At 34.0% G+C, this 133,625-nt stretch overlaps 4 protein-coding genes and 5 long non-coding RNA genes across 23 annotated transcripts; 3 read left to right on the forward strand and 6 right to left on the reverse strand.

Annotated features, from left to right (window-relative positions):
• Window positions 1–5,877: 5,877 nt before the first annotated feature.
• LOC141397505 (uncharacterized) lies at window positions 5,878–13,260 on the reverse strand. Its single transcript, XR_012411418.1, has 4 exons — window positions 12,596–13,260; window positions 11,965–12,538; window positions 11,439–11,862; window positions 5,878–6,004 (listed from the first exon to the last, which is right to left on the reverse strand). It is a non-coding gene; the product is annotated as an uncharacterized lncRNA (long non-coding RNA).
• Window positions 13,261–16,484: 3,224 nt separating this feature from the next.
• Ucp4A (Uncoupling protein 4A) lies at window positions 16,485–66,009 on the forward strand. Of its 15 annotated transcripts, none has more exons than XM_073973949.1 (6): window positions 16,485–16,657; window positions 17,570–18,049; window positions 23,346–23,455; window positions 23,543–23,859; window positions 23,928–24,108; window positions 65,116–66,009. In XM_073973949.1, exons 2-6 carry the CDS (start codon window positions 17,768–17,770, stop codon window positions 65,288–65,290), a joined length of 1,065 nt encoding a protein of 354 aa, XP_073830050.1. In that variant the 5' UTR covers window positions 16,485–16,657; window positions 17,570–17,767; the 3' UTR covers window positions 65,291–66,009. The 15 variants fall into 15 exon arrangements, with proteins under 15 accessions (XP_073830050.1, XP_073830058.1, XP_073830049.1 ...); XM_073973957.1 differs by lacking the exon at window positions 16,485–16,657 and adding an exon at window positions 16,896–16,969 and having other exon boundaries at window positions 17,721–18,049; XM_073973948.1 differs by lacking the exon at window positions 16,485–16,657 and adding an exon at window positions 16,906–16,969.
• Window positions 66,010–67,093: 1,084 nt separating this feature from the next.
• Window positions 67,094–77,709, reverse strand: LOC141397531 (E3 ubiquitin ligase Rnf121). The gene is made up of 7 exons (XM_073973958.1): window positions 77,505–77,709; window positions 77,392–77,426; window positions 77,182–77,323; window positions 68,212–68,366; window positions 67,909–68,137; window positions 67,584–67,819; window positions 67,094–67,521 (listed from the first exon to the last, which is right to left on the reverse strand). The coding sequence occupies exons 1-7, from the start codon at window positions 77,544–77,546 to the stop codon at window positions 67,401–67,403; spliced, it is 960 nt and encodes a 319-aa protein (XP_073830059.1). The 5' UTR covers window positions 77,547–77,709; the 3' UTR covers window positions 67,094–67,400.
• LOC141399922 (uncharacterized) lies at window positions 70,043–72,150 on the forward strand. The gene is made up of 2 exons (XR_012412021.1): window positions 70,043–71,828; window positions 71,888–72,150. It is a non-coding gene; the product is annotated as an uncharacterized lncRNA (long non-coding RNA).
• A 1,939-nt stretch (window positions 77,710–79,648) lies between the features above and the next one.
• On the forward strand, window positions 79,649–80,983 carry LOC141397535 (uncharacterized). The gene is made up of 2 exons (XR_012411421.1): window positions 79,649–79,958; window positions 80,016–80,983. It is a non-coding gene; the product is annotated as an uncharacterized lncRNA (long non-coding RNA).
• A 3,923-nt stretch (window positions 80,984–84,906) lies between these two features.
• LOC141398279 (uncharacterized) lies at window positions 84,907–87,427 on the reverse strand. Its single transcript, XM_073975560.1, has 2 exons — window positions 87,169–87,427; window positions 84,907–85,463 (listed from the first exon to the last, which is right to left on the reverse strand). Exons 1-2 carry the CDS (start codon window positions 87,314–87,316, stop codon window positions 84,907–84,909), a joined length of 705 nt encoding a protein of 234 aa, XP_073831661.1. The 5' UTR covers window positions 87,317–87,427.
• Window positions 87,428–104,916: 17,489 nt separating this feature from the next.
• LOC141399923 (uncharacterized) lies at window positions 104,917–106,482 on the reverse strand. Its single transcript, XR_012412022.1, has 3 exons — window positions 106,081–106,482; window positions 105,585–105,744; window positions 104,917–105,415 (listed from the first exon to the last, which is right to left on the reverse strand). It is a non-coding gene; the product is annotated as an uncharacterized lncRNA (long non-coding RNA).
• A 5,542-nt stretch (window positions 106,483–112,024) lies between these two features.
• LOC141399924 (uncharacterized) lies at window positions 112,025–114,121 on the reverse strand. Its single transcript, XR_012412023.1, has 3 exons — window positions 113,609–114,121; window positions 113,113–113,272; window positions 112,025–112,943 (listed from the first exon to the last, which is right to left on the reverse strand). It is a non-coding gene; the product is annotated as an uncharacterized lncRNA (long non-coding RNA).
• Window positions 114,122–116,434: 2,313 nt separating this feature from the next.
• On the reverse strand, window positions 116,435–118,041 carry LOC141399925 (gametocyte-specific factor 1 homolog). The gene is made up of 3 exons (XM_073979300.1): window positions 117,853–118,041; window positions 117,654–117,749; window positions 116,435–116,941 (listed from the first exon to the last, which is right to left on the reverse strand). The coding sequence occupies exons 1-3, from the start codon at window positions 117,928–117,930 to the stop codon at window positions 116,675–116,677; spliced, it is 441 nt and encodes a 146-aa protein (XP_073835401.1). The 5' UTR covers window positions 117,931–118,041; the 3' UTR covers window positions 116,435–116,674.
• Between the last annotated feature and the right edge of the window lie 15,584 nt (window positions 118,042–133,625).

Genomic DNA, 133,625 nt, shown 5'->3' on the forward strand with positions numbered 1-133,625 from the left:
CAAATTTCTCGGGAAAGTAAATTCAATTTTTAAGCAATAGGGGGTAGGAAAGAGTATTGAGGAGCTCTTTCCTCTCCGCTCTCTCCCAAAAAACTCAATTTACTTTCCCGAGAAATTTGCGTGTCTAAACACAGACTTAAGCCACAAATCTTATTATGTGACGAGGCCTTAAGTGCATAATACCCCGGTTATAGTACGTTTATATATAACCGGATTTAACAAACCCACTGGGTCTCAAATCTCAATTCCATTGCTTATATTTATTTATTTTTTTTATTTATTTAACATTATAGTAACAAAGCACATTTTGCCATTTAGTTACACAAAACAACAGATGTTATACTACTCTGAGATCAAAAAACTTAATAATATAATAAAAAATAAAATTTAGAAATATGCTAATAATAAATTGAATTAAAAATAATGAAACTTAATAGTAAAATAAATAATAAAATTTAAAAATATAATAAAGTAAATTGCATTGAAAATTATGAAATATTAGCAAAAATAAAAAGGGGATATAATCCCAGTATTTCACTTAAACTACTCACAATATTTATTAATGAAAATGGAAACAATTAAGACTTATACGAATTCCCTAAGTCCCAATTTACATTAGGCGAGTTTACTTGCGGCAATTGTCAGTTTGTAGGAGAGAGAGGTGAGGTATATGGTAACCCTTTGCCTCTCAACACCCTCTCTCACCCACAAACTGACAATTGCCGCAAGTAAACTCGCCTAATGTAAATTGGGACTAACATTACAACGCAATAAAAATGTTAACTTTAAAATCCCAGTTTTGCAACGTAAAGAAAAAAAAATAAAAACACAGTTAAATTTCAATTTCATTAGCTCGAACATAAGCAACAAACTTCCTCTTAAAAGTACAGGGAGAAAAACTAAACGTTTTAAGCTCAGGCGGTAGGACATTAAACACACGTGCAATTCTTACAAAAAAAGCCTTTTCCAAAATCGGTGTCATCCTTGGAATCACAAGTTGTAAGTTTCTGACCGATCTACCAACAGAGAATAAATTCAGAACAGACTTAGGCACTTGCAATTTAAACATTTTAAAAAAGAAACAAAGATTCCTAAGATTACAAATAAATCCTCATAAAGAATGTTAACCCTGCAAAAGGCCATAATATAAACATGGCCTTACACTTAACTGGATTAACACAGTGGGTTTGAGTTTCAAATCTCAAATCCATAGCGCAAACGTCAAATAAATCCTCATGAAGTGTGTTATCCCGGCAAAAACTCTAGTGTTATATGCCGTTTATATTATAGTGCGTTTATATATAACCAGATTTAACAAACCCACTGGGTTTCAAATGTCAATTCCATTGCTTATATTTCAAATAAATCCTCATAAAGAAGGTTAACCCTGCAGAAGGCTATAATAGTGCGGTTACACCAGAGTTTTTTGCCGGGTTAACCCACTTCGAGAGGATTTAATTGACGTTTGCTCTATGGGATTGACATTTGAAATCCAAACCCACTGGGTTAATCCGGTTAAGTGTAATATTATACCCCGGTTACACTATTGAAGGTTAACCCACTGGGTTTAATAGATCCAGTGGGTTAATCTTTGCTGGTTACACTTAGCTTTTAGAGGATATAAACTGTCAGCTGATGTTTGTTTACGTATACATACAAAATAACTAATAAAGTCGTGTGTTACACTTTTACGATTTCTCGTATGAGATATCGTCCCCTCTTTGCTCATATTGATATATTTTACATAGGGATACATTTTTGTATCATGGTATCAAGCGTACTTTTTGTTAAAAAAGTGTCTAATGAAAAAAAAAAAAAAAATAATTTTATGATTTCCAAATAACTTTAGTTTTACTAACTCCATAAAATCTCATACGACCAATCGTAAACATGTAAAACTCGACAAACTCTGTTGCAAAAACAGTTGCAACTTTTGGTACTTTTTGAGTAGAGTGTGTGACAGCCACATTGGCCGTGCTCGCCTTGGTCACTTGATTTTACTTTTCTTTTACCTTGAACTCAAGTGAAGATTCCATTGGATCATGTTCCATAATGTCAATGATACCGGCATAGATGAATTTTCACATTATGTTGATGTGATGTGGCATGAACTTGGAATTGCAGAGGATTTGTTCTGTTCACAGAATCCAAGGGAACATTAATTTTACCACTCATCCAAATTGTCTGGAATCGCATTTCGAAGAGATACCACCATCCGTGTGTGCTATAATTTCTGGAGATTCTGCCACATACATTGTTCTCCAAGCATAGCGATTTTCCATACACTGCATTTGTCCCTTTTGCATATTCGCTTTGTTTCCACCAACTTTTCTTGGATAACAATCTTTTATGTAGGCCACCAAATGGATTAAATAAAAGAGCGCTTATATTTATAATTTCTGCCTTGATAAACAATTTAATTTCTTCCACATTCATTTTCCTTTTATTTTTCTTTATGCCGTCCTTGTCGACAATGTAAATAAAGGGATTCCGCAGTGGATTTTTGACTTATCTGATTTATCTGGGCGTATCTACACCGCACTGTATAATTTGATTCTTCACATACAGACGGTGCTGATTACGGCAAAATCACCTTTAACATTGACGCAATAAAAACTGACTTTTTTGTACAGTACATCTAAATTATAAAAACCCAAGTGCAAATATGTCTCGATAGTTAACTTCGGTTATATCAACCAATGATATTAGTCGTTGCTAATCGATTTTAAACCATTAAAGCCGCATATACATGGTTTTACAACACATATGTAAATAGGCACATCTTATAAAGTACTTAAGCAACAATCACGTCGATAAATATGTTAGCCATAAAATGATTAATAGCACGTTTAAATACATGTAATCAGATTAAATAAATCTATTTAGTATCAAATGTCAGTTTCATTGAACATAAATTAAACCCCATAAAAAGGTTAACTCGTAATCTGCTAGAATGCAAATACAACTTTAGTACCAACATTATATCTTTTTTTTTTGTACATCAAAAGGCAAAATAAGCAAATTTTAAAATATGATTTACCCAGTAAAATTTGATTATGACTATTATTAGTTTAATTTTATGATGAATTTTGGCTTCAAAATAATGAACTATAATTCTGACCGATAAATCCAAAGAATAACAAAATAAATGTTATAATAATGTGGACAAGTATTTTTGAGAGTAAATAGCATTAACACCTTCTAAAAAAATTAAAAACACAACCTTAATACGTTTTGATCTTTTTTTTTCTGTGAATCAACGGAATATATTTTGGAAAGTGCTGCCAAGTTTCACTATTAAAAAGTCAACTATGTGCAACAGCTGACACCGATAACACCGATATCACAATATCACTATGGTGCTATCGAAAGGATCCCTCATCACTAGAACACCAACATGTGAGTTTTAACCTCAACCAAAGTCACCTTGACATTGTTAATTCATTTCAAAAGTTGGTATTAGTGAGGATTAAGCTACATTTAATAGCTATAAAATTACAAGTCATAATTTAAGAGGTGAATTAAAAGTCCAGTAATATAGTGAATACTATAAAACTACATTTTTTTCTTTTAGTATCACTAATTAATAAGTTCATAATATTGCGGATATTTTCCTTAATTCTCACCTTTATATTTTTGCTCGGGTAAGCAATTTGTCACAATATTGAGTTAAAATTGTGATTTTTTTTACTTATATAATTGGATCACATTATCATTCTATTCCATAGAATATTGTGGAAAACACATTATCTTCATAAAAAGAAGATATCATACTGGCCATTTGACGACTTTTAAACCGCGGTAATCGTCAAATACCGACAAACACATTTTGAAGAAGAAGCCACATATTCCGAGCCCCCAACTTATGGTATTACAAGACACCCAAAAATTCGACCATACAGACATAACCTGGTCATGGAAGAAATGCCCAAAGTTAAAAAATATAATGAGTGAGTACTGTCACCAATAATAAGTTAAGCAACAAGTGCCATCTAGAATCAACAAAAGTGCCATAACTACAAATGCAGTTAGTTCCATCTACATATCAAATAATTTTAACAAAACAATAAATAATTATTGAGCTCCATCTTGATAAGTTTCCCTTCATTACACGTGGTTTATTTCGCATCAACTTTCATGAAATATAAAGTGATTGGAAATTTAATTACGACACATTGCATAACTTAAGGCATAAAGTAATTCATTTTGTTATGAGACATTAGGGTGTTCCCTACAAAAATCCTAGAATTTATAAATAGCTAAAAAAGGATGAAAAATCATTAAAATATGTAAAAAAATTATATAATTAAAATGTTTCGTAAACATAACCTAAAAATAATTCATAAAACCTACACGTGTAAAATTACATCATCCTGTAAATCAAAAAAATGAGATCCTAACTATGGAGAAATGTAAAATCAACAAGAAATGATGCACTAAAAAAAAATAATTATAAAAAATTTAAACCAACTTTGTACTTACAACAACTTCTAAAAATACTGAAAACATAAAAAAATCGTAAAAAAAATAAATAAATAAATTTGCATGCGATTAAGACCTTAAAATTATACGTAAAAAAAAAGCCAACATATATAAAAATTATATATTTTCAGAAAATTTAGAAATTGTTGTAACTAAATAAATATATTTCCCATGATTATATATATAAAACAAAACGAACATAAGTTTAAGTATTCCACAATCATAAAAAAATTATAGTTATATTAAACAATAACAAAAATCAGAAAAAAACAAAACCTTTATAGAAATTATTAAAAAAAAATTAAAATGCAAAACAAAATTAGTTTAACATTTAAAATATTTTGATCTTTTTCTTTCTGTATATAACGATATGTTTTAAAATCTAAATTCAAAATGGGTTGAATGTTTGTTTGATATGTGGTAAGTTGATACTAGGGTATTTTCAAAAGATGATGGCATGAAAATACCACGGATGACTGCAAAATGTCATATGGGGTGGGCAAAAAGCCATCGAGGTAAAACACCATAACCTCAAAGAAATAGAATGGAAATCACGATGTTCATTTTAGATTGAATTAACAAAGTTTATTGTATCGAAATACATCCGTTTCATTATTTTTGTCATTTTTGCCTTTTTTTTTGATTTGCTAAAAATCTAAAATCCCGTTTATAACCAAAACCCATGGTACACAAATTTATATGTACAGTTCAGCGGAAGAAGAACCTCCCCATTCCGGCGAGCTAAGCCGCAGCCAAAACACCAGTACCATGTCCGCTCAACTAGACTGTTACATATATGGCGCCCAACTCTCGAGCTTCTTTAAATTTTTGTTTTTACAAAAGCCTAAACTCTTCATCAAGCTACTATCAGTTGTATAGGTATCCAGGAAGGCTAGTATAAAGCCATGCCATGTTGTAAAGATACTATGATGTAGTGAAATGTAGAGTTACCGATTTAGTAAAGTGTTATTACAATCGTGGAAGTATCATAATTTAAGGCTATAGAGCTAGATATTTATTTGTATTTCAACGAAAGTATTATTCATTGACCTAAAGAGGTATAATTCATTTAATTTTGATTTCCCAAATTGTATTTCGATATATAAACCTCAAAACCCAAATCTATTGAAAACAAAAACAACATTCAATTTAAAATGAATACTTTATTTAAAATGTTTATTAGAAAATAATCATAATTAAGTATTCCATTACAATCTATATTCTAGATAATTAATTTTCTAATTAATATTAGAAAATGTTAATAGTTTAGAAAAGCTATAAAAGTTGTAAAACTGATTTCCATTCTAATTTAAATACATAAAAAAATAAACCACTATCTAGCAAATAAAAATTCAACCCAGAAATTATCTTATAATTGAATCAAATTTATCGCTATTTTTATTGAATGATATTTATTTACACATCAAAAAACATATGGAAAGAAATTGAAAACTAATAATATTATTACATAAAAACAAAGAAAAATTCTTAAAAAATACAATTTCCAAAAATATTCAAAAATCTGAAAAGAAAAAGAAAAACATAGCTATTATTAAAATAGTATATTTTTATATACTTAAAACTTAAAAATATTTCAAAATATTATATACTAATTATTATATTATTTATTAAGTATTTGAATATAAATTACATATAATTAAATTTCCAAAATAGTCAATGAAAATTATTAACATTTATATTTCCAATTTAAAAATGCTAAAAATTTAACTTGATAAATTTTCAATACATTTCATATGCTAATCATAAGAAAATTTTGCGCATAAATTCATTTTTTTCAACTTCATAGTGGTCATACACACTCTTTTCATCCATTTTTTTTTCACATTGAATAATTTTCCATAATGGCTAGTAATAACCAAAATCAGTTACCTAGTAGATCATCTAGTAGGATAGCGAGCAAAAATAATCCAAATACAGCTCCTCAAAATCACCCTATTGCTAGTACTTCAAAAGCGGCATTTCAAAACAATAACCCTATAGGTAACCAAATTTTGTCCAATAATACTGCTGTAACGCAAAATAATGCAAACAGTTCATTGCTTTCTACACCAGGTGTAAATCAGACTGTTGTCCAAACAGGGATTCCACCATTAATGTCTGTCAATGTTCCACCACCTACAGGTCCTCAAAGGACATCTTCACCAGACACTGTTACTTCCATAGCTAGTCCAGAATATAATAGTACTGTTGCTCAAGAAATAAGAAGTCAATTTGAGAGAAATGCTAGACAACAACCCCCATTAGAAAACGTGAATCTTGAAGCCCCTATTCTTAGTAATGACGGTCCAAGTCTACGAGAATACATAACCGCGTCTGTTAGAGTAGCTCAAACCGAGGCCATACAGGCAATGGAAAACAGATTAGCGGCTATGATACCTCAAGTGGTCTCAAATTCCATAAACTCTTTGAGGAATTCGACTTTTAATACCCGAGATGCTAATAGAACTGAGCATGAACCAATACCGCACTCTTACTATCCCCAAACAAATAATTTCCAAAGGCAACAACAACCAGCCAATACGAATATTAATCGAGAACACTATTCTCAAAACTTTAGTCAAAATTTTGCAATAGGTTATAAACCGATGACTCCACTTCAATTGCAAAAATGGGGATTGAAGTTTGATGGTTCTTCGAAAAACATTAGCGTTGAGGAATTCATTTTTAGGGCAGAATCTCTAAGAGTTGACTATAATTGTCCTTGGGATGTTTTCGTAAAAGGATTCCATCATTTGCTGACTGGAAGAGCCTATGATTGGATCTGGCAATTTCGTCAGCAGAACCCTTGGTGCGAATGGGATTTTCTAAAATATAGCCTCATTAAAAAATTCCGAAATTTCGAATCCGATTTTGAAATACAAAGAAAGATTATAGATCGTCGACAGCTTCCTTCCGAAACTGCCGACATCTATATTTCTGAAATTGTTAAATTAAAAAATCAGATGAGAGTTCCCATCCCTGAATTTGAGATAGTACGAATAATCAAAGAAAATCTAAAGGAAGGACTAGTACAACTCATTTATGCAAGAAATATTGAATCGATAGACGTTCTCATAGAAGAGTGTAGAAGAGCTGAAGCAAATATCGCTAAACGAATGCTTTATAGGCAACAGCAAAACTACAGAAGAGTACATGAGATTGAGTTCGATGAATCCTGTGAACCGTTTTCTGAAGTTGAAACAATTCATGCAACTACTCCAGCAAGACAAATGGCGTGCTGGAACTGTAAGAAAACAGGCCACACGTATATCGAATGCGAAGTCGAACAGCGCAATATATTTTGCTATAAATGTGGGTTCGATGGCGTAACATCACCCAAATGTCCAAAATGCGTGGAAAACCGCTCCAAGAGCATGGGAAATGCTGGGAACCCATGTTCTCAGAAGGACACATCCCAGTAAAACTATTAACCCCAGACATACAAACAAATAATGACCAGACTTTCAATCAAAACTCTACTAATTTACACATAGCCAAGAAAATTTATTCAACAACAACAAAACTTAAAACTATTGTACCATATGAAGAAAGGTTGCTAAAGTACAATAAGAAAAGGGCTGAAATATTCAAGGACTTTGTACCTGAAGTTAGCAAAAGAGTTGTAAAAGCAAGAAAAGGGTACCTTAGAAGAAAGGCCGAAAGAAAATCTATAGCCTCAGCATATCTAGAAGTCGATAATGACATCAGACCTTATATGAAGGTAAAACTCAATGGCATCGAGTTCACTGGCCTTATGGACAGTGGAGCTTCAATAAGTTGCCTGGGTCATGATTGCATTGAAAATGCTGACAAAATGAATGCACAGATTTTCAATTTCAAATCGTGCTTAAGAACAGCTGACGGCAAGCAACAGCTAATTGTAGGTAAAATCAATGTCAATGTCCTTTGTGGAAATAAGTCTACTGAAATGACATTCTATTTAGTACCTAGCTTGAAGCAAAATCTTATTTTAGGATATGATTTTTGGCAAAAATTTCATATTAAAATCTCTGTCATACCTACTATAACAGACAAAGAAGTATCAGAACTCGAAGAAGACAGAAAAATGCATAGTTTATCTTATGAACAATCGGTAAAATTAGAAAACGCTAAACTCTCATTTCGTTGCTACACGAAATACGGTCTAGGAAAAACTCATCTGGAAGAGCACATGATTGACATTGGAAATGCAGCTCCTAAAAAGATGAGGTACTACCCAGTTAGTCCAGCAGTACAAAAACTGATGTACGACGAACTAGACCGTATGCTCGAACTCGATGTAATCGAGATAGCACGAAATGCAGAATGGAACAATAGAGTTACCCTTGTTATAAAACCCAATAAAAACCGATTATGCTTAGACGCTAGAGAACTCAATAAGGTGACGCGTAAAGACGCATATCCGTTGCCTAATATTGAAGGCTTATTAGCAAGACTCGGAGATACGCATTTCATATCAGCAATAGATCTAAAGGATGCATTTTGGCAAATTCCTTTGGAGGAATCGAGCCGTCCTTTGACAGCATTCACGGTCCAAGGTAGACCCCACTACCAGTTTAAGGTCATGCCTTTTGGACTATGCAATGCTGCTCAAAGGATGTGCCGCCTGATGGATAAAGTGATTCCTCCAGAGTTGAAGGACCGTGTTTTTGTGTATCTCGACGATCTATTGGTGGTATCTCAGAACTTCGATGTCCATATGGAAATGCTTAAGGTTGTAGGAGACAGACTTACAAACGCTGGCCTTACGATAAATATGGAGAAATCGAAATTCTGTTATCGAGAATTGCGATATCTCGGTTATATCGTAGGCGCAGGCAAGCTAAAGCCTGATCCGGGAAAGATAGAAGCCATTATGAACATCAAATTGCCCAAAAATCAAAAGGATGTAAGGAAATTTCTAGGTACTGTTGGGTGGTATCGTAGATTTATCCACGATTTTTCCACCTTAACATCCGCCTTAACAGATACCTTAAAGAAATCTCCGAAGTTCATAATGACACCTGAGGCTATCGAGTCTTTCGAAAAATTGAAAATATGCTTAGTTTCAAGCCCTGTTTTGTCGAGCCCTGACTTCTCAAAACCTTTCTTTGTGCAGTGCGACGCCTCAAACGTCGGAGTTGGCGCTGTTCTCTTTCAAAAGGATGATGACGATGGTGAACACCCCATCGAATACTTCTCCAAGAAATTGAACAGTGCCCAACGCAATTATTCCACCACAGAGAAAGAGTGTTTGGCAGTAATCTTGGCCATTGAGCGGTTCAGGCAATACATTGAGTTGATGGACTTTACAGTCATCACTGACCACTCAAGCCTACAATGGCTGATGCGGCAAAAAGACTTGAATGGACGTCTAGCGCGATGGAGTCTTAAACTTCAAGGCTACAGGTTCACTATTGAACATCGTAAGGGAACCAAAAATGTAGTACCTGACATGCTATCCCGCCTAGATATGGAAGAAATTGCTTTTGACACCACAGCTCTCATTGATTTCGATTCGAAAGAATTCAAAAATCCCGATTATTTAAGTCTAATTGACACAATCGCACAAAATACAGACCGGCTGCCCGATTTGAAAGTGCAGGAAGGAGTTGTGTATAAAAGGGTCAAGTTTAACACTATAGATATAGAAAATGAGGAGGCCTGTTGGAAGATTTGGCTTCCAAATAGTTTAACTAAAGAAATTGTAAAAAAGTCCCATGAAATAAATACATGTCACGGTGGTATAGCTAAAACCATACATAATATTCGACAATATTTCTACTGGCCGTCAATGGTTACAGAAGTACGCGAGTTTATAAGTAACTGTGATACATGTAAGGAGATAAAACACCCTAAGCAAATCCTTAGACCTCCAATGGGAAGTGAAGTGATCACATTACGACCATTTCAAAAAGTCTATATTGACTTTTTAGGACCTTACCCCCGGTCAAAGTCAGGCAAAAGTTTCATATTTATAGTCCTAGACCACAAAACCAAATTTGTTCTGCTCAAATCAATGATGAAAGCAACAGTTTCTCAGGTTAATAAGTTTCTAGTCGAAGAGGTATTTTATAAATTCGGAGTTCCCGAATATATTCACTCAGACAATGGTAAGCAATTTACCTCAGAAGCCTTTAAAGAGCTTTTAAAAATGTTTGGTGTACAACACATACGAACTGCAATACATTCACCTCAAGCGAATGCAAGTGAAAGGGTAAATCAAACCATTCTTAGCAGCATTCGTAGCTATCTACAGACCGATCAGGCTAAGTGGGATGAAAAGCTACCGAAGATTGAGTGTGCATTGCGTTCAACTATTCATGCCTCTACAGGTACTACACCATATTTTGCTCTAACGGGTTATCAAATGATTACTCACGCAGATGCATACAAAATATTGAAGAAATTAAATGCTCTAGAAGACGGTGAGACTGCTGTTCTGCCTAAATCAGATCATATGCAAATATTGCACCACAAGATTAATAAAAAGATCCATGAGGCATACGAAAGAAACACTAGGTCTTATAACAAAAGAAGTAGAGTCATTACCTACAAACCCGGCCAAGAAGTCTTTCGGAAAAATTTTGTGCAAAGTAATTTTGCAAAAGGCATAAACTCGAAACTATGTAAACCGTGGATTAAATGTAGAATACGGCAGGTCCTAGGAAACTGTCTATATCAAATAGAAAATCTTAAAGGAGAGTTAATTGGAACTGTCCACGCTCAACACCTTAAACAATAGTATTAGTGTCTATTCTTATAACTAATGGTAATCTTAATCACTAATTTTATCACTTAATACGATAAAACCGCTTCAAAATACATAATGAACTGCTATGTTTGTTTTGAAGTGATGTGTTGTGTTATGTTTTTATTGAAAAAAAAAATCCACCAATTGATACAATTATTAGTTATCTGCATATTATTCAATTACACTGCAAACTATCTGAAAAAGAAAGGGAGAAATTAGTTACCAAAAATACACATGTTGGGGTACCTGTAAATATAAATATGAATTAGTATCAGACATCAATTTATATTCATTCATAAATTTACTTATCTTTAGATTCTGTCCTCTTAAATTCCAAACTCAATATGACACAATCCACAGTCATCTGTTCAAACAACATATAAAGTGATGAAAGCTATAAAGTTGATAAATATACCACACAGATGTCGTCATATGCTTTCTGCATGCATGTGTGGTGAAAAATGTAAATCGATTAAACCAATTCTCCACGAAATAGTTTAAGATTGAATGAGCATATCAAGAATTTGGCTGAAACTTCTTCATAGTTATTTGTATTGTTAGCCACAAACATACAACTTCATATATTGATGGCATACACACATCATAATATTTAAAACATTCTCATTTACCACTTGAATTGAGTCTGCCTGTAGAATAAAAAAAAAAATCGGAAATCAGTAAAAAGATTGTCATTTGTTGTTGTTGTATACAAAAAGATTGTCACTCATGACACATGATCTTAAACGTACCTCATTTTCAAAACAATCTGCACAGGTATCGAAAAAAAAAGGCCACATATCCATTCATGAAATGATTTTCATGACACTTATTATCACAACCAATCATATTCATCTTGCAACATACTTACAAAGCACCAACATAAACAATATATTATATGATCAATCACCATCCTTCGACTATCATAAATACACACCAGTTCTAAGCATCACCCTTCGCAAACATTTTAATTTTCACACTTCAATAAAAAATCCACATCATAATCCTAGCAAAGTGCCTGAAAAGAAAACAAACGTTTCTTAGAATCTCAATATCACTCAATTATTATTTGGAACAATACTTTCCTGGTTAATAAAGCCCTTCACCATGATGCTACTGCATATGTTACATTTCATCTAACTAATCCTTTTGTTTTCAAAACACAGACTCATATGTGTTGGTTCGATTGTTTGGTTGGTTTTTCAAATGCAAAACAAACAGGATATGTTTTTCTTTATTGTCCATTTCTGAGAGAAGTTGTTCATATTTCGAGATATGAATGATTTGTAAACACTCATCTTACTAGGCGCAATGCTTTTATTGTATCTAAGAAAAGGAGAAATTATTAGCAAAATTCCTACAGACAACAACACCAATGTTTACCTTTATCCATATAAATATGTATTCCCAACTCTTTTAGCTCCACAGGTTGCACGAAAAGAGCTGGCTTTGTGACAACCACATTGGCCGTGCTCGCCTTGGTCACTTGATTTTACTTTTCTTTTACCTTGAACTCAAGTGAAGATTCCATTGGATCATGTTCCATAATGTCAATGATACCGGCATAGATGAATTTTCACATTATGTTGATGTGATGTGGCATGAACTTGGAATTGCAGAGGATTTGTTCTGTTCACAGAATCCAAGGGAACATTAATTTTACCACTCATCCAAATTGTCTGGAATCGCATTTCGAAGAGATACCACCATCCGTGTGTGCTATAATTTCTGGAGATTCTGCCACATACATTGTTCTCCAAGCATAGCGATTTTCCATACACTGCATTTGTCCCTTTTGCATATTCGCTTTGTTTCCACCAACTTTTCTTGGATAACAATCTTTTATGTAGGCCACCAAATGGATTAAATAAAAGAGCGCTTATATTTATAATTTCTGCCTTGATAAACAATTTAATTTCTTCCACATTCATTTTCCTTTTATTTTTCTTTATGCCGTCCTTGTCGACAATGTAAATAAAGGGATTCCGCAGTGGATTTTTGACTTATCTGATTTATCTGGGCGTATCTACACCGCACTGTATAATTTGATTCTTCACATACAGACGGTGCTGATTACGGCAAAATCACCTTTAACATTGACGCAATAAAAACTGACTTTTTTGTACAGTACATCTAAATTATAAAAACCCAAGTGCAAATATGTCTCGATAGTTAACTTCGGTTATATCAACCAATGATATTAGTCGTTGCTAATCGATTTTAAACCATTAAAGCCGCATATACATGGTTTTACAACACATATGTAAATAGGCACATCTTATAAAGTACTTAAGCAACAATCACGTCGATAAATATGTTAGCCATAAAATGATTAATAGCACGTTTAAATACATGTAATCAGATTAAATAAATCTATTTAGTATCAAATGTCAGTTTCATTGAACATAAATTAAACCCCATAAAAAGGTTAACTCGTAATCTGCTAGAATGCAAATACAACTTTAGTACCAACATTATATCTTTTTTTTTTGTACATCAAAAGGCAAAATAAGCAAATTTTAAAATATGATTTACCCAGTAAAATTTGATTATGACTATTATTAGTTTAATTTTATGATGAATTTTGGCTTCAAAATAATGAACTATAATTCTGACCGATAAATCCAAAGAATAACAAAATAAATGTTATAATAATGTGGACAAGTATTTTTGAGAGTAAATAGCATTAACACCTTCTAAAAAAATTAAAAACACAACCTTAATACGTTTTGATCTTTTTTTTTCTGTGAATCAACGGAATATATTTTGGAAAGTGCTGCCAAGTTTCACTATTAAAAAGTCAACTATGTGCAACAGCTGACACCGATAACACCGATATCACAATATCACTATGGTGCTATCGAAAGGATCCCTCATCACTAGAACACCAACATGTGAGTTTTAACCTCAACCAAAGTCACCTTGACATTGTTAATTCATTTCAAAAGTTGGTATTAGTGAGGATTAAGCTACATTTAATAGCTATAAAATTACAAGTCATAATTTAAGAGGTGAATTAAAAGTCCAGTAATATAGTGAATACTATAAAACTACATTTTTTTCTTTTAGTATCACTAATTAATAAGTTCATAATATTGCGGATATTTTCCTTAATTCTCACCTTTATATTTTTGCTCGGGTAAGCAATTTGTCACAATATTGAGTTAAAATTGTGATTTTTTTTACTTATATAATTGGATCACATTATCATTCTATTCCATAGAATATTGTGGAAAACACATTATCTTCATAAAAAGAAGATATCATACTGGCCATTTGACGACTTTTAAACCGCGGTAATCGTCAAATACCGACAAACACATTTTGAAGAAGAAGCCACATATTCCGAGCCCCCAACTTATGGTATTACAAGACACCCAAAAATTCGACCATACAGACATAACCTGGTCATGGAAGAAATGCCCAAAGTTAAAAAATATAATGAGTGAGTACTGTCACCAATAATAAGTTAAGCAACAAGTGCCATCTAGAATCAACAAAAGTGCCATAACTACAAATGCAGTTAGTTCCATCTACATATCAAATAATTTTAACAAAACAATAAATAATTATTGAGCTCCATCTTGATAAGTTTCCCTTCATTACACGTGGTTTATTTCGCATCAACTTTCATGAAATATAAAGTGATTGGAAATTTAATTACGACACATTGCATAACTTAAGGCATAAAGTAATTCATTTTGTTATGAGACATTAGGGTGTTCCCTACAAAAATCCTAGAATTTATAAATAGCTAAAAAAGGATGAAAAATCATTAAAATATGTAAAAAAATTATATAATTAAAATGTTTCGTAAACATAACCTAAAAATAATTCATAAAACCTACACGTGTAAAATTACATCATCCTGTAAATCAAAAAAATGAGATCCTAACTATGGAGAAATGTAAAATCAACAAGAAATGATGCACTAAAAAAAAATAATTATAAAAAATTTAAACCAACTTTGTACTTACAACAACTTCTAAAAATACTGAAAACATAAAAAAATCGTAAAAAAAATAAATAAATAAATTTGCATGCGATTAAGACCTTAAAATTATACGTAAAAAAAAAGCCAACATATATAAAAATTATATATTTTCAGAAAATTTAGAAATTGTTGTAACTAAATAAATATATTTCCCATGATTATATATATAAAACAAAACGAACATAAGTTTAAGTATTCCACAATCATAAAAAAATTATAGTTATATTAAACAATAACAAAAATCAGAAAAAAACAAAACCTTTATAGAAATTATTAAAAAAAAATTAAAATGCAAAACAAAATTAGTTTAACATTTAAAATATTTTGATCTTTTTCTTTCTGTATATAACGATATGTTTTAAAATCTAAATTCAAAATGGGTTGAATGTTTGTTTGATATGTGGTAAGTTGATACTGGGGTATTTTCAAAAGATGATGGCATGAAAATACCACGGATGACTGCAAAATGTCATATGGGGTGGGCAAAAAGCCATCGAGGTAAAACACCATAACCTCAAAGAAATAGAATGGAAATCACGATGTTCATTTTAGATTGAATTAACAAAGTTTATTGTATCGAAATACATCCGTTTCATTATTTTTGTCATTTTTGCCTTTTTTTTTGATTTGCTAAAAATCTAAAATCCCGTTTATAACCAAAACCCATGGTACACAAATTTATATGTACAGTTCAGCGGAAGAAGAACCTCCCCATTCCGGCGAGCTAAGCCGCAGCCAAAACACCAGTACCATGTCCGCTCAACTAGACTGTTACAAGTGAATTTTTTTGCACAAATACCGAATACAACACTGTATTTTTGGTGGATTTGTGCCGGATTTAAAATAAACCCAGTCGTGAGAGGATTTAATTTTTGTATGGCAAATCTGGTCAGATTTGACCAGATTAAGTAATAAATCCTCATAATGTGGGTTAACCCGGCAAAAAACTGTAGTGTAACCGCACTATTATAGCCTTTTGCAGGGTTAACCTGGATTTATTTGAAATATGAGCAATGGAATTGACATTTGAAACCCAGTGGGTTTGTTAAATTCGGCTATATATAAACGTACTATTATCTCGATTTATTTGACACCGAGAAATCCACCGCATTTCGGAGCACGAGCCTTTAAAATTTGTTTAGCTGCCTTTTTCTCTCTCAGTGTATCATACTAAAAACATTGAATACTATATTTTACAACCCTATGTCAGATGTTTGGGAAACAGCTGTTTTATCGGCCTTTTTTGCTCTTTTATCTCATTTGTTATTGTTGGGTTTTTTATTGAACTGATAAGACTTCGCGAGACCGATTGAAATTAACCATCAAATAGTAAAGGAAATTATAACGCGCATTATTTCCTATCCGACAAGATCATAATAACACATAAAACACACGATCGAATGAAGAAACCGAACAAATAGTTAAAAAAATAGTCCCCCGAAAGTAGTTATGTAAAACGATTGAGACGAAGTGTGGAAAAATTAAACAAGGATATATAAACGTACTATTATCTCGATTTATTTGACACCGAGAAATCCACCGCATTTCGGAGCACGAGCCTTTAAAATTTGTTTAGCTGCCTTTTTCTCTCTCAGTGTATCATACTAAAAACATTGAATACTATATTTTACAACCCTATGTCAGATGTTTGGGAAACAGCTGTTTTATCGGCCTTTTTTGCTCTTTTATCTCATTTGTTATTGTTGGGTTTTTTATTGAACTGATAAGACTTCGCGAGACCGATTGAAATTAACCATCAAATAGTAAAGGAAATTATAACGCGCATTATTTCCTATCCGACAAGATCATAATAACACATAAAACACACGATCGAATGAAGAAACCGAACAAATAGTTAAAAAAAATAGTCCCCCGAAAGTAGTTATGTAAAACGATTGAGACGAAGTGTGGAAAAATTAAACAAGGATCTTAAACGGAAAATTGAAATTGTTAAAAAAAAAACGTATTAAAAAATTGCATGCTCCCAGTGTTGTTTATATATCGTGAGTGTTTGTAAAGTGTTGTGTGATAAAACTAATGAAAACGAAAGTTTTGTTTTAATAACTATCAACGTCATAGTCGTGGTGTTTGTGTGCATGTTAAAACAAGTTATAAGTGTTTTGCAATGATTTCAAATTCGTGTATAGTTCGCCTCGCCCAATGCAAAGAGTTTCAATAAGGCTATTTTGAAGAAATATACATATTTGAAATATAATTTGCCATGATTACCCCAAGAACTAGTGTTAATCAACAAAGTTCCCTACAACAATCAAATCATCAAGAGTGATTTGTGAATTATTCAATACTTGGCGCGTTTTTTATTTTATTCTTGTGCTTATTTATTTTTGGTTAATTCTTCACAGACACTGCCTTTTTGTCATGACACGTTTCGAAGATTATTTAATGACAAGCCAAAGGCCAAACAAAAACACAAAGAACTAGTTTTTTAGTTTTATTTTTCTTCCTACCTACATACCTATCACTCTACTGTTTTGTTTACACCAAAAATAGCAGCAAAGTGAACTCAAAGGCCATTCACCAATATCACTACTACCGCAATAATGCAAAAGCAAGCGGTGCCAAATACCAAAGCGACAGCATCAACAGCAGCTGCTGCAGTTGATGATCCTAATGCAGTTCCTTCAACCGGCGGCGGCAGCCGCAACCAGCTGCGTCCTGTCATTTCCTTTGCTGATAGTTTCGCCTGTACATATATTGTATCGGTAATTGGTGCTGCTAATGCGGAATTGGTAACATATCCCTTGGACTTAACAAAAACCCGCCTACAAATACAAGGAGAAGCAACGGGGAAAAATGCGGTTGCTGGAAAAGCCCCTCAGCCGGTAAGTGAACTTTGTACCTTAGATATGTATGTATGTATGTATATGCCTACATTATGCACCAACGCATTTTTATTTGTTTATTATTATTCTCATTTCTACACTAGTCTACAATAAGTGTTCTTGGTGAAATTAGTAAGAAGTGTAATCAGTGACTTCGAAGATCGTCCATATCATTCCACTCCTTCGAGTACCTCCCCACAAAAGTTCAAAACTTTTTGCTAAAATGGTACACACTAAAACTCGAGAAAGGAAGTAACCGATTCCGTTCATACTTTGAACCTCGTAATATTTCTACCAAACATAGATCAGGTTTGAATATGGACTATATGGTCAACTCCTTCTGGTACCTTCCACTAGAAATTTCGAAATTTCAGAAAAGTGAAGTTTAAGAATTGCTCTTAAATCGCTTTGATTTTTTTTTTGCAACAACTTGTATTCGCTGCACCCCTTACAACCGTAAAAGTTTTTTTAAGTGTAAGTCAATACTTCCTGACAAAATCGCCCGAAAACCCCTACGGTCACCATATGTAGTAGCTGGGGCGCACGACATCTTTCAAAATGGATACTCCAAATCGAAATGGATGTTCCAAGGTTGCGTAATATTTCTTCCTAATCGTAATATTTCTGCAAAACTTAGAGAAAGTTCGGTACCTCCCCCACTAAAGTTAAAAAATATTCTCCAACATGGTAAGCGCGATATCTCCTAAACGGAGCAACTTTGAATCTCGTAAAATTTTTTCCAAACTTAGCTTAAGTAGCTCCCTTTCAAAAGTTGAAAATTTTTGTTTAAGTACAGTTTTATGCCTGTCCGACGATCCTTTGGAATTTTTTTCTGTTTACAGAATGGCTGTCTTCCGCATCTTCATTTGCATTGTGTGGTTTAAACTTCGTCAAAATATTTCAGTTGCACACTCATGCATTGTTCTTCAAAAATGCAACTAAATGCATCTGAAATAAAAATGATATATGTTTGCTTTTTACCTGTGTTAAAAAGGAGTTTCAGTTCATACAGGCTGAGGATATATGTATGTATGTCTATCTTGTTCAACTGTTTCCAAGTAAACGTTAAGAATATTGTCATCATTGCACAGTGGATCCACTTGTATGGAAAATGTGGCCAAAAATATTTAGAGTGTAAAAATCAAGCTAATGCTCCGGTTACAGCTTAGTGCTGCTGCAAAGAGTGTTTTAAGAAACCACGAGCGTAACATTCTCCCCCTTTCCTCTCTGGAGGGGGCATACGGTAAGAATTATTTTATGCTGTTAATACAAAATGACATGAACAAAGCTTCCGATTAATCTTATCATGCAAAAATAGGCTTGGGTAACAAAACAATCTCCAAAACCACATAAAATCCAACCAATTTAGCGCATTAAAAAATCAACATTTTTGTCTGAAAATTTGTAAAATTTTTAATATAGATCTTATAGGGTTCTTCCTGGAAGGCACGTACCGCCATCGAAAGACCAATTTGGAAGAAGATTTCTTCATCTTGCCACTGATGTCAATTATATTAATGTACGTGGTCAGATAACAGCCCAGCAAAATGTTCGATGACAGATCATGAGTTGAATCATAGGTGCAAGTGTCTTGTCATAGGTGCAAATTTAGGTGAATCACCGATGAAATTTACAAGGGAGTGACACCTGATTTCACCTGTTCATTGTCATGGCATTTTGCACCAGTTCATTGTCATGACATTTTGCACCAGTTCATTGTCATGGCATTTTGCACCAGTTCATTGTCACGGCATCTTGCACCAGTTCATTGTCATAGCATCTTGCAACGGTTCATTGTCATGGCTTCTTGCACCAGTTCATTGTCATGGCTTCTTGCACCAGTTCATCGTCATGGCTTCTTGCACCAATGCTTTGGATCCGGATTTTTGCCAATCAGAAATAAAATTCGCAATACAATTATGTAATTTGTTGAATTAATAAGAATACAATGCGCAGATAATTTGTATCGCCAGATGTTATTTTTCTTTATTTTGTATGTAATTTTCAAAATTATATATTATATTAATCTGCAATATCATATTTATCTCTTCCGATGGCTGCAAGATACTTCTTTCAACTTGGGGGTTCCGTTTTTCCAATACTCGATAAATTATGTGTCAATCTCTGAACCAAGCTCATCGTTTGGGAAATCTAGTATAAATTTGAGTTCTGTTATTTTATTTCAAAAGAAAAAGCTTATCCTGTAATAGTTACCACGTTATGGTCTCTTTTATACTTATTTTACCGATCTCCTACTTTGCTTCTCTCACTTTGCATGCCATGCTTGTGATATCGTGATCTTTCCATTGGAGTTTTGTTCCCTCGGGTCGCATAACGTCAAATGGCTCGTATTCATATGCCGGTGGCATCTTTATCCATCCTGTTAACATGGCCCAACCAACCCAATAATTGCAGCTCGATATGTTTTACTATATCGGTGTTGGTCGGCTGGGGAAGCTCGTGGTTTATAGACCGGGTCTTTTTCATACTTCTTTTTAATATCCACAAAACGAAACAGGTTTCCAAACACAAAATATATTTTTCTTTTGTTTTATATCAATTTACATTGTATTTTTAATTAAAATATATAAATTTTGCCACTATCGACCACTTTCTCTGACTTTTATTTTCATTTTAACAATTACTTTTGCAAGTACACAATTATTCGGGTATATGAGTATTTGATAATTTATTGTGCGGTTACTTATCAATTTATTTGAACTCATGATAATATTGTGACAAAGATCGGATCTTTCACGACTTCAATTGCACTCATGAAAATTCGATGAAAAAAATCGGATCTTTCATGACTTTGATTGCACTCATGAAAATTCAATGAAAAAGATCGGACCTTTCACGACTTCAATTGCACTCATGAAAATTCGATGAAAAAGATGGGATCTTTCACGACTCCTTTCGCACTCATGCAAAAGAACCAGTGAAATCATGATTTCACATGGAATCACTTCCATTTAATTTTTTTTTAGTGTTATACGCTAATATATCCATAGAAACCTTATTCCAGGACAGTTTTTGTCAACGACCCACCATATATAGTCTGGCACTAGATGGCAGCTGATTTTAATACTGAATAATCTTAAACCCATACTTTGGGAAATTATTCCCGAGGTGGGCACTGGTGGGCATCATGACTAAAACCTTACGTCAAATTTAAGTATATGATCGAATTGGCATTACAAAATACACTAAGAAATGTGCAGCTAACTAGAATTCCACAACACGCTAAAACACTATTTTTTAATAAAAATTATGCTATTACCTCCTTCTTCAATATCCACTATAATAATTTGCTATACGTATTAGTTTCGCGATATTTTGAATATATTTACTCGCACTTAAAATATAGGTTGTACTCACAACAAAAAATATTATTCAAATGTTCCGACTTTTGGTGCTATTCTTAAGAAGATCGCGTTCGAATGAAACAAAAACTAATAAATTTTTAAAAAGGTCCATGTCATAGCTGTCAGACTTGCCAGATGTTGTACCAAAATTTTGACATTCATTTTTTTATTTTTGGCCAATGGGTGAATCCACTGTGCATTGGGAACATTAAATGTTAGATCACTATATGCCGATTATATGACTTAAAGGTAGGGTAAAACCCATCCTTTGTACGTACTAATAACAAGAAATTATTTTTTATTTATTTTTTATTTATTTTATATTATTTTATTTATTAAACACTAGTATTACATAGCAAAACATTTCTAAATAGAAAAAAAAAAACTAATAATAATATGTTAGAAATCTCCACTTCATTTTACTTCGTCTTGTTGGCTCCCAACCATAATTATGCACAATTAAAAAAATATATATAAAGATGAATTGACTATTGACATGATTATGAGTAAATTAGACTCTATCTTCCAGAATACGTCTTCCACATAGAAGGTCGTGTGTCAGTAACTTCTGTCCAACTATGTTTGACACCGCGTTAATGTTGTTAGAATGTTCGTGACTAAAATTTTTAGTAGAATTTAAGGTACATAAGTGACAGATCACGGTGCTATTGAACCAACTTTAAATGAAAGGAGCTTATACCTGCGAAGTTTTCGCGGATTCTGAAACTTCAATGCTGATAGACGAGAAAAATCGCCGGAGCGCTTATTAAATAAATCGCGGTCAAAGTTCATATTTTTAGGTTTTCACGATTTTGCTGAAAATCACAAGTCCTATCAAAATACAAGATTGACCTTTATGGCTTTTTCCCAGATTTTACCATTTTTAAGATATAGAAGTTCAAATTGGGACAATGCACTGACTGTATCGCCTCCTTATAAAACAATGTTATGCGGTGCGCCTTAACTAACTTTAAATAAAATCCGCTTACACCTGAGAAGTTTTTGCGGATTTTGAAACAGCAATGTTCATAGATGAGAAAAAATCGCTATAGGGATTTTTAAATAAATCGTGGTAAAAGTTCACTTTTTAGGTTTATTTTATGTTTTCGCGATTTTGCTGTGAAAATTCTCTAGAGGATTGCCCGTCATGATTTGTTCCAAGGTTTTACAATTTTTGAGATATAGAAGTTCAGGTCACATTTTTAAGTTTATTTTCTTAGATTTTTACGATTTGCTTGAAAACGATGTCTTATTGAAATGGGACTAGAGGAAATCTTATAGCTGTTAAAATTCCAAATAATATTGGCTTTCGTAGAAAATCTTATAGCTGTGAAAATTCCAAACAAGATTGGCTTTCGTAATTTTTCCTAGGTTGTACCATTTTTGGGATATATATGTTTAAGTTGGGGAAATTGCAGTCATGGCATTGTTTTATAAGGAGACGAACTGAATTGTCCCAATTTAAACTTCTATATCTCAAAAATGGTAAGACCTACGAAAATGTCATAAAGGACAATCTTGTAGAGAATTTTCACTGCTCCAACCAAATTCGTAAAAACCTAAAAACCCTAAAAATGTGAACTTTGAACGCTATTTATTTAAAAATCGCTCCGCGGATTTTTTTGTTGCTTCATTTTTCTCATCTATGCACATTGTAGTTTCATAATTCGCAAAAACTTCCCAGGTGTATGCTCCTTTCATATAAAGTTGGTTCAAGAGCACCGTGAGATATGTTAATGCTTTAAAATGAGCATTTTTTGCGGTGTTTCAATAAATGTTTGACGTCTTCGAATGAATGTTAACTGTAGTTTATACGTTAACTATTAGATTCATTTAAAAATAAATTGCTGCAATAAATAGACATATGTATACTATGTCGAATATAGTTGTGTAACAGTAACAATAACAAGAAACAAATAAAATATTTATAGGTCCAATACCGTGGTATGATGGCAACAGCGGCTGGAATTGTTAAAGAAGAGGGTCCACTAAAATTGTGGCAAGGTGTGACACCGGCCTTATACAGACACATTGTTTATAGGTAAATAGATTATATTACGAGTTTGTTTAATCACACTTCAATTATTTAATTAAAGTATTTACAATTCGACTCTTCTACCTCGTTTAGTGGTGTGAGAATATGTACTTATGATTTTCTACGAAAAGAATTGGGTAAAAATGAAAGTGGCAAAAATGTAGGACTGCCCTTATGGAAATCAGCACTATGTGGTGTTACATCTGGTGGTCTAGCCCAGTGGTTGGCCTCACCTGCCGATTTAGTTAAAGTACAAATACAAATGGAAGGCAAACGTCGCCTTATGGGTGAACCACCAAGAGTTCATGGAGCCGCTCATGCTTTTCGTGAGATTATACGTCGTGGTGGTATCAAAGGTCTTTGGAAGGGTAGCATACCAAATGTACAAAGAGCAGCTTTAGTTAATTTAGGTAAGTTCCTAAAGTTTATGTTGTTATTTTTAATTACAATGCATATGCATTGACTTTTGTTCTTCCAGGTGACTTGACTACTTATGATACAATTAAGCACATGATTATGAGTAAATTACATATGCCCGATTGTCATACGGTACATGTGCTGGCGTCCATATGTGCTGGGTTTGTGGCAGCCTTTTTGGGTACTCCTGCGGATGTAGTTAAGACAAGGGTTATGAATCAGCCCACAGATGAAAAGGGAAGGTATGTAAATACATATGTATAGAATTTTTCGAGTGCTGATTTTTCAAGTATATTTGCCAACAAACGTTTTAAAGAATATTTTTCCAACGAACGAATAATGGTAGACTTTTAAGAATACATTTTCCAATAGATTTGGAGTTTATTGAATGTCAGCAAGTGTGATATAATTTTATGAAAATTTTTTCCAAGGAATATTTCATGATTTTTTTAATAACATCTTAAGGACTTAAAATTAAGGCACTTTAAGGCTTTGTTCGTAACAATAGGGGTATTCAGTCATTGGGGTAGATTTACAGCTCTTGTTAATGTACTAAATGTACTACCAGGGGTTTTTACAACGAAGTGTGAATGTCTTTTTTGTGAATATCGTAAACAAATCCAAACATCTTAACATCACCGTCAGTCTATATTTTAGTTTCAGTTTTATTACACTTTTTTCATAAAAACTTGTTTTTTTTCTTGGCCTCCATTCTTTTATTATTTTTATTTTCCCATTTTCTACCAAAAAAACAAAACTCCTACATAAAATAAAACTTACAACAAAATGACGGCACAACAATCAGCTGTTCTACACCCTTGTAAAAGTACAATGGAATGTTTACAATACTTTAAGCCTTTACCTAATTAACTGCGTGTTGCGTGTGCGTTCAAAAAAACAAAAACAAAATACATGTATTTGTTTTTGTTGTCAATTTGAAATACATGTATTTTGTTTTTGTATTTTTGAACGCACACGCAACACGCAGTTAATTAGGTAAAGGCTTTTAGGTCGAGTAAATTAACAACCCTGTGGTAAATTAAACTTCCATGTATTTTGTTGTTGTGGTGTTGTAACAGTTGTAGATCTACAATATTAACAAGATGTATAAGATCTACAATGCCACTTTACCAACATGAGTGAATACCGCTAATATTTTCTAATAAAATGTTTGGCCTATAAAAGTCCCAATTTACATTAGGCGAGTTTACTTGCGGCAATTGTCAGTTTGATGGAAAGAGAGGTGAGGTATATGGTAACCCTTTGCCTCTCAACACCCTCTCTCACCCACAAACTGACAATTGCCGCAAGTAAACTCGCCTAATGTATATTGGGACAAAGATAAATTTTACAAGGAACGCTGAACCGATAAGCTTAGATTTTAAAAACAATTTCTCAAGGAACTTTAGGCCAATACACTTGGATTTTTAAATCCATTTTATCTAGGAATTTTAGGCCAATAAACGTGGATTTTTAAATATTTTTTAAACGAACTTTAGGTCAATACACGTGGATTATTAATTAACATTTTTCTGTGAACGTTAACCCAAAAACGCGGAATTTTTAATAATATTTTCTAAGGGACTTTAGACAAATAAACGTTGATTTTTAAATATTTTTTCAAGGGATTTTAGGCCAATAAACGCGGATTTTTAAATAATATTTTTGAACGAACTTTAGGCCAATAAACGTGGATTTTTAAATAACATTTTTTCTATGAAGGTTAAGCCAAAAACTTGGATTTTTAATTAACATTTTTTAAGGGACTTTAGACCAATAAACTTGCATTTTTAAATAATATTTTTGGATTGGATTGGATTTTTAGATAATATTTTTTTTTATGAACTTAGACCAATAAACGTGGATTTTTAAATAATATTTTTTTAAGGAACTTTGGACCAATAAACCTGGATTTTTAGATAATATTTTTTTAATGAACTTAGACCAATAAACGTGGATTTTTAAATAATATTTTTGGAAGGAACTATAGGCCAATAAACCTGGCTTTTTAATTAACACTTTTTCTATGAAGGTTAAGCCAAAATATTTAATAATATTTGTTAAGGGACTTTAGACCAATAAACGTGGATTTTTAAATAATATTGTTTCGAAGAACTCTAGGCAAATAAACTTGGTTTTTTAAGTAATATTCTTTCAAGGAACCTTAGGAAAATAAACGGGATTTTTAAATAATATTATTTTTTTCAAGGAACTTTAGGCCAATAAACGTGGATTTTTAGATAACATTTTTTAATGAACTTAGACCAATAAAGGTTCTTAAATAATATTTTTTGAACGAACTTTAAGCCAATAACGGTGTATATTTAAGTAATATTTTTTTCAGTGAATGTTAGGGCAATAACCGTGGATTTTTGAATAATATTTTTGCAATTTTTCAGGGAATGTTAGGCCAATAAACTTGGATTTTTAATAATGTTTTTTAAGAAACTTTAGTGAATTTTTAAATAATATTTTTTTCCATGTATTTTAGGTCAATACACGTGTATTTTTTTAAAATAATGCTTAAGAAATAATAGGCCAAGGAACCATAGATGCCTCTAAGTTTACTTCTTCCTAAAATAGCAACTCTAGCAAATTTTTGTTATTGTTTTTGAAATATTGTCAATGACAAAACAATCCACGCAAAAAAACTGTTACAGATTATAATTTTGGCTATTTATTATCATGACTTTGGAAACAAATTATATATTTGTCAAGATTAGTATACCCTTCGCGTCAATTAGCACTACGTTGTATTAGTGCTTGCCTTATCACAGCAAAACAAAATATATTTTGTTTATTGGAGGCACGGTTTTAGAGTTTCCCTTTGCTTTGCTTCGCGTCTTTACCTCTATGTGATTGATTTGCTTATCAATGGAAATATCTCATATGAAAATTGGTAAAAACAACAAATATATTAATGATACATAATTTGATTAGGCTCTTAACATTCGGTTCCAGTTCCAATTGTAGTTTTATGACAAATAATGTGTTGCTTTTGCAAAAAAGATGTCATTTTTAAATCTTATCTAGCCCCGTCAGACATAGTATATGGGGGAAACATTGTAGTTCAAGAAACATTGTTTTCTGACACTACTCATAAATTATTTTTAGTTTTAGTGCAATTATTACAAGGTATCATTTGTTATTGATTAGATTTTAAAAATATAACCTTAACATCAAAATATACACTATATTTTTAACATTGACATAATCTGAAGACCAGAAATCTGTCCAAGAATCCAACAAATATCAAAATGTTACATATAAAAATGGTCTACAACCAATGATATGAAAATCAATTACGTTTAGTTAGGATCCGTGACCAGTGACACTCTAATTTATTTTTAGAATGTGAAAAATGGGAAAGGAAACTAAAAGGGCTTTTCACCAACATTAAAGCAGAGTTCTCTTATTTCGAGAATTGATTCCCAAGTCGGATCTTAGAGTCGAGCATACTGCGACATCACTTGAAGAGAAATTTTACTGAAGAAATGAAATGTGGTGTTTTTTAAATAAGTCTGTTTTAGACAATTTACAGTCGATATTGCCGCGCATATTAATATTTCTTCAGAACTTACATCAGATTCGAAGAGGAACCAAATAAGATTGCATCGGGTACCTTCCGGCAAAAGACCAGAATAATATCATCAGTACACAAACACAAAATCGTTGCGGTGACGGCGACGTCGTCTAACTCGGTAACGAATTTTTGTACTGAAACAAATTAGTGATTCGAGTCGACATTTGCTCCACGCACGATCGTACATCCGACACACTCGATTAATGTCTTAATGAGTAGCTGAGAATGTAGAGATGCCTCAATCTGATGGTGCTAACTACCAGGTTTTTTGCTACTGCGAAGTCTATGAGAAACATTCGGCTGTCAGATGTTTCATGTTTCAAATTATTCTCCCTTCCAATTTTGTTATTAAAATCGCCCAGAATAATGTCATGTGCAGGACACTGGTCATATGCATTGTCAAGGAGCTCGTAAAATATATAAAACAGTACGGAAAGGATCAAAGCCGGGAGGGGCCGACTCTATGATACCCTACACTACTATGAATATGTAAAATATATGTATATGAGAGCTATAGCCAAATCGGAACATGTTTCAATATAATTTGTCTCATTTATTTCTAGACCAAATTCCGTCACACATTCCAAATTTCCTCAAATATTTTCCAAATCTGAACTGATTTCGATATAATATGGCACATGTATTTCTAGACCGAATTAGTCACACATTCTAAATTTCATAGTAATCGGACATATAAAAGGGGTTTAGTGCTACAAATGCGTGAAATCGGCCGAAAATATATATGGGAGCTATATTCAAATCTGAACCGATTTCGATGAAACTCGGCACATTTATTTCTAGACCAAATTTATTCACACATTCCAAGATTCAATGAAATCGGAAGTATAAAGCGTATTTGGTGCAGCAAATATAATCGGCCAAATGTATGTTTTTTATTTTTTTTTTTATTTCAAATATTTATTATAATAAAAAATTACAATAAAATTATATAAAAAATAGCACTAGCATCTAAGGCTATCGGCTAAGAAATCGGCCAAATGTATGTATATATAAAACATAAAAAACCGGTACGGAAAGGGAGCTATTTCCAAATCTGAACCGATTTTCACCAAAAGCAAAAACGTTCTTCCTTCGGCTCCCAATTTTCAGCTGAATCGGACAATAAATGCGACCTGTACGTTACGAACGAACATGCATATATCGACTAAGAGAGTGATTCCATGTATATCCCCAAAAGGAACTATGGGTCTATCATCTCGTTTCCTTATGCGCGTACAAATGCACAAAGACGTAATACCCATTACTACAGTGTTGTGTGGGGTATAATAAATTGATGTTCTGCTTGTCCTTGTCTTCGGTGGGGGAATTGGCGCAAATAAGACTGACGATGAAAAATTTAGCTTTTAGCTGAATTTTACCAAGTCTTTCATTCACCGAGGAAAAACTGATGACTGTATTGACGTTCGTACGTTAATCAAAAACTCGACCAATTTACAACCGATTTGTTTCGCGTTTGTCCTAAAATGTTTATAATTTTATTTTTTTTTTTTTCAAAATAGTCTGGCTTAATCCCATTGTTGTTGTTTTAATATTTTAAAACAACTAGTTTATTAGTGGAAAAGATTTGGCATTGTTCGCCAAGGGGTAAGGCAGGGAATACTATAGTTTCGATTCTCGCCACAGAATCTCATCAGTTCCCTTGATTTTTGTTTGTAGATATTCTCCACCGAAGTTATTTTTCAATAACTTCTTCAACAAAAAACTTGTTATACCCAAACATCAATCGTCAGTTCGAAGTATAAAGGTAAGCAAAGAAAAAAGTTGTTCTTCTTCTTTATTTGCCAACCCGTATTCGGGTGTTAGCGATCATACAATTATGTTTTACATTGTTAACAATTTAATTATATTTTTTATTCCATTATAGATAGGTTTCGATTCTTGGCAGCATTCAGTAGGTTTCTTTCGTCTTGCAGTCCCGTCCATTCTTGAATATTTCTTATCCATGATGTTTCTTTTCTGCCTCTTGGTCTTCTTCCATCTATTGTGGTTTGGATAATGACTTGGAGGAGCTTATATTTTTCATTGCGCATTATATGACCCAGATAAGATGTTTTTCGGCTTTTTACATCGCGTGTTATTTGTCGTTCCACATTCATCCGTCGTAGTACTTCTTCATTTGAAACGTGGTCAGTCCAGCGAATTTTTAGAATACGACGATAAATCCACATTTCAAAAGAATTTAGTCGTTTTTCGTCGGCTAATTTTATCGTCCAAGTTTCTGCAGAGTATAATAATACTGACCATATGTAGCATCTGGGTGCCACCGTGGTGCAATGGTATGTACACCCGCCTTGCACGCTAAAGGTCGTGGGTTCGATTCCCCGGCCAAGCAACATCAAACATTTTTCAACGGTGGCAAAATACCCCTCAGTAATGTTGGCGACATTTCCTGAGTATTTCAGCCTTGTAAAACTTCTCTACAAGTGGTGTCGTAGACACGCCGTTCGGACTCGGCGATAAACAGTAGGGTCCATATCATTGAGCTAATATGAATCGGGTAGCACTCATTGATATGTGAGAAGTCTCCCTTGTCCCTTATGGGATGTTTGTGGAACAATTATATATATATATATACATGTCCAGTAGATATTTTGGGGACAGTGAAATATTTGAACTTTGAACCGAAATTGTATTTCGTTGTAGTCTAAATTATATGTATTTTCCTAACTTTGACCAAAATTTGTATTATCCTTGCCCCCTGACCATTTTATATATCTTCTGCTTCATTTGAGGACATCATGGATGTCGTGGTAACTTTGAGACATAGTCCTCAAAATAATCACAGCAAATACTTAAAAATGGGTTGCCACCACATTCTTAATAATTTCTCGCTGAACTGAACGGCGTCAATTTGAAGTAAGTTGGCCTTTGAAATTATTATTATTTTCTTCTGTAAATTAATAATAAATGTGTCCCCGTACTCCATAATTTGCAATAATTATTACAAATTTTTACTAAAATTTAGTTTTTACTTTTTTCTTGTTGCAAGAAATTTTGATGCTTCAGATTTTAACGAAATTGTTGCAAAATATCTAACATTACATATGTTTAATTGTTAAACGAAACAAAGATAATTTGTATTGATAGGGGTTGGTGTAAGTCAAATTAAAAAAAGTAAGAACGTCGTTAAGTTCGTCTGGGCCGAAATCGTGATACCCTCCTACGAATACCCTACCACGAGTTGTATTGAAGTTTCCTTAAGTTTATGAAGAAGCTAAATAACAAATTTCAGCAATTTCGGTAAAAATACCGAAAATCGGGAGTTACCTTTCTATGGGGCCTACATGAAGGCGTGGACATATACAGACAAAATTCTGGGGGAAAGTTAATTACCCCAAATGAAGACTAAATACCAAATGTCAGCCATTTCGGTAGATTTTTGCGGCCACAACCTTCAAAATACTGGAAATTGGGAGGTACCGTTCTATGGGGACTATATGAAGGCGTGGTCCTATACGGACAAAATGCTATTTTTTTTCCCCAACGTAGACTATGTACCGAATTTCAGCTATTTCGGTGAGATAATGAAGCTAAAACCTTCAAAATACAGAAAATGTGGTGTACCGTACTATGGGGGCTATATGAAGCAGTATCCATATACAGACAAATATATGGAAAAAAGTTTTGTTCCCCAAATGAAGACTAAACACCAATTTTCAGCCATTTAGGTGGAATATTGAGGCCACAACCTTTAAAATGCCGAAAATTGGGAAGTACCGTTCTGTGGAGGCTACACAAATGCGTGGGCCTATAACGACAAATTTAGGGGGGAAAGTTGAACATCACCAGCGAAGACCAAAAACCAAATTTTAGCCATTTCGGTGGATTATTGAGGTCAAAATCTTTAAAATACCGAAAATCGGAAGGTACCGTTCTATGGGACCTGTATGAAGGCATTGACCTACATATATCGGCAAAGTTAGAGGGGATAGTTGAATACCCTCAACAAAGACTAAATACTAAATTTCACTTAAATGAATTATTGTGGCCACAACCTTCAAAATACCGAAATTTTTGAGGTACCGACCTATGGGGGCTATATGAAGGCGTGGACCTATACCAACAAATTTCAGATTGAAAGTTGTATGCCCCAAGTGAAGGCTAAATACCAAATTCCAGCCATTTTGGTGAATTATGGCCGCAACCTTCCAAATACCGAAAATCGGGAGGTGTCGTTCTGTGGGGGATATATAAAGGCGTGAACCTATACCGACAAATTTCTGGAGGAAAGTTTTGTACGCCCAACGAAGTGTAAATACCAAATTTCAGCCATTTCGGTGAGGTAATAGCTAAAAATTGCGAGCTGTATCTTGATTTCAACAGACGGACGGACGGACATGGTTATATCGACTTAGAATTTTTACCCGATCAGGAATATATGTACTTTATGGGGTCTCCGATGATTATTTTGATGCGTTACAAGCGGAATGAAAAATTTAATTATACCCTCCTTTGTGGAGGGTATAAAAACTAGACGTACATAGTTGTATAACAAAAAAATTTGAAAAATGATTACTTTTCCTGTATTTTTTTAGTGGAATAAATTTTTGTTGAATGGAGCGTAACTAAAAATGTAATGTCTAGACCAATTTTTTACGAATTAATTTGGAACTTATAGATTAGATGCAACTAGCCGCAACTCTTGCTGACAAATGGTCTGAAAAATAACTTAAATCCTCAAAATCCCCAAAATCTGGCGGTACAGTTATATGGGGACTATATCAAAACGTATAATATGATCACACTTTTTGGCTGATAAGATGTATGTCCACATAGAACCTCCAATGTCAAAATTCAGCTTATTTGGTCTGAAAATGTGTATATGAGGGAAATGCTAAAACGTATACTTATGTCCACAATATTTGGTGGAGAAAGAACACCAAATTACACCTAATTTGGGCTACACCAATATATTATCCGATGTTGTTCACATTTGTTCCATTATTTCCCACAAACACATACTGAGTTTGTCAACATATCTCAGTTCGGTGCTGCTAGACCAGTGATTTCGACAACTGTATGTCGTAAGCATCTCCAAACATGGACCAATATTTACAATTTTCCGTATAGGACTCACAACACACAGTACCAAATTACATCAATATCGCAATCGTGTTCTTTCGTACCGGATTGACCCGAAACCATAGTCTTTTTGTTCGATAATGGCACTGAAATCACAAAAAATACCGAAAATCAGGAGGTACTATTCTATGTGGGCTATATGAAGATTTCTGGTGGAAAGTTTTTACCTCCAACGAAGAAACCCTTCAAAATACAGAAAATCGGAAGGTACAGATATTAGAACAGGGATCAGTATAGCCCATTTTCACCACAAAACATCCTAGAAGTTATAGAACTTCTATACCAAATTATAAAGCTCTATTCTAAATATTGCAGGCTTTATATTGATTTCAACAGACAGACGGAATGAATTTTATCGACTTAGAATTTTATCCGGATCAAGAATATAGCTAATGCCAAAATTATAGCTAATTCGGTCTGAAAATTGAGCTAAAAAAACTTTCGGGTGTTCCGCTATATGGGAGCTATTCTAAAAAGTGGGCCTATGTTAATTGTAATGGAGAAGTTTCTTGACCACTAGCAAATTCTGTCAGAATATGTAGCGAAAACTTCAAAATACTTGTACATAGGTATTACATAGATGCAATACAAATCGTAGGCCTATATAGCAAATTTTCGAACTTGACCTGCCTGCAAACAAAAGAGGCATCTGCGCAAACTTTTAAACTTCTATAGAATCGAAGACCCATTAAAAAGACTTCTATAGAATATAAGGCACCATAAGATGTCTTCTGTAGAATAGAGGACGCCTTAAGTGGTCTTCTATAGAATAGAAATCACCTTAAGAAGTCTTCTATAGAATAGAAGACGCCTTAAGAGGTCTTCCAAAGAATATAAGACGCCTTAAGAGGTCTTTTATAGAATAGTAGACGCCTTAAGAGGTCTTCTATATACGCCTAAAGGGGTCTTTTACAGAATAGAAGATGCCTTAAGAGGTCTTCTACAGAATAGAAGATGTCATAAGAGGTCTTTTATGGAATAGAAGACTTATTAAGAGGTCTTCAATACAATAGAAGACGTCTTAGGAGGTCTTCTATACAATAGAAGACGCCCTAAGAAGCCTTCTATATAATAGAAGACGCCTCAAGAGGTCTTCTATAGAATAGAAGACGCCTTAAGGGGTCTTTTACAGAATGGAAGATGCCTTGAAAGGTCTTCTATAGAATAAAAGACACCTAAAGAGGTCTTTCACAGAATAGAAGAGATCTTCAATATAATAGAAGACGTCTTAGGAGGTCTTCTATAGAATAGAAGACGCCTTAAGAGGTCTTCCATACAATAGAAGACGTCTTGGGAGGTCTTCTATACAATAGAAGACGCCTTAAGAAGCCTTCTATAGAATAGAAGACGCCTTAAGAGGTCTTTTATAGAATAGAAGACATCTTAGGAGGTCTTCTATACAACAGAAGACGCCTTAAGAACCCTTCTATAGAATAGAAGACGCCTTAAGAGATCTATAGAATATAAGACGCCTTAAAAGGTCTTCTATAGAATAGAAAACGTCTTAAGAGGTCTTCAATACAATAGAAGACGTCTTAGGAGGTCTTCTATACAATAGAAGCCTTCTATAGAATAGAAGACGCCTTAAGAGGTCTTCTATATAATAGAAGACTTCTTAGGAGGTCTTCTATACAATAGAAGACGCATTAAGAACCCTTCTATAGAATAGAAGACGCCTTAAGAGGTCTTCTACAGAATAGAAGACGCCTTAAGAGGTCTTCTATAGAATAGAAGACGCCATAAGAGGTCTTCTATAGAATAGAAGACGTCTTAAGAGGTCTTCAATACAATAGAAGACGTCTTAGGAGGTCTTCTATTCAATAGAAGACGCCTTAAGAAGCTTTCTATAGAATAGAAGACGCCTTCAAAGGTCTTCTATAGAATAGAAGAAGCCTAAAGGGGTCTTTTACAGAATAAAAGAGGTCTTCTATAGAATAGAAGGCGTCTTAAGAGGTCTTCAATACAATAGAAGACGCCTTAAGAAGCCATCTATAGAATAGAAGACGCCTTAAGAAGTCTTCTACAGAATAGAAGACGCGTCAAAAGGTCTTCTATAGAATAGAAGACGTCTTAAGAGGTCTTCAATACAGTAGAAGACATCTTAGGATGTCTTCTATATAATAGAAGACGCCTTAAGAGGTCTTCCATACAATAGAAGGCGCCTTAAAAGGTCTTCTGTACAATAGAAGACGCCTTAAAAGGTCTTCTGTGCAATAGAAGACGCCTTAAGAGGTCTTCTGTGCAATAGAAGACGCCTTAAGAGATCTTCTATAAAATAGAAGACGCATTAAGAAGTTTTCTATACAATAGAAGACGCATTAAGAGGTCTTCCATACAATAGAAGGCGCCTTAAGAGGTCTTCTGTACAATAGAAGACGCCTTAAAAGGTCTTCTGTGCAATAGAAGACGCCTTAAGAGGTCTTCTGTGCAATAGAAGACGCATTAAGAGGTTTTCTATACAATAGAAGACGCATTTAGAGGTTTTCTATACAATAGAAGACGCATTAAGAGGTCTTCTATATAATAGAAGACGCATTAAGAGGTCTTCTATAGAATAGAGGATCACTTAAGAGGTCTTCTATAGAAGACGACTTAAGAGGTCTTCTATAGAAGGCGCCTTAAGAGATCTTCTATAGAATAGAAGGCGCCATAAGAGTTCTTCTATACAGAATAGAAAACGCCTTAAGAGGTCTTCTATAGAATAGAAGACGCCTAAAGAGGTCTTCTATAGAATAGACAGAATAAAAGACGTTTAATTGGCATCTTCTACAGATGCCAATCGACATAAGATTCTAATAATAAAGATCACAACACCAAATAGTTATATAAATTTATTTGAAGGGTCTGAGATGCTTCATACTTCTGCCCATCGCCCGAATTCAAGTCCACCTCTTGGATCGGCTGAAATTATTGCCATAAAAAGTCCTTGGGCCCAGGTCACAACAATACTTCCGGAAATATGGGTTTTGATCGTCAACAGCTCTCCAAAATATCTTTAGAATGAATGGCTAAGTCTCGTTTCCGGCACCCCTCGGATAGGTCAGCAAGATTTACCATAGGCATCTCAACAACAAGTCCATACTTCACTAGATATTAGAGCGTATTTCCTTAAGAGTTTCCTTTGTGATGTAATCCGTTGTATTGGTTTTCTTCGCTTTAAGAAAAGAATGAAATAAGAATTATGTTAGATATATGCCAGTGCCAACCAATCATACACTTTACCTGTAGAAGATATGGATTCCTTTCAAAAATGCCTCAAAACAATTAATTGAAATCAAAAGAAATAAACTTATGCGCTTTTGTTTTGACACTTAGAGAAATTCAGAGCCATTTACATTTGTTTATTTACGTCGTCACAAAAATGACACAATAAACAAGGTAGTTGTATCGGCAAATTGCAACAAAAATGTGCAAAAATTTTAAACAATATGAAAAAATAATTTGGCCTATAAAATAAAACAAATTTAAATCAAAATGTAAATAAAAAGCATTCAGAGCTGTTTATAAAACGCATATATCCAGTTTACATTTACTCAATTTCAACTGTAAATTCCATTGCTCAAACGTCAAATTAAATCCAGTTGATTTCAGATGAGTTTTCACTTTACGTATACGCAAAGAAATTGACAGATGAAATCCGTAATTCGTAATTCAAACCAGCTATGAGGATGAAAAGAAGTATTTTATTTTTAAGTTTAACAGTCCATTCGTGAATATTCTGGAGAAATTCAATTCTCGCGGAATAGCTTTCTCTCGAGAAGACATTCTTCCAATCTAATGCTAAGTTTACGTTTACGAAATCCACTCGATTTCATCTGTCAATTCAATAGCTCAAACGTCAAATGAAGTCTTATCTGAAATCCATTGGATTTCATTTGACGTTTACCCTATGGATTTGACAGATGAAATCGAGTGGATTTCGTAAATGTTAATAGTGCGGTTACACTACAGTTTTTTGTCGGGTTAACCCACTTTATGAGGATTTATTGCTTAATCTGGTCAAATCTGACCAGATTTGCCATACAAAAATTAAATCCTCTCACGACTGGGTTTATTTTAAATCCGGCACAAATCCACCAAAAATACAGTGTTGTATTCGGTATTTGTGCAAAAAAAAATTCAACTCTACTCAAAAAGTACCATAAGTTGCAACTGTTTTTGCAACAGAATTTGTCGTGTTTTACACGTTTACCATTGGTCGCATGAGATTTTATGGAGTTAATAAATCTAAAGTTATTTGAAAATCATAAAATTATTTATTTTTTAAATTAGACACTTTTTTAACAATGAGTACGCTTGATACCATGATACAAACATGTATCCCTGTGTGTAAAATATACCAATATGAGCAAAGAGGGGACGATGTCTCATACGAAAAATTGTAAAAGTGTAAAACACGACTTTATTAGTTATTTTGTATGTATACGTAAACAAACATCAGCTGACAGTTTATATCCTCGAAAAGCTAAGTGTAACCAGCAAAGATTAACCCACTGGATCTATTAAACCCAGTGGGTTAACCTTCAATAGTGTAACCGGGGTATAATACGGCGTTTAGATTATAGTTTTTTGCAGGGTTAACCTTCTTTATGAGGATTTATTTGAAGTATACACAATGGAAATGACATTTGAAACCCAGACCCACTGGGTTAACCCGGTTATATGTAAACGGCCTATTACTTAGCATAAAATGACATGCCTAAAATAATTATTGTATTTTACAGCACTGGAGTGCCTATTGTTAAGAAAATGTGAAGTGTTCGCATTTTTTGGACAAAGTAAACAAATTAAATGAAATAAACTACATCGTTATGTATAAAACGGCGTTTGCACGAGAGTTTTTTGCGCGTTAATCTTTTTTATGAGGATTTATTTCACGTTTATAGCTCATTTAGACTAATACCCCGTTTAGACTATGCTTGGTTAGCAAATCCAGTGGATTGAAGTTGTCATTTTCATACAATATATGTCAAATAAATCGGGAAAATACACTTAATCATCGTGTAAGTGCATAGTCTAAACAAAGTTTTACCATAATCCTCAATCGGATTTAATAAATCCAATGCAAATCTCGTTGCATTTAGATATACCTTTGGAGGATTTAAATGGCAATCAGCTAATTTTAGTTAGTCATAGGACAATTACCAAGGTAGATGCATCAGACCATCTGATCGAAATGAAACGTCAAAAGATGTTGTTGTAATCAGGGATGCCAACTGTTCCGAGGTAAAAATCGCTACAGCCACATACGCAGCATAGGTCTGTAGCGATTTTTACCTTAAAACAGTTGACATTCCTGCTAAAATAGTGGTTTTTGTACGCCAAAATCACCACAAGTAGCGGGAAAACCACCAACTTGGCACCCCTGGTTGTAATACTACATTTACAATATCGAGTAGATTTCAACTGTCAATTCCTTTATGTATACGTCAAAAATCGATTGGATTTCATTTGACGTTTAATCAATGGAATTGACAGTTGAAATCGAGTGGATTTCGTAAATGTAAACCAAGCCTAAGTTAAATTCGCTTCAAAAAAGGTTAAATTTCAAATTTATTGTTTGGTATTGAAAATTTTAGCATATTATGCTGTCTATGCTAACTAATTTCCAAACAAATAATTGGCCTGTTCCCGTACTTTATAAAGTGGTAAAAGTTGTAAAAGTGGTAAACGATTTTCATATAAATTTTGTGTACGGGAACGCAAAATGTGTAAAAGTGGTAAAAATTGTAAAAACTTTTTAGTTCTGGAACAGAGCAAGACAAATTTATAGAAGGTATGTGCATGAATTACAACAACTAAAAAATTTACAAAAACAACATTGTTGTTATTGAAAATTAATTGTCAAAGAAAATATTGAATATTAGGGTCTCTCCAAAATTTTTTTCAGGAAACACATAAATACATTTTGAAAATCCTCTAAAATAGAACAAATTTGAATCAAAATGTAAATATAACGCATTCAGAACTCTCGTATGCAATTTTTATTACACGTTTACGATGAAAATAAGTATTTTATGTTAGCAAATTTCGAAGTTTCAAATTTCATGAATAGACCCTATTACATTTTGAAAACTAAATTTACAAAAAAGTAAGAATACAGCTGGTTGTCACTTCTACCTTTAATAAATATGCCTTGGAACAGAGCTAATTATTTTATCGTTTAGAGATCGTAAATATTATGCTATGTTTACATTTACGAAATCCACTCGATTTCATCTGTCAAATCCATAGGTTAAACGTCAAATGAAATCCAATGGATTTCAGATGAGATTTCATTTGACGTTTGAGCTATGGAATTGACAGATGAAATCGAGTGGATTTCGTAAATGTAAACTTAGCATTGTACTACGTTTAGACTTATAAATCCACTCGATTTCAAATGTCAATTTCATAGTGTACAGGTCAAATAAATCACAATTTTAAATCCACTCGATTTCTTTGACATATACGATATGGAATTGACATTTTATATCGAATGGATTTCGTAAGTCTAAACGTACTATTAGTCTTGGTTGATTAAAACTAGCTTTGTATATCAAAGTAAATTTAATTTTTCCTCCTTGTTTACAAATTTTGAAATGTTAAATTATTTTTATTATAGCAATTCACCTATGCATCTACCTAGTTTCTAGTACCAGCTTGCAACTTTTTGTATTTTCTAGCAACATGTTGTAAAAAACAGAGTTCTATACGAGGATTTATGCCGAGTTTAAAACAAATCCACTCAACACGAGGATTTATTATTGTTTGGTAAATCTGGTGGATTAGGGCCGGATTTAGCAAATAAAACTTGATAATGAGCTAAATCCGGCTAATGAAGTCTAAAACGCCTGTAAGACTATGTTTACATTTACGAAATCCACTCGATTTCATCTGTCAATTCCTTTGTGTATACGTCAAATGAAAACTCATCTGAAATCGATTGGATTTCATTTGACGTTTGAGCAATGGAATTGACAGTTGAAATCCAGTGGATTTATAAGTCTAAACGTACTATTATGCTTGATTTAGCAAATCCAGTGGATTTAAGTTGTCATTTTCATACAACATATGTAAAATAAAAGCAGATAATTGCTAAATCCAGCGTAGTCTAACTGGACTTTTATAGGCTGTTTATATTATAGCTTTTTGCACGGTTAACCTTCTTTATGAGGATTTATTTGAAATATAAGCGATGGAATTGACATTTATGGAATTGACATCTAAATGGTCTATTACGCTATGAAATTGACATTTGAAACCCAAACTCACTGGGTTAACCCGGTTAAATACAAACGGGGTATAATACTCCGGTTACACTATTGAAGGTTAGTCTTTGCTGGTTACACTTAGCTTTTCCAGAATATAAACTGTCAGCTGATGTTTGTTTATGAATACATACAAAATAACACATAAAAATCAAAAAAAAAAAAAAAAAAAAAAAAAAAAATACTTTCCAAAAATTAAAATGGTAATGGTACAACAAGTATTTAAACAGTATTGTGATTGATTGGAAAACAAAAATATGTGATTAAATGCATAAATAGCGAGCAAAGAAAACATTTACGGAAAATGTAATAAAGTCGCGTTTTACACTTTTACGATATCGTCCCCTCTTTCCTCATATTAGTATATTTTACACACGTACAAATTTTTCAATAAAGAAAATTGTATTTTTTGTATATTTTTATAATACAAGCAGCTATGTTTTGTTCTTTCATATTTCTGTGAAGTACTAGTGTAAAATGTGAACAAAGGCATAGAGATTTCTGTCATATTTATTCCCAAAATAGTGGTGACAAATTACCGATAATATCGATAGCAATCTATATTTTTAAACATGATATCGAAAATATCTAAATCTGGGTACACATTATCAGTTTTAAATGACAGCTTTGTTGTTGCTTGCTAGTGTGACCGTTCATTTTTGTCATTCATCATGTAACCACAAAATATTTTGTGGTTCCTGGACGGTTGGACAGTTTTCGATAATTGCAAAAAAGCATCATTCAAAACTGACAATGTGTACTGTACTTAATGTTGAGAATATCGATGATTTACCAGCTCTAATATGTGCAGCTGATCGAACATAAGCTGTGTTCCTTGACATGGTCTCGGGCCACACTATAGTAATTTCACTGAAATTTTGACACGAAATTATGAGTCTCTAGATCGAGTTCCATAGTGGAGTAAAATCATAAAAATACAGTAGTGAGGAATTCGAGCTAAGAACGCATAATTTCATAAATTTTTTTAATGAAATTCACACTAGTGTGGACTGGGACTTATAGGCCGGATTTAGCGCATTTGCAGGTTTTATTTGCTAAATCCGCCCAAAATCTACCAGTAGTGCGATTCTGTAACTCTCTACCGATGGAATTAACGACAAATGTCGATATTTGTCGGTAATCGCTATTCTGTACACACATTTTACCGATTTTTATGTCGGTAATTATCGAAAATCATCGGTCAGTTACCGACGAAAAAAAAAGGAATCGCACATACACACATATACAATAACACAAACACACGCACACAATAGCCCTGTTCCTTTACGTGCAAGAATCTTCAAGTTTTGCAACTTTTTACTCGAAAAGCGTTCCTTTACTTCAGACACCATACAATTCATATGGAAGTAGATTACAACTTTTGCTACTTTAGCCAGTTTTACCATTTTCAAAAGTAAAGGAACAGACCAAATATATTCATTCAGAAAAATAGGAACTTCAACACAAATGTGTATCAAATAACTTAAATTAATTCCAAAAACATAATTATTGCAAGTTGTTTAACTATTTATTTTCGCTTTTGTCATCGTTTGAGTAATTTTGTTTTTCTACAACACACACAAACAAACAAAGACATCATAAAACAGCAGTGTTGCGTATAATAGTATGGTGTTTTCGTGCGTTGTTTAGAATAAATGACGTAGCTATCGTCATTTATTTTTGTATGGTAAATGAGGCAAAATGTTGCCTGTTTTAGCAAATAAATGACGAAACAGCTCTAAATGACGAAAAAGTTGCTAATGTAAATTGGACATAAGTATTAGGAAGCTTATGACAAATCATGAAATGTAAACCATGCATAAGTTTTGAAATAATAAAAATAATTTAAACTGTACGCATATCGAGCGTTTTTCATCAGTAATGAACCGGAATGTTGTATCCGAAAATTGTTCTCATCCTATTGTTGATCGCTACCAAGAGTTGAAAGTGGCTGAGTTTACAATCTAACATTATTTTGTAAAATATGTTCAATTTTTAATACATTTTCAACTGCAAGTAGAGCCTTTTGTTCTAAAACCCCACTAATGCTTGGGTTACATTTACGAAATCCACTCGATTTCATCTGTCAATTCCTTTGTGTATACGTCAAATGAAAACTCATCTGAAATCGATTGGATTTCGTTTGACGTTTAAGCAATGGAATTGACAGTTGAAATCGAGTGGATTTCGTAAATGTAAACATAGTATAAAAGAGCTTGTTTTAAATGTTTTGTACTAAATTGTGTAAATAGGTCTGTACGATAACCCAAAAGTTTTTACAAATTTGCACAAACTTTTACAAAATGCTGTTCGATAACAAACTTGTAAAGTAAAAGAGAGCGAATTTGGAGACAATTGTGAGAGAATTTTGGAGAGTTTTGTAGAGTTCTATTTACAAGTTTTTGCAAGGAAAATGTTTCTTGTAAGAATTTGCAAGTTTGATCAGCTGATTTAAATTCGAATGTTTTGTGGCGGACTGACTTCTTGGCAAAAACATAAACCAACGTTTGTTTATAAAATAAATAGAAATAAAAAAGGGAAAAAATTAATAAATTATGGAAAACGATAGCGTAAATACACACTTATTTTGTAGTTTGTGGTGACTATTTTTTTATTTTAAAGGTATTAAATCCCAGCAAAAAGCGGTGCATCCATGGAGTAGGAGATACACAATCTAGACGGCCAGGTATTCCCAACGATATCAATAAATATATATGCCAAATATCGCACTGCGTTCCATTTTCCTCTTATTGCTCATATTTTTCTAATTTTAAATGAAAAATAAAAAATTGGTAAACACCTTCAATTGTTTAATTCAATCTTTTCCGCCAACTTCTTCTTGTTTATTAAATCATCTGACTTCTTCAAAGTATTTGCAAATTGCTGTTCGATAACAATCTGCAAATTTTTAGTTTCGAGAGAGTAAAATTAGTGGAGAGAGGTTACTGAGAACTTGCTGAGTACTTGCAAGTACTTTTCACTTGCGAAGTTATCGTACAGACCTAATTGTTCTCATCCTATTGTTGATCGCTACCAATAGTTGAAAGTGACTGAGTTTACAAACTAACACTAGGTCTGTTCGTTTACTCAATAATTTGTACAAATTTGTACAAGTCCCGTTACCTCTTGTAATCGACTAACCCTGCGTTTACAAAAGACAGGACAGTTGACTTCGTGTATTGATTGTCAAAAACCAAAAACTTGCCTCCGTGACGTAGGCGTACAGACAACTGCAAAAACTGTTGTAAAATTATGAATGAAAACTATAGATTTCTTTTTGCTTTCCGTTCACATATTTTGTTTTGTACATATTCTTTTACACTGTGCAACATTTTTGAGCCAATCGCGTGCAAACAACTTCGGTCCATAATTTTATGAAAGTAGAGGACCAATAGGCAAAAACCATATGTGGGTTTTGTTTTCTTAGATCGGGTTCGGTTTTTATGGCCTCATCTAAACATGGTTAAATATCGATTTTTTAAAACAAATTGGGGCTGTATCTCTGAAACCAGTACGAATCTTGTTTTGACATCTGCAGCAAACTTGTAGATAAGAGCAAGAGGAAAATATTTGGATGACTAGTGAACTCGAAAAACTGCACTTATTGTCTAAAATTTTATAATATATATAAAAATTCTATAATTTGTGTATATTTCTCAGCGTATCTCCCAAACTGTTACATTTTTTCTTAAAGTTACCTTTGAGAAAATTCTCTCTGGAATGTAATGCACAACCCTTTAGAACATTGCATCGTTGTAAAATGCCTCTATCGCCTTGTTTATATTCAACAACAATTTGGTAAATATTTCAATAACTGATTGAAATCCCCAACACGAGAATAAACAGCCTGTGTGAACATGGTTTGAAATAAGTTTTGAAAATGGTATATTATGAAATACCCCTTAAACAACGTGAAATAACCATTTTAGAGTTTCAGAATGTTCTGAAGAATTGATGGTCACATTATTTGGAATATTTTTGGAACGATTACTTAGTTTAACTCCCAACAGATTAGTTGCTACTGACCGGAATTTTAGAAATTATGAAAACTTTTCTATATTTGAACGAATTTGATGCGCTAGATGCCGATTTTCCTAGTTCATCTGTTTGACACATACGTTCTACTACCATATGGCTACAATACTGCCGAAGACTGCAAAGCAGAATTCTTATTAGTTTCGGAGATAAAGGTCCGATCATTGGAAAAAAGGCTCATTTTAGGTCGGTTTACATGAGGCCATAAAATCTAAACCCGATCTAAGAACACAAAACCCAATTAGGGTTTTTGTAGCCTCCATGTGTACTTTAGGAAAATGCCCATAAGAAGTTGTTTGCATTTCCAGTGTTGCACAGTGTTATTTTCAACACATTTAAATTATCACCTCACTTCTTTTTCACAAAAATGTCAAAACTTTGTTAACCTTATGCTTGGTTTACATTTACGAAATCCACTCGATTTCAACTGTCAATTCCTTTGCGTATACGTCAAATGAAAACTCACCTGAAATCCATTGGATTTCATTTGACGTTTGAGCTATGGAATTGACAGTTGAAATCGAGTGGATTTCGTAAATGTAACCAAGCATTACTTGATTATTGTGATATGTTTGAAATCTTCAAAAAATAAATGTAAACAGCGAGGTGTATTTCAAGATTTCGCGAAATCCAGAGGATTTTGAATCGTGAGTATAGGTAACTTGTTTCGAAAACTAAAGTTTGGACGTGTTTCATTCGCACACCTTTTCGTTTCGACATACAGAAACATTCAGTAATGGGTACTTTACACGATATGTTTTTTACATATGAGTTGTCACTTCTCCCATACAAAATGTATATGCAAAGTGACAACTCATATGTAAAAGACATATCGTGTAAAGTACCCATAAATAACATCTTCCTAATGTATTTTATAGCACGGGTTCACTACAGCTTTTTGTCGGGTTATAGTAAGTTTACATATAACCAAATTTAACAAACCCACTGGGTTTTAAATGTTAATTCTATTGCTTATATGTCAAGCAAATCCTCATACTAAAGGCTAACCCGGCAAAAAGCTCTAGTGTGTACGGCGTTTTAACCCACTTCATGAGGATTTATTGCTTAATCTAGTCAAATCTGACCAGATTTGCCCTACAAAAATTAAATCCTCTCACGGCTGTATTCGATGTATGTGCAAAAAAAATTCAACTATGCTCAAAAAGTACGAAAAGTTGCAACTGTTTTTACAACAAATTTTGTCGTGTTTTACTCTGTTCGTACCCCTTTAGTTCGATTTTCAAAAATATCAGCCTATATCACTCTTACACATTAACAGCGAGACCAACGTTGCACACCAATACTCATACCTTAATTCTAAAAAAATACAGATTCCAGCACTATACCTACACCCTACAACAAATTGAGTACCATTAGGCACTTTTCGTATACTTATGGTACGTATTTCGACGACATATCTCAACCCTACACTGACATGAATACAAAATAATAACAGTAATCGTAATTCCAAATCTCAAGATTCCAGCTATATCCATTCGTGCAATTCCAAACTCAGTACCATTTCCTATTCTTCGTACCCAAAAGTAAGATTTTCGAAAACTGCCTCAGTCCTTTAATTTTACAGTAATCTTAATTCCGAATTTTAGGACTCCAGCTCTATCCGTTAAACCAAATCCAAATTGTACCAAATTTAGAACATATTAGAACTTTAGTACACATAAGTACGAATTTTCCTTCTTCAAACCAACAGGCCTACAATAATCATAATTTCAAATTGCAGGATTCCTGCTCCATCCGTTCACCCCAAATCCATATTGTACCATATTTAGTACCATTTAGTACTTATCTTACCCATAAGTACGAATTTCCAAAACTTCCTCAATCCTACACTCCAACAGTAATCTTATAGCACGGTTACACTACAGCTTTTTGCCGGGTTAACCCACTTCATGAGGATTTATTGCATAATCTGGTCAAATCTGACCAGATTTGCCATACAAAAATTAAATCCTCTCACGACTGGGTTTATTTTAAATCCGGCACAAATCCACCAAAAATACAGTGTTGTATTCTGTATTTGTGCAAAAAAATCCAACTCTACTCAAAAAGTACTGTTTTTGCAAGAGAGTTAGTCGTGTTTTACACGTTTACGATTGGTCACATGAGATTTTATGGAGTTAATAAATCTAAAGTTATTTGAAAATCATAAAATTATTTATTTTTTTACATTAGACACTTTTTTAACAAAAAGTACGCTTGATACCATGATACAAAACTGTATCCCTGTGCGTAAAATATACCAATATGAGCAATGAGGGGACGATATCACATACGAGAAATTGTAAAAGTGTAAAACATGACTTTATTAGTTATATTGTATGTATACGTAAACAAACATCAGCTGACAGTTTATATCCTCGAAAAGCAAAGTGTAACCAGCAAAGATTAACCCACTGGATCTATTAAACCCAGTGGGTTAACCTTCAATAGTGTAACCGGGGTATTATTTCCAAATTACTAAAATCCAAATTGTTCCGAAGTATGCATTGCCACCACTCCCTCAGTCATACACTTCAACGGTAAACTTAATTCCGACTTTCAGGAGTCCAGCTCTATCTTTTAACTCAAATCCAAATTGCACCAAATTTAGTACTGTTCATACCATAAGTACGAATTTCCAAAACGCCTACAATCCCACACTCCAACAGTAGCCTTAATTCAAAACTTCAGGATTCCAGCTCTATTCGTTTACCCATATCCAATTTGTACTAAATTTATTACCATTTAGTGCTTTCCGTATCAATAAGTACGAATTTCCCACACCACCTCAATCCTACACTTCAAAAGTAATCCTAATTCCAAATTTCAGGATTCCAGCTATATCCGTTCACCCAAATCCAAATTGTACCAAATTTTAGTACCATTTAGTACTTCTCCTATCCATAAGTACAAATTTCTAAAACTTCCTCAATCCTGCAGTAGAACAGTAATCTTATTTCCAAATTTCAAGTTTCCAGCTCTATTCATACACTCAAATCCAAATTGTACCAAATTTAGAACCATTTAGTACTTCTCGTACACATAAGTACAAACATCCATATTTAGTACCCTGTAGTATTTTTCGTACCTTTCTAGGACGGCTTTCCAAAAACCCCTTTACACAAAAACAAATTGTAGCAAATTCTGAAACATTTAGTACTTTTCATAGTATGTATTTACAAAGTCATCTATCTGCATATGCTAACTCCACACACAAACAGTGACTCTACACCCGATACCACAATTTAGAACGATTTAGTACTTTTCGTATATGTATGGTATGCACGTACTTCTTAAACCACCTCCATATACGCTACACAGCAACACTCACCCTGACAACCACTTATATCAATCCTACACTAACATTCACTTTTGATTTTTCGGACACCCAGAAGTTTATATTTTAATTTTACCAGGATTTGGAAAACATTAATACCAAATAATAACAGTAATATTAAGTCAAAATTCGTCCAATAACAAATTGTACCAAACTAAGTACCGTTAAGTCCTCTTCGTACGATTTTCCAAAACTACCTCAATCCTTCACTCCAACAGTAACCTTAACTCCAAATAACAGGATTCCAGCGCTATTCGTGCACTCAAATCAAAATTGTACTATTTAGTACCAGTTGGTACAATTCGTGCCAATATGTACAAATTTCAAAAACTACCTACATGTCTCAATCCTACACTCCAACAGTAGTTTTACCAAATCCAAGGGTTCCAGCTCTATCCGTCCACCAAAATCCAAATTGTTCCAAATGTAGTACCACTTAATACTTTTCGTACCCATAATTATGAATTTCCAAAACTTCTTCAGTCCTAAAATCCAACAGTAATCCTAATTTCATATTTCAGACCTCAAGCGCTATCCGTTTACTATAAGTACGAATTTCCAAAACTACCTTTATCCTACACTCCAACTGATTTCCAATTCCAAATTTAAGGATTCCAGGTCTATTCGTTCACTCAAATCCAAATTGTACCAAATTTATTACCATTTAGTACTTTTCGTACGCTCATGGTTTTCAAAAACCCTTTGGAACATTTTTTTTACTCTTCATCAGTGACCTTCAGTCCAAATTTGAGAAATCAAGCTCTATTCCGTTTGAACTGTATCAAAACATTCCGTGACAGAACTAGTCCACATTGCACTACTTCCAATTTATTTTGCTGGGTATGTAAACGTAGGTTGTCATAAAAATTATTATGCAAAATACTTATTTTTTTTAATTGCTATAAATCTATAAAATTGTTTATATTAATAACCCAGTTTGTTGTGTTGGCATACACCATATACACAATTCGAACGCAGGCAAAAAATAAAACAAGTGACAAAGAGTTCTTCATGTGTCAAAACAATGGCGCTAAAGTTTTTTTGTGGAATAAACAATTTTTGTAAAATTTTCTTGTTTTACACGAATATAGATCGATTTTCTCGCCTTTGCGAAAGTGTAGAGCGCTAATTTTTAAATGAGGACTTCTTTACTATATATGCAACGCGTCTACGAAAAAATAGGTCTGTATCTCATGTGGGGACTATGAATGCCTAAATTATTACGAATATAGACGCCGAACAAAATTTAGTTACAATAACTAAAACCTAGGACAACAAAACAAATACTTGGATATTTGTTTACGAGGAGCCTTTCAACACAATTTTCTCCATTCTATAAGGTAAGAGGATAATTTTCGTTTAGGATGACTAGTCCAATGTTTCACGAAATGTATAATGTTTCCTTTACCTAGGAGGACAAACATATGAAGAAGACACCGAATATATCGGACCAGTCATGGGGAACCAGAGAGCCTGCTTTTAGAAATGGGAGCTAACTTTCATCCGTGGACAAGGACAATAAAAAAGGATTTCTGTTCCTCATCCATTTATATTTTAACATATCTACATTAGGGATATAACTTTTTGCACTTTTTTGCAAATATCAAAAATACCACCACATAGCCGTGTAGAGCATGAACAACTATTATGAAATACGGTGTCAATGTTTCTCTACCGCGAAAAAAGTTTCCGCACCAAATGCATTGAAGTTCTGTAATGCATTTTTTAATTTTATCGGTCATAACAACATATTTGCTTTTCATTAAAATTTTTATTTTTTTGTAATCTAATTTAAAATCGTTATCAAAGCGTTCTGGACCAATTTGTTCTAAAATCGCGCCATTTCGGACCATATTAGGATTTTTTGACACTATTGAAATTTTTTGGTTTTTCTTTTTAAACTCGTGAATTTTATGTTTATATTTTTTAACCTATCGGACAAGAGAATATGGAGTCATTTGCAACTAATTCGCGAAAGTTACAGGCTGTTTTTGTTGACTTTGCCTGTGAGAATTGTATTTCTTTCTATAAATATTTATTCAAACAAAGCAAATTTAAAATAATAAGTAGAAAAAACATCAAAAGGGTTATAGTAATCTAAGTTGGTGCGGAGACTTTTTTCACCGAATCGATCTTAGAAACGCGTTTTCATTATTAGGACAAAATTCCCCACATCATACTGGTGTTGTATTTTTGTAGAAAACAAATACGATTCTCACAAGCAACGTCAACAAAAACAGCCTGTAACTTTCGCGAATTCGTTGCTAATGACCCCATATTATCTTGTCCGATAGGTTAAAAAAATATGAACATAAAATTCACGAATTTATAAAGAAAAACCAAAAAACCAAAAATCCTAATATGGTCCGAAATGGCGCGATTTGAGAACAAATTGGTCCAGAACGCTTTGACAATGATTTTAAATTAGATTGCAAAAAAATACAAATTTTAATGAAAAGCAAATATGTTGTTATAACAGATAAAATTAAAAAATGCATTTCTGAACTTCCATGCATTTGGTGCGGAAACTTTTTTCGCGATAGAGAAAAATTGACACCGTGTTTCATAATAGTGTTCCATGCTCTACACGGCTATGTGGTGGTATTTTTTTGGTTATAGCCCTAATCTACATATGTATTTTCGTCAATAAATAAAAATCATGAAATCGTAGGGTATCTTCTATAGAATAGAAGATCCCGTAGTGTATCTACTATAGAATAGAAGATGCCGTAGGGTATCTTCTATAGAATAGAAGATGCCGAAGGGTATCTTCTATAGAATGTAAATGCCGTAGGGTATCTTCTATAAAATAGAAGATGCCGTAGGGTATCTTCTATAGAATAGAAGATGCCGTAGGGTATCTTCTATAGAATAGAAGATGCCGTAGGGTATCTTCTATAGAATAGAAGATGCCGTAGGGTATCTTCTATAGAATAGAAGATGCCGTAGGGTATCTTCTATAGAATAGAAGATGCCGTAGGGTATCTTCTATAGAATAGAAGATGCCGTAGGGTATCTTCTATAGAATAGAAGATGCCGTAGGGTATCTTCTATAGAATAGAAGATGCCGTAGGGTATCTTCTATAGAATAGAAGATGCCGTAGGGTATCTTCTATAGAATAGAAGATGCCGTAGGGTATCTTCTATAGAATAGAAGATGCCGTAGGGTATCTTCTATAGAATAGAAGATGCCGTAGGGTATCTTCTATAGAATAGAAGATGCCGTAGGGTATCTTCTATAGAATATAAATGCCGTAGGGTATCTTCTATCGAATAGAAGATGCCGTAGGGTATCTTCTATCGAATAGAAGATGCCGTAGGGTATCTTCTATCGAATAGAAGATGCCGTAGGGTATCTTCTATAGAATAGAAGATGCCGTAGGGTATCTTCTATAGAATAGAAGATGCCGTAGGGTATCTTCTATCGAATAGAAGATGCCGTAGGGTATCTTCTATAGAATAGAAGATGCCGTAGGGTGTCTTCTATCGAATAGAAGATGCCGTAGGGTATCTTCTATAGAATAGAAGATGCCGTATGGTATCTTCTATAGAATAGAAGATGCCGTAGGGTATCTTCTATAGAATAGAAGATGCCGTAGGGTATCTTCTATAGAATAGAAGATGCCGTAGGGTATCTTCTATAGAATAGAAGATGCCGTAGGGTATCTTCTATAGAATAGAAGATGCCGTAGGGTATCTTCTATAGAATAGAAGATGCCGTAGGGTATCTTCTATAGAATAGAAGATGCCGTAGGGTATCTTCTATAGAATAGAAGATGCCGTAGGGTATCTTCTATAGAATAGAAGATGCCGTAGGGAATCTTCTATAGAATAGAAGATGCCGTAGGGTATCTTCTATAGAATAGAAGATGCCGTAGGGAATCTTCTATAGAATAGAAGATGCCGTAGGGTATCTTCTATAGAATAGAAGATGCCGTAGGGTATCTTCTATAGAATAGAAGATGCCGTAGGGTATCTTCTATAGAATAGAAGATGCCGTAGGGTATCTTTTTAAGGCGTCTTCTATTCTATAGAAGACTTCCTAAGGCGTCTTCTATTCTATAGAATACCTCTTAAGTCGTCTTTTATTCTATAGAACACCTCTTAAGATGTCTTCTATTCTATAGAAGACCTCTTAAGGCGTCTTCTATTGTATGGAAGACCTCTTAAGCTGTCTTCTATTGTATGGAAGACCTCTTAAGGTGTCTTCTATTCTATAGAAGACCTCTTAAGGCGTTTTATATTGTACAGAAGACCTCTTAAGGTGTCCTCTATTGTATAGAAGACCTCTTAAGGCGTCTTCTATTCTATAGAAGACCTCGTAAGGCGTCTTCTATTGTAAAGACACCTTAAGGCGTCTTCTATTCTATAGAAGACCTTTAAGGCGTCTTCTATTCTATAGAAGACCTCTTAAGGCGTCTTCTATTCTATAGAATACCTCTTAAGGCGTCTTCTATTCTATAGAAGACCTCTTAAGGCGTCTTCTATTCTATAGAAGACCTCTTAACTCGTCTTCTATTCTATAGAAGACCTCTTAAGTCTTTTATTATGTAGACGACTTCATAAGGCGTGTACCGTTCTATAGAAGACCCCTTAAGGCGTCTTCTATTATATAGAAGACCTCTTAAGGCGTCTTCTATTATATAGAAGACCCCTTAAGGCGTCTTCTATTATATAGAAGACCCCTTAAGGCGTCTTCTATTATATAGAAGACCCCTTAAGGCGTCTTCTATTATATAGAAGACCCCTTAAGGCGTCTTCTATTATATAGAAGACCCCTTAAGGCGTCTTCTATTATATAGAAGACCCCTAAAGGCGTCTTCTATTCTGTAGAAGACCTCTTAAGTCGTCTTTTATTCTATAGAAGACCTCTTAAGGCGTCTTCGATTTTAACGAAGACTTTTTAAGGCTACTTCTATTCCTTGTAAGACCTGTTAAGGCGGCTTCGATTCTATATAGAAGACCACTCAAAGCGTCTTTGATTTTACAAAAGACATCGTAAGTCGTCTTCTATTATATAGAAGGCTTCTTACGACGATCACCGTTCTATAGAAGACCTATTAATATGTCATCTATTCTAATGAAGACCTCTTAAGGCGACTTCTATTCTATAGAAGACCACTTAAGGAGTCTTCGTGTCTATAGAAAACCTATTTTTAATTTAATAAATTATTATTAGGAAATTTAATTTCCTTTAAAATTAAGAACTCTTTAGAAATCACTCTTCCTGTGTTTTAAAATGATACCCATTGGTTAATTATTAATGGCGAGTAAAAAGTCAAGACCCATATCTCGGAAAGTGTGGACTTCCCCCGGTAATCTATATATCGTTGCGAATAGTGTAACAAGAAGTAACTATGATAGGATTTTTAGCCCGATTCGACAGGTGTCCATAAACAAGGTAGCGATGTTAAATTAAGCCATTTTCCAAATGTTAAGACCCATATCTCAGGAAGCATAAACTTCCCCCGGGAATTTCAGCCCGATCCGTGAGGTACCCCTAAATTAGACTTGTTCCGTTTTTTGCATCCACGTCTGAATCTTTTTTGCTGTTTCTATTTCGCCACGAAGTCTATCTGTTCATTAATTTACACACAAGTCTCAATTAATATGATGTAGGCCAATTATTGTTCAATTTTTTGCCTTCTATGACAATACTCTTTGTTATTGATACTCTTCTTCTTTGTAATAGTTGTTGACGTAAATAAGTTACTTCAAAGTTGGTCTAATAAACATGTTTCAACGGCGTTAAAAATTGTCAGAAATTCCATGAAAAGTGGTAACCCTGGAGGAAATAAATACTTAATTTTTAGGAAAAAATTGGATATAATTGCTATATATACATAAAACGAATATATACATCGAACAAATATAAAGTGAACTTGAAATTAAACATGCAACATAAATTTGTACATTAAATGTCCCTAAAATTAACATGTCCCCAAAATAACCTCAGAATAAATAAAATTTCGGGGACTGTCCCGAAAATTTCAAAATGTCCCCGAAAAAATCACTGTGTCGAAAAAATGTCCCTGAAATAATCACACGACATATATATATTTATATATATATATATATATATATATATATACATATATATATATATATATATATATATATATATATATGTGTGTAGCATCTGACAAAACGTATTTTCGTTGAAAGGCTTATGTCATGGCTGGTTAGCGTTTTCTTATATTTGGAAAATGAATTTCTTGCCATTTCGATTCGGCACTTAATTTCACTTGACATATCCCAACGGTTATTTATCTGGACTCCTATATATGTATATGTTCTTACACGTTCTATTTCTATGTTATTAATGGATTTTAGCATGTTTTTTATTTCTTATCCGATTGGACTCAAATTCTGGATCTAGGCGTTTTGAGGGTCAATTTTTCGATATTTGGGGTCATATCAAAAATATGCAAAAAATATGCAAAATATATGCAAAAAATATGCAAAATATATGCAAATAATATGCAAAATATGCAAAAAATATGCTAAATATGCAAGTGTTTTTTTGACAAAAATCGTCAATTAAATTTGGAAAATCATCAAAAAAGCATTCTAAATTAAATTTTTTGACGTTTAACATAGTTTTTTGCAGATTATTATGTTATTGAGACTCTCCAGATATTCCGCCAAAGCAATAAATCTAGACTAACAAGACTTAAATCCGTTTTCACAAGGTGACAAAATGTCAAATAACCCAGCATTCCTATTACAACATAATTTGCTTCCTATACAAATGTAGATAGATAATGGAAAAATTTCAAAAACTCAATCAGAAATGTCAAAATCAACATGTCCAAATATGATGATAGTTTCTAATCGGCTAAAATTGTCTAGCAGAAAAACAAAGGAGCTGGAGTTAGTCATCGCTATTTTTGTTTAGAAAAAACGCATTTTTTTCTAGTCTTTTAGCGCAAAATGGGAAAAAGTACTAAAGTACCATCTTTGTGTTTATTTCAGCTTTAGTCCATATTTTGTTGTATTCAAGTATTTGAATAACAACAAAATGTTTTACAGTGGATATGAAATTGATTAGTTGCGGGCGGAGGGTCGGGAATACTATAGTTTCAGTTGTCACCAAACAACTTCATCAGTTCCCTTTTCCGCCGACTCTGTATCGATAAACAGGTCAATAAGCCCATCCAGCAAATTAAACAAAATGAGAAATTTGCTATATGGCCCTAAAACTGATTACCCTACAATTTGAGTCGAACTAAAGAATTTTATATCCACCACTGTTTTTATGTCGTCTTTGCCTTGCAAAGAATACGAACATATGAGTGTTGCTTCAATAAGCGGGGGTAAAACAACGAGAAAGTTGTTGTTTTTGCATTACGCATTGATCAACAAGGCCGTGCTGATGCCTATTATTGTTGTTGGCGTTTTTTATTGTTGGACTGCAGAATTTTACATCTTTGTGTTTATTTCAGCTTTAGTCCATATTTTGTTGTATTCAAGTATTTGAATAACAACAAAATGTTTTACAGTGGATATGAAATTGATTAGTTGCGGGCGGAGGGTCGGGAATACTATAGTTTCAGTTGTCACCAAACAACTTCATCAGTTCCCTTTTCCGCCGACTCTGTATCGATAAACAGGTCAATAAGCCCATCCAGCAAATTAAACAAAATGAGAAATTTGCTATATGGCCCTAAAACTGATTACCCTAACTTTCTCGTTGTTTTACCCCCGCTTATTGAAGCAACACTCATATGTTCGTATTCTTTGCAAGGCAAAGACGACATAAAAACAGTGGTGGATATAAAATTCTTTAGTTCGACTCAAATTGTAGGGTAATCAGTTTTAGGGCCATATAGCAAATTTCTCATTTTGTTTAATTTGCTGGATGGGCTTATTGACCTGTTTATCGATACAGAGTCGGCGGAAAAGGGAACTGATGAAGTTGTTTGGTGACAACTGAAACTATAGTATTCCCGACCCTCCGCCCGCAACTAATCAATTTCATATCCACTGTAAAACATTTTGTTGTTATTCAAATACTTGAATACAACAAAATATGGACTAAAGCTGAAATAAACACAAAGATGTAAAATTCTGCAGTCCAACAATAAAAAACGCCAACAACAATACTAAAGTACCACTTACGATTCCAGGTTCTGGAATATAACTATAATTAAAAGTATACTATTTGAATATCCACATATTTGATTTGAATATATTTTATAGTGTTTAGTCCTATATTTGTGGTCAAAAAGCTTCTTTGGAAAAAGGCTCTAACTGCCGCTTTAATATTGATGACATGGTTTTAGTTTAATGCACTAAAAATACATAATTTTATATGTATATTGTAAGCATACAACCGCTTAATGCAGAATTGGGAAATGTTCACTCCTCGGCGAAAAGTAATGCATTATTTTTAGATTCACTTTTGGCAGTTGTGTTCAGATGTGTATTATTTTATTGTTGTAAAATAATTTCAGCTTAATCTCGGGTTTTGTTGTTTTCAAATTTTAAAAGCAACAAGTTTTATTTAAAGTGGGATGTAGTTAAAATTGATGTGAAGAACACCAAATGATTAGTGCAAAATGACATCACTCAGAAAAACCACACAATAGCGTGGTGGTGGTAAAATAAGTCAAACCCTTGGAATTATCTTTAACATGGCAAAACCACTCACATATTTCTGCTAGAAAAGCATTTGGAATGCTAAAAAATATAGTTCTGCCATTCCTGCTACAGGAAAACAATTTTGATAACACAGTCGAAAAGAAATTATACAATTAATTAACTATACCTGACCGTGTACTCAATAATTTGAACTAATTATTACAAATGTTTCGAATTCGGATAGTTGTTTAATAGAGGAGTTGCTGTAAATTTTTTTTCAGCAACATTTATGCTCTGTTCCAGAGCCTGCAAGAAGCTACTGCTTTTTACTACGATAACATATTTTCCTTTATGTTATCGGGAAAAATAGTAAAAATTAGTAGATTCTTGTAGTACTGGAACAAACCATTAGAAAGAATTATCGAGTACAAGGATATAACACCTTTTATAACACGTTAGTCTTGTTGTCTAGGATATAAATAAATATATTAAGAAAAATATTCGCCGCAATATTGTCATTAAAATTGCCTAAGGCACTATACACCTAAAAGGCAAAGATTTCAAGGAATCTTAATTTTCAAACAAAACAAAGATCGCCCTAGGGCTAAAAAAAAATTTTTATGCGAATTGGTCTATAATGTGACCTGTACTTTGTTTTCAAAAATACCTGGATAAGTGCGAATCTATGCAGATAATCAAAAGGAACTGTGGGTCTATTTTGTTTCCTTTTGCATGTTGCAAACTCATACACTAAGACATAATACCCTTAGGGTATTAAAATATAGTTATCAGTGCAATCATGAATAAAAATTCCGTGCAATTCCGGTGGGTGCCACCGTGGTGCAATGGTATGCACACCCGCCTTGCACGCTAAAGGTCGTGGGTTCGATTCCCCGGCCAGTCAACATCAAACACTTTTCAACGGTGGCAAAATACCCCTTAGTAATTTTGGCGACATTTTCTGAGTATTTCAGCCTTGTACAACTTCCCTACACGTGGTGTCTTAGACACGCCGTTCGGACTCGGCGATAAACAGTAGGTCCCATATCATTGAGCTAATATGAATCGGGGTGCACTCATTGATATGAGAGAAGTCTCCCCTGTCCCGCCTGGGATGTTTGTGGAACAATTATATTACATAATTTCTTTCCTTTCCCAAAATTCACAATTTTTTTCCATATTTATACCCAAAAAGGGAATATTTTTGTCGATTTGACTAGAATAGAATAGTTTCACTTTCTAAAATTATTTTCCGTGCGGAAAATTCGGAGGGAAAATTTTCATGATTGCCCTGTATATGTTTTTATATGTTATATGTTTTTAGTAAAATATGAAAGATTTTATGTAATATTCAATATTGTCTTAGTCTTAATTTCTAGCTCATTTGTTATTCTGTCAGACAATTTGGCCGAGCAGAAACTATCAACATATTTGGATACGTTCATTTTGACATTTCTGATTGAGTTTTTGAACAAATTTGTATTAGAAAGCAACTTATGTTGTAATAAGAAGGCTGGGTTATAGGAAATTTTCTAAGTGTTTTAGTCCAGATTTATTGCTGTGGCGGAATAATAATTAATAACATAATAATCTGCTAAGAAATCGACGTTTAACGACAGTAAACTTAATTTAGAACTATTTTTGATGACTTTCCAACTTTAATTTGACGATTTTCGTCAAAAAAATTAGTTGCATATTTTTTGCATATGCAAAATATGCAAATATGCAAAAAAATAAAAAATATGAGCCTGTCATTGCATTCAGTTTTCTTCAAAACGAATTTTGGTCCAATCAGAATTTTCGTATCTTTATTAATAAAAAATATACAAATATGCAAAATCCGATGTCTAGTTATTAATTATCATAGGTACATTATTTTCCACCTGTTTTCTGCTGACAATCATATATTTAGTTTTTCTTATGTTTATTGATAATCCATATTTTTCACTGGTCTCCATGAGTGCATCTATTAGTCTTTGTAGCCCTGCTAAGCTGCTTGCCAGTAATGTGGTGTCATCAGCGTAACGAATGTTATTGAAAAAAGTTCAATGAGAAGTTTTTCCTTGGCAACCTCACACAACTCCGACGAAAGTGTGTGCGAAAACAATTCGTTCGTCGAAATTCGACGACACATACTAGTGGAATGGGTTTGAATTGTTTTCGCAGACAAGTTTTTTGTTGAAGAAGTTATTGAAAAATAACTTCGGTGGAGAATATGCACAAACAAAAAACAAGGGAACTGATGGGATTCTGTGGCGAGAATCGAAACTATAGTATTCCCTGCCTTACCCCTTGGCGAACAATGCCAAATCTTTTCCACTAATAAACTAGTTGTTAAATGGTTTTATTTAGCTCACCCCGTTTGTTTTATTTATTATTTATTCTTGGGTCAAATTTAGTAATTCAAATTTCACCCTCTTCCTGTCAACCCATTAATCTGAAATTTTGTATACTCTTTGGATTTTGGTGACAATACAATTATGTTTATTCATTATCATTATAAATTCAAGATGGCCGCCGCTACAAAATGGCGGATAACGTAGGTTTTATCAATTCCATCAATATGGGTATCAAATGAAAGGACTCAATAAGCAGAATACAATATACTATAAAAAATTGAAATCCAAGATGGCGGCCGCTACAAAATGGCGGATAACGTAGGTTCTATCAATCCCATCAATATGGGTATCAAATGAAAGGGCTCAACAAGCAGAATACAATAGCTGTGTTCCTTTAGTTACCTGAGGTTACCATTTTTAACCTGCAAAGTGTTCCCTTACTTTTAATAGCATACAATTTATATGATAGCTGTTTACCACTTTTACCATTTTCCGCCACTGTTGCCATTTTTAAAAGTAAAGGAACAGACCAAATATACTATAAAAAATTGAAATCCAAGATGGCGGCCGCTACAAAATGGCGGATAGATAACGTAGGTTTTATCAATCCTATCAATATGGGTATCAAATGAAATGGCTCAACAAGCAGAATACAATATACTATAAAAAATTGAAATCCAAGATGGCGGCCGCTACAAAATGGCGGATAACGTAGGTTTTATCAATCCCATCAATATGGGTATCAAATGAAAGGACTCAACAAGCAGAATACAATATACTATACAAAATTGAAATCCAAGAGCGGCCGCTACAAAATGGCGGATAACGTAGGTTTTATCAATCCCATCAATATGGGTATCAAATGAAAGGGCTCAACAAGCAGAATACAATAGCTGTGTTCCTTTACTTACCTGAGGTTACCATTTCTTACCATTTTTAACCTGCAAAGTGTTCCCTTACTTTTAATAGCATACAATTTATATGATAGCTGTTTACCACTTTTACCATTTTCTGCCACTGTTACCATTTTTAAAAGTAAAGGAACAGACCAAATATACTATAAAAATTGAAATCCAAGATGGCGGCCGCTACAAAATGGCGGATAGATAACGTAGGTTTTATCAATCCCATCAATATGGGTATCAAATGAAAGGGCTCAACAAGCAGAATACAATATACTATAAAAAATTGAAATCCAAGATGGCGGCCGCTACAAAATGGCGGATAACGTAGGTTTTATCAATCCCATCAATATGGGTATCAAATGAAAGGGCTCAACAAGCAGAATACAATATACTATAAAAAATTTAAATCCAAGATGGCGGCCGCTACAAAATGGCGGATAACGTAGGTTTTATCAATCCCATCAATATGGGTATCAAATGAAAGGGCTCAACAAGCAGAATACAATATACTATAAAAAATTAAAATCTAAGATGGCGGCCGCTACAAAATGGCGGATAACGTAGGTTTTATTAATCCCCTCAAAATGGGTATCAAATGAATAGTCTCAACAAGTAGAATACAATTTACTATGCAAAATTGAAATCTAAGATGGCCGCCGCTACCAAATGGCTGATAACAATTTTTTATCAATCCCACCATTATGGGTATCAAATACAAGGACTTGACAAGAAGAATACAGTGCATTATACCGTACATCTTATACACCCGAAAGCCATACAGTTTCCAGCTAAGTACAATTACGGGACGGCTGAAAGAAGAATGTTGCCTTTAATACTATCATGGGCTTCTACTATACATAAAATGCAGGACAGCACTGTGGATCACGCAGTCGTATACTTAGGTGCGAAACTGTTTCAAGAAGGTCAAGCCTACGTGGCTCTTAGTAGAGTAAGATCTTTGCAGGGACTACGTATAGAGGAGCTGGACTGCAATGAACTAACGGGCAAGAAACCTTGCAATAATAAAGCACTAAACGAATTAAACAGAATGCGAAATAAAAACTAGAAACTAGAAAATAAAATAGGTAAAAAAAACTTTTTAAGTTAAACGGTTTTATGTTAAACATACATTGCAATGTTTAAGATAAATGTACTAAAAACCAAAAAATAATAAAATAGATACAGTCGTATGAATTATAAACATATGCATAGACTAGACTAAAATAAAACCGTGGAGCACGTCAATTGTCTACTGATCCATTCGAGAGTATCGTTCGCTCCAGCCAGCCAGACAGACGGACGGACAGTGCTAAATCGACCCCTAATTGTCTGAAACACGGATTCGTCCAAACATACTTGGCGTCTAAAACCACTATTTCGATGAGGCACATTTTGCCCTTATGAAAGTGTATACACCCTCGTTAGCACAAATGCTGAGAGTATAATTATTTTATTTACGACAAACAAATACCTACTTAAAAGAAATTAAAAAGATCCAAATTGTCAACGATTATTGGCGGTTTCTTGGTTTGGTAATCCAGTTTAATCTCTTTTTTGTTGTTTTTAAAATATAAAAACAACAAACCTGCCAAAGTGAAAGTAACGACAAAAATTACTTTTATGTGGTTGTGTTATATTTGTATTCTATCATATTCCAGTAACGCGAGTCAGAAAATTCGAAATTACAGCAATCAATGGTATATAGGTGATCAAGAATTACCCACAGCGCAGTGTTAAATTTGCCGTGTTTCGTGCTTCAAAACATGGATCTTTACCAATTTTTTCTGTAAGAAGTGATAGAGAGACCAAATATGAAAATTTTTGAGACTGAACTCCAAAAATACCTCCATCGGGCGGTGACGTTCTATGCGTACTATGCCGAAAGGTGGAGCTTCGCCGAACATTTTCGGCATGAGCAAGATCAAAGTAATATCGAAACAATTATATCGACAAAATATCGAAAATATGGATATATTGTTCTACGGGCACTATGGACCTATACCGACAATTTTCTACAACATAGTGGTATACATCTAATTTCCGAACCTTCAAAATACCGAAAATATGGTATTGTTCTATGGGGAATATAACATAACTAATTGTAAACAATAAACAATTAAATGGCATTTTTATTCAATTATCGAAAGGCTTCGGTTTCTGTCGACTATCAAAAGACTTCGTTCTTCTTGCAGATCAGTCCAAAGTCTTAGGAGTTATAAAAATTTCATTAAAAACTTCATCAAAATTTTTGAGAGCTTTGTCTACTTTGCTACAGACGGGCGGAATCGAATTGTAGTATGTATAATAGGGTAATACATTTTTATACCCTATACCACAATGTGGAAAAGGGTATTACAAGTTTGTTTTGATAAAAATTCATGTAACACCGCGAATTATTCGTCGGAGACCCCTAATGTGGTATACCAATCTTTATATCTCGACGAGATAAAGCGATTTTGAAATGTGTGTCTGTCCGTCCGTCCGTCCGTCTGTCCATTATAAATTGTAAACACGCTCCAGGCCGCAATTATGGACCGATCCTCACGAAATTTTGTACGGAGATCGGGTTCAGATCAGAATATATCCCTATTGTTATTGGTGATGATCGTGAAATATTTAGCGGGTGAAATGGACCAAAAACATAATATTTATTCAATTTTCTAACGGCTCTGTAGGTCTCAATAAAAGTCCGATCAAAGCGTAATTTTAAATAAGGTAAGAGTGTATCACAAAGGAGAAGCTTGCAATTTGAGATGGCGATCGGATATTATTTAGAGGGTTAAATGGGCCAAAACTTTTGTGTGAAAATTGTGAACATTTTTAATATACAGCTTATATATTAATTCCTGGAAGTGACATTCCGGACAAGTGAGATATACTTGAAAGTGGAACGCTTGACCTTTCAATTGATGCCAATTATGTTGGTGTGTATGATCAGATACAGAGTTACAGCCTAATATATTCCGTTATTTGTTTGTAGTGTAATAATAAACTCGCTAGAAGTCGCAATAATACATCAATAGTCACGAAATTTTGCACCGGGTAAGAGTATAGGTCGAAAAAGATGCCTACAATTTTGAATGATGATCTGATATTCTTTAGCGGGTGAAATGGACCATTACTTTTGTATTAAAAATATAAAAATTTTATTTTTGGTCGATATTTTAATTCCTTGAGGACATATATATATATATATATATATATATATATATATATATATATATATATATATATATATATATATATATATATATTTCGCAAAGTAGCCTACATATGGAAAAAGCTACTGACCTTTCCTCTGATGTAAATTGCAATAAAATGTTTGCTAGATAACGGGCCTACTGCATAATATTTAATGGGTTATGTGTAGAGAACCACATTTTTATCCCATGCTATATATTGTCTCTCCAAAAATTTATATAACACCACGAAATATTCGTCCTAGACCCCTTATTTGGTATGCCAAAATTCATATATCGACGAGATAAAGCGATTTAGCGATGTGTGTCCGTCCATTAAAAATTGTAAACAAGCTTAAGGCCGCAATTATGGACTGATTGTAACGAATTTTTTAAGGAGGTTGGGTTCGGGCCAGAATAGAAATGATTAGTTTTTGCTGATGATCGTGAAATGTTCAGGGAATGAAATGGACCAAAAACAAAATTTTAACCAATTTTGTAGCCGCTCTGTGCAAAATAATAACCCGCAAAATTTTAAACAAAGTTTGAGTTTATGATGAAGAAGAAGCGTACAAACCAGCGTGAAGACCAGATAATACTTAGCGGGTTAAATGGACTGAATCTTTTGTGTGAAATTGGTAAAAATTTCAATAACGTAGCGGTTAAAAACAACGGAAGTAGTAGTACTACATAAGTGGGTTTCATTACATTTTAGTTTGTGTGAACTAAATGTTCCTTTCCTGCTACAAAAATGTCTTTGTCATGCTAGATAACTTTTTGGTTTTGGTCATAAGTATTATACATTTCATCTCTGATATTTGATAATTAAATTTTCACAATCAGTGAAAAGAAGTTCCGTGGAGAGCGATTGTCCAGGGATAGTGGTATAGTGTATCCCATGGTCGGCTCCGTCCGACTATAGATTTTTCTTACTTGTTTTGTATATTTTACAAACATCGAAAATACCACATAGCAGTGCAAAAAAGCTCCCTCACCGAGTGCATGCAAGTTTTTCGTTTCAGTTATTTCTTTATTTTGTCATTACGGCCAAAAATTCGTTCTTAAAAAGCTATTTTTTATTGTTCAGATTTGGATATAGCTCCGATATACATATATTTTCGTTCTTTTTCATGCCTAATTTCAATGAAATTTGGAATGTGTGACGAAATTTGGCCTACAAATGAATTTGCCTAAATATATCAAAATCGGCTCAGATTTGTATATAGCTCCCATATATATTTTCGTTCGATTTCCTGTATTTTATGCACCAAACACGCTATGTATGTCCAATTTCAGTCAAACTTTTAAGTGTGATGGAATTTGGACTAGATGTAAGTTTGTCAAGTTATATTAAAATCGTTCGAGATTTGTAAAATGTGTGCAGACAGAATTTGGATTAGAAAAATGTTCGACAAAATATTTTGAAAACGATTCAGATTTCAGGTTATCTTTTTATTAAAAATATCACATGGGTAGACATAAGAAACAACAATAACATATTGAATCTCATTATTCATTATTTAAGGTGTGACTTTGAAGTCAGTAGAAGACATCATTATGTATGCGTGTACCATGTTTATAGATGGAGAAAATCAATGGTAAAATTTTAAATATCATATGTCTATGAGACTTCTTAAGTGGAATGGGCGAAGGGGAAAAGTTACTTATATTTACTTATGACATATCCTTATCACTATTGGTAAGAGTAATTTAAGGTGTCACAACAGGTTGATATATGCAGCTATGCTCAATTTGTGGAAATTATGAGTGTAAGAGCATATGACATGTCACGCACGTAGGTGTATTTTTAGTTGGAAAGGATTTAGGAGTTGTCTTACTTCCTGCAACATACAAAAATATCATAAGCAAAAGCACATATCTCCTATATTTATGCATTAAAATATTTTAAAGAATAAAATCAATATAAGTATAGCATTCTGTTGTACTCTTATGTTTGAGTAAAAGATTTAGTTGTGCTTTTATGTTATAAATAAAAGACTTATTGATAAATTAACAAACTTAAGCAAGATTTATTCTGTTTAATTCTGGAAACTGAAAATACGTTACAATGAGTTGATGTGCGTGTTACTACTTGTGGTGTAATACAATGACTGTGTTGTCTGAATGACTGAAAGAGACTGACTGAGTGAGAAAGAGTATACTATACTCAGTATACTATATTCAGTATAGCATGAGGATTGCACGTGTGTGTGTGTACCCAGCAAACCAATCGTACCGACATCTTAACGAAATCGGTACAAAATTCGGACGATACGTCCGATGTCTGATCCGAAATCGTAACGATATCTTAACGAAAGTTGTATGAAGTGGTTGACATAATTTCGGAACGAAATGACGGAGCGACATCGTATCGATTTCGATCCGATTTCGTAACGAAATATGAAGAAAATCCTTGGGAAATTCGGAAATGAAATTTCTTTCCGACATTCGTTCCGAAATCGGAACGAAATCGGTACAAAATCTGAACTATTTCCGCTCCGAAGAATCGTTTAGAAATCGTAACGAAATCTGAACGACGTTGCTTCCGAAATTGTTCAGACGTGTCGGACATCCGACATTTGGTTTGCTGGGTATGTATGTGTGCATGCATAATAACAATGATGCCTAGTTTCTGATTGTTTACAGTGGAACCCTAACACATTCCATTTTATCCTAGTCGGGGTAGCGAAGCGCAACGTGTTCAGCTAGTTTGGTATAAAATAACTTATTGCTTACATAAAAAACTATAAACATAGCTTATACTGCTATTATATAATAACTATATTTAAGCAGAAACGGAAAAATTATTCCCTTAAATCTTTGTATTCACATTTGTAAACACTGATTGTACTCGAAATGTCAAATAATAATAACTTATTAATCACGTTAAGATTTTTAATTAACGGAACTTGTATCCGTCATTTCTTTCTTACAGAGGGTTACTATATAAAGGTTCTATAGACTGTCTACGCCAAACTGTAAACAAAGAAGGTTTTACAGCATTGTACAAAGGTTTCTTGCCCTGTTGGATCCGTATGGCACCATGGTCTCTTACATTCTGGCTGTCCTTCGAACAAATACGCACAATGATTGGAGCGTCTAGCTATTAGCCTATTTGTTTCGTTTTGTTTTTTTGTTTTCGTTTTCTTTAGTTTAAGTTTTGTCCAAAACTCCCTTAAATGAACAACTGAGCATCACATAAATTTAAATTATAAAAAATTATATATCATTATAGTAAAAAAACAAACAAACAAAAATTGTAAAAATCGGACAGAATTGCTTATAACTTACATATATGTACATAGGTATGTAAATGCTTTGTATAATTTGAATATCTCCATAACTTTTCAGTGCCTATATAATTATGATAAAGACTATGTGCATGTACATATATTACTGAAAATTACATATACGCAATTAAGTTTAAAAACATTGTTGAACATTTGTTGCAACCAACCAAGTGTATGAAGAAAAAACCCTAAAAAAACTAAAACCAATTTCTAATTTTTTCCATTTTCTCTTTCCTTCTTTGGAACTTAGTTCACATCTATTTATCTTGGTTACTTTAAACGAAACAAAATAATGTAGCTCCTTGTTTTATAATTTTTCTGTACCATTTTAAAAATGACTGTTAATTATTGTTAAATTATGATTTAAAAAAAAAAATGTTAGACTTTATATACATTTCTACATTTCTGAATAAAAAAATAAATAAAATGAAATTTTAAAGAAGCAATTTGAAATGTGAGCAAATGACAATATCCAACATATACATACATACATATTTAATTTATAAAAGCCAATAAATAACGCATAATTGCACAAAATATATGAATTAATTCTTTTTTTTTTTTGTAATTTATATTTTACTTTGCCGATTTGAACTAAATTTAGTTATCGATTAAATGCAGCAGACTAGAAAATGTGTGGCACAGCAATGTTGTTGTAGCACTTATAACTTTAATGTGCCTATTGGTGAACTTTGACATTTTTACTTTGGTTTCCCGGAAAGGTAGAGCTTCAGCATCCTATCAAAAATTTCAATGTCTCAAAAAAAATATATTTTTTAATTTTTACAAAAATATACATATATGTATGTACATATCGTCACCTGAAATGCCCAAAGACTTAACCCTTTAAGGGCATTTTAGGTGACGATATATATGTATCTTCAAGGCATTTAAAATAAAAAATCATATTTCTCGTAAAGAATGTTGAAGAGGAGCATTGGACATTTTTAGGAGTCTGTCACTGACTTAGAGGCAGTATTCTATGGCAGACATCAATAAAACTGTGAAGAAGAAGTCGAAATGTTCAATGCGGTTTCACTGGCAGCTCGGATTCTCCTACTCCCAAGTCCATCAAGATATGGAAATTGAAATAAAAATTGGGATATGGGATAGACATTTTGTGTTCAAGTGAGAAGTGGTAAATTCATTTTTTTAATGAATATTGGTATATGGTTTTTATGTGTTTTTTTTTTTTTTTTTTTTTTTGAAAAGTGCCGAACTTATTTATTCCACCGATAAATTGCGCGGGTATTGGTCGCGCTGTGCAAAACATCTGTCCAGTATTTGCCCTGCCAAACCAACTCATCTAACTTATATAGAACTCTGGTTATATCGAAGCAGCCTCATTCCATTAACAGGAGATAGAGCCAGAGCCAGATCAAACATTACAAATACAAGTACAATAGCAACAACTTTGGCTTTATTTAAATTCATCGGTGAACTGATCTTTTGATTCCGACTCATACTTTTTTGTGAAAAATACTGACTTCTTCAAAGTTTTTTTAGGAGATGGTTTTTTGAGGCATCTACTTGGATTTGTATTCTGGACAAATCCAGATTTAGAGAGTAAAATGGAGGTTATATTTTATTTTGAATACAATATCCATAAATAAAACTACAGAATTGTGTGAAAAGGCATTACATTTTTGTTTATTTTTGGTTGTATAAAATTAAATTATACACACTATCATCTGTTGACTTAATTTTAAACTGCTTATCACTTACAAAAGAAAAACATTTTTTAATTTTATTTTGGTGGGAACAAAAAATAAAATAAATTAAATTATCCCAAAAGTGGGGGTTGGAGAAGAAAAAAATGGCATGTAAAAATAATTTCTATTTTGTTGTAATTCGTTATGAGAGTGTGTAAGTATGTATGTACGTATAAACGTACAACTATAGCTTGACTAGAAGATGAAGGAAATTTTTACTATTCTAAGCCTAAAGCATAGTTGATACCCTGAACAATAAAGAATATTAATGGTTGCCAAGCAACCAAAAATCGAATCCAATCCAATAGACGACCATATAACACATGGGGACGTTCCCAGCTAAAAAGAAATTTAATTATTAATTCTAAAACTATCAAAATAACTTAAAAATGATTACTTACGGATTACAGAACATTTTCTTAAGATCTACTTTCTCCTTGCAATAAGGACATGTTTGTTTTTTACCCACAATACACCAGCCACGTATACAGAATTCATGAAACACATGATTACATGATAGTTTGTAGGTATTTTCTATGATGCCTTCTTCTTTTTCACTAACCAGCAAAAAATTACCACAAACAGCACAGACGTTTTCTTCTAAATGTCTTGTGGGGATTCCTTGCGGTGTGTAGTACTATAAGCATTACAATATAATCAATATAAAACGGGTGATCTTTGCATTTTTTTTTTTTTTTTTTTTTTTTTTTTGTTATTCTTACTTACCCCCACCAATGAAGCCATTCTCTCGGAACAAATCTCGGATATATCTCTACCCAAAACCCCAATATAGAGGCCATAGAAGACAAACATAAGGCCAACATCCATCCAAACATTTGGCGCTTGATTAAATATGAAATTAAAGCCTAAAAATGTGGCCATCATTATCAGATAACCCACAATTCCAAGACCATAACTTAATTTATAGATGAAGTAAAACCATTTATAGACCAATCTAGAACAACAACAAAAAGCATTCAATTTAGTTAAAAAGCAAAATAGTTATACAATTTTTATTGTTATATGTACCTTGGCGTAGATCCCTCAATAGGTTTACTTATAGCTTTTCTTATAACTACAGCTGTGATGATGGAAAATATCGACCATATAATTATAAAGCGTATGAAACCATAGAAGAATGATATGCCCAGTGGTATAACCCACATTGCCAGCAATGTGACTGCCTAAAAATAAAAACGATAAATGGAATGAGATCAATTGGCCATGCAAATAATATATTTTGGGTTATGTTTTATTAACCACATTCTGACACCGAACTGTGATAGAAGGCCAAAAAAGAGAAGACACGTGTCTCGCCATTTTTCCATATCTCATCAAAAAACAACTTTCTAGAACTTGTGAAGATTCTAGGTATGATTCTTTAAGCTGAAATTCACAAACAATTAAATTTAGCATCCTCTGCACAGGTTTGGAAATAACAAACTGTTCAAAACTCAAGGAAATTTGAAAGGTTTTTTTATATGTATAAAGGCTCAAATGGAAACTATAAAGGAAAAAACTTTAAAATGAAAATAATTATAAGGAAATATTTTTCATTTCAAATTTTCATAGAACAAGAATCCAGCCCCAAGAAAGATTGTTCTAAAATAATCGAATTTTCAGCTTCAAGAATCGTTCCTAGAAAATTCATATGTTCTAGAAGGTTGTTTATTGAAATCTAAAGTACATTTTTGTAGTTGACTGTATCCTTAATTTTTGGCAGTTCGGTATCTTTGGGCCAAGTTTTTTCCCCCAGTTTATGCATTTCGAAACGAAAATGTGTGCGCATGAAACACACCCAAACCTTAGTTTTGGAAACATTATTTCCTTTGCTTTTCTTCAAAACAAAAAACAAATTTGAAAAGCACACTCAAATTTGGTAGTTTTTCTTGCGTACTCATTTTCTTATCGACATACATAAACAGGCCTTTTTTTTTTGCTATTTTCACCTTTAAGAACCGTTCATAGACATTTCGCATGTTTCAGAAAGTTGTTTGCTGATTACTAAGTTGTGCTACATTATTGTAGTTGGTTGTTTTCTTGATCTGTGGACCAGAGCCAGAAAAAACAGTATAAAACCCCCATTTGCGTTGTTACTTTGACGAGGACCGCCTATACAGAGTTCGTATGTCCCAAAAATATGTTTATAGAGATCAGCCCCCCCCCCCCCCCCCACCTATTCAGTATACTATATATACCCAACATACCAAATAAAAATAAAAAGTAACAGGACTTGAGAATAATATTATAAAAACAGAAAATTCACAATCAATTTTTAACAATGCACTATAGGTAATTTGCCCTGTTTTTGAGGCAAAAAGTCGATTTTGCAACTTTTAATAATAATAATTTTTTAGTTGGCATTGAAAAAAGAACATGTCAAAATTTATTAATATGAATGATATTTTTCAAAATAGCGTCATTATCGCGGTTTAAATTGCAGTCAAAGTGAGAATTTCGAAGAAGAACTAAAAAAAAAAAAAATATATTGTAAGGCATATTTCACTGTATTTAAAACCGCGGAAAAATAAACCAAATATAACTATATGTAAAATGGAATAGATTGGCAATTGCGAGAGGAATTTATTTAATACATAATATAGCTTAAACATTTTGGGTAGCGACCAAAAAACACAAAAAGTCAGAAATAAATATTTTATTTTTCTTAAACTCACTTCATATAGACTTATACTAAATTGGCCGTGTTTGGCCGTGATTTTGCCACCTAGAACACATTACTGAAAGTCTTCTGCATTGGTATTATTAGGTTTCAAAACCCGATTTTGCCCGTTTTTTGATATTTATGAGATTTTATTAGGTTACTTCTCAATAAAAAGTCTTAAAATTGAGGAAGTTTGGTTTGAGGAAATCTATATATATAAAAATGGTGTAAAAAATGTATAGTAATTCATAAAATGAGAACGGCTAGGCCGATTTCTGTAAAATTTTTTGTCAGTTATTCGTATTTTCGAGGAGAAGGTCTTTACGGAAGAAAATTTTGGAAAATCTCTCTGGAAAAGTCGGAAAATTGGAAAAATCGAAAATTGAGTTTTTGTATGAAATTTTATTCCTTAATAGCGAGACGAAGTTCGCCGGGTCCGCTAGTAAGTAATAAATGTAAAAAATATTGTTGTTTACAATTTCATTGCAAGTAAAATAAGTAATGGCGACAAATTGTTCGGTATATCCGTGGCTTCCTATAACCGATGCGGTATGAGTAAGCTTTATTTTATCTCTCTATTGCATATTAATCATTGATATGGTTTAAAGGAGTACTAAACTCGTCTTTATTAACGTATATTCAAAAAATATACAAAATTGTAGTAACAATTCGTTGGAAAATCTACTCGCGGGGACAAAATTTGTGTTACTTACTACCGTGATCGTTTTCGTCAGTTTGTAGTGTATAAGAAAACTAATGAAAATGCCATTATAGAAAATAGCTTTGTTCGTTATATACGTAGTTGCTTATAACGGTTGTTCCTTATATCCGAATTTATCTGTGAAAATCTTTGTTTTATCTCGCTTTTACACATAAATAATTTAAAAAGTTAAAAAATCCTTTAATTCCGCGGTTATTAATTTTTGTCTCAAAAAATGCTTGAAAAACTATTAAGCATGGCATAGACTATCAAATTTGATTGCCAAGCCGATGAACCCCTTACGTACGTGTGTGCTTGATAAGTGTGTAGCAAAGCATTCAATCAGCCTTCAATCTGCAATCGAAATCTTCATATTTTCCTCTAAAAATTAATGAACTTAAATTTTTTTTATTTCTTCACAAACACAATGCTCTTTTTTACCAGAATTGCTTTTTGACAATTTGAAAATAAACCATATTCATCGGATTGACTGGGTTTCATTTTGAAAATCAAAACTATTTTGATTTTCCTCAATCCATAAAATTCACACACTCATATTTTGAAAAATTTACACATACTACTACAAATGTGGACATCAAAATTTGATAGTGTATGGGGCGCTTAACATGCACAAAGTTTTCTTAAGTCTGTCTGAAAAGTATTTTGTTAATTGACATTTGTTGATAAATTAGTTTTTGTAGAATCTTTTTTTGTGATCTTTTAGTTTTTATGAAATTAAATGTATACCCGCGTTGTGTTAACAAATAAATATCCGTGTTGTGCTAAAATATAATTGCAATGCCAAGAAATATAAAAAGTGTTGAAAGACAAAAAAAGTCAATGAAGAAGTTCGGTTGAATTCTTAAAAACCAAAAAATTACGAATCCGAAGAAGTTTTCAGGATTGGTGACATAAATAGCGGTTGTGATGAAAGTAGAAGTGAATGCGAACAAAGTGAAAGTGATGAAAATTTGAATAATTATATAATTGACATTCATACATACATATGTTCCCATACACATCCCCTAACATCAATCAGTGCACGCCGCTTCATATTGACTTAATTATATGGGACCAACTTTTTATCGCTGAATCCGAACGGAGTGTTTTACGACACCACTTGTATAAAAGTTTATCATGGTTGATCAGGAAATGTCGTCTACATTACGCTGAGGGATATTTTGCCACCGTTGGAGAGTATGATGTTTTTGCCCGACCTGAGAATCGAAACCGTGCATACAGAGTGCAAGGCGCACAACTATTGCACAAGAACGGCTATATAAAGTAAGTTCAATTTACAAAATTAACTGAATGAATTATCACTAAATTTCTACTTTTTATAGATGCCGCAACTCCAACGTCACATTCATTCAAGACGGTTCGCGACAAAACGTATAAAGATGCGAAACAATTATAAAACCAAAAAACGTAACTGTAAATATAATTATTTTAATTATATCATAGAGTGAAAACTTAAATTACTAATCAACTTAATTTAAATTAAAAAATAACAATGATAAAATACACTACACACTTTGTTAATTTATAACTAAATCTCAAAATATGAACCGAATTTATAAAATTTTAATAAAAAATTAAAAAAATATATGTAAGCTTGTTTCCCTATTACAAGGGTAAGCTTAAGATAATATTAATTGCATAAGCTTGTTCTACAACTACAAGGGTAAGCTTATAAACAAGGGTTCCGTTTCGATTTTTCTACAATTATGACATAAGCTTTTAACAACTGATTTCTCAAGTCTTTTATAAGCTTAAGGCTTATGTTGGTAAGCTTATTATAATATAATTCTCAAGCCTTTTTGGTATGTTGGGTAACTTTTTAAAAATTTTACTCAATGTTTATTTTAAAATTCCATTTGTTTGATTGTAGTTGTTACAAAAACAAAAAAAATTTTAACAACTTTTCAATGGATAGAAGTTACAGAATAGGCCTACATGAGTACACTTTTCTAGTTGGTTGTTTGCTTCAAATTTGATCGGTTAGATACCTGTAGACCAAAACTCGAAAAAAATGTAAAACGAAATTACATCTTGACGATTATGACATAGAAGATGAAGTTTGATGGAGTTTATGTGTTCGCAATTTTTGTTCTTTTTGAGAAATGCTACAAATTTGCATATGAGATAAATTCAAATTTCCTAACGGTTTGGAAGGTATAGTCCTGACAAAATGACCCATATTGACATCAAAGCTTCAAACGTTTTGAGGCCTATTAACACGAAAGTTTGTGAGATAGGAAGAAACTGCGTGACATGTGTCTTCTCTTTTTTGTTATTCTATCACGCTGTAGATTAAATTAAAATTAATTGTTTACATGAATTTATTTGTTGTAAAATAATTTCAGCTTAATCTCGGGTTTTGTTGTTTTTAAAAACAAGTTTTATTTAAAGTGGGATGTAGTTAACGCTTCTGTTACACATGCCACTGAATTGGTGCCAATTGAGTACATGTATTATACCCAACCTTTACACATGCCAGTGACAGTTCGAAAAATTCAATACATACACAATTTTTTACTACCACAATTACATTTTTTGAATTGTCGACTCCACTGGCACTAGATTTTTCATGCCAGCAAAATTTTGAGCTGGCTGCCAGTGATATGTCGAAAATGAAAAAAGAGTTGCCGAGACTATTTTTTAATCCATGTACATTTTTTATTCTTTTAAGAATGCAAAGATTTAATGCATATTTTCAAAAAGATTAGGAAACACAAATAATACGTCTTGGTAGCTGCAATATATTAGTGGTTTGTAAAGACATAATTTTGATGTTTTTCATGCAAATATAGGTTGATATATAATTTCCCCTCTGGGATTATACAATATTGAAAAGAGGGCAATACCAGATTCATTATGTTTATGACAATCTTTTTAAAACGAAACAAAATAAAAAGTAATAAAATATGTTGTAAATTGTGCTTTAAATCTGAAATATAATGCACTTTTGTGTGTTAATGCGGCTTAAAATAATTTTGAAATTGAACTTGCACTGGCATGTGTAAACACACAAGAAAACTGCATGCCAGTCGAACACTTGAGTACATGTATTATACTCGAAAATGCCGATAAAGTGTTCGACTGGCATGCAGTTTTCTTGTGTGTTTACACATGCCAGTGCAAGTTCAATTTCAAAATTATTTTAAGCCGCATTAACACACAAAAGTGCATTATATTTCAGATTTAAAACACAATTCACAACATATTTTATTACTTTTTATTTTATTTCGTTTTAAAAAGATTGTTTTCAATCATAAACATAATGAATCTGGTATTGCCGCCTTTTCAATATTGTATAATCCCAGAGGGGAAATTATTTATCAACCTATATTTGCATGAAAAACATCAAAATTATGTCTATACTAACCACTAATATATTGCAGCTACCAAGACGTATTATTTGTGTTTCCTAATCTTTTTGAAAATATGCATTAAATCTTTGCATTCTTAAAAGAAACAAAAATGTACATGGATTAAAAAATAGTCTCGGCAACTCTTTTTTCATTTTCGACATATCACTGGCAGCCAGCTCAAAATTTTGCTGGCATGAAAAATCTAGTGCCAGTGGAGTCGACAATTCAAAAAATGTAATTTTGGTAGTAAAATATTGTGTATGTATTGAATTTTTCGAACTGTCACTGGCATGTGTAAAGGTTGGGTAAAATTGATTTAATTTCTAATTAATTATTTGTTGTAAATATGTACACACAGATATTTATTCATGTTGACAATGAAATGTTGTCAAAGGTAAAGTTTACAGTCTGTTTCTGTACAATTACCTTCGAATTACTACCAAACTGCTGGTTTTGAAAAATATTCCACCCATGTTTTATTTACAATCTGCTTTACTATGTCAATAAGGAAATCCGTAATCAAACAAACAGGTGATTGGCAGTAAAGCCGACGAATTTGTTAAGGCCTGCGTACATAAGCTGCTTTGCCTGATTGCCTTGCTTTGCTGCTTCAATAAAAAAATAAAAGAACAAAGAAGGCCGACCCAATTTCCAACTGATGGCAACCCAGTTCGAAATTTCGTCTTTATTCTATTATTTTTATTACGTCAGAAATGAAGCAGGTAAGCAAGGCAATCAGGCAAAGCAGCTTATGTACGCAGGCCTTTAGTATGGAACTTTACAAAAACAGGCTGTTAGAAAAAATGTAAACATATGATTACCTTTCAAAATCAAATGAAAAAAAATCAATAAAAAATTGATTTTTTGGCTACCAAATAAATAAATATTTTAATTGGAGGAAGCCATTCTATCCTTCAAATTTGGGGTGAATTTTGTTCCCAACGTATATGGTGGGTGTTCTGCCATCAGGTTCTAGTTGTTCGTACTTATCGTAATTATACTTATTCGACCTAATACTCTTTTCAGTCAGTCCAGTTACATTAGGGAGGCTGAGAAATTGTAGGTTAAAAGAATTGAATTGATTGAAGTTAGGTCAGCACGTAAAAACTACGAAGATATCATAAGAATCAATCTCGTAGAGAATTTTCATAGCTACAACATTTTCTTTACTCCCATTTCAATAGGACTTGCGGTTTCCAAGCAAAATCGTGAACACCTAAAAAACCCTCAGAAATGTCAACTTAAATCGCGATTTATTTAAAAAGCACTCCGGCGATTTTTTTAGTTTTTGATTTTTCTCATCAATGAACATAGTAGTTTCAGAATCCGCAAAAACTTCCCAGGTGTAAGCACCTTCAATTTAAATTTGATTCAAGAGCACCGTGTCAGTTGACAAAAAGATAATTGAGGTGAAGAAGTCGTGATGTATATAACGAAGACAATTATGGTGAAATATCTAATACAGGAGAAGTTATGGGATTGGCAGGTGACTTCTTATTTTACAGACACGATTTGGACTGTCTTCGAACCTGTTAAAATGCCACTCTGAGAACTGGAACAGGGTGCTTCTTCATGTCTTCAGTGAACAATATACCTTTGGACCTATTTTTCTTCAGGTCTTGAAGATCTCTCCTGACAAATCTAGCAGAGATCCTCACATCGGTAACACCCAAGCAGGAATGCTGGCGCCGCATAGCTTACCACAGATTGCTTTGTAAGAGGTCAACAAGCGGCCAGCGATTTGAGGACGTTGTTCCTAGTTCAGATCTTGTCGCAAATTGCTGTGGCTTGAGCAGACGACTTAAACATACTGTCGAACGTTAGTTATTGGTCGGAATCAGGACACCATCGACCAATATGTTCAGCTTGTCATGGCTGACGGCATCAAAGGCCTTCGATAGGTCTAGCCATAACCATAACTGTTCGTACCCAGGGACTCGACTGATATTTGTTAGTCAAAGACAAAACGATGATGATGTTGTGTTACTGTGGTTTTTCCGAAATCTCTGCTGATGTTGGGAAACTAATTCCCATCATGGGAAGGAGTAGTGTCTCTTGAATTTTCGCTACTGGCGACAAAAGAAGATCGGCATGTACGATTCAAATCTACTGGCCTCTTTGCCTGGTTTCAGTATACAATATAGGTGTCAAACAATAAATTGGGGACACCTGGGTTCAACCTTTTGCATATGCAATACCATTGAGGATGATTTCGTGTTTCGGATGAAGTCCGCAACATCGCTAATCGTACATTGTGGTGGTAGGCCCTCGGCTGGGAGGGCTCATATACGGCGTAGCACACTCCTCTTCGCCCTATCACTATCGGGGTGCTCTATAAATTGCCGGTTAAAATAACACGCGCACCTCTTCGGTTCTGTCACGGTTACGCCGTTTGATCACCCTGATTTATCCGTTGTCCACCATTTACTTAATGTACCAATATTGAATTGCTTCAGGTAGTCTTCACAGTACGCTAGTCTCGTCTGCTTCTTCGACCAGCATGTAGGTATCGAGCTGTTGCAGCAGCAAGGACACGTCATTTATCAGACCGGGTACCACAGTGATGATGTCTGGAGAGCTGTGACAATCTACTCTTATTCTCGTGGGAGAGTCTTCGTTAACCGTGCATAGCCTTGACGGAATACCAAAGCACAAGGTGAGCATTGAAGTGCCATAACTCCAGACGGTTATTGTCCTCCAAAAGCTAATGTCTGGCGTATAAAGCGTATAAAGCAAAAAACTTCTTACCAAAACCGTTCAGCATATTGTATGAACCTGTAATCCATGCTGGATAGGTGTTATGCGCATTTTCATAAATTATTGTCAAATAGGAGTTAAGATGACTGAACGAATTAACCCATGGGTATAACTCTCTGATTGTTACAGAAAGCTGTTGTATGCGCAGACGTCGTAAACATGTTATCGAATGTGATCCCGAGGATCTTGGTAAAGTTAGCGGTTGCTTCTCCGTCGTCCCTCTCTGCATGTCACATGAACTGAAAACTATCCTCGAATCAATCTAAATTCAATCCTTCACATTTTTGGTAGAAACCATTTCATATAGGTACATACAAGTATATCCTGAAACCTGTTCACATCAATTTCTTTATGCAGTCGACTCTAATATGTACGTCGGAATGTAGGCACTCACTCTTGACATTATAACAAATGTCTTGAAGGTTGGCTGAGTCTTTGCTCTTATCTTATCACATTTAATTATGTTACCCAAAATTATAATACACTACTTTCTTGCCAATACTTACAGAATATGACCTATAGTGTTTTTTCTTCCATTGGACTAAAGCTATTTGTGCTATTATTAAGGTTACAAATAAAATAAGCACAATTTCCGAGTGCATAGCTTCATGACCCTTATGTTTTTCATGCATCATCTGATGTTCATATCTGGGAAAAAGAACATTTTTTTAGTGTTTGGTTTGACCAAGTTCTTTGATTAATTTCATTAATTATACCTTAGCTTTTCCTCTGGTGTCATCTCCTCGATAGACTAAAAATAAAAGAAACATATTTTTATGGGGTGGTAGTTTCATTAGAAAGATGTTTGTTAGCTGTATGTTTGTCGTACCTTATTAAAGTCGACAGGAGCATGTAAACTCCTGTGATCCATTCTCGCTTTTAACTAACTAATTTGAGAGAGAAGTCGAACTATACAATAATTAACATTTAATTATGAAATGTCTTAAAATGTAAAAGTGGAAAAAACACAAATTAGCGTTTCCTTTCTAATCAACTCTCCTTCCTGAAGATTAGAAAAATGTTCCACTCACAATAGGAGGTAGTGATGACAGTTGATTTGTTTACGCTGACGTTTTTGGTTTGTGATTAGTGGAAGAGGTAACGTAAAGATATAAACAGCTGATTTGGTATGATGTTATTGTGACCAATTATTACTGTTTATGTTTATTGTGAATGAACATTTTAAACTGAAAAAACTGAATTGAATACTTTTTACTCTTAAAAAATATTTACAGTATGATATTTAGTCCCTGTCATGGTACAATCATTAAAAGGTAGGGCACAGCAAACATCTGATTACAATTTTTTCCTGAGGTCCTCCTATTGTGTCAAAACAGTTTTGACAAAGTTGACAAACGGCAAAATAAATTTATTCAAAATCAAATTGAATACATACAAAAACAAATATAGAAGATGTACAAATTTGAAAACAGAAATGACGTGTGCTTCCATTAAACAATGGGGCCAGATGAGTGGAATATGCTGTGGCTATGTGTTGTGATTGCAGTTTACCGATGTCCAACTTCCTTGTTGTGTCTGTTCGTAACAATATGGTGATCCGAGTCCATGTTAGCTCCTTGTAACGATGAATGTCGAGATGCTTAAATCTGGTACTGCTAACTGTCATGTTTTTGTCGCTGCGAAGTCTATCAACCTGATTCCTTTGGCAGATGTTTCACTGGGAAAACTGAATTTTCGGACTGTTGGACCACAGTTATTCTCCTTTCCAATTTCGGCATTAAAATCGCGTAAAATAATGTAATGTCATGGGCAGGACAACAATCATGCGTTTCTTCTAAGCGCTCGTAAAATATATCTTTGGTCTGGGGCCATTAGGTGTTGTTGTGACGCCTTTCCCAATGCATCGTATTTCCTGTATGGGAGTAATATTGATCTTGTATTATTCAAGTACATATTCCAAAGCGTAAACTGCACCTTCTATGAAGATTCCGAACATTCCAGGTGCAGATTCGCTGTTTGTAATCCATACAACTTTTGCGAGGTCGTCAACTTAAGAGCGGGTTGTTTTCTGTTTCTTTGTTTTTCATAATACGATCTTTTGGAGGAATGGGTTATCTATCTTAAATTACAAGGGCAAATTCAAAATTCCTGAAAGCGACAATTCGCGTTATTTGGGGCTATACCAAAACGTGGACATACATATAAATATTTCAATTTAAATATTTGACAATATTTCAAATAAACAAAACCTGTTGCATTTGTTATTAGTCATTTGAAGTTATAAGCAAACCGGCATCAGAGTTGTTTTTTTATAATTTCATGAACCTGCCCAACCTTCTAATAATTGAACCATGGTCCCTGTTTTTGTAACTATTTTTTGTTCGTTCGTCTATATTCGTAATAATTTGGGCATCCATAGCTCAGCCCCTAGATGACATACAGACAGCGTTGCCGACAGTTTTTGATCAGAAATCGTCAAAATATTTGAAAAATCGTCAAAAAATCGTCAACATGGTCCAAAACTCGGTTAGGTTACCGTTTAATGCGATTTTTAGCTGCTATTTTTGTGAATGAGACTGACAACATAAGATATACAATCCACAGCAATAAATCTAACCCAATATCACTTAAATACTGCTATAAAAACAGCTTTCAGAAGATGATAGTTTTCATATGGTTATCGAGTTTGGAGCAATGCAGTATGGTAAGTAAAGCTGGATACACATTGTTGCGTGTTGGGGTGGGCGGCGAAGGAAATTGAATGGCGGCGCTTTCCATCTGCAAAATGGAATACCATCGTCAAGCAAATTAAATTAATTTTTTTAGTTTTTAGGAGAAACTTACCTTAATACTATGCCCTTTAAGTGGGAACAGACACTGAGTTCTCCACCACGAAATTTAAAATAAATTAAAATAAGGCTAGTTGGATGCCTCTGCTCGCCGTGTGATCCAAGAAATAAAATTATCAAAGGAAATGAAAGGAGTTGCCAGCTCAAAGGCGACTGGTGACTGTGTTCAATGAAAATAAGAGTTACCCATTCAATCAACACTGCAATGTCAGCCATTTGGTGGCACTTTACCAGCCATTGAAAATTTATGCCAAAATATTGGAAAATTTTAGAAAATGGGGAAAATCAAAAGGAATTGAAGGGGGTATAAAAGGAAAGAGCGGCAAATATGTGAGGAGATTTGCTTTATAACCGTTGAATAGAAATAGACTCTTGTATATCTCGTGGCAAAGAAAATTAAAACACATGAAACCAGAGTGTTGTGAGTTATATTTATTAACAATCCATTTAGCCTGTGAAAGCAAACTTATAATGTGAGTGTAATGGTGGTTGACCGCGAAATAGAGACTAATCAATGATTTTTAAAATAGATTTCCCCAAGGAATTGTTGATTCTACTGAAGTCCAGCTGCTCCAGGTTTGGGCAGTTGGTCAAGTTTTGAGTGGCAGCCTAGATTCTTGTGTGCTGTATTGCCTTGCCACATTACCAGCACTTCTTTTGGGCCGTTAAACTGTTGGCTGGTTATTTCTCCCCCTGCTGTTGTTATCACCACCGGTATTCCTGTTTTGGTGGGTTTCTTGTGGGAGAACACCTATCTATCGGTGTTGCCTTTGCCATACCATTTTTTTGTACGCCTGGAAGAAAGAGGTAAACCGTATCTAGAATAAGGTCTATGTGTTGCGGTTAGTGTTGCTGAAACGATACAAGAAAACGCAAAATTAACAGAAAATAAGATACATATGTCTTACATTTTACACAGAAATATCGCAAATCTCAATTAAAAAGAAGAAAATCTCTTAATTACAAAATTTAAAGCCGTGACCTTGTGGTCTATATGACAATATAAACAGTAATTTAATTATTATTGCCAAGAAAATTTGTTCGTTAAATGACTTTTGTGTTTGTGTTGTCTTTATATTTTTGTCTATCATTTATATATTAGTTTATACCTTTTTTTTGATATCCATATATATTGTACGGGTTTTTAACGCCAGCTTTAGAATTTTTACTTAAAATTTTTTATCATCATTAACTAGAGAGAGGTAATGTTTTATGAGAATTAGAGCCGCATTGGCCATCAAATACCAGTTTTAAGAGAGCTCCCTTAAATAGGTCATCAGAAATAATATTCATCACCACATTTGGAAGTGTATTAGCCATCTCTAGATTATGAAAGATTTATCATGAGATATGATTGACGTCGTACTAAAGCATAATTCTGGTGTTAGGAATTCTTTAGTTTTTTTTATTGATTCGAATTAAACAACAAAGATAAATAGTCTTAAGACAATTTTTATAATAATAAATGTTTTTAATGTGTTGATTTTGTAAAAGAAAACTTAAAATGTTTTGATTCGTTTGTTAGTGTGGGGGGCCTCCTTAAAAAGGTGATGAGGTGAGTGTGTGTGTCGTGTGGGGTTTCCAACGAAATAGTGTTAATGGACGATTTGGAAACCATGGAAGGGCGGGCGAATGTAGGAGGGCAACAGCAATCCTCCTTTGTCAAGAGCAGGTCATATAAATGTATTAAGTGTTTGTGTTTGTTTGTTAGCTTAGCAAATTCATGTTCGCCCTGATGGGCTAGAGTGGATGGTTGAGAACCTGACCTTGGGACCGCAAGCTAGTCCGGATGGTCCAATCTAGCGCCGCCATATCAGGAGCCGTAACAACATTGCCGTTTTAAATGGTAGCTTAGCCCAAATATCGCTTGCTTGACAGTGTGACTGTCCATATTTGTCCGTACACGTACATTTTGGTTGTTGGGTAGTCGAAAATCGATAAAAATTTTCATTCAAAACTGGCTGACAACTTAAAGACATTGCCGTTCTTTAGTATTGTTGAGGTTACGAAGTTTTTCGGCATATCACACACACACACACGACCCGAACGCTAAGAAAGAGCGGACAAGAGAGAACAAATGTTTTGATTTGTTTTTGTTCTGTAGCTTGCGTACATACAAAAGTACTAACCCAGCCAGCATTTTTTAAAATTGTAATCAAATTCGAGTCTTTTTTGATCCGACTGCACGATTAAAAAGCTGGAATATGAGCTCATTTTCTGATCATAAATGACTCCTTTGTCGGTAGGAAAACATAACCTCAGGCGACTCGTCTAAGCAAATCACAAATGAGTCTTCCTCTGCTTTAGTTTCGAGTCATTTTTGCCCATTTTCTGATAGTATATAAAGTCTTTTTCGAGTCGTATTTCAATCATTTATTGGTGATTTGTTGATTACTTTGGGACTCTTTTTCGAGTCTTTTTTGGGTCATGTTTATAATCGTTTATGAGTCTTTAGGGAGTCATTTATTAGACAAAATAAACTAAAAGAAATTTCTCTTTATTCTTTTTTGTTTCTTTCCTTTGTTTTGTTGTCTTTTTCTGCTTTGTTATGTCTTTTAATTATTCTTTATGTTGCGCGGTGAGTATACTGCTTCTTCATTTCACTTGGCAAAACCTGAACATGTGTTGTGTTTGTCTATACTCTTAATATTATACGTTACATTTATATCAAAGTTTTGTAGAAAGTGTATATGAGAATTATTTACAACCAAACAAAAATAAAACAAAACAATCAGTTTTTAATCACCTAACTGTTCAAAATATGATCAGCATATACATAATTATAATCACTTTTCAAACACCTGTATGACCCTTTTTTGATTAAGCATTTTTCAATCTTCCATATGATCAAAATGTGACAATAAATAACAAAAAATTGTCACATTTTAAACACCTCAATGATTTATTTGTGATTGCTACACATTTGTTATTGTATATTAAATTGAACTCTTTTTAATCATTACAGGGAGTCACTTTCGAGTCCCTTTCTGATCACACAAGCGACTTAATCAATTTTTTGATCACCAAAAGGACTCTAAAAAGGCTCCCCAATGTGATTTTTGAAAAAACAGTCTTCTAAATGCTATCTGGGAACACACTGGCATAATTTGTCAATGTTTTTAATACATTCACATTTTTGTGTGTTCTCTTTTTGGTCGGCAATGCTTAAAGAGGGCTTTTGAAGGAAGTTAATAAAGCTGGACTCATATTTTTTATAACAAAATACAGTTTGACAAGTAATTTTTTTCAAACTGAGAAAACTAACACTTTTCATGCATTAATTACTAAAAAATTACAAATAGTTGCGATAAAAATGTCGGGTTTTTTGCAAAAATAGTTGGTCGACTTATTTAAGACCAAAATGAATGGATAAAAAAAATTAACCAGCTTAGTTCAACAATAATAACCAAAAGAATAATTAACATGTAATGCAAGGTGCCAAGAAAATGTTTTCAAAATGTAATTAAGGTTCCAAAACACCCCATGTTTTCGGTAAATGCTTAAAAATCATGACATTTTATGAATTTCATTCTTAACAAGGATTAGTTGCTAACAAGTATCAGCAATATTAGGCATGGGATATCCCCACTAAGAAGGTTAACATATGGACCAAGGGGGTATCAGATCATATTGCAAGCCGGGAATATCTAAAAACTAAGACGTTTTATGAGTATTTTGGTTTACCAAGATGGTATGACATCAATTACAATGAATATTACCTACAGCAGAACTCGATCAGGAGGGTTGCCAGATCGACAAAAAAATGTACCAGGTCTTAATAACAGTAAACTGGACCTCCCAGGCCCACAATTAAATCTTAAAAGTTGTTTTTTTTTTAACTGAAATTTAATTTATGGATAAGGATATTCACTAAAACAAACCAAAATATAACCAAGAAGTACAAAAATCGGTTAGAAATGCATATCGAAGATATTGCTAAATTATACTGAGCTTGCTATAGACATCCAATTTTATCTATTAACAGCCAGATTGAGGAATTCCCGTAAGTTTTTTGGCTTTGATGGTATACCATGGTAACACTGTAGCATTATTTCCCCATCACTTAGAAATTTTTGTCACAGTATTACTTCACAGTACACAAAATGTCTCCAGTAGGTCATAGTAAGCATTTGCGAAAATTGTAAGAAATCTGTACCCCACAAATTTCTAAGGAATATTAGTATCCAAATGTGCTATTTTCGACTGTTTCATGAAATATTCTTATATCTTAATAAATTTTGAGTTGAATGAACCACTTGTAGGCTGTGGTTGTGGTCACTTTTACTGTTAATAAGACCTTGTACTATTTTAGTCGATCTGGCAACCCTCCTGATCGAGCTATTCTGTAGGCATTATTTATTGTAATTGATGGAAGTCCATCCTGGTGAACTAAAAATACTCATAAAATGTCTTAGTTTTCAGATATTCCCGGTTTGAGACCTATAGGACATCGTTTACATGTAATATGATCTGGTACCCCCTTGGTCCACATGGTAACCCTCTTAGTGGGGATATTCCATGCCTAATATTGTTGATACCTGCTAGCAACTAATCCTTGTTAAGAATAAAATTCATAAAATGTCATGATTTTTAAGTATTTACCAAAAAATGGGGTATTTTGGAACCTCAATTACATTTTGAAAACATTTTCTTGGCACCTTGCATTACATGTTAATTATTCTTTTGGTTATTATTGTTGAACTAAGCTGGTTAATTTTTTTATTTATCCATTCATTTTGGTCTTAAATAAGTCGACCAACTAATTTTTGCAAAAAAACCCGATATTTTTATCGCAACTATTTGTCATTTTTTAGTAATTAATGCATGAAAAGTGTTCGTTTTCTCAGTTTGAAAACAATTACTTGTCAAACTATATATATAAGTAATATGTTATCTCGAAAACTTTTTAAGGAAGATTTTCATCTATTACCAAAACTAAAGGAACATTTTCAGCTCAGGTATTTTGAATGTGGGGCAAAAACTATGAAATACCTGTGACTAGATATGCCAGATATGTGCCTAAATATAGCCAATCCGTCTGAAAATTGCTATAAAACATTAAAAAGCTCAAAAATCGAGTTTGGAACATTGCTTTCCTTCAAATCTTTCGTGAAACTTTGGTCAAAATGTAGTTATCGTCTTTTATTTCATGCAATCATCAAAATGACGATAAATCAGCAAATTCGGCAACATTGCATACAGATCTAATTCTTCGTAGACACGTTCTATATAGTTATGAATTCCTCATTCAAAAATCAGCGTTCCACATTTGCGCTAAGGCGAGTAAATCGATCTAAAAATTTGACAATTCGTGAGAGAACATAATTTTTTTTACAAAAACTGGGGTTTAATATGATATTTAAAAAATATCCGTCTGTGCTTAAAAACTTGTAAATATGCAGCGACCTATTTTTGACTTTATCAAAGGAAAACACCAACTTTATACGATTTAATTATTTTAAAATCTTTAATTTTATTTTCACTCCAATGATTCTTCCGTCGTATAGTTGTAAATTCATTAATAACTTCTTTGGCATGACAGATGTCATTAGCACCCAATCTGTAATGGAACACTTTATCTTTTCTCTCCTTTTTCTTTGCCCAAGATTTTATTTCTTTGCCTGATAGAATGTCCGCTCCATCAACAGCTATATGGTTTAGGCAATCTTCACCTACGGTACCATCTTCAATACATCTTCGCTTGATTTCAGGCTTTCTTGAAGGACCTTTTGTTTCATATTCAAATTCTTCATATGGTTTTACATAATCATCAAAACCGTTCAGTAGTCTAACACGACTTTTAACTTTAGATTTCCTTGCACTTATTTCATCGTCATTTACTTGACAAAACTCATAGGTTTCCTTTAGGATATCATTGAATTTCTTTGCCATATGTTTTTGCATTGATTCGGGTAAATTGAAATCAGTTCCCATATTTTCCTCATCCTCCAATAGATAACGTTGTGATTTGGGTTTATCTGAAAAAAAAAATTAAGCGATTTTTTTTTGAAATTACACTAAATATCGGTAAAATTTAAATTTTTACCATAGACCATGGCACAATTTCCAGGTAGTGGCATCGTACAATTTTGAATATGTTGTGTCAAAATTTTCGGAACAGGTGTCGTTTATGGATTCTCGGGACGTATGAACTTCCCCCCAGAAAACTATATATCGCTGTATTCTGGGTGCGAAGGGCTATCTACTGTAAAAATTTCAGCCCGATGAGAAAGGTGTCCATAAAACCTAATGGTGTTAAAGTACAAAATTTCGGAAAGGTCAAGACCCATCTCTCGGGAAGTATGGATTTCGCCCGAAAAACTATATGTCGATGTGTTCAGTGTTCCGGAAAGCTATACATCGTTGTATTCCGGGTGCAAAGAGCTATCTACTGTAAAAATTTCAGCCCGATCAGAGAGGTGACCATAAAACCTAATGGTGTTAAAGTACGAAATTTCGGAAATGTCAAGACTCATATCTCGGGAAGTATGGCCTTTCCCCAGGAAATTATATATCGTTGTATTCAGGGTGCCCCTAAACGACATTTAAGCCAAATTCTCTTTATGTTGTTGGGGAAATTAATGATATTAATCTTATATTTACTATAAGTTTAATATGAATAAATAAATAAATACATAAATAAATAAAATATTTTTTTTTTGGCTTATCTTCCCTTTACCGACCCACCTCAGAAAAATATGAAAAAATTACCACATATAGTGCTTTTTATCCCGTTTCCAACCATGTATTGCTTTTGTTGCGGAAATGTATACTTCCCGAGATATAGGCCTCCAAAGTTCCACAACGGCCCTAGTCTAAAATGTTGGCAAACCACCGCAGAAAATTACCACAGATAGTACTTTTTACACCGAATCCAACGATGTACAGTAGTTTTGACTTAGCGGCCAAAAAACAAATTTTGCACGCATTTTGTGTTAGCAAAGCGAATTTCGCACTTATCTTCAGTGTTTTTAGCTGCCAAAGAGTTACAGTTATCCGATTCACCAACCAAAGAAAATGTCAAAGAATTGACTTTTAAATGTGATAATCAGCTTTACCTTTACTGAAATCCGATAACTACTTTGGAAAAAATCCTATGTATGTATGTGTTGGTAACTGTCGCATGGCGTGATTTTGTTTTTGGCTGGTAAAATACAAAATTCTTAATGAAATTGGGTTATTCTTTCCAAATATTATTGGTAGTTAAATACAATTCGCAGTTACAGGATTGGCAGTTACAGAAGTGTAGTTTGCATTGAAAATTTGATAAAAATGCAAATATTTTAGTTTTTGGCGACAAATCAAATTCGCACTAAAACGATTGGCAGAAAAATCAAAACTTCTGTATTGCTTTTGTTGCGGAAATGTATACTTCCCGAGATATAGGCCTCCAAAGTTCCACAAAGGCCCTAACATATTTTGTTAATATAAAACAAAACAAACTATGTATGTACTGTTGTAGGTTTAAAGGCTATCGAGTTAAAGGAGTATAAACATACCTGCGTTAAAATTATCATAACTACTCATATGTATATTATCAACATATTATAAAATAGGTAAGAATTAATATAGAATTTTCAAAAATATCATCGGTACTACCAATATTTTCTTCTTTATGCCATAGCTACTCGAATAAAAATTATGTTTTTTGTATTTTTTTTTTTTTTTACATTTCTTACATACCCTCAACGGTAATAGTGGTTCCACTATTTCCATTAGTTTCCTTCTCAGATGATTTGTCCTTAAACATATCGTTGTTTAATAGTGTGGTGTCAGATGCTTCCAAAAACATTTTCATTCGTTCGTCATCTTCCGAATCACTGGACGACATGTTGTGAAGCTTTTTATTATTTTAATTTAATTTTATATTAATTTAATTTTAATTTATTTTTTAATTTTATATATTTATTATTTTTTATACTGAAGAAAAATATTAAAAATGTTTGTTTACAAACAAATTACACGTGAATGTTAGGGTTGCCGTAATACAATTAAAAATATATTATTAGGCGCATACCTAAATACGTCCGTATACCCAAAGCGTGTGTGGTAAAAACAAGTAGAACACATGTATCCCTGGCACAATTACCAAAGCAGTGGTATTACACCAGCTGTTCGAATATGAAATGTAAAATCCACCACCACCACAAAATATTTTGTGGTTGCTGGGGCTCAATTCTCTTTCTATGAAAATGTGAAATGAAAACTTTTATAAAGGAAAAAAACTGTCAAATGAAAAATATTTGCCTTAAGGCCTGCGTACATAAGCTGCCTTGCCTGCTTACCTTGCTTACTTCTGATGAAAGAATAAAAAAGAAAAGGGCAACCCAGTTCGAAATTTCCTCGGCCTTCTTTATTCTTATTAAGGGTTGTTTACACCATCTATCAATGTCGTATGAGATGCCAAATTTTCTACCTGCGAATGTTGTACACATAGTGTAACCACTATGAAAATTTTCATCTATCAAAATGATTTGGCAACTCATATGTAAATTTTTCATTTAGGGAGCGCTCTATTTGGTACGGCATTCTCGTATGTAAACATAAATTTATCAGCTGTTTTCTGACATTCTCAAACAAAAAATGAAAAAGAAAATGGAAAGGTAGTAAATAAATGGCGTTTATAATGTTACTTTCAGATCGATGGGTCGAAAGAAGCAGTCTTTGAAATGATTGTTTGGTGGAAAAAACATGAATGCCTCTATAACTCCAAACACCAATTCTACCAATTCAGTTTCCTTCAACCAAAATTAAAGTTTGCGCAAAATTGCAACTCAACAATAAATGTAAATAATGATAAAAACAGCTGGTTTTTATATTTTTAGGTTATGTCATACCAAAATAACACTTTCAGGTATGAACGCACAAATTGAAAGTTGTATTGATGACGTCAATTTTGACAAACATAGAGAATGTCGAATGGGTGAAAGAATTGGCAGCTCATATGACATTGATAGATGGTGTAAACAGCCCTTTATGTCAAAAATGAAGCAGGAAAGCAAGGCAATCAGGCAGAGCAGCCTTAAAGGCCTGCGTACATAAGCCGCTCGGCTTTCTTGCTTAATTCATTTCTGGTAAAATACCAAGTTCGACCTAATTGAAATGTGGTTCTGACATTTCTTTATTGCTTTACCAGAAATGAGTTAAGTAAGAAAGCCGAGCGGCTTATGTACGCAGGCCTTTAGTCCATGGCACAATTAGGAAGGTAGATGCATCAGCCCAGCTGATCGAATCTAAAACGTCAAAAAACTAGGAATTCGCCATGAAAAATCAAAACAAATAACCATATGATTGGGTAAGTAAGAGATAGCATGTCATCACTTTAAAGACAAAAAAGAGACAACAAGAGACCATTCGGCGAAAATTTTGACAGTTTACATTACAAAAAAAGTTGCTTTGTTGTAGCAATTCGCCGATGCATCTACCTTCCTAATTGTATCATGCTTTAGTCCCATACCTATATACGGACGTATACCCAGGGCGTGTGTGTGGGGAAAAAAGTAGAACACATGTATTCTTATGATAACTACCGAAATACATCGAGCGTATACTTTTTGTAAGAACGTTTTCAGACGATAAGGTTTGACTGCTCAAAAACGTGGTTTCCGTTTTGACTCTCATTCGTAATTTTCACATCTAGTGTTGCGTTTTTGAAGTCATTGTATACAAGCGTACTTTTTGAACAAAAAGAAGTACGGTTTTACATAAATGTACCAAAAAGGTTTATGTGTGTATTGTATTTGAAAATTAAAAAAGTAATTCTTGTGAATCCCATAAAATTGGGTAAAATGTATGCGTTGTTAAAATTGTTGACTCATGCGCGCATGCCATGTAAAAAATAATGTAATAATTCTTACCACCTGAAGGTAAGATGATACCTGCGTTACCAGCTAATTTTTTCAAGAAAGATTTTTATGAAATAGGGAAATATCTTTGTTATTAACAGGTACATAGAAGTCATGTTTTATAAAACACCTTTATTTGTAAAAAATATGATGAAACAGGTAGATAATATCTTACATGCTAGTGTTGTATGTATGGTACTTTATGTACGTTTTCGTTCACTTACATCCACATTTTGTTTCAACACTGACACAATTTACGGATGACAATCAAAACGGACAACGCATTTTTGAGCAGGCAAACCTTATCGTGTGAAAACGTTCTAAGTTAAAAAAGTTTAACTTTGACAGAACGTTATTGCTTGTATGTGTGTGTGTGTTTTGTATTTTAAAAACAAAAGGCCAACAAAACATGAAATACAATTCATTGCAAAGGAAAATTATTTGTTTTACGAATGAAAACATTTAAGTAAGTTTCGGTCGCGGATTTTGTGTTTTAAATGTGATTTGGGACTCAACGTATTTAGGTAATACGGACGCTCAGAGAGCGTTGTTTTGGTAGGTTGGTGAAATATTTGTGTACGTCCCGTCGTTATTTAGAACGTGTTTAGACATTCAAACTGGAAAGAAAATTTTTCTTCTCAATTTCTTTTAAAATTTCCTTGTTGTTTAGACACGGAAATCATGTTTGTGTCAATTTTATAATTTTTCTTATTCTTCTTCACACTCATTTTCTCATTGCGCCGTTCAAAAACAAAGCCAAGGCAAAATTGTAATGAAAAGTAAAAATGGACGTGTGTGATAAACAATTAATTATTAAAGGAACCCTTGAATTGCATTTTAATTTTGATATTTCCACTTATTTCGAATTGTTTTTGCTTAAAAAAAATAGTTTTTTTTTTCTCCAAATGGTTTTTTTTCAATTGTCTCCGCTGTTGTTTTTTTCTCGACAGAGAAAATAAAATGAAAGAAAATGCAAAAACAAATCTGCAGCCAACTTCAGGTTGTATACGAAGAAAAACGAAACAAAACAGAATTTGCCAGTACAGAAGTGTGTGTACCCCCTCTTATTCCTCTCTACTCCCTCACCCATAAACTCAATTTTCTTTCCCATGAACTTTCCCTGTATAAACAGGGACTTAGGTTTAGCAGTTATAAAATTTTTCATTTGATTTCATCATTTGGGCATGGTAGAATAAGAAAAGGTAGCAGCAATACACAGCTGACTGAACTGGGTTGTAACGTTAGTGCCAAATTTCATATGACATTTTATACATTTATTTCTATTTCGATGTACATTAGGGACATATATTTTTTGGGGGAAAAAATATATCATTCGGAAAAAAAAACATTTCCCAGAAAGACTTCTTCATATCAATGATATGTAACCTCCTCCAAGTTTGAACGATAAGCCGCGCAGTAAATCCCCGCTTGTAGAGGCGATACAACGTATGTTAATAAGTCTGTCTGGTTACTTTCCCAGCAAAAATTTTCCAGCAAGAACTTTCTCAGAGAGTAAGGGGTTTTTATTCTCTTTTGCTAGAAAATTGTAAAAAGTAAACAGACACCTTCCCAGCAAGCAATCAGCTGGCTTGCCAAAACAGAACAATTTGTCCGCCAATAAAGGAAGCAAACACGTTGTATTTTATTAAAAATAAAAAAGAAAATGAAGCAAAAAAGTATTTTTCCACTTTACAAATTTGTTTTCCATAAAACAATACAATTAGACTATGTTATTTATTTTATTTATTTATTTTATTTATTTATCAACTTTACAATAATTCTAAGCCATCGGGCCAATTTAAATGAATTACATTATATTACATATGTGTATGTTATCACTAGACATCGGATTTTGCATATTTGCATATTTTTTAATATTAAAGATACGAAGATTCTGATTGGACCAAAATTCGTTTCAAAGAAATCTAAATTCAATGGCAGGGTCATATTTCGTATTTATTTTGCATATTTTGCATATGCACAAAATATGCAAAATATGCAAAAAATATGCAAAAAATATGCAAAAAATATGCAAAATATGCAAAAAATATGCAGAATATGCAAAAAATATGCAAAATATGCAAACAGATTTTGGCCGAAAGTCGTCATAAAAGTCGTAAAATTGTCATTTAAAGTTGGAAAAACCATCATAAAATACATAACAGTGTTCTAAACTAAGACTGTTGACCGTATAACGTCGATTTTTTCAGCAGATTATTATGTTATTGAGGCCATTTACGACAGTGTGGTGTAGGGTATAAAATTATGGTATCGTAATACCATTTTTTTGTTATTAAACTATGTAAAAATATAAAATTTGATAAAATATCAACATTTTCTTTTTTGTAGCATCTTAATTTAATTTGTAGCATTGCACATTGGGCCCAATGGCAGGTTTCTGAGGCAAAAAGTCTAGTTTTGAAGTCATATATTTGTATAAATTAGTAACGGGATTAGATTCTTAACACTTTGAGCCACTTAGAAACAAAATCATTTCAACCTGGCAACGCTTCGTGGTCACATACCGAGCTGTCAAAGATATTGCATGTTACTTTGTAAAATTTTATAAAAATTTATCCAACGAAGAACAAATTTGTTTCGCTCGGCAATTAAAAACCGCTGATTTAATAAACAGTTTTTTAATGGATAAAACGTGTAAAGGTATATAAATTAATATTCTGATTAAGAAATAAAAGAAGTTAGATTTGGTAAGGAATATTTGAAGTAGACTTGTGGTGTATTTTTTGTGTAGTTCGTATTGTAGTTTAAATAGTTTTTGGAATAAAACTCGCGGTATTGCGACGTATTGTCGAAACTATATATATCTGATAGAAGGTAATAGTGAGTACTATATGTGTAAAAAAATTTCATGTCCGTATGGATCCGAATACTTATAGAAAATTACTTACAGATAGCGTGACACTTAAAAATGTGGATATTTTAATTTATTAGATTGGGTTGGGACTGGACGATGCTCAATATGACACATGTCGCCAAATTTTATAGTAATCTTATCCGAGTTACACCAAGCATTGAAATCTTCAATATTCTAGATCTTTAAATTTAATAACTGGTACTACAAACACCGACTAAATTTCAAGATCTTAACCTGTAATTATAAAGTTTTCAAATAACGGACGCGATCGCGGTTTTCTACTTCCAAAACATAAATTAATGATAGAGGTCACAATTACTATTGTTTTGTATACCAATGCGTCTAATAATCTCTGAGATTTCGCGTTTGGCTAAAACTTGTTGTGGGGGAGGTCCCCCACCCCCTCCATTTTTCGGTATAAAAAGTACCTTACGATCTATTCTCAGACCTTATGAATCTACAAACAAAATTTTATCAAATTCGGTCCAGCCATTTCAGAAGATTTATATTTCGAACATCATTGTATACCTGAAAAGGTTTCTATATATATGTAGATATATATCTGAACCGATCAGAGCCAAATTTTCAGGACCTGATTCTAACCTGAACAGGATTTACCATATCAAATTTTAAGGCGATCGGATGCAAATTGTGACCTTTGTGGGGCTTAAATATAAAATCGGATTAAATCGGATGAAACATATACATGAAAACTATATCTATATCTGAACCGATTCTTACCAAATTTTGCAGAAGTACTTTTATGCCCATTAAAAACATTGGAACGAAATTTGGTAGCTCTAGCTGCTTCCAGTGACTTGTTGCCTCAAAAACCTGTCATTGGGCCCAATGTGCATTGGGCTGGTTTTAACTCAAAGGACGAAATCGATCTCGGATTTTTTAGCCGGGGAGCCGCCAAAACCTTTTAGTATTGTTAGATTTTAAGATTGCCAAAGTTTGAGCACAATTCGAATATGTTAAAACGTGGTACTGGGGCCTCGAAGTTATGAAAATCTATTTTTTTCCTATTTGGCGATTTCGACGGCCCATATATGTGGAACGGTTAAAGCTACTTGCCCGTATTATGCATTTAATTAAAAGCTATTCTGTTCTTAACATTTCTTGCTGAACAACGAAGTACGTAAGTGTTACTGAATTCGAGATAATAAACCCAATGTCCCGAAAAAGGCCTTAGGGCAAAAATGGAGTCTATTTAAAAAAAAAACTCTTTTCTTCCTATATTATCAAATTTTTGCGAATGAAAACGAATATATTTTACTTTATTTGAAAATGTTGCCTATTAGGGCGAAGATCTATTTTAATATTAATTTTAATTCATTTCTCGTTGGAGTCGAGCTTAATGACCGATGATGTTTGGAAGTGAAAAAGGAAAGCCGAAGATTCGAACCCCCACAACCACCATTATGTGACATATTTCGCCTTTTGTAGAGACTCATCAGACATATCGGCCGTGGAATGGCATCGCTATCCTTCAAACATTTCCTTTTTCAAATGTAATTTTGTTTTACAAAGATGGACATTTGTACATTCATACATATTTTAATTTATTTATGCCCGTAATTTCAACGTCTGGGTAAACGGGTAGGTAGCTACCTATTAGCTATCTTTACCTACGCGTTTGGTAATTTCTACATGCCATTTACCGAGGCGTGTAAATTTTGAAATCATGTGGTAATATTGGTGATTTTCATTCATTATTTCGCAAAATCATTGCCACATAGAAGTGTTTTACAACTTTTAACACATTGGCAACGATTAACTAGGTAAAATCCTTGGTGTAAGTAACACGGCCGTTTTTGACTCGGTAACGTTACCTATGCGTTGAAATTATAAAATGTTGCTTACACGGGAGATATCTGTGAACTCAAAGATAGCAACGTGTTGAAATTACGGGCATTAAGGGATTGACATAATGTGGTTTTGGAGCCGTACACAGATGACAACTTAGTGATGAACTCGACTCCTTGCTATGTCGCCCTCAATTTTGAAGTTATTTACCATCCTTTACCCCTCCTGGTAATTGATGTTCTGTGGTCAAGTTGCATTATCTTTTTCAAGAAATTCGGAGTTAAAGTTTAATCTCTTGAACAACAATTAAGTCTCACTTATAATTGCCTGGTAAACCTTTTTCTAGGAATTTCGGCAGTTGATTTTTGTAAGTTTGGATCGAGAAATTTCTATCTTTGCTATGTTAAGATTTTTGTCGTCTTTCGAATCTTTACGGTGTTTTGCACTATCAGATCAAACAATGCCAGACCAATAAGTTCAGGACTAAGGTACCACATATGATTTATCATTTTGTTATTTCCTTTATCTGATATTTGTTTGCGAATGCCTTTCGTATTAAGTAAATCTTCAATGCGGTTTAGGTCTTGTTTTGGACCTAAAAATATTTCTGAATATCGTTTTCACTATTTTTTGTATTAAACTTAATCTATTGTCTCTATGTCTTTTTAACCTATTGATAATGTTTATCCAATATATCCTATATTATATCTATATAAACATTATCTTGTTCATTATACGTTTTGTAAAATCAATAATCCAAACTCTCACTTATAACACTCAGTTTTTGTCTCGTGGGATACCAAATAAATAAATAAATAAAATAGAAAGAACATTCTGAGGGCGTCCAGTCTCGGACGAATTAAACGCTAGGTGCTTCTACGGTCTCTTGTTCTTGGGAAGTGGGCTGGGCAGTAGTTTTAAAACACTCTCTCCTACTTCGAACTTGGATTTGTCAATCGCAGACTATTCTTATAGAAATCGCTTGAATATGTTTGGTTGATGTCCGGATGTGCTTCCAAACTTGCAGTCAAAAATCCCTCTCAACAATTTTCTAACAAGTTTGTACGGTGGTACAGAAGCTCTCGACCTAATATCTGTTCGAGGTGGTGAGACCCCATTTTTCTAGGCATTTGTACACTGCTAGTTCTTGTTTCTCCCATGAGCTACTGTCAGTTTCAGGAACACCTAGGAGTTGTTATTTACCCCCATGTGATACCAGAACAGCAACCCGTTTTTTCTTCCCTGTTTTGAGAATATCTGGTAATAGTTTTCCATGCCAGTGCACACAAATAGCCTCGTTCCTTGAAGCTGTTGGGTTTATTTTTCACGGTTTATTCTCCGCTGTTCACGGATAAAGCTAGAGAACTTATATTTGTAGGGATCCTCTCCGATAGCTTCTACTGTAGCCATAATGATACTAGTAACGTTCCTATAAACCTTACAGGGGTCCAGCAACAATGACAATTGCATAGTTACGATTTTCTTGAAGCCACGCTTGATTGTTTTCGGGACAGATGGTTCTTCAGATTCTACGATGCGTTTAGCATCAAAACAAGACCTAGACCTCATTGAAAGTGTATTGAAATATGAAAACATTGACACACAAATTTCAGAAAAAGGAAATAACAACATAATTAATAATCTGTGGTATCTTAGTCCTGAACTTGCTGACCTGGCATTGTTTGATCCAACGGTGCAAAACGCCGTAAAGAGCCAAAAGGCGACAAAAATATTAACAAAGCAAAGATTAAAATTTCCTTAGAAATATCGATCCAAACTTCCAAAAGAGCAACTGCCGAAAATCCTAGAAAAAGGTCTGGCATAATTCTTGTTGTTCAAGAGATTAAACATTAACTCCGAATTTCCAGGAGGCGCAAAGGATGGTAAACAAATTGAAAGTTGCGAACTACATAGCAGAGCGTCCTTCAAGGAGTCAGCTGTACCCAGATAGGTCAAAAACCACATGATGTCTGACTCTCGAATACATTTAATTTAGAACAAAATGTAAAAGACATTTTCATTCCAAAAATTGATAAAAATGAAGAAAATATTTTTTTAATAGTCTCCATTTTCGCACAAAGGCGTACCTAGTCACGTTTTTCGGGACATTGGCTTTATTATCTCGAATTCTGTAATACCTATTTAGTATTAGATTTATTATATATACTTATATTTTGCTGTTCAGCAATAAATGTTAAGAACAGAGTGGCCTTTAATTTAATGCTTAATATGGACAAAAAGCTTTAACCATTCCAGAGAAATGGGTCGCCGAAATCGCTAAATAGCCAAAAAATCGAGATTTTCATAATGTCGAGGCCCCAGTGGCACATGCTAACATATTCCAATTGTGCTCAAACTTTGACAGTCTTAAAATCTGACCAAACTAAAAACTTTATGCGGTTGCCGCCTTAAAAAATCCGACATCGATTTGTTCCCTTTGAACAATAACCAGCCCAACGCTACCAATTATAACAAAGAAAATATTGAATTTTACAGAGAACGTTTGATATTTTATCAAATTTTATATTTTTGCATAGTTTAATAATAAAAAAATTGTATTGCAATACCATACTTTTATACCCTATCCCACACTGTCGTAAGAGGTGTCGATAACACAATAATCTGCTAAAAAATCGACGTTAAACGGCCAACTATCTTAATTTAGAACACTTTGAAGATTTTTGACGATTTTTCTAATATTAATTGACAATTTTACGACTTTTATGACGATTTTCGGCCAAAAACAGTTTGCATATTTTGCATATTTTTTGCATATTCTGCATATTTTTTGCATATTTTGCATATTTTTTGCATATTTTGCATATTTTTTGCATATTTTGCATATTTTTTGCATATTTTGCATATTTTTTGCATATTTTGCATATTTTTTTGCATATTTTGCATATTTTTTGGCATATTTTTTGCATATTTTTTGCATATATTTTGCATATTTTTTGCATGTTTTTGATATGACCCCAAATATCGAAAAATTGACCCCTAAAACGCCTAGATCCAAAATTTGAGTCCAATCAGATGAGAAATAAAAAACATGCAAAAATCCGATGTCTAGTTATCACTACTCAGAGTGCATATAAAACTAGGTATATGATATAATCCTATAATTACAATATTCCACAATTACAATTTCCACAATAAAATGGTTTTGAATTTTCACAAACATAGATCAACAACAAATTAAAAACAGATGATTGATTGTTTTCAGGAAGAAGAAGAGCTTGCAAGTGCTTGCTAGAAGAAATTTGTCCAGCAAGAATTTGCAAGCTCTCAGTGAAAGAACTGTCAAAATGTCTCTCTCGAATCGCTCTTCTTTGCTGGTTTTTTGTGTTAACAGACGACTTCCAGCAACAATTGGTACAAATTGTTACAAATTTTTTTTTTTTTTTGGATTTTGCTTTCGTAATTTTACGAAAGATGGTTTGGTACCCAGAGTACTCATCACCAAAACTGATTACTCCTAAGACTGGTTATGTATAAGACTGGTTACTTGTTATCTTCGTTTGTTTTGATACGTTGTTTCGATGCTTCGTATTTGTTTACAATTCTATCTTGGATTTGTGGATGAATTGACACAATTCCTTAAAGTTCTCAAACGAAAAGGTTTTCAGTAATGAGGGTAAATCTTTATATTTTTGAAAGATTCTGTACTGCGCCCTCAGATTGCTGTGTTTGGTGCAGTGAAATATCAGATGGTTGTCGGTTTCTTGTGTGTTGCAGCAGCTACACATATTTGAGCTTTCTACCTTGATGCGATTTAAATATATTTTGCCGTAGGTATGACCCGTCAGGAGCCGATTTATTAACTTAATGTCATGAGGAGACATTTTTGAGCCAATGTACCAGTGTTTTTTGGGAGGTGTTGGAAAAAATTGGAAAAAGTGTGTGCCTTTGGTTGTCGAAATCTCTCTGTATTCTGTTACCCATTCTTCCCACAAGTGTTGATATATTAGCGCATACGCATCTTTTACAGCTATATCAGTTTGGATTGTTGCTCCAACTTGTGCCGCCTGTTTCGCGAAGAAGTCAGCCCTTTCATTTGCAGGGATACCAATGTGTGATGGTGTCCAGATAATAATAAGTGAATTGATGTTAGACTTGTTGATTTTTCCAATAATGTTGTTTACGAGATAGTTGTTTGTTGTGTTACGTTGCAGGATTTGACAAGCATTTTTGCTATCCGTGATAATAGTTGCCTTTTTAATATTATCTTCTAAAATTATATCTATGGCCTTGTTGATGGCGTGAAGCTCTCCTGTAAGAGACGACGTTTTGGAATGTATTCTGAAGACAAAGTTTTGGTTTGTGGAAATATTACAGGCCGCACACCCTGTACTGCTGTCTGTCACTGAGGCATCTGTGGCCCAGATGGAGTATCCAGAGCATTGGAGCTCCTTGACTTTTTCTTGAGTGATTGCTCTGAAGAATTCATTTGACTCAGAGTTTTTTGTGGTTTTGAAGAGATCTAATATAAATATGACTTTATCGTTTGGATATTCAGTCTGATTGATTACTATTTTATCAAGAATGTGTTTGAATTTATTGTAAATTGTACCAAAGCTTGACTTATTTGTTGGGTAGGTAGCTACATAATTGTAGTAGTTTCTATTGTAGATTTTGGATTTTATAAGTTCCTTTGCAGCAAGGTATTGGCTTCTTTGGCGAGGAGGAAGCATAAGTGATAATGCGTAAATGTTATGCACGGGTGTTGAAGGAGTGAGACCAAGATTTCTTCTTAGTAGCTGGTTTTGAAAGGATGTAAGTTTTCTGTTTAAGTATGTAGGCATGTGAGCCATTGAGGAAATAGAGTATTCTGTTTTTGATATAACTAACGATTTTGTTAGGTTGATGGATATGTTTGGAAAAAGACCATGTTTGGTACTGTTGACCATTTTTAATGCGTTGAGGGTTGGAGTGCAGGACTTCATGACTTCATCGTAGTGTTCTTTTAATGATAGACTATTTTTTATATGTCTTCCTAAAAATTTTATCATTTTGACATGAGAGATTGTTTTGCCTTGTAGTCTGATAGACGGTACTTTTCTTGGCCCTTTTGCAACATACATTACGACTGTCTTGTCAGTGTTGTATTTTAGATTTAAACGTGTTAAAAGATTGTGGAAGCTATTTGCTTTGAGCTGGAGATTACAGTTTGCCGAATCAAAATCTTTATGAGCCGATACGATGATGAAGTCATCTGCGAATTGGAACAAGTATGTGTTTGAGTTTGTGATACCATGTAGACCAAGCGTGTAGATGTTAAAGAGGGTGGGGCTCAAGCAGCTTCCTTGAGGTAGCCCATTGAATATTTCTAACTGATCGTTGCCCATTACAAGTATTCGTTTGCTTAAGAAATTAATAATCCAGTCATTTATGTCTTGTGGCGTATCAATCTCATATAGAATTTTTTTAAGCAGTTCTATGTTTACACAGTCATATGCTTTTTCAATATCCAGTGATAGAATAATAACCTTTTCTCCTTTTTCTTTGTGGTGATTTATAGTAAAAAGTAGTTGGTTTATACACGTTGATGCAGATCTGTGTTTCCTATATGCATAGGTGTTTTGTGGAAGAATGTCTCTTTCATCAAGGAATTTTTGTAAACGATCTTTTACCATAAGGTTTATAATTTTGAGAAAAACTGGTATGAGGGAAATAGGCCTGAAATTCGTATACATTTCTAAATCCTTACCTCGTTTTGGTATTGGGATGATTTTAATTTTACGCCAATTTTCTTGTATATTACATTTCTTCCATGACTCGTTCATAGCTTGAAACAGATTGAGCTTTGCACTGTCAGATAAGTGGTTTACCATTTCATAGGTGATGCCGTCTATACCTGCTGCCGACGGTTTTTTCTTTTGTTTAATAACAGATAAGAACTCCTCATATGAAAAATCAATTGGTGCACTTACGTCGCTGCGTGTAAATGATAAAGCATTGTTGTGGGGGACTTGGTCCCTGAGATGAAGCAGAAATTTCTTGTTGTTATCTGATTGCCACATGTTTTTGCAATTTGTTGATTGGCTGTTTTTACAGCCGCGAACGATTTGGAAAAGAGCTTTGGAACTGGGTTGTTTGTTAAGTGTTTCTATTCTACACTTAAAGGAATGTTTCCTTGCATATTTGGTTGCATTTCTGAAGTTTTTAATGGCATCGATTAACATTTTCGCGTTTGTGTCGTTGCTAAGTAGGTCAAATCTTTTTTGTGCTGCTATTTTAAGTCTATATTGTTTTTCTACATATGGGTCCCACCAGTCTTTGGGGCTTGCATTGTTTTTGATGGTATATGTTGATTTCTTGATTTCTGAGTGAATTGCGTTGCTTATATCCTCAAAATTATTTTTAATGTTTATATTGCTAAGTCTTTTTAGAAGTTTTTCCTTTGCTAGGAATTTTTTACCGGTGTTGTTGATGGAGTTAATATTTATAACTATAGGTAAGTGATGACTACCGCCGATGGTAATATTGAGAGCTTTCCATGATAACGGTATGAGGGAGTTTGTAAACGATAAGTCGAGTACTGAACCTCGTGGGTCGGTGATGCGTTTTTTGAACGTGCAACTGCCATCGTTTATACAACAAAAATTGGACATTTCAAAGATCTCTTTAATGATTTTACCTCTTTGTGAGACGAAGGTGTCGCCATAAATTGAGTGCCTGGCGTTGAAGTCGCCGCAAATGAAGGTGTTTGGTACCGATTCTAAAAAGGACACTAGTTTTGATATTTCGGATTTTATCGTCGCGCTCTTTACTGAATGTGGAAGATAAATCGAGACAAGTGTGAGGTTGTTTGTTAAGTTCAGTGTTTGACATATTAAAATATCCAACGGAGTTTCAAATATAATACGTTTAAGTTTAATATTATTTTTGACGAGAATGGCAACACCGCCATAATTGTCTTCTCTTTTTTTTGAAATGATATTGTAGTCACGTATAGACGATGTATTTTGGCTCTCGTCTATATTAAAGATTTCACACAGAAAACATATATCGATTTTTAGTTTTTTAAGATAAAAATCTAGGAACTGTTTATTTTTATTTAAACTTTGAACATTATATTGTAATAAATTCATATTGTAATATTAGGTTTTGATTGAGTTTGTACTGTTTGATATTAAGTAGGAAACTTGTTATTATCTTCAGCTGCTTTATCTGCAGCCGGAGATGGTAAGATATTTTGCTGGAATTCATTTAGAACGTCTAGTCCTTCAGTGCTGTTGAGTGAGGTGAGAATGGCTGACATTTTATTGGCGAAAACTGCTAGTGTTTTTTCAAGTTCAGAAACTTTGGAAAAACGATCATGTTTATAAACAGGTTTTGACGGTGTTAGATGGACTGGTGTGGCAACTTCGTGCTGTGTTATATCTTGAGGAGCTGCAACTTTACTATACTTGATTTTTGTGACTCTCCTATTTATTTCCTCTTGGACGTTTTTCTTTGGAGCTCTACTCCTATTAATTTGTGGAAATGTATCTTCATATCCCCTGTCTTGTAATACTTCGTAGTAGTTTTGGCTTCCTGGGTATGTTTCTAGCACTTCTTTCCTTGAAAGATTAGAGAGAGCCATTATGGTTTTAATATTTTTTTCAGCTGCCCATTTTGAACATTTTCTAGTTTCCGAAGAACTATGTTTAGTACTATTACACAAAATGCATTTTTTAAAACCACAGCCTGTTTTGCATGTTGTTGTTGCAAGACAGTCTGAGCACTTTTGTACCTTGCAATCTTTGGGACAAACAATATCTTTGCCACATTCAAGACATCTCTTCATAGATCTGCAATGAACAGCTATGTGTCCTAGTCTTCCACAGATCATGCATTGACGAACCGGAGGTACGTATAAATCCGGCACAATTCTGGCTCCACACATGATTATTTCAGTGGGTATTCCATCATATATAATACCGATCTTGACGGTTTCTGAAAGAGACGTTTCGTTTTGTTCATTTTTCCGTGTAAAACGGTGTATAGAAATAACATCCATGGGGTTGTTGTTTTGAATTTCTTCGACTATAGTTTCAGATGAAATGCATATCGGCACATTTCTGATTATATATGAACGCACTACAAATCTTTCTGGAATTTGTGTTTTTAAACCAACTTTCTTTAAATCTGGATTTTGCGAAAAAGCATTTGCAGAAGCATGATTGTTAAAGGTGAATCTAAAGTTGTTGTAGCCAACACATTTGCAGATGTAGTTCTTGATGTTGATTGTAACCAGACGTGCATATAGTTCAAGTTCACAGTTACAAATTTTAGGGTAACCAGACACAGCTAATATGTGAGATATTTTGTTAAAATTTAAAAAAATGAAGCCCTAATAAACATGTGCTTCTTTGATTTCTAAAACAAAACATTGAAACAGCTTTTCCTTTTTCTATGAATTTCTAACGACCCCAAACTTTTCTGCAAGAATTGTACTTTCTGCGAGAATTTATGCATTTAGTGGAATGTTGTGGAAACATAAAAAATGAAAATGTAACGAATTTTCATTCATGTTTTCCAAAATATTCAACCAAATGTGAAAAATTATTAGTTTTTTAAATTCCAATAATTTATAGACATTTCCTTGTTTTGTTTACAAATACAACTGGCAGTAACGTTACAAACAAAAACAAATTCCTTTGTGGTTGTTGTTCGAGTTGTATTTGTTGTAGTATTAACTTTACCTTGTATTTGTTCTACCATGTCATTTGGGGTAGTTTACACTATATGTAAATGTCATATGACATGCAATTTTCCATCATTATATAGTCGCTAATATGTGCAATATTTGGGGATTTTCCTTACGCCATTTACTTTGTGCGTCCACACCAGCAAAAATGTAATAAAATTACGTCTCTACATTTTCTGCGTGGAATGTTTTTATTTCGTGTCATATGACATTGATAGATAGTGTAAACTACCCCTTAAGCTGAGTACACATTGCCAGTTTTGAATGACAGCTTTGCTCGAATAATCGGTTGCTTGCCAGTGTGACCGTTCATTTTTGTCATTCATCATGCACCCACAAAATATTTTGTGGTTGCTGGACGGTTGGACAGTTATCGATAATTGCAAATAATCGTCATTCAAAACTGACAATGTGTACTGTACTTAACGCTGCCGTCTGTCTAGGGTATAATGTCATGTTCACACGAGCGTTTGAAGTACTTTGTTCGAGAGTCGAAATACGTACACGAATTAACCCGTTTCCACGATACCATTCGTTGTTCACCGTAACGTATTTCAATTCTTCTCACTTTTTGTTTCCTGGTTTTTAAGGAAATTTGAACAAAAAACACACATGATACACATTAAATGAACAGGAAATACAATAGCCATTCCTTTGAATGTATGTTTTATATTTAATTACACGTTTTTCATCATATTTCCCATAAATTCTGTAAATTTAGCTATTTTCAATATATTTTTATGTATTTCTAGTTTCAAAATTAAGGAGAGAGAGACATGTCAAAACAATATTTGTGTATACAGACTTTCAGGCAGGTATTTGATTTTTGTTTCTAGATTTGTACGCGAAATTAAAACAATGGATCAAAAATGGAACTGCAATGAAAGAGAATAGAAAATGTGCTATGCTTTGAACGTATACTAATCGTTGAACCGTTTACCTTTAATTCATGTTTTTCTAAAAAAGCCCTACATTTTTAAATTTTATATTTTGTCTGTCACAATTCATTTATTTCGATAAATGCTCTCATTTGTTAGAGATGGGACTTATTTTATCGTTGTTCGGAGAGTATTTCTACTCGAACAACGTAGTAAAATCGTCGTTCGTTCACAAAATTTTGTATGGGGAAATAAGTAATTTATTCGTAGTTATGGGTCGAACAACGAATAGAGAACGAACGACGTACCGTGGAAACGGCACATAAGTCGTGTATGATTTCAAAATTGTAGTTCTTTCGAAGTCAATATTACCATGAAAAGCAAGGTTAAGGTGTTTTTCGTTCGCATTCATTTTCTTTCGATATGGTTAAATAAATATAAACCGTCCGTTTTATATTTATTTAACAACTTGAAAACAAAAGCCAAATAGATCATGAAAATCACATTTGCTCTGTTCCAGAACCTGCAAGAAGTGTATGGAAATATTTTCCATTTTAAATTTTCATAGAACAAGAATCCAGCCCCAGGCCATAAAGGCCTGCGTACATAAGCTGCTTTGCCTGATTGCCTTGATTTGCTGCTTCAATAAAAAGATAAAAGAACAAAGAAGGCCGACCCAATTTCCAACTGATGGCAACCCAGTTCGAAATTTCGTCTTTATTCTATTATTTTTATTACGTCAGAAATGAAGCAGGTAAGCAAGGCAACCAGGCAAGGCAGCTTATGTACGCAGGCCTTAAGGAAGGCCGAGCAAATTTCGAACTGGGTTGCCCTTTTCTTTTTTATTCTTTTATCAGAAGTAAGCCAGGTAAGCAGGCAAGGCAGCTTATGTACGCAGGCCTTTAAAGCCCTGGGTACATAAGCTGTCTTGCTTGCTTCTGATAAAAGAATAAAAAAGAAAAGGGCAACCCAGTTCGAAATTTGCTCGGCCTCCTTTATTCTTTTATTTTTATTATGTCAGAAATGAAGCAGGAAAGCAAGGCAATCAGGCAAGGCAGCTTATGTACGCAGGCCTTGAGTACATAAGCTGCTTCGCCTGGCTGCTGTAATATCGCCGGTATTAAAAGATGGGGATTAGGTGAATGAGGTTCAAGTATCTCGCGAAGCCAAAGCACGCTGAGTCTCCGGCCTTATAGCTCGACGGAATGGGGGGAGTTCGTTGCCTCAAAGATACTTGTGTCAGCTGACGACAGTACAAATTGATAATAGTTGCGTGCTATACAAGGAAGTAGGAGATAATCGGACGGATATATAGAGGAAAATGAAAATCAGAAATGCTCCAAATCGTTAGGTTTTAAAGATGGTGCTGCACCTAACTAGCCCTCCCGCCATTATTACCTCGTTAAAGATTCCGTTAATTAATTATTGGTAATACCCAAACAGCAAGCTGACCATTTTACCATCACATTCTCAAACAGACAAGAAAAGGTTTTACATTGAACTCATTTTGAGCAAATTTATTGTTGAATGAACCATACAAAACAATTCCCGGATTTCAAAGAAATATCTTTGTTTAAATTCATTATAATTTTGAAGCCATATAATTCATTATTTAAATAGGTAGTATAAATATGTGTAAGATATGTATATCCTTAATATGTTTTATATAATGATAAAAATTTAAGTAATCCTAAAAATTTAAATAAGAGGGAAATTACGTTATCTATGCTAGCATGCAAAAAGTAAAATATCAACGAACTGCAATAATACAAAGGACCCCACTGTACGTGATTTGATAAACTTAGTATCTGCATAAACAAACGACATGTATCTAGAAGTCAAGTGTATGTTTCGATAGTTAACGTTACTTTGACTGGTAAAGAAGTTAAATGTTAATCTCCTAAAATATCACACAGCATCAGCTGTTGTTCTCAACCAACAATTGTAGCTTTTCAAAATTGTTTGTATAATAAGAGATCTTAATATGTAAATTTACTCACATTAGCTCTGCTCGTCGCTGCCGTCGAAAGATCTTCCGATGCGTTGACTGCTGTTACACTTCAGTTGGTGTCGTTTCTCTGACACTGCTATTTGTTATGTAGTTGGCAAATAAGAGAGATTCACAGGAACCTTTGTACGTATGTTCGTTTAAATGTTAACCTAATTATTCATAGGGCAAACTCTGTTAGATATAACAGCAAATGATCAGTGAAGTAATGGAATCAATACACAGCGGTAAACTGCCTCCAAATAAAATAGAAAGAGGGAGGAGGAGAACTAGGAATGCTAAGCTACACTTTTGTGGCTCTTATTTGATTATGTTTGTCTGTACTATTGTGTATTGATTTCACTATTTCACTGAAACTGTACCACAAACTATTAACAAACCAGAAAGTCCAACTTATATTAATGATTTAAGGTTTTTGATGATTATGATGTTCAAGCTTTATGAATTCTAAGCGGCAGCGTATTCTTATTCACATAAGGGACAATTACCCCTCTAATTTACACTTGATATGCCGAGATTCCAAACATGCGTTGATTATTCAAATATATTGGATAGTAATTTGTGCTCAGCATAATTTGTTTCCACAGCTCCTTATTACCGTACACAAGCCTCTGTGAACTCCAGGTTCGCTGGTTTTGCACCCACAATACCTCAGGAAATATTAGAGTGATTTTGCTCGATAAAACTTTTGACACTATGCCTGTTTAAAATCCACAAAATGATGGTGGAAAGGCGATTTTGGTATTATGATATTAATCGCGTAACAATTTTCTTCACTTTATAATTATTTCCTTTCGCAAATTCGTGATTTGTATGTCATAATTGTCGCTTGCACACCAAAAACGCACGTATCACAAGGTAACCAAACCGAACTGAGGTTCTGGTGCTGATGTTGCTGTGGGGTTTCTAATTCCAAATTGTTCCTCTAGAAAATTTGTTGGAGGCTGGTGTGCTCAATTAAATTGAGTAATTAATCCGTCTAAAAGTGAGAAAAAAGGTAATGCGGTGACACGCTACAACTCCCCCACCAGAAGATCAGCCTTTGGGGTGAGAAACGAATCCCAAAGCTGATTCCAACATAACCATCATTGCCTGATATCCTTGGCGTGGTATGTGCCAACCAGGTTACCCTTCAAGTCCTCGAGCTCGTAATACGAGTTGCCGATCTTTTTACGAACCCGAGACTTTAAAAAAGTTGGAGCTAACTTCGAATTATACCCCTGCTCGAAGTTGCTCTGCTTGAAGTTTCTGCGGTAAACCTCCTGGCCCACAGAATAAGATACATCTCGAGACCGCAAGTTGTAATTTCTCTCATTTCGTTCGAATTGTTTCTTCATGCACTCGGCAGCCTTCTTCCCTACGATCTGTAAAGAATCGTCTCTACTGAATCGTACAGATCTATCCTCCAGCATTTCAAGTTCCTTTAGCAAGGAATATGTAGATGCATTGGTGATCATGTTTTGACCAAATGCTAGGTAGTAGGGAGATGTACCAATGGATGAATGCGTTGCAGACCGAAGTGCACAACCAATTGCGCTAAGCGATTCATCCCAATTTCGCTGGTCCGGTTTGACGTAAGACTTGATTGCCGACAGAATGGAACGATTCACTCTCTCCGAGGCATTGGCCTGGGGAGAGTGAACAGCTGTATATAGATGGGAGATATTGAATCGTTTTAGTAAGTTATTAAACTCTTTAGATCGGAATTGCGATCCGTTGTCCGAAACAATAGTTTCGGGTACTCCGAACGTATGGAATATTTCGCTCTCAAGGTATTTAACAATTATATCTGCGGAGAATTTTTTAACGGGTTTAATAAATGGAAACTTACTAAAATGGTCAACGATAATGAATATGCCGATATTCCCCGAACGCGAGCGGGGATATGGGCCCAAAAAGTCCACATAGATGCTTTGTAGAAACCTTTTGGTTTCCGTCATTTGTCCCATAGGAGGCCTTTGAACACGATTCGGATGTTTTGTGCTTTTGCACACTTCGCAATCGTTTACATATTTTTTAACATCAGCAACTAGACTCGGCCAAAAATAATATTTCCGAATTCGTTGCATGGTTTTATTTATGCCACCATGAGCAGCGGTTGGAACGTCATGGGCTTTTTTAAGGAGATCTGGGACCAGTTCCTGTGGAATCCACAGCTTCCAAACAAGGTCATCATGCAATTGCTCCCCTGTGGCATGTTCCGTTCTTCTGTACAAGAAACCGTCCATAATCTTAAGGTCAGGCATGCTTTCTAAGTTTTTTCCTATCTTTTCAAGGAGTTCTAGATATTCAGGGGAACGAAAACTGGGAGAATCCAAATCTATGAAAAATCCTGAATCGGATTCGAAGTTAGTCAGAGTTCCTAAGTGCAACGATGATACATCCTCGGTGTGCGTACGCGAAAGAGTATCTGGAACTGTGTTCATAGAGCCACGCCTGTGTTGAATATCGAACTTGTAGGCTTGAAGTTTTAAAGCCCACCGAGCTAGCCGAGTACTCAGATCTGTCTGGGACATCAGCCACTTTAACGACGCATGATCCGTAATTACAGTGAACTGTTGTCCCTCGACATATGCTCTGAACTTTTTGATGCTTAGCATTGCTGCTAAGCATTCTTGTTCGGTCACTGAATAGTTGCGTTGGGCTTTGTTCAGTTTCTTCGACATAAATGCGATAGGAACTTCTTCACCCTCCGCATCCTTTTGGACCAATACACTTCCTATTCCTGTTTTACTGGCATCGCAATGTATATAAAACGGTTGCGAAAAATCAGGGCTATGTAAAACAGGGGCCATACTCAGTCTGGACTTTAAAACTTCAAATGACTTTTGGGTCTCATCGGACCATAAAAATTTACGTTTAGCTTGAAGCAAATCAGTTAAAGGCGTGGCTATAGTCGCATAGTCTTTGATAAACTTTCGGTACCACCCAGTCATACCTAAAAATCTCTGTACCTGTTTCACAGAACGAGGAACCGGAAATTCGGTGATGGCAGAGACCTTATCAGGGTCTGTTCTAATAACACCTTTCCCCACTACGTGTCCTAGGTACTTTACCTCTGGAACGCAAAAATGACTTTTCTCGATGTTTATGGTCAAGCCCGAGTCACTGATCCTCCTAGCAACACACCCTAGAACCTCAAGATGTCGAACAAATGTATCCGAAATAATCAAAAGGTCATCAAGGTACACGAACACTTCTGCCCTGAGCGCGGGGGGTATCACCTTGTCCATTAACCTTGACATGGTTTGGGGGGCATTACATAGCCCAAATGGCATAACTGTAAAATGATAAAGGGGACGCCCAGGAACAGAAAATGCAGTCTTCTCCCTTGATGCCTTGTCAAGAGGGATCTGCCAGAAGGCGTCCTTGAGGTCTAGGGTGGTTATAAATTCTGCTTTGGGGAGTCGGCTAAGGATGCCTTCAATATGGGGCATTGGATATGCATCGCCAAGAGTGACGGAGTTCAGTTTGCGGCTGTCCAAGCATAAACGGTTTTTGCCTGGTTTACGGTGAAGTACCACAGGCGAAGACCATGCGCTGTTTGACTCCTCAATCACTCCGAGTGCCAGCATTCTATCCAGCTCTTCATAAATGAGCTTTTCTATGGCTGGAGATACAGGGAAATGTCTCTGTTTTATAGGACTGGCGGTTCCTGTATCTATGGAATGACACAACATATTGGTCTTCCCAAGTCCTCTCTGAGCAAAAGACGGAAACAGAGAAATAGTTTGGGACAATTGTTGCCTTTGGGCTGGGGTCAAAGGTAACTGATTGTCTATTACAGACAAATAGGGTTGAATCCCCGAGCTTGGACATGGACTTAATCCAGGAGGAAGTAAATCAAAAATGTGCCAAAAATCAATACCTAAAAATAGGTCACGGTCCAAATCTGGTACAATAAATATAGTTATGGGTTTTTCCATATCTCTAAAAACGATGTTGGTCTCCACGAATCCCTCTACCGAATGTTTGTTCCCATCAGCTGTGCGTACAGCGGAACTATATTTTTTATAAGAAGATCCCGAGGCTAGATACTGCTTGGCAGCGTCTGCTCCAATACAACTGATTGAGGCCCCGGTATCTAACAGCCCCAAGAACTTCTTCCCGAAAAGACAAACTTGAGCATATGGTCTGACGTCATTAACTGAGGATAAAATAGAGGAAATTAGTTTCTTTTTAATAGAGTGAATTCTATGCCAGTACATTTTTATGCGACGAGAAGATCTCGTGGGTTTTCGTGGCTCGTTAAAAATCCTACTCCTGGCTAGTTCGTACTCCTTGAGACGCACATGAAGTGGTTTGAACGGATAGATTTTATGGTCATTGATTGAATGGTTAGTTTGAAGGGTACATGAAGGTCTAGGTAAAATAGTTACTTTGGCCTTATTCAATTCGGTGCACCTTTCTGTGCACCCAACTGCCGGTTTTTTTGCTGGCATCTAGAGCAGTTTGGTTTGTAGGTATTAGATGCACCACAACCATAACAAAACACTGTTCTTTCGGCCAAGCAGTCTTGGTACCGATGACCAGGTTTGTTACAGTTCCAGCACATAATACTCACAGCTGAAACTTCGTCGCTTAACCTATCGATGGTTTCCGAGGATGAATCCTCCTCTACGTTTACCTCGGCGATTCGCTTAGTGAAAGGGACTGATTTAGAATAAGACACTCCATGCCTCCGACGGAGGTCTTGCATAAAAAACTCCCGTTTCCGGCAGGTGTTTCTAAGCTGCTGAATGGATGTGATATCAATATTCAAAATATCGTGTTGAATCTCTGGTAGAAGATTCCTACGCAGGATCTCAACAAGAGTTTTGTCGGAAATGGGCTCACTCAACCTATCGGTTAAGTCCACTATGGAGTCATAGAAGGTATCGAAGGACTCGTTCACCTTCTGCTTCCTATCTCGTATCAATTCTCGGATATCAACATCAGTACGTGAATCCTTGAATTGCAAACGGAGGGCCTGGCAAAGACCTGACCAGGTGATGGCTGGCACCGATCGATGGTAACGCCAATACCAATCATTGGCTTTACCGTCGAATAAGGCGCTGACATTACCACAAAGGATGTCAAAATTTGCCTGCAGGGTCTGAGAAGTCAGGGCCTCTACTCTGTAGATAAAATTCTCTACTGATAACCCACTATTCCCACCATTGAATTTTATCTTCCAATTGGAGATAATCTGTAGAACCTTATCAGGGCGTGAGCAAAGGTCCGAGGACGAAGAGGCTCTGGAATTCTGGGGGTGTGAGGATGCGGTAGATTGGTTCTGGTCATTATTGGAATTGCGCCTATCATCGTAAAGATTATTTGACTGAATATCAAGCATGTCCCTTAGAGTCTGTTCTTCAACATCAGACAGAGTGGGCATCTGACTTATTGGTGTACGTTGCATTGGCGGTGGCAGAGTATTAGGCCGAGAAGTAGCATTGTTGCCAATACCTAATCTCGACATATTGGCTTCCACACTAGCTTGAACCGTGCGAGAAATCTCATTACTCATAGTAGCCATCATCTGTGCTTGATGAGCAGAGAACAGAGATGTTATCAACTCCTTAACCTGTACATTTGTGTCCACATTGGCAGTATTGACATTGTGGGAGGAAGCTCCCGAAGCGGATGATCCGTTATCCAAATTCCTTGAATCCTGACTGCCAGTTTTCTGTGTCGCCCCTTTCTTTTGGGCCCTTGTCGTCATGCCACCACCACTGGGACTTGCAGGTCCTAAACTAATCCGGGTGTTGCATACCGGACAGAAAGGCCTTGTCTTCATGGCAGTCGAAAGACAGGATTTGTGGAACAAATGACCACACTCTGCTTGAAACAATTGTGATTTGGAAAGTATAGGATTCGAACAGGCATTACAAACATTGGATTCATTAGAATCACCACCCACAGTAGTGCCCTCAGGATTGCTGTCGAATACTAATGCCATAGCTAATGTGTTCCCAAAACTTGCAACGTAATTACAACAATTCCAATGTGTGGGAATAAATTCAAAAAATCTTAAATGTTATATGTAAAAGAGAAGTTTTATGGATCCAAGCTTCACACTTTGAAGTCCAAGACCGCAAGAATATGTTTATATATTCCAACAACAAGGCAGGTATATGTCTGTTTGAAAATGGTTATGATAAAATATGGCAGCTGTGTTAATTTTGAGCCATGTTCTGATTTCGTGAAAGTATAGAGTATTAAAGAGTTGGTCGTTCTGGAAAGAAAACCTATAAAGCTTTCAATTCTTACAGATTCGACGTGGTAGACTATATTCATTAAGGCCTTTTCATAAAGTGGTCAACACCAGATATCTATCCAGAAGTTGCATTCCAAACTCAACGAAAAATGACAACAATGAAAATAGAGATAGCATGATAGGGGTGATCCTGAAACTTGGGTTGGAAAGAATGACATCATGTCCCGATCTAATCCAAAATCCTTACGTTAACGGGATACCGAATAAATGAAAAAGGACAGAAAAGCATATGTTGGATAAGTTGAAAAATATCTGAAAGGGACAGAACAATTGATAAACGCATGTACGCCAAAGGCGACACATGGGTGAAAGGTTTTTAAAATATAATATTTTCAATTGTTTCGCCCCACGTTGGGCGCCAAATTTGTAATATCGCCGGTATTAAAAGATGGGGATTAGGTGAATGAGGTTCAAGTATCTCGCGAAGCCAAAGCACGCTGAGTCTCCGGCCTTATAGCTCGACGGAATGGGGGGAGTTCGTTGCCTCAAAGATACTTGTGTCAGCTGACGACAGTACAAATTGATAATAGTTGCGTGCTATACAAGGAAGTAGGAGATAATCGGACGGATATATAGAGGAAAATGAAAATCAGAAATGCTCCAAATCGTTAGGTTTTAAAGATGGTGCTGCACCTAACTAGCCCTCCCGCCATTATTACCTCGTTAAAGATTCCGTTAATTAATTATTGGTAATACCCAAACAGCAAGCTGACCATTTTACCATCACATTCTCAAACAGACAAGAAAAGGTTTTACATTGAACTCATTTTGAGCAAATTTATTGTTGAATGAACCATACAAAACAATTCCCGGATTTCAAAGAAATATCTTTGTTTAAATTCATTATAATTTTGAAGCCATATAATTCATTATTTAAATAGGTAGTATAAATATGTGTAAGATATGTATATCCTTAATATGTTTTATATAATGATAAAAATTTAAGTAATCCTAAAAATTTAAATAAGAGGGAAATTACGTTATCTATGCTAGCATGCAAAAAGTAAAATATCAACGAACTGCAATAATACAAAGGACCCCACTGTACGTGATTTGATAAACTTAGTATCTGCATAAACAAACGACATGTATCTAGAAGTCAAGTGTATGTTTCGATAGTTAACGTTACTTTGACTGGTAAAGAAGTTAAATGTTAATCTCCTAAAATATCACACAGCATCAGCTGTTGTTCTCAACCAACAATTGTAGCTTTTCAAAATTGTTTGTATAATAAGAGATCTTAATATGTAAATTTACTCACATTAGCTCTGCTCGTCGCTGCCGTCGAAAGATCTTCCGATGCGTTGACTGCTGTTACACTTCAGTTGGTGTCGTTTCTCTGACACTGCTATTTGTTATGTAGTTGGCAAATAAGAGAGATTCACAGGAACCTTTGTACGTATGTTCGTTTAAATGTTAACCTAATTATTCATAGGGCAAACTCTGTTAGATATAACAGCAAATGATCAGTGAAGTAATGGAATCAATACACAGCGGTAAACTGCCTCCAAATAAAATAGAAAGAGGGAGGAGGAGAACTAGGAATGCTAAGCTACACTTTTGTGGCTCTTATTTGATTATGTTTGTCTGTACTATTGTGTATTGATTTCACTATTTCACTGAAACTGTACCACAAACTATTAACAAACCAGAAAGTCCAACTTATATTAATGATTTAAGGTTTTTGATGATTATGATGTTCAAGCTTTATGAATTCTAAGCGGCAGCGTATTCTTATTCACATAAGGGACAATTACCCCTCTAATTTACACTTGATATGCCGAGATTCCAAACATGCGTTGATTATTCAAATATATTGGATAGTAATTTGTGCTCAGCATAATTTGTTTCCACAGCTCCTTATTACCGTACACAAGCCTCTGTGAACTCCAGGTTCGCTGGTTTTGCACCCACAATACCTCAGGAAATATTAGAGTGATTTTGCTCGATAAAACTTTTGACACTATGCCTGTTTAAAATCCACAAAATGATGGTGGAAAGGCGATTTTGGTATTATGATATTAATCGCGTAACAATTTTCTTCACTTTATAATTATTTCCTTTCGCAAATTCGTGATTTGTATGTCATAATTGTCGCTTGCACACCAAAAACGCACGTATCACAAGGTAACCAAACCGAACTGAGGTTCTGGTGCTGATGTTGCTGTGGGGTTTCTAATTCCAAATTGTTCCTCTAGAAAATTTGTTGGAGGCTGGTGTGCTCAATTAAATTGAGTAATTAATCCGTCTAAAAGTGAGAAAAATGGTAATGCGTTCAAATGGTTTGATGGATCTTATATTTCACGAATTTATCAGAATTTTTAATCAACGATTAACATTTACTTGCATTTGTTGTTTAATAAAACTTGAGTATGTCGTAATTTTATTTATTAAAATTGCTTTAAAGGTTATTAAGTTGAATTTGGAATGAATAACCTTTTTGATTCAAACTAAACACTGAGGTTGCAGGTGACAAAATGGCCGAGTTTCTAGGAAATTTATGCAAAGAACCCTTGTTAATCGTAATATCTAGCACAACACTTCCAGACCTAAAAACGGATAAGCTTGCTCATGAGCAAAGAAGCGGTAATAAAGGAGGTTTAGGCGAGATAGCAAAAGAACATTGCGACCAATAGATGTCACTGAGATCAAATAAAACGGATATAAACAACAGTAACAATTATTGTACGCCAATTGCAAGAATGCAAAAATTTCGTTTGTCGTGTCTAGAAAATTAAATTAATATTAGAAAAAAGGTAATGCGGTGACACGCTACACTGCCTTGCTTTCCTGCTTCATTTCTGACATAATAAAAATAAAAGAATAAGGAAGGCCGAGCAAATTTCGAACTGGTTTGTCCTTCTCTTCTTTATTCTTTTATATTTGTTATGTCAGAAATGAAGCAGGAAAGCAAGGCAACCAGGAAAAAAGTTTAATATTTTTCAAACGCGGTTTTGCGTTTTAAACGGGATTTCGGTCATAACGTATTTGGGTAATACGGACGCCCCAAGAGCGCCTTTGTGGTAGGATGGTGAATTATTTTAGTTCGTCGAGTTGAATATTAGGTTAGGTTAAAGGTTGCGCAGCTGTCGTTTTGGACAGCCACTCCACTCGGAGACCTTATGGTCCATTGTGTTCATCCTATAGTGTGGGTTGGAGAAAAGAAATACATTGCATAGAAGGTATCGAGGAAAGAAGTAAAGCAAGGTAAGCAGGCAAGGCAGCTTACCTTGCTTACTTCTGATAAAAGAATAAAAAAGAAAAGGGCAACCCAGTTCGAAATTTCCTCGGCCTTCTTTATTCTTTTATTTTTATTATGTCAAAAATGTAGCAGGAAAGAAAGGCAATCAGGCAGAGCAGCTTATGTACGCAGGCCTTGAGAAATTATTTTAGATACGAGAGATAGTGAGGAAGGTTTGCCATATTAAGGTGCTGTATTTCGTTCATGTTGAAGCCACTTCAGTGTTGTCGGCTAGGCTTGGCAGAATGTTGTCAGAGAGGTTATTGTATGTTCACCCATTGGTCATGAGCATTGGACAACGGCATAATAAGTGCTCAATCGTCTCTGTTTCTTCTTCATCTTCGCATAATCTGCAGTAGTCCGTAGAGTCATCTCTATCCCATTTGCCGGTCATTGATCTTATTCTGCAGTGTCCCGTGATTATTCCAACCATTAGTTTCAGTTCGGGTTTTCCCATAGAGAGTAGAGAGTGGTCTTCCGTTTGGAGAGGTTGGGCCAGATTGCCTTTGATACCTTACAGCCAGGTTCGTTGTTCCAAATCTGACCAGCGTTGAATATTAGGTGTGGACGTAAAACCGAGAATAGGATCTGCAACAAGTCGAAAAACAGCGAGAAAAAAATCGTTCTGCATGAAGGATTTTGATTTTTGGAAGATTGTAATTTTTGCCGAGGAAGGCAAATTTAACCTGTCTTGGTCGGATAGACCAAATAAGGCCTGGCGTATGGCATATATACGGCCACACACACAATTCCAACCGCAAAGTCAGGTATGGGATTGTATGAGTGCTTCCTGTGTAGAGAATCTTGTCTTTATCGTAGGATATATGGATAAGATGAGTTATTTAAACATTCTGAGGGATAATTTGAAATATAGCGCTGAAAAATAGGATTGGGGGCAAGATTTTAATTTTTGCTCTGTTCCAGAACCTGCAAGAAGCCAATACTTTTTACTACGATAATATTTTTTACTTTATGTTATCGAAATAAATAATAGAAATTAGTAGATTCTATTATCAATATGACCCCACGCACAAATCTCACATTCTTCCTAATGGCACCATTAGAAAGTATCATACAACAGGTGGTGTGGCACTTTAAAACGTTACCAGTTGAACGCAATTATTACTCAATGAACTTGTCCTTTGAACAAGGAGGATAAATGTCAAAAGTGACAAGATTAACTTTTTCATCGTGTATCTTATCAGTCAACTTTAAATTTCTACAGATGTAGAAGCTGTATGTAAATTGTAAGATAGTTCTATACAACTTCCTACTATAAAGTGATGATTTCCTTGTAGACTAACTGAATTACGCATGTAATTGTACATAAAGCCAATTAATATTGAAAAGTGTATAAAAATGTTTTCGCTTTATTATGAGGTTTGTGGTGGTATAAAAATAGTACAAAAAATATTTAATATACAAATATTATCGTCACAAAATACAACTTTTTATAAAAAATCTACAACTTATTTGACACAAATTTATAAACATGCATGAAACAATTATTACATCTTAATTAAGCATAAGTTTACCATAAAAAAAAACAATTTTTTGAAATACAAAATAGACATAACTAACATTAATTATTATCTATACCCAAAAGACGCAAACGTTCTTGTTTGCGAAAGGCTTTTCTCTGTGAAGGCGGTGCTCCCTTAATTGTACGTAACACATCGGCATTTGCGGCATAGGCTTGTGGATTGTAAGAAGGCACATTTTCATCATCCCAATTATCTTCACTTTGGTATTGTGGCATTGGTGGTGGTATAGTTGGACGTGTAGGTGCCGGTTCAGTATTACGATAATTTTCAAAGGTTGTACGTTCAGCACAGCAACTCAAGTGGAACTTTAAATAAACATACAATACTTTATAGAATCTATAACGTGTTACTATGAAAATTTGTTGCTTAAGATGAGTTTAAGCATTAATCTCGGAGCGGGACCACATTTTTTCCACAAGTAGCTCTTGTCACCCTGATAACAAATATGTATGGGGGAAGTCTGTAATTCCCGAAATATGGGCCTCTAAAGTTCCAAAAATTCCCTTGTTTAAAGACCGAATACGTAGAGAAAAATCTATAATTAAAACAAATTGTTCCCGTTCCCGAAGTTTGTACCTGTCCAAAGAAGAAAGTTTTAAAACCCCTGCCGAAGGCCGGTTACTTTGTGAAAAACTATAATTTAAAAGAAAATTTTGTTCCCGCTCCCAAAGAAGAAATGTTTAAATCCCCGGGCGATGGTCGGCTATTTAGAAAGATATTTCTTTCTTAAAGAAAATGTTACTATTATACCATAAGGTTTACAAAGGTACCCATATTATCATTATCCGTTCAAAAATAGCGAAGTTATATACAAAGGACTTTGCAAAATGTCATATAAATAAATGAAAATATACAAAGGAATGTTCGGACTTCAGAGGCCCATATCTCAGGAAGTATGGACTTCCGCAATAAGTGTTATATATATTTGTGATCAGGGTTACGATTTACCTAACTGTGAAAAAATTTGGACCCAATCCGAGCTTAAACTCAACTTTCTCCAAATTTGTGAATTCTTACCTCTAATTCTGGCTCATTTAAAACATGAGTTACGTTAAAAGGACACGTAACTTTCTTTTCATTGGGATGATTCTTGCGGCAACGAACTAAGTGTACCTGCAGGTTATTATCAAGGAATTGTTATCAAAGAATTATTATCAAGGAATTGTTAATTGATTAAAAAAGAATTAATCCCAGAGTAGTCTTCAGTTAAACATACCTGCATACGTGACCTTAAGATTTGATGGTGTTTCTCATAAGGACATTCTATTATATCTTGTGTATGCATATTTTCCATATTTGTAAAGATTCCAATCCACCAAGAATGCCACCCAAAGTATTAAAAGTTGTTAAAACTACTTCTTTGTTCTTCAGAGGACTTTTATTTTTCTGTCCTATAGAACGTCGATTTTTCCGACGTTGTAATGTTTATCGATATTAAGTTGAGTTATCGATACCAAATTAATCGTATGTTACCCAATAAAAGCGTTCGACGTTTGGCGTCTCAAAATTCTTTAACTTCTTAAAAGAAAAAATTCTTTAACTTCTTTCTTAAAAAATTAATACTTTTCAATACCAACTCTATTTGAATACTGGCGTATGCATTTAAAAAATCAACATCTCCTAAAAATTGTGAGAATCTTAAAAACAAGTCAACAACTACCTAACTCAAACTAGGTACCTAACATGCCGCATACATGCATACATATGTATGTTTTTTAAGTGAAACAGTCCCGCGGTGCATATACAATTGGAAACGTAAAAATGTTTCACTCGTGTACTTTAATTAATTTTTTAAAATGAAACCGTCCCGCGGTGCATGTACAATTAGAAACGAACAAACATTTCACTAATATACTCTGGAAGCAGGTAAAATTTGTCATAATTTTTAGATGAACATACGAGTTTTTAATATGATTGCCGGCGCAAAATTTTTACGCTTCGAAAATAATAAGAAATAGTTCTACATTTGGAAAGACGAAGGTCACACTAGAGTGGTTTCATGAAACACATTCCATTTTGTATTTTCTTTAATTGCATTTTATTTTTATAAACATTTGTAATACATATTTTTAAATAAAATGCTTTATTGGGCTTGAGGTCAGTGTTGGTTAATTTTATTGATTCATATTTTTCCCAATATTTCGCAATTTTTAAATTGCATCTTCAGGTGATGATATTGCACTGAAGTTACTACGTATTGCATGATCTCTTTTTTTGTCAAATATCTATAACAGTAGGCTGTATTGTCAGTATCGCACTTATAGTTTATCTTCTTCTTCGTTGGGATGTTGTTGATGTGCAGCATCTCCAATGTTAGACGTCTGTTATAATTGTTCTCTATTTGCAGTACACGTACATTGTCGAAGTTTGGTATGTGGTTGTTAAGCTTACAGTGGTCCGCAAGCGCTGTTCTTTGGATTGTATTCTGATGTAGTAATTTTATATCAGATTTGTGTGCCGATAATCTTGTTTTTAGTTTATTTTTCGTGGTCCCCACATACACCTTTCCACATTTATCATCTTCGTTTCCATCACATTCAATTTTATATATTACGTTATGTTTGTCAAGTTTAGGAATTTTGTTTTTGGTTTGGCTGAACAGACGTTTTAATGTGTTGCCTGTTTTTTGGGCTATATTATATTTATCAAAGAAATTGGAATTTTGGAATCGTTCTGAAATTACAAGGAAACATTGTTTCCTCGTGTAAATGAGCTCTTTGATTTCCGTGTCTATGAGCTCATTTACACGAGGAAACACTGTTTCCTTGTTTCCTCTAAAACGTGTGTTCCGTTTGATTCTCATTCGCAAAATTGGTCAGTGTTGGGAACAAATGTAGAAATGATTGTACAAAAACGTACAAAAGGCACTTTTGGATGGATATGTGCAAGAAATAAATAATAATTTCATTATAATTTATTTATTTTGTGTTGTAAAAAAATGTTTCTTGTAATTGTATAGTAAGGTATTTCCCTACTTCATGAATTGATACCCATTTTTTAACAATTTACGACAGGTAATACAGGTATTTTTTACCCTCATATGTCATACTTTTTACGGAATTTTTCATGAATGGTTATTTATATTATTAACCCTTTCTTTTTACTGTTTTTGTAGTTTTCCAAAGAATTGTTTTTTGAATATTCATGTACAATAGGTAGATAATCATTTTAGGTAACTTTATGTAAAAACGTACGTCTACCGTTCAAAAGGTACGCTTGTTAAACAGTGAAACCCTGAAAATGCAATTACGAATGAGAATCAAAGCGGAACACACGTTTTAGAGGAAACATTGTTTCCTCGTGTAAATTACCTCTTTGTGTCAATTTTATAATTTGTCTTATTCTTCTTCACAATCATTTTCTCATTGCGCCGTTCAAAAACAAAGCCAAGGCAAAATTGTAATGAAAAGTAAAAATGGGCGTGTGTGATAAACAATTAATTATTAAAGTAAACCTTGAATTGCATTTTAATTTTGATATTTCCACTTATTTCGAACTGTGTTTGCTTAAAAAATAGCTTTTCTTCCAAATGTTTTTTAATTGTCTCCGCTGTTGTTTGTTTCTCGACAGAGAAAATAAAATGAAAAAAAAAAATGCAAAAACAAATCTGCAGCCAACTTCAGGTTGTATACGAAGAAAAACGAAACAAAACAGAATTTGCCAGTACAGAGGTTTGTGTACCTTCTCTTATTCCTCTCTACTCCCTCGCCAATAAACTCAATTTTCTTTCCCATCAACTTTCCCTGTATAAACAGGGACATACAAGCGTACTATATGTGTGTTCGTTTACTCCACATTTTTACGAATTGTTACTGGATGTTGTTCGTTTACTCTACAGTACAATGCAAAAGACCTTAGCCGATTACAAGAAGTTACTGAACTTGTACAAATTGTATTACAGTCTGTTTATGTATGTCGAAACGAAAATGTGAGCGAATGAAACATGCCCAAACTTTAGTTTTTGAAATATTTCTACCTTTGCTTTTGCTTCAAACCAAAAAAAAAAAAAACAAATTTGAAAAACACACAAAAGTTTGGGCGTGTTTCATTCGCACACATTTTTCGTTTCGACATACGGAAACAGGCTGTTAATTTCTAACCCCCTGTTTTTGTAAAAAAAATTTTCTTCTGACACGAATTGTCAAATTTTGTAGATCGATTTACTCGCCAAGCGCAAATGTAGAGCGCTGATTTTTATATGAGGAATTCTTTACTAAATATGGAACGCGTCTACGAAAAATTAGGTCTGTATGTCATCTGGGGGCAGAGCCATGGATGCATAAATTATTACGAATATAGACGAACGAACAAAAATTGGTTACAAAAACTGGGGGTAATATAAGATTTGAGTGCAGTCTATAGTTTCGTTCCATTACTTTTTAATAGTAAAACTCGTAAAAGAGAGAACTGTAAAAAAATTGTTCTCACACAAAAGTTTTTTCAAATAGTTCGGGAACGGAAAAATGGAAAATACGTCAATAAAACTGGAACAAATGTCAAAGTCGGCGTACCAGCCAATCAAATGCCGGCAACCATGTTACTATTTCTTATAGCCCATTTAGATATGACTTCATTAGCCGGATTTAGCCCATTATCAGGTTTTATTTGCTAAATCCAGCCAAAATCTACCAGATTTCCCATACAAAAATGAATCCTCTTATTGAGTGGATTTGTTTTAAATCTGGCATAAATCCTCGTATACAACTCTGTTTTTTGCATGGTACAAATACACAGGTAGCCGCATCGGCAATTGTTGGCAACATAAGATGTCAAAATTTGACATAAGTTCAATGCAATTGACACATTATGTTACCATCAGCTGGCATGATAATGCTACCTGTATTATTGTACCATGGTTTTTTGCAACATGTTGCTAGAAAATACAAAAAGTTGCAAGCTGGCACAAGAAACAAGGTAGATGCATCGGTGAATTGCTACACTTAAAAATAATTTAAAATGTAAAAATTTGTAAACAAGGCGGAAAAATTTAATTTGTTTTGATGTACAAAGTTGATTTTAATCAACCAAAACTAATATTTATGATGTCTAAACTATAAAATAATTCGTTTATTTATTTTAGATGGGCAAACTGCGATAAAATAATTCTTTATTTGCTCTTTATGGTCTGTTCCAGTACTGCAAGAATCTACTAATTTTTACTATTTTTTCCGATAACATAAAGGAAAAAATGTTATCGTAGTAAAAAATAGTAGCTTCTTGCAGGTTCTGGAACAGAGCATTAGTTAGCATTAGTAGCATAATGTGCTAACATTAGGTGTGTTCGTTTACTCAATAATTTGTAAAAATTCGTACAAGTCCAGTAACTTCTTGCAATCGAATAAGCTCTTTTACATTATACTGTAGAGTAAACGAACAACATCCAGTAACAATTTGTACAAATTTTGAGTAAACACACATATTTTCAGTATTAAACAATACATTTGTAATTTGACGTATGTTTTTTGATGCGAATTCAATTTACAAAAAAATTCTTTTCACGTTTCACATTCGTTCAGATGGGCTGATGAATCTACCTTGGTAATTGTGCTATGAACAAAAATCAGCTGACTGCCATTTAAATCCTCCAAAATGTATATCTAAATGCAATGAGATTTGTACTGGATTTATTAAATCCAGTCGAGGATTTATGGCTAGTCTAAATGAGCTATTACACGCTCAAATTTGTCGGGTAATGCCAAGTTTACACTAGCGCTCCAAAATCCACTGGATTTCACGAAATCCTGAAATACACCCCGGGGTTCACACTCATTTTTTGTTGATTTCAAACATGTCACAATGATCAAGGTAGATGCATATGCGCAGCTGATCGAACATGAATTTTCACAAGTTGTTGTAAATTGAATTAATCATCAAAAATATAGAACTTTACAACTTTATTTGGAAAATTATCGTAAAATTATCTATATATTGTATTAATTCTAACAAATAAAAAATAAAAAAATGATTTTATCGTTAATACATCATAATAATAAATTTTGATAGATAAAAGTTGTGCTCAGAACCAATAAATAGGATTATTCGTGTTCATTATGTTTCCAAATACATTATTCTTGTTCTTATGCAGTAGTTTTTCCGTTTAGTTCTAAAAATGCGTTCCCGTACTCCGAAATCTAGCAAGACTTGCACTTCTCTTTAAACAAAAATAGCGCCGAATAACACCTTCTTCTCCTGTTTTCTGCCATACAATTTTGGCCTAGTAGAAACTAGCAGCAAGTATTTTCATTGGCATCTAATATGATAGCTGATACGTTGATTTTGACATTCATGCAGGAGTTTCTGCAATTTCCGTCATTTTTGCGTTCCCGGATTTTTTTTTCGAAATTTGTATGAGGAAGCAATTTTTGACAATTCTTTCTTTTCTTTTTTCTAACATTGCCATTAAAAAAGTACAGGAACACAATAAAAAATAGCATTGTAACCATGGAACAATTACCCAGGTAGTGGCATCGTAAAATTTTGAATATGTTATGTCAAAACTTTCTTTATGTTGTTGGGGAAATTACAACAAAAATAATTTTTTTTACAAAGGGATTTGACTTTTCATATTCGATCTGCTGGTGTGATACCACTACCTGGTAGTTCTGCCATGATTGTAACAAAGTAATTTAATAATTTTGTCACATTGTTTACAAATTTTTATACTAACATTTTTTGTTGCACCAATTGACCATCTACCTTATTTATTATAATACGTGAAAAGTGTTGCAACTTTTGGTACTTTTTTAGGCAAAAATCATGTGTACTGTGATTTCGATGTTGAATTCGCTGAAATCACGAAATGAGATGATTTCATTTTTGTATGCGAAATCATGATAAATTTAGCTTGATTCCGCGCGAAATCACGAAACGCCTTCGAAATCACGAAACGACGCCGAATGTAAACAAAACATAAAAAGTTTTTAAAGAGAGCGTAATTCAGCGCCATTTTTTTAAGAGAAGTGAACATTTTACAACTTTTTTTGTGAACGGGAACGGTTTTTCGGATAAAATGTGTAAAAGTCGTAAAAATGTTAAAAACTTTTTAGTTCTGGATCAAAGCGTTATTATTGTAACATAGCGTTTGTTATTGTAACATATAAAGGCCTGCGTACATAAGCTGCTCTGCCTGATTGCCTTGCTTTGCTGCTTCAATAAAAAATAAAAGAACAAAGAAGGCCGACCGAATTTCCAACTGATGGCAACCCAGTTCGAAATTTCGTCTTTATTCTATTATTTTTATTACGTCAGAGATGAAGCAGGTAAGCAAGGCAATCAGGCAAAGCAGCTTATGTAGCGAGGCCTTAAGGACTGAGTACATTAGCTGCCGCCTGCTTGCCTCGCTTGCTTCTGATAAAAGAATAAAAAAGAAAAGGGCAACCTAGTTCGAAATTGGTCGGCCTTTTTTATTCATTAATTTTTATTATGTCAGAAAGGCAGCTTATGTACCCAGGCCTATAAGGTGAGAACACAGTCAGCTCTTAGCTTAATTTTCCTGCTTGGCTTATTTCTTCACTAGGCCGCAAAAATTCATGGGCGCTATAAACATAATTATAGCTTTGTTCCTTTACTTTTTAATGGTAAGGGTGGTAAAAGAGAAAAGTGTCAAAATTGCTGAAAATTGTTCTCTCATGAACATTTTTACCAGAAAAGTAAAGGAACAGAAAAATGGTAGATCTGGCAGCAGTGTCAAAAAGAAACATAAAAAATCAATTTTCGTCTTTTATTTCACAGTTTTTAATTTAGTTTTGTCAGCGTTCGACTTTTTTTCTCTTTTTCGTCCAGTTTCGCCGTTAATCGTCAAACAAAAGTCGAAAAATCAGTTCTGCCATTTTTTACCTGCAGAAATTTTGCTGGTAGCCCGTGGTAGAAGAGAAAGCCATTTTCGCTCTCTCTCCACTCTCACTCTCTTAAAAATTGCTTCCAGTTTTGCCACTTTTCGGGTTAAGGAACGCTTTGCAGGTTTAAAATGGTAACAAATGGTTAAAATGGTAACCTCAGGTAAGTAAAGGAACACAGCTTATGTCAATATACTGTTACGAATGTAACTGATAGGTTTAAGTTAGTTTAGTTTAATTTCCGTTAATTTAAAAATTTGAATTGTAACGTAAAGTTTTATTACGCAGTTACTTCATTTAAGCAACAACAATTATCATGTAGAATTATCTTCATTATTCTAGATGTTCTTTACCTTTCATTAATGTGCTTTTATTTTGTTTGCCATAGTCACGTAATTATTGTTTAGTTTGTCACTTCTTTTCTTACATTTATTTGTTGTTGTAATTACGTCATTGATCATCCCCCATGTATGTATGTGAGTATGGTTGTTCGCTTAGTGCGAATGTGCGTCTGTGTGTTCGTTGTACAGATTCGAGGTGTTGCCATATGCTCTAGATATTTCTCGAACAGGGAGACTTTGGGATATAAATGCAGGGGAACTGGCAATGACGAGTAGTTGTGTTTTAAGCGTTGAACTGAACAGATCGGTTAAAGAAGAGCTGCGTGCTAACTAGAGACTTGCTGTGTGCTTAGTAATTAAAGTCGGTTCTGAATAAGTGTAATAAAGTAAATAAAGCATTGTAGAAACGTAATCTAAAACGAACCCTGTTTTATTTGGTACAAATCGTACTGGGGAATAAAACAACGTCTACACGGAGATTAGTTAAATCTAATTCCGTAACAATTGGTATCAGCAGTGAGATTACGATCATCCTACAATGAAGTTTAAGGATCTGCGAGTGGAAGACTTGAAGAAGGAGCTAAGTAAGTTGGAGTTGTGTTCTACTGGCAACAAGGCCGAACTACAAAAACGCTTGTTGGAAGAGTTCGAGCGCCGTGGAATGAACATCGATGAATATGAGTTCGAGAAGGAGGAAGTCGAGTTATCGGCAAAGGGCGAATCCAGCGTTGAGGAAGTTTCGTCGGTAGCTGCCAGGGGTGACGATTTGAAATCAATGCTGGCTATGATGATGGAGAAATTAGATGCTAAAATGGAAGAAAATTCCAGAAAGAGCGAAGAAACTTCCAGACTTGTGATGGAAATGAAAGCAGAAAATTGTCGAATGGTTGAAGAAAATTCCAGTAAAATGATGGAGAAATTAGATGCTAAAATGGAAGAAAATTCCAGAAAGAGTGAAGAATATTCCAGAAAATTAGAGGAAAAGTTAGAAGAGAACTCTAGAAAAATCGCTAAGGGCATGGAAGAGAAATTAGAGGCAAATTCTAGAACTATTAACGAGAAACTCGAGAACATCACGATGGTGATTGAAAAGAGAGTAGAAAACGTGGAGGTACAAATTAAAGAGTTGGATAAAAAGATTTTGTCTGTTGACGAGAAATTTCTGGCTCAAGATGAGAAGATTCTGGGCATAGAAAAGAAAATGTCGGAACTGGAAATCAAAGGTGGCCCAGTGAGAGCTATTCATAACACGATAAAAATCAATCCTCCAGTGTTCGACGGCTCAACCTCTTTAAATGTGTTCAAATTACAGTTCGAGACATTGGCTGCTAGAGATTCTTGGAACGACAACGACAAGGCGGTATCACTCCTTATGGCATTGAAGGGTGATGCTGCTGACGTATTACAGAGTATTCCCGCCGCTTCTAGGAACAACTATGGAGATATAATGGCTGCTCTTGAACGTAAGTACGGTAGTGAACACAAGCAAGAGATCTACCGAATGGAACTGAGGGGAAGAGTCCAGAAGCCAAATGAGACCTTACAAGACTTTGCGGCTGATATAGAGCAAAAGACCAAAGCTGACGCAGTAAAGGGTACATCTAAATCGGTTGCCACCACTACGGAACGAGAATTGCGTCTAGTCAAGAGGAACAGGCTTAAGCGGGAGGCAGTGTTACCAATGCCCATACCACCGAGAGGGAACTGTGCCTATTCGGGACGAACAGGCTTAAGCGGGAGGCAATGTTACGAATGTAACTGATAGGTTTAAGTTAGTTTAGTTTAATTTCCGTTAATTTAAAAATTTGAATTGTAACGTAAAGTTTTATTACGCAGTTACTTCATTTAAGCAACAACAATTATCATGTAGAATTATCTTCATTATTCTAGATGTTCTTTACCTTTCATTAATGTGCTTTTATTTTGTTTGCCATAGTCACGTAATTATTGTTTAGTTTGTCACTTCTTTTCTTACATTTATTTGTTGTTGTAATTACGTCATTGATCATCCCCCATGTATGTATGTGAGTATGGTTGTTCGCTTAGTGCGAATGTGCGTCTGTGTGTTCGTTGTACAGATTCGAGGTGTTGCCATATGCTCTAGATATTTCTCGAACAGGGAGACTTTGGGATATAAATGCAGGGGAACTGGCAATGACGAGTAGTTGTGTTTTAAGCGTTGAACTGAACAGATCGGTTAAAGAAGAGCTGCGTGCTAACTAGAGACTTGCTGTGTGCTTAGTAATTAAAGTCGGTTCTGAATAAGTGTAATAAAATAAATAAAGCATTGTAGAAACGTAATCTAAAACGAACCCTGTTTTATTTGGTACAAATCGTACTGGGGAATAAAACAACGTCTACACGGAGATTAGTTAAATCTAATTCCGTAACAATACCAAATAAATTTCAATTTTTAATATGAATTGTTCGTAAATAATTAGTACCGAACATAAAAATTACAGCCAAATTCTATTTTTCAGATTGAACACGTGTTTATATCAAATTGAATGTCGAAACGAAATGTCAAAAATGAAGCCAGGCGAAGAATTCAAAGGTTCAACAATTTTCAACTTTGTGGCCTGAAGCCCCGCTTCGTTGTGGCCTATACGTCACTTTGGGTATACCATGGTGGAATAAATAAGAAGGTGTTACATCAGATCATGCAAAACGTCAAATTTGCTCACAATAATGCATTACTGTGAATTGCTTGTTTACATTTGGTATGTGATTTTATTCACAATAATGCATTTTGACAACTGGTATGAAGATCAGCTGTTTTGGTCGCTGTACCTGTATGATTGTGCCATGAGTTGTTCCAACAAAAAACTTCTGCTGCAACGCTATATCTTAAAATTAAAAAAAAAATCAAAAAAATATTGATATAATAGATATTATTGATATTAATAGAAATTATTTCCAAAAGTAAGGGAATGTAAAAATTACATTTTTTGTAAAAATTCTAGCGGAAATGAATCTGCAAAATGAGATGCCAGCAATCACGATGTTAGATCAGCCAAACTAATAAATAATAGAATGACATTTTTCACTATCAAAAGTTTGGGTACAACTTTTCATGGTTTAATAATGCCAAGTTTATACTTGCGCTCCAAAATCCACTTGATTTCACGAAATCCTGAAATACACCCCGGTGTTTACACTTATTTTTTTGTTGATTTCAAACATATCACAATGATCAAGGTGGATGCATATGCGCAGCTGATCGAACATGAATTTTCAAAACAAGTTGTTGTAAATTGAATTAAGCATCAAAAATATACGACAATATAGAACATTAAAACTTTATATTGAAAATTATCGTAAAATGACCTATATATCGTATTAATTGCGTATAGTACTAACAAATGAAAATATCAAAAAATGATTTTATCGTTGAGACTCCGTTATAATAAATTTTAGCTCTGTTCCAGAACTAAAAAGTTTTTACAAGTTTTACCACTTTTACACATTTTCGTTCCCTTACGCAAAATGTATATGAAAATCGTTTACGACTGTTACAACTTTTACCACTTTATAAAGTACGGGAACAGGCCATTCGATAGATAAAAATTGTGCTCAGAACCTGCACAAAATTAGTACTTGCAGTAGTTTTCCCGTTTAGTGCTAAAAATGCGTTCCCATACTCCGAAATCTAGCAAGACTTGCACTTCTCTTTAAACAAAAATAGCGCCGAATAACACCCTCTTCTTCTGTTTTCTGCCATACAATTTTGGCCTAGTAGAAAAGTAGCAGCAAGCATGTTCATTGGCATCTAATATTATAGCCGATTTTGATATTTATGCTGGAGTTTTTGCAATTTCCGTCATTTTTCCGTTCCCTAATTTTTTATGAAATTTGTATGGGAAAGCAAGTTTTGACAATTCGCACTTTTTTCTAACATTACCATTAAAAAGTACGGGAACACAATAAAAAATATCATTGTAACAAAGTAATTTAATATTTTTTCACATTGTTTACAAATTTTGATACTAAAATTTTTAGTTGCAGCAATTGACCATCTACCTTGTTTATTGTGATACGTGAAAAGTGTTGCAACTTTTGGTACTTTTTTAGGCAAAAGCAGGGTTGTATATCATGTGTACTGTGATTTCGATGTTGATTTCGCTGAAATCACGAAATGAGAGGATTTCATTTTTGTATGCGAAATCATGATAAATTTTGCTTGATTTCGCGCGAAATCACGAAACGCCCTCGAAATCACGAAACGACGCCAAATGTAAACTAAGCATAAGAAAGGTTAGCCAAAGCTTCATGTCTAGAACTTCAAAACAATACCCCCCCATACCATAGCTATCGCAAACGATCCGTTTTCGAATGTTTTTCGATAGCTTTGCGGATATTTTGTTCGAAAACGACACTCGAGAACGAATTAAAAACGATTCATTCGTCGCTCAGTTTGTGGCAGGAAAACCTTCGAATTCGAATGTCGTTAATAATATTATTAGCGAATGAAAGATGATAGTTTTTACGATAGTGCCGAAAAAGCATTTTTGGCGGAGTTTCGATTTTATGACATGTTTAACTTTATCTGACGTCTCTTGATTTTTCTGTTATGTACCTTTTCTTCTTTGTAATGTTTGCGATTCAATGCGTGTAACAGTTTATAAACATTGTGTCTTGTATATGTAACCAAGCTATATGTTGTGTTTATCATCACTTCTTGTTAATATTATAAGTAGCATTTATATCGAAAATATTTGAAAAAAGCAAATGGGAATTTTGCACGAACTACAGAAATTATTTTTTTAAAACGTAAAAAATTTCCGAAGTAAAAAATGTTTCTCGAAACAATTTTTCTTGTGAAGAAAAAACATTCGCAAAATGTTCGAAAATGATATCGTTTTTAAACTTTTGACGAACAAAAGAACAACGTGCTTGTGTACACCCGAAAAACATTTGCCAATCCTTCGACAGTGATATCGTTATCGATAGTTGTGTCGGACATTCGAATAATATCCGCACTTGGTATGGGGGGTATAAACAAACTGTGTATGTGTGTGTGGTGTTTGAATAATATGCCAAACAATTTTAAAAACAATCGAATTCAATGATTTTTAAAATTGTTTTTAGATTATTTGAATGGAAGAAATTGGTGAGATTTGCATTGAAACAATCAGTTTATCATATTCACAACTCGATTATGTGGAGAAAACTTAACTTGTCATTCATTTTTCGCGTTTTTTATAAAATGTTCAAAAAATGCATTGTAAACAAACCCACTTGTTGCTTTTATTTTGAAGTATTAGGAATTCAAGAAAAACAAGGGTTCTATAGATTTTTTCATTTAAATCTACCTCTTTACTTATACCATGCAACTTTTGTTATTTTTGAAACACTTTTCTAGAAACAATATTCTGAAAGTCGAAGGTCACACTAGAGTGTCTCATTGAAACAATTTCATGTAAACAAGGGTTCCTAGGTCGAGTTTCACAGTAGAGTGCATGGTAGAATAAGAAAAGGTAGCAGCAATACACAGCTGACTGAACTGGGTTGTAACGTTAGTGTCAAATTTCATATGACATTTTATACATTTATTTCTATTTCGATGTACATTAGGGACATATATTTTTTGAGAAAAAAATATATCATTCGGAAAAAAACATTTCCCAGAAAGACTTCTTCATATTAATGATATGTAACCTCCTCCAAGTTCGAACGATAAGCCGCGCAGTAAATCCCCGCTTGTAGAGGCGATACAACGTTTGTTAATATGTGAGGTATTTTGTTAAATTTTAAAAAAAAAATAAAGCCCTAATAAATATGTGCTTCTTTGATTTCTAAAACAAAACATTGAAACAGCTTCTCCTTTTTCTATGAATTTCCAGCGACCCCAAACTTTTCTGCAAGAATTCTACTTTCTGCGAGAATTTATGCATTTAGTGGAATGATGTGGAACCATAAAAATTGAAAATGTAACGAATTTTCATTCATGTTTTTCAAAATATTCAACCAAATGTGAAAAATTATTAGTTTTTTAAATTCCAATAATTTATAGACATTTCCTTGTTTTGTTTACAAATACAACTGGCAGTAACGTTACAAACAAAAACAAATTCCTTTGTGGTTGTTGTTCGAGTTGTATTTGTTGCAGTATTAACTTTACCTTATATTTGTTCTACCATGAGTAGAGTGATATAAATGGTCTGTTCCTTTACTTTTGAAAGTGGTAAAACCGGCAAAAGTAGCAAAAGTTGTAATCTGCTTCCGTATGAATTGTGTGGTGTCTGAAGTAAAGGAACGCTTTTCGAGTAAAAAGTTGTAAAACTTGAAGATTCTTGCACGTAAAGGAACAGAGCTAAAGTTGCTGTAGTGGGGAACTCGATCTATAAATACCTAAAAGTTTCAATGAAACCACTCTAGTGTGACCTTCGACAAACCTAGCTAAAGTATTTTTTACTCTATTTGGTACTTTTAAGCGATTTTCATACCTGGCCTACCTCTACATCTACGGCTTTGAAATGACGCCCAACTGTACTGAAACGTACATGTGTTTTTAAACCATGACACAATATTACAGGCGATGGTGGAATAATAAGGTGTAACGCCAAAAACAGCTGATCTTCATATCTTTGAGCATACATATATCCCCATACGTACAACGCTTCCTTGGTTTTTTTCTTCATTTATAAGTTTTATGCTAAGTTTACATTTACGAAATCCACTCGATTTCAACTGTCAATTCCATAGCTCAAACGTCATATGAAATCTCATCGGGATTTTATTTGACGTTTAACCTGTGGATTTGACAGTTGAAATCGAGTGGATTTCGTAAATGTAAACCAAGCATTAGACTTCTATTATTTTACAAAGTTTTCAAACAACAATCACCTCTGTTTTTAACAAAGTTCTTCTCTTTCATGCATTCAGTTCGCCTAAACCAAATAATATTGCCTAGAATTGGAACCCATGTGAATGAATCATTCACTGTTAGAGTAGCAAGGCTATTTAATGTGCTTCCTAACGACCTCAAAGTTTTCTGCTATTCCAATGGTCTATACATGGTAGAATAAGAAAAGGTAGCAGCAATACACAGCTGACTGAACTGGGTTGTAACGTTAGTGTCAAATTTCATATGACATTTTATACATTTATTTCTATTTCGATGTACATTAGGGGCATATATTTTTTGAGAAAAAAATATATCATTCGGAAAAAAACATTTCCCAGAAAGACTTCTTCATATTAATGATATGTAACTTCCTCCAGGTTCGAACGATAATAGTGCGGTTACACTACAGTTTTTTGCCGGGTTAACCCACTTTATGAGGATTTATTGCTTAATCTGGTCAAATCTGACCAGATTTGCTATACAAAAATTAAATCCTCTCACGACTGGGTTTATTTTAAATCCTGCACAAATCCACCAAAAATACAGTGTTGTATTCGGTATTTGTGCAGAAAAATCCAACTCTACTGAAAAAGTACCAAAAGTTGCAACTGTTTTTGCAACAGAGTTTGTCGTGTTTTACACGTTTGCGATTGGTCGCATGAGATTTTATGGAGTTAATAAATCTAAAGTTATTTGAAAATCATAAAATTATTTATTTTTTTTTACATTAGACACTTTTTTAACAAAAAGTACGCTTGATACCATAATACAAAAATGTATCCCTGTGTGTAAAATATACCAATATGAGCAAAGAGGGGACGATATCTCATACGAGAAATTGTAAAAGTGTAAAACGACTTTATTAGTTATTTTGTATGTATACGTAAACAAACAACAGCTGAAAGTTTATATCCTCGAAAAGCTAAGTGTAACCAGCAAAGATTAACCCACTGGATCTATTAAACCCAGTGGGTTAACCTTCAATAGTGTAACCAGGGTATAAGCCGCGCAGTAAATCCCCGCTTGTAGAGGCGATACAACGTTTGTTAATATGTGAGGTATTTTGTTAAAGTTTAAAAAAAATAAAGCCCTAATAAACATGTGCTTCTTTGATTTCTAAAACAAAACATTGAAACAGCTTCTCCTTTTTCTATGAATTTCCAGCGACCCCAAACTTTTCTGCAAGAATTCTACTTTCTGTGAGAATTTATGCATTTAGTGGAATGATGTGGAAACGTAAACATTGAAAATGTAATGGGTACTTTACACGATATGTTTTTTACATATGAGTTGTCACTTTGCATATACATTTTGTATTGGAGAAGTGACAATTCATATGTAAAAAACATACCGTGTAAAGTACCCATAACGAATTTTCATTTATGTTTTCCAAAATATTCAACAAAATGTGAAAAATTATTAGTTTTTTAAATTCCAATAGTTTATAGACATTTCCTTGTTTTGTTTACAAATACAACTGGCAGTAACGTTACAAACAAAAACAAATTCCTTTGTGGTTGTTGTTCGAGTTGTATTTGTTGTAGTATTTACTTTACCTTATACTATGTTTACATTTACGAAATCCACTCGATTTCAACTGTCAATTCCATTGCTCAAACGTCAAATGAAATCCAATCGATTTCAGATGAGTTTTCATTTGACGTATACACAAAGGAATTGACAGATGAAATCGAGTGGATTTCGTAAATGTAAACCAAGCATTATATTTGTTCTACCATGTGGTCTATATAAAAAAAAGCTCTTTACTCACTTTTCAGGAATCACAATGGATTGATATTCTCTTTGAAATCGGACGCTATAAGCGATAGTCGTTATAAACGATATTTTTAAAAGAGGTAAAATCATATTATGTATAGTGACTTTTGGGTATAAATACGTTGTTTTATTAAGTAAATGAATAAAATCATTTCAATTTTTTTACTTTTACTTTCTATATACATATGTA

This window comes from Musca autumnalis, unplaced genomic scaffold (genome assembly GCF_047663935.1).
Source record: "Musca autumnalis isolate F117 unplaced genomic scaffold, ASM4766393v1 scaffold_3, whole genome shotgun sequence".
NCBI lineage: Eukaryota > Metazoa > Arthropoda > Insecta > Diptera > Muscidae > Musca > Musca autumnalis.

What these genes read in the sequence shown, in the direction of transcription:
- LOC141397531 (XM_073973958.1), bottom strand. Translation starts at nt 77,546, where the DNA reads ATGGATCACAGGAGTTTACATGCTCCTGTCGACTTTAATAAG. An exon ending in ACACCAGAGGAAAAGCTAAG is followed by an intron (nt 77,324 to 77,391) that starts GTATAATTAATG and finishes TCTTTTTCCCAG; the next exon opens with ATATGAACATCAGATGATGC. An exon ending in AAGAAAATGTTCTGTAATCC is followed by an intron (nt 67,522 to 67,583) that starts GTAAGTAATCAT and finishes ATTTCTTTTTAG; the next exon opens with CTGGGAACGTCCCCATGTGT.
- LOC141398279 (XM_073975560.1), bottom strand. Translation starts at nt 87,316, where the DNA reads ATGTCGTCCAGTGATTCGGAAGATGACGAACGAATGAAAATGTTTTTG. An exon ending in AACCACTATTACCGTTGAGG is followed by an intron (nt 85,464 to 87,168) that starts GTATGTAAGAAA and finishes TTTTTTTTTCAG; the next exon opens with ATAAACCCAAATCACAACGT.
- Ucp4A (XM_073973949.1), top strand. Translation starts at nt 17,768, where the DNA reads ATGCAAAAGCAAGCGGTGCCAAATACCAAAGCGACAGCATCAACAGCA. An exon ending in AGCAGCTTTAGTTAATTTAG is followed by an intron (nt 23,860 to 23,927) that starts GTAAGTTCCTAA and finishes TTGTTCTTCCAG; the next exon opens with GTGACTTGACTACTTATGAT. An exon ending in CCCACAGATGAAAAGGGAAG is followed by an intron (nt 24,109 to 65,115) that starts GTATGTAAATAC and finishes TCTTTCTTACAG; the next exon opens with AGGGTTACTATATAAAGGTT.
- LOC141399925 (XM_073979300.1), bottom strand. Translation starts at nt 117,930, where the DNA reads ATGGAAAATATGCATACACAAGATATAATAGAATGTCCTTATGAGAAA. An exon ending in TCTTAAGGTCACGTATGCAG is followed by an intron (nt 117,750 to 117,852) that starts GTATGTTTAACT and finishes AATAACCTGCAG; the next exon opens with GTACACTTAGTTCGTTGCCG. An exon ending in TAAATGAGCCAGAATTAGAG is followed by an intron (nt 116,942 to 117,653) that starts GTAAGAATTCAC and finishes GTTTATTTAAAG; the next exon opens with TTCCACTTGAGTTGCTGTGC.